Genomic DNA, 128,113 nt, shown 5'->3' on the forward strand with positions numbered 1-128,113 from the left:
TCAATACAATTTTAAATGATGTATTTTTATTGTTTATCTGGACAATCATCAATTATATGGATGATGTTTCCCTATAAGCCTATGCATAGTATATAATCCTAACAAACACTCAATTTGGCGTTAGCCATTCTTTTGTAATCCATTCAGTCCATCTGAATTTTAATCATATCGCTTTTTAATTTTATAAATCGTAACCTCGCATACTCCAAAAACCTTATTATTTGTACACATGGCTTTCTGTGCGGCTGAAAGTGCATTTTTTTCAAATGATGCGATTTACCTCCACGCTATACAAACATATAAATATAAATTATGTAATGCTATTAAAATCATCTTGTTATCTGGTATTAAATATGTCGTAGGTTTACAAATAGAGGTAAAAAAATATGTCATCATTATCTAAATATATGTATTTTATTTATATTCAAAATTTTGTAATTTAGAACTTCCACTAACAATTGATTTAAACAAGATTTTATTTTTAAAGCCAAAAACTTGATAATGATTCATCATACTATTAATTTATTTTAATTAACTCTTTATTCTTTGAAAGATAAACAAGAGTTTTATTTGAATTGGAGGTGAGTCGAACGCCACATAGCACTACTTTTAAAAACTAATATACCTACCCACATACATTTGATAACTCGTCACAAGGTTTTGCTTTTTACAAAATACAACTGTGGAAAGCGGTTTTTATTCATAAAATAATATTAACGATTTATAAGATAAACTTAGTCATATACTTAAAGGTGCTTACATAAAAAACACGTACATAATATGTATGTATATACATAAACACATATAAAGTTTTTAAACACATAAACCACAATGTTTTTAAGGGTATTTTCGTCTAGTCAATTCTCCTTTTCTTAACTAGCGATCCCAGGAGATCAGAAATATATGGAAGGCTGCTAGTTTGGTCATTAGTTCCTGTGTTACCGGGAGCGAGAGAAAGTGACAAGGCCTGAGCATTCCCAGCTGCCTTGGTTTGGCCTTTCATATTACGATGCTGAGGGAAACTTGGCATCAATTTCGGATCGCAAGCTAAAGAAACATAAACATATTGTAAGGCTGCAAGAAGTCACTACATGATAATTTAGAAAAATGTGAGTTATGTGAGAGAATAAGGTTACTATGAATTACCAAAAAGTCACATAAAATAAATAGTATAACATGCCACTAGCGATGGCATATTTTGTATGCAAATGTTACTAAAATACATCAATAAAATTACAATACATTAAGTATTTTTCTGACATTTCTTGGCAGAACTGCAGCAACTAGTATGAGTTTTATCTCAAAATAATTATGTTATCGAGTACGTGCTCTCATGGTCAGCGCGTTTGCATACCGTGCAAGAGGTCTCTGGTTCAATTCCCGACATGGCCAACATGAAATATTAATTTTAAAAGGTGTTTTTACACTGAAATAGTTTTTAGTCCTTAGACAGCACCTGAACTGTAAGACTGAACCGTAAGACTTAACATCACTTTTATCTAACAAAAATGATCACGATACGCTGCGGTCGGTGTGCCAACAATGGAAAGGGAACGATGATGGTAAAGTGAGTTATTAAAGCAAACCGATGGTATGCACATATAACTACTTTTTTTTTCTAAATTACAAAATGAATATACATCAAAATTATTTTCTTTAAATCAAAAATATTTTTAATATACAGTGTCCCAGAAATCTATGTCAACCCGGTAACGGGTGATAGGCCAAGTCATGGCATTTATCAGAAAAATATTTTTTAAATTTGGTAAAGTACTTTTCAAATTATAAGTAACAAAAAATAATTTGGAAAAACTGACACCCTGTGATGATCTTTCAATTCCTGTGACTACAAATATGAACTTTTCTTAGATTATTTTTTTTCTGAAATGTAACCATGAATAAATTAATAAATTTCTGTAAATTTTAGTTTAAAATTAAAACGTTACTGCCTCAGTTTTTAATAAAATGTTAGATTTTTGCCCAAAATTTAATTCAGAATAATTACATAGCCCAACTTTAACAGACTGTAATGAAAAAAAAAGTACTACGCTATTTTGGCAAGTGACTTTAAAAAATGGCGCGTTTAGTTTGAATTCTAAAATGGTATGACACTTGCTAGAAAACTTCTTAATTGAGGGAAAAAAAAGTTTTTTAATTGAACCTAATTTCATGCCAATTCTGTTTAATTAGATAAAATGTTGGTAATGCAGCCTAGGCTCCTTAAAGTCTACAAGTTACGATTTTTTTTAAATATTTTTCTGACAACTGTCACGACTTGGCCTATCACCCGTTTCCAAGTTGACATTGATTTCTGGGGCACTTGTATAAATTTCAAACAAACAATTCAAACCATCACGCGGTTAGAGCGTCATATCACTATGTCTATGTACATCTTCTTATGCATACCCGCCAATTATTCAGACTTTTTAATAATATACAACGTAATTATTAGATCACACATAAGAATATGTTTATAGGTCCTACTTCAATATTCAAAATAAAAAATTTAAATGTCAAAAATAACAAATTCACTTACGTAGTGGAGCCTCCTTAAAATAGGAACTCTGTAAGCATTCTTCAGCTGTGGCACGCTTATTCGGATCGTACATGAAGAGGAAGTTGAGAAGCCGTAAACCAGCTGCTGATAGCCAAGGGAATTTTTGTTTCAAGTTATTGTACGGCTGCTGCTTCAGGGTGAAATTCTGTAGAGCCGGAAGAGTGCTGAATTCTGGCCAAATGGCATCTGAAGGTGTACCTATATTGGAAACAAATATTATTTTAGAATATAAAATCCAAGTACATAAGTGAACATATGATTGTTTAAATTATATTTAGTGTTAAATTAAAAATACACTATAAAATTTACGAAGAACTAAAAATACTATAAAACACATTTGACTGTTTGATGTTTGTCTTCAAAACTTCAAAACATAAGAGTATATTATCGATTGAATTGGCATTATCTTTGTGGAATAACATGATTAAATGTATGATTAATAAAACACTTTGTTCTTAGACCACTTGAGTTTATTTTAAAGGACTATTAGTTTCGGAAAGCACAGATCCTTCCATCTACAGGAGTTATTATAAACTAAACTTTAGATGGAACGATCTGTTGTTTCCGAAACTAGTAATGCTTTAAAATAAACTCAAGTGGTGGAAGAACAAAGTGTTTTATTAATTACATATTTATTATGTGAATATCTTGCACCTGCATACTATTTTCCAAATATGTCTTCATGTAAACTCAAGTCAAAATCTGAATCTATTACGCAGTTGAAAAATGATCCAGATTTAACCTTTAGCTACATGCTTGATTAATACGCTAGTACACGCGCACGGTACTCCGTACCTTGATTTGATTCAAGCCATTTCTCACTGTTGAGTCGGAATCGGATACATAAAACCATAGTTTGAGTGCGATATACGTAAAAAATGTATGACCAATCTATAAACAGGTGTTTATTAAACCCTGTCACATCCGAAACCACGATGATCAGTATGAGCAAGAAGACATATTGGCCCATTAAAATAATTTTTTAGAATGAACAAAATTTAAAAAAATAAAACATTAAAAAGAGCAAACGGTTGTTTACTTCTTCAGGGGTGAAACGAGGAGGGGGGAGTTTAATACTGCGCCGCGCTCCCCTCACCTTTTCCCTGCAGAAGTAAGCAGCCATTGGTTTTTTTAAATATTTTATTTTTTTTAAATTTCTTTGTTCTAAATATTTTTTTTAATATGCTAATATGTCTTCTTGCCCATACTGATCATCTTGGTTTCGGATGTGACAGGGTTTAAAGAACATCCTGTATATAAAAGGCAATGTTAGTAAGTGTGTCCTCGATAGACCGAATAACTACTGGACTGATTTACGTGCAGTTTTCAGTCAAATGAAGATCTTTGCCATGAGCATATTTATGGCTCTTAAAATCGTTAATTTATTAAGTAGAAAAAAAGTTAGGGGCGTAAATATTTTTTTAATCGTTCACCAGGGCTGCATTTGCCGAGAACGCATGTACAAAAAAATTGGAAAGATGTTATTTTTTTGTGAATAAAAAAAAAGTTTTTGAAAGTTTACAAATGAAATTAGTTTTTTATGGATCCCAATCAGATTAATTCCTTATAATTTCTACCCATTTATTTATTTTTACTGGATTTTTGGTAATACTAAAATTATATTGACTGACATTCAATACATTTTTAAAAACCGCATTCCTAAAAAAAGTGGACCCCTGTTAGTGAGAAAAGCAGAGTTTGACATTTGCAAAAAGAATTCTATATTTGAAAACTAATTATTGAAAGTTTTGGAATTCAACCATAAACAAGTACCTGGATACCTACTTACCAATAAAAAGTTACATTATCTTTTATGTTTATCCGAAAACTTTTACATGCTTTAACGACACAATCAGGCATTTTGGTTTCAAATTAAATGTCAATCTCACGTCAAAACCCGGCTGGCGATTAATGAATGACTAAATACGCATTAGGTATGACTAAGCGATTGGACGATTGACTCCTCACCAAGCAGATCCACTATGAGTTCTAGTTGAGCAATTTCCGAGCGGCCTGGCAAGAGGGGCTTATGGGCGAGGAGTTCTCCGAGGATACAACCAGCTGCCCACATGTCCAGGGCGGGGGTCTGCTGAGAGGCCTGCAGGAGTAACTCAGGAGCGCGGTACCACAATGTTACTACGCGCGGAGTCATTCCCTTGCCTGGGAGGCCTAACCAACGTGCCAAACCAAAATCAGCTGAGAACAAAACATACAGTATAATAAAAAATACATACAAAATTTACAATATCCAGAAGACTCCTGCTGGAATAAAGAAGCAGGCAGATACATTTTCTTTCTTGTTGGATAGTCAAGATTTTGGTACATAGGATGAGAAATGCGAAAACGTATTGTATTATTGAAATTTTCCTTTTTATTTTATGTATTATTTTTATTTAAAATATTATCTCCCTCATCATACCCCTATTCGTAACCTGATGGTGCATAGGGAACTGCATTGGTACACTAAATGCACCGTATATTGATCATCTGTTGCATGAATGTCAGGTGGATCAGCCTTAAGCTTCAGATGCCAGTCCAGGAAAATAAAATATTGTATATTAGAAGCACCTTTTATAGTCAATATTTCATGTCCACCCTCCCAGAAATCGAACCCGGGACCTCAAGCATGGTAGGCGAACACGCCAACCCCTACACTACGAGGCGGACTTACCTCCACTAGATTTTCTTATGATTGCTTACGCACCCATCAAGCCGAAAGCACTCATCCAAGATTCTGGTTCTATTTCAGACACAGATAAATTTCTTCCCTTCTTCATTTATTTTTTTGTTAATTAATGTTTATCTCGCCATCATATTGTATGTACAAATATTACATTAAGGTTCATCTTACCGATCTTCACACATCCTTTATCAGTCAACAGTAAATTGGATACTTTTAGGTCACGATGAACTATATAATTTGCGTGTAAATACTTTAATCCTTTAAGAACTTGTAACATCAAGCATTTGACTTGTGACTCGGTAAACGGTGATGCCATGTTATCCAACAGGGAGGCCAAATCTTGCTCACAATATTCCATTGACAGGAAAATGCTAAAAAAAACAAGTGCCTACATAGGAAAAGCTAAAACATTGCAGGCAAAAATAGCAAAATAAATAAGTAGTTAAAAGAATCTTATGAAGAATATATTTTATACAGAATTGTACCGAAAGGAGCAGTATAGCAAAATAACAGTATATATTATAGCACTTTTTTACCTTTCAAGACTTCTCCCAACTAACACTTCCTTTAACTGCACAATATTTTCATGTCGGCAAGCAAGCAAGACTTGAATTTCACGTAAACCACTTAATGGAAGACCATCCTTTTCAACTTCCATTCTAACCTTCTTCAGAGCGACAATATTTCCATTAATTTTATCCTTGGCACGGTCTGTAATATAAAAAATTAATCATCTACGTTTTTTAAATACAACATTCAGATCAAAATAATAAAAAATAAAAAACTGAAAACTGTGACGGAAAAAAATATTTTTAACATTTGACCTAGCTATCGCTACCAACCATACAGTGGTAAAATTTTTCAAAGTAATAATAGATACATATCACTGATTATATATTACTAGGCATTTGTTGTTTGGAAACATCAGTAAAGGATATTTTAAAATGAATTCGCTACTGGTTTTATTAGTCTTCACAAAAACAGTGATCATGGACAGTTGCGTTTGTTTTTAACCCTCTCAGTTATAAAATTGTAAAGGCCCTAGAATAGTCTTTATTGCCTGTTTTTAGGTCCGGGCCGCACTCTAATTTTAAAATTTAATTGTAAAAAATAAAAATACACACAATATTTATGTACTTACAAACAATTCCATATGTTCCTTCGCCAATTCGATTTAGCTTTTCAAACTCTCCCACAAATCTACATCTGCCAAGCTAAAAAAAAAAACAATTTGAATAAGCTACCGTAAAAATTAAAATAACAGCTAGAAAATCTTATTTGAAGTTATCTTGAATGCAAAAAACAATCCGAAAAGTTTGATTGAATCAGGTTGTGGTCCCCAGACAACACGGACTATACCTTGACTTGATTCCCATTTTCTAATAGATACAACTCATAAAATTTCATCACTAAAATTTCAATTAGGTAAAGTTTATTAAATACAAAAAAAATATTTTCAATATTTTGGCATTAACTCTTTTTTGGCAATATACAAAGTTGGATAATTTATATAGCACCATTTTTGTGAAAATCATCTCGAGCGCTGTACAATAAATAAATATCCCAGCACGTCTTGCAGCTACAGAGTGCATGGACGGCAAGAAATCTAGCCCCCATTTACACATTTCTAAAATTGAGAAAGAAAATTGGTGTATTAATGAAATTTAAAAAAATAAATTATAATAATAAAAAGGAGTAAGATTACAACACGTTTAGCAGCTGCTAAGCATATCCTATAGGATACATACATAGAATTAAGAATAGTCCAGAAACCACATAAGCACATCAAACAGTAGGCGACTCAACTACTCATAAATGAGTAGGTTTACGTTTTGACCCATTAGTTTCTTTGTAGACGTCGCTCAGTACGCAACTCCTGATTTGAATTCAACTATACCGTGTTGTGTCCTTTTAACGTTTAAAAATACTGCTAGGATATTAAAGAAACAGGATGCAATCACATTTCATGTGTAATTTGCAAATGAATGTGTAAATAACAAATGCATTACTTAAAAATAGAATTATTTTTCCATCTGTCAGATTATCGAAGAAACAAAATGGATATTTCGTTAGTGTTGCCAGGGTAGTAAATTTTTTTACCCTACTTTGCTCATCTAATAAAAGAATTAATGAAAATTAGACCTCAGATTAAACAACGCCACGGGGACATTTGAACGACATTATCTTTAAAACAACAATATTATTTAACATAATATTAAAATATCCGTTTTATGTCAAATAAAATTTGTTTTATATTTTAAGTTCAAAGTTCATTAATTCAATTACTCTTATTAAATGACCCTTTACTTATCTACTCTGTTGAGTCAATCAATGTTTCGGGGTGCACAATAAAATTTTAGTGAAATTAACAGATTACTTTTTTTTACTTTACATTTGTGTTAGGTTTTTTTTTTTTCCATCAAGCAACATTACCAGGCGACTTCACGAATGCACGCGGCGAAAGTAAGGCGGAGTGGGGGAATTATTGGACACAGTCCGATGTATTCAAATATGATTCTACGCTCCTTCTGGACTATTCTTAATTCTATGGATACATATCATGATTTCATTTTTTCTCATGAACTAAAACACGAGTAAAATAGAATTTAGTTAAAACTGTTTTACCACATTTATCATTCTTAACTGCATTATTACAATTCATAATAAACTTTGATTGAAACAAAATAAAAAATTAGAATTCCGAAGCCTTATTAACCATCAAATGTGCAAAAAAATGTTTTTTTTTCGTTCTCCCAAAATAAGAGTCTCTTTATATGCGAAACATAAAAATAATTAACTTTGAAAATTTATAAAAATACTAAACTTAACAAAAACAGACACCTGAACTTAAGTGAATTTGGAATTAGATTACTGTTTTATTTTATTCTTCCTCTTTTGTCTCATCTATCTATGCGCGGTATGATTGATAATTCTGAGATTATGATGAGCATTGGTTTGTATGTTCCTGATAATTACCTAAGACAGCGTCAGCATAGATTGTTTCATATTCCGATATTCAGGACCAACCTGCCTATGGTTATGCCTGTTGGAAGGGCTACCGCTATGCTGAACAACATCGCTCTGGATATTGATCTGTTCCATGTATCCGAAGGGGTTTTCCGGAGCAGGATTCTCCTACTACTTTGACATGAGTATCTTTCGTGTATTTTTTTTCTTTTTTATAATATGTACGTATTGAATATATGTTTGTTATGTATATGTTATATTAAAAATAAATTAATTGAATTGAATATATAAAAATTAATGTACGAAAATTTCAAACAATTTACATGCGGTTTTTTTGCTAAATAATTTAATTTATGTGACTAAGGTTTGTAAATAATAATATCTTCAATACGTTTATCAGAAAAAAAGTTAAAAGCAAATATGTGTTTTTCATCGAACTTCCGGGATTGCATTTGACTGAAATGCATATTTCAAAAAATTCGGAGAATGTTGTGTTTATGATTATTAAAAAAGTTTATATTTAATGTTTACATACATCAATTATTTTTAATGGATACTGAATTGATTAATTTCCTTACAATTTCTTTTTAATGGATTTAGTAATGCTTGAATAATTTTAACAGACATTTAATACATTTTTGAAAAACAGATTTTTACACAGAATAATGCTCCACTGTTAGTAAGTAGCGCAGAGTTTGACATTTCCAAAAAGAATTCTTTATTTGAAAATGAATTATTTCATGTTTTGGAATTCAACCATAAACAAGTACCTAGCAGTGGCGAGTGGTGAGTTTTTAAATTGGTAAGCTATGAAAATTCTGATAAAATGTCCATAGCGGTAGTATGGCATATAATAAACAAGTCTATTTTATATTTAATAAATAATTCCTAACAAAAGGCTCCAGCGGCTAATATATTCAGTAAAAATATTTTCTAATGTTGCACAAACATTTGATTTAAAAAATACAATTTAAAAAAACATCATTGCAAAAAAAAAATTGGAACCCCTATTATAACCCCTATTATAACAGACTATTATAACTTGTCTTGAAATAAAACACTATTTTTTAATAAATAATAATAATTAAATAATTTAAAAGTATTCCTTACCGAGTACGATAGTTCACCAAACAAAACATAAATTACGTTTTAAGAATCATTGTTTCATCGACTTTATATCACATAATTATTCACAAATTGACATAAGTTATACATATTATAATTCTTCATATATATTTATTCTTAACACTATACACTAGTAACGTTTTTATCATAACTCTAACTAAATTTTAAAAGTTTAAATTGATACTGAAGAATAACCTACAATATTCAACTGTCATCGTATGCACAAAAACGAATTACAATTAAAAAACAATAAGCGAATCTTTGTTTTTTAAAACCCACTAAAGGATTTATACTATATTATGGATTGAAATATCAATTCGTTTCGATTAAAATATCAAAATATTGATTTATTTCAAAGCAAATTTACTTTCAAACCACCGAAACATAAGTATGCTAAATTACTTACGACATACAAAATATATTCGTTATCTCTTTCTTACACATAACGAGTGCGTATATTGTCACCTCCCTAGACTGTCGTAAGTCAAATTGATGTATTTCAAAGAATACTAGCCCTTATGAAAAAGTATTGAAAGACTAAATTGCATTAATGAAAGCTGCAAGATTTTACTGTAATCGCAAGTGTAATTTTTCGAACGAGATTCTATAGTTTTTGATTAAAGACATATTTGAATTATTGATTTTAAAGGGAGCAGAGTAATCTCGTGTAATCCAGTAGTAATAATTTTGGCCAATAGAGGCGCAACTGGTCGCTGTATGGAATAAAGGAATATGATATAAATTTAATAACCAAAGAAAAGTAATATATTTTTTTGGTGATGTGTTTTTTCCTACAGTATTATAAAACATTACTTACGATGTCAAAAAAATATGGTAAGCTGCATGTAATCGATTATAAGGAGCATTCGCCCCTGGTACCTACATATCAATGAAAAGTATTTTTCCTTTTATTCGGACAGTTTTTGCACGCTTTTACGACACAGTCATTTTTCTTTTATCATTATTTATTTATTGACGGACTTATACAGTGCATTCCAACTATGGTAAACACATTTTCTTTTACTAAATACAGGCACAAATAAAATAAAATGCAACTAAATAAAATTAAAGCTAGGACAAAAAAAAATACCACCTCAAGACAAGATTTGGTTTATCTTAGTTCTTTTTCTATTGGTTTCGAATTAAATCAAGGTTACGTCAAACTCGGCTGGCGGTTAAAATATGACTAAATTCGCATTGAGCATGACTTGAGTGTCATAATTTTAGAATGCTCAGGGTAAAACGCGATCTGACTTTTCTTCATTAACACGTATTCCAGTATTGTCCCCATGGATTATGGCACTAGAGTAGTGATTTTTGCACGATTTTGATTTGAGCACGACGAGGCCTTATTAGCCAATCATATGAGGAGATAAAACAAAAAACTAATCCTTATTACGAATATATAAATAGCTTAAAAAAGTCTAAAAAACGTTTGTTCAACAGGAGGCAAGCCAACGTTCCGGCAGGACAACGTCTGTCGGGTTCGCCAGTATGTTATAAAAATTTAGGTTCTGTATGTTTGAGGCCGCAAATCTCGGAAAGTAATCAATGGATTGACTCAAAAAATTTACAGAACATTACATTTATTTATTTTATTTATAAATACATAAATCTTACAAAAAAAAAACAAAAATAACGTATCCCAAACTCTATGAGGCCAAGGGCCCTGTGTTGAAGAATAGCATTTCTTTACACTTTTTATTCGGAAGTTTCAACGGAAACAGAACATTCTATGCGTATTGAATTAACTCATTATTTGTCATAGTTAATAAGTAAGAATGACAATTCTACACAGTGCTTCCATTTTATCAATTTCAGCCAATTTGCTTTCCTCATATTCTACAGCAAAGGCACAGCAACGCAAATGAAGATATTCAATTACAATCATAATATTTTACAACTCAGATATACAACTACTAAATAGGATCAAGTAGTGAAAATTTATTTACTATATCTTTTTCAGGAATTTCGATGGTCTTTCCAGTGCGAAATGATATAAGGACTCCTTTTCTCGCTGCAGGACCTTGTGAATCGTTTTCATCTTTAGCCGGATTACTCTTGTCAGAATCTAAAAGAGACGAAAATGTTATCAAACAATAAGTTATAACTGAAGAATCAATACAAATCAATCTTACTTACTTCTTGTTATACTTTCCATTTTCAAGACAAAAGTATAATTATTTTGAAAATAAAAACAAATATATTCGCGCTATAGGTTATCCCGGCTTCGCGAACATAAAAACTCAGATAAAACGTATTTCAGTAAAATTGTAAAAAAATATACCTAAGCAGTCATAGACAACGTCAATAGATGATCACAGATTACATCAATACCTATACAAGACATAAGGTGACTGCGTTCACACTTTTATACGGTGTAAAGCAAGGACCCATCACCATCGTCCAGCGCTGCTATTCCGAACGATATCGCAGCGTATAAAACCAAATTAAACACGCCCGCTATAAAAGCTTTTTATACAGCCGCGAGAGCGTTTGGAATAGCAACCTTGGGCTATTATTAACACATTTATATAATGGTATGTCGCGTATTTAGTACGTTTTAATACGCACTAAACCACGCTATACACCCTATACATCCACAATATCAGCTCTAATGCTATGTTATCAACGTGAGGAAACAATATCATGTATGCATCTCATCAATTACAAAATACTATTATAATTTGCGAATCGTGATGTCATAGGTAGATTTCAAAAATTCAAAGTTCTTAGCGTAACTTTAGCTTGGCGTATTATTTTTTTCCAACTAATCAAGTTATTGTAAAGAACAAAAAACATTTTTTTAATACATTCCAGTACCACCTACTTTATCATTGCAATATCACTGTATGAAAAAGAAGAAAGATTTATGAAAAACCTTTAATTACCAAAAATGAAACTTATATATTTCTGACATGTTAAAAAAAAAAACAAATTTAATGAACAACACGTAATATTAAATTTGTAAAATGCTCATAATATAAAAATATTTATCACATTCACATCGATTACAGAATGTTTTTTTGATTATGCATAAATATATTGTCCGGCGGCGTAATAGAGAAATATCACATACTATGAATACCGATAAAAATATATGAAATGAATTAAGAACAATTAATTGTATTTTCGAAATAAATATGGATATTCTGGTGATGTTTTTTTTTATTTTTATTTTCCATTTATAAATTTCATAAAAGGTACATGTTTTTTTAAAAATTCTATACATATCTACTTGTACACATCTAGTAAATGTTATCACTGTAACTCTCCAAAAAAAGAGACTAATTCTTGTGCTTGGAGAGTGACTTACACTGTTGTAGTTGTTTATTTATAAGAGTTGATGTAATTTTAAATACGAATACATGAGAAAAAAAACGGAATAATTAAAGAAAAAAACATAAAACAATAATACAGTCATACTAATTAAAATTCAATAAATTTTTTACACGTGTTCAAAAATTTCTTTAAATTTACTTAAAATTTATTTATTGATATATTATTTACATAAATGCAGAAAAGAAATCCAATAAAAATACGTTCGTAGAAAAACGCGATGTGTTTGGCCTTGTTTGTTGTGACGTCAAGATTCGTGATATTGTTATACACAAATTTCAATGGCAGTTACAAATAAATATGAATCGTGATTACCTAGAATTGCAAAACCCTTTCTTTGGAAAATACAACATTAACCCTCCAATAACGACCCATGATTTCCGCTGGGAAAAATATGATATTTAAAACAAAAAACCCAAACCTTATTTTTCGGTCATACATATAAACCTTGCTTCTTCAAAATTCATAATCTTCTTATGTACGCGCGCTGATTATTCAAACTTTTGACACATATTTAAAAACTCTAATAAACTTCTACTCTATCATTTTCTAATCCACGCCCGTGGTATATGAGGCAATGTATCAGTGCTTTAATCGCAACGTACTGTATGAAGGCAAGACGGGCAGTTTTTACGCTTTAAGTTCAAGTCCACATTGCAGCGTAGAACTACACTTAAAATCAATATTTTATATCCACCTTGCTAGGAATTGAACCTAGGACCTCAAGTATGGTAGGCGAACGCGCCAATCACTTCACTAGGAGGTGAACCATTCCCAATATAATAATTAATAATTCCTTATTTAATCTTCATAGGTATAAATTAGTTTAATGATTTAGTTTTCTATGTTTAGTGTATGTTTATTTAATTCATCGTATTTTATTTTATATACATTATAGTCTAAGTTTATTAAAATTCAGTTTTCTAAGAAATAATATGTAAAACATTATATTTTATATTTTTATATTACAAAGGTAGTCATAAGTTAGTGTTGATAAGAGACAGCGAATTAAAGTTATAAGTGAGAGGGAGAAGGAGAGAGATCCTTACTTGGGCGTTATAAAACCACCCCAACAGTCGGAAAACAGTCGGAACAGGAGGAGCGGAACAGGAGAGCCGGAACGCAGCCGAAAGCGCTATCGAGAAAGTGAGTTGGGTCTACGCAATCGTACCCTCAGTCAAGAATGCAGCGACACTCGGAAAAGGTCAAGAGCCATGGGAGTTGAAGTTGAGGAGTTGAAGTGAAAGTTAATGTATAAGGTAGCGCGCTACGTAGCAAACCTCGTGGAATCCGACTGCTCCACGAGGGTCATCGGAGGCCACCTTCCAGCCACAAATGTCTCTTCAGGTATCCAGGACATCCATCGTCCTCTAAGGAACGCCAGTTCTTTCCCTGCCAGCGCGTGTGTCCCAAACACGGCCGGCCAGTCTTCCAGCTGGCTGTCGTCGTCACCAACGTAACGGGACTGAACCCCGAAAGCCGCCCAAGGCTCTATCCATGGCAGATCTCCGCCCAGGACATCGCCCAGCGTGTGCTTATCCTAGCCAAGCACCCGGACCACCATCCGTCAACTCTCCGCATAAGTGAAACCACCGGGTAACATTGTGTTAGAATTAAGATATATAAAAGTGAAGAGTGAATTAATTAAGGACCTAGCTCTGTAAGTAATTTTATTTTTATACTCATGTTTGTAATTAGCTTTAAGACAATTCCTTTGTTCTTGCTTAATAAACATATGTACATAAAGCATTCAAGTTTTTTTAAATTTTCTTCCAATTTACTCGTTTTCAGGATAAATTTATGTTTTTTTTTTACATTTCTTTTTGGGCATTAAATTCATTTAGTTTGAATTAGAACAACATTATCGTGACGGGGAATTAAAATAGGAAAAACACATGGCGAAGTAACTTCTACACTACATATCCGATATGGCACCAGGAAGACGCAATCTTCCATTAAATCTCAAGTTTCCGTTCGGCGGATGTTCCCGCTTTCTCTAAATTAGCGGAGAGACGGACAGCTTCCGTCTATTCGTACGCGCGAACGCGCAACTTGATTTCAACAGTCTCCGAGATAATTAAATCTCATTTATATTTTTCTCAATCCCGCCATTTAGCTTTCTCAAATAACCTAATTACTCCGCAAACATACATTATTTTTATTTTCATTTATTTCCCCGTAATAACTTGAATTATAAATTTTAATTTTCACTCTAGCAAGAAAATAAAACTATTGAGGATGTTTTATGTCTTATTTATTTTTTCGTTAGACATGGCAAATGAAATTTCAGAACATGACCCCAATTTCCAATATTGGAAAATAATAATTAATTAATAACCATAGATAAAAAATTATTAGATAAATGGAAATATTGAAAATATTCTGAAAATTATTAAAAACAACGTTTGTTATTACTTATGTATATGCTTTGTATATGTTAACCCCCCCCCTTCCCTCATGCTTCAAATAAATGAGGCAAGGTTTTTTTTTTGCCGTTTGGTGACATTTCACGGTAAAAAAAAAACGAATAATTCGACCATTCGACGTATTCATTCGATTACTTTCATGTCTCGAATGCTTATATTTCGATTATATCAATTTTTCGATTATGCCCATCATTAATTAAAAATATAAATAAAGTCAATGCACTGACGAGTCAACGTGAAAAACAGAGTTCTTTGAGATAATGTCATAATATTAATCAGTTCTAAATAACTTTTTTAAATTTTACGGCTACTTTAATTAGCAAAGAAAGGTTTTTACATTCAACCTTATTATGCGCGTAACTAATATTTTCAGGTTGCTCTGGCGTCAAAAATCGTAATTCAATCTATATTGGTTTCCATGAAGATCCTTCAAATTGAATTTTCATTCGGCATATAATATTTATACCATTTATGAAAATTTACAGGGTGGATTTCGGAAATTTTCGTATTATTGAACCAGGAGAAATCAGTCCTCGTAGAAATATACCAGACCACATAAAAAAGCCATATTATTATGATTCAGGGAATGTACAATCTAATTTAATCGAGCCTGAAATCAAATCTCCTGAACAAATTGATGGGATGAAAAAAAGTTGTAAATTAGCCAGCTTGCTATTGAAAAATGTTGGGGATTTCATTGAGGTATTTTTACAAATTTATTTATTATTTGTTATTTCATCATTGTGTCATTAATTTTAACTTCTGTGGGTATTGTTTTATAATAAATTTATGTTTAAACTCTTTTTTTTTCAATTACCTCCTGTTCTTAACCTGTTGATGTTTTAATTTAATTTTAAAGTATTTATAAATAAATTTGAATTAATAAATTATTTGAAATGTGACATGATGAATGGGATGAATAATTATATTCATGTAGTTGCCAACCAATAATAATTCAATCTGGTTGAAAATGTGGATTTAATTATACACTTCTTGATGGTACAAAATATATTTTAATGGCTTTAAAATTATCAATTTATTCATCTAAATTTTAGGAAGGTGTAACAACTGATGAAATCGATGGTTTTGTTCATGAAGAATGTATAAAAAATGGTGCTTATCCATCACCATTGAACTACAAAGGATATCCAAAGTCCATCTGTACTTCTGTGAATAACGTAGCTTGTCATGGCATTCCGGACAATCAATTTTTAGTCAGTGGCGATATTATAAATGTTGATATTACAGTATGTATAAATTTATTTATTTATTTGAGTGCACATTGCAACAATTACATATTCACTTCGTAGTAGGTATGACATTTCACACTTTTTTGTTCATATGTTTTTTATAAACCACTCTAATTTTAAGTTATATGATAGGAACAACCTTGAAACCAGTGAACGTATAATCAAATTAATGTGGTTAATAAGTAATTACAAATAAAATAGGAAAGGAGGTAAGGAAAAATTGAAAATAAAATAAATAATAAAGCGGGAGACTTGATTAAGGGGGCAGTGGTGTGGCTCCTTTTTCCGTCTATACAATAGCCAGTGTTAGCCAATGCCAGCCAGAGAAGAATAGCGAGTGAAGTTGGTCCTATTGTACTTGCACCAGAATATATGGACGTCTAGTGGTCGTTGTAGGTGCATGGAAGTTTATCGGGGGCAATAATTTTGAACAATCCATTAGAGAACAGACTACCCTATGTCAGTAATGAGGAAGTTCAGTGGTTTTTTTTATTATTTGTCAAAAATAATAGCTAAAAATAAGCCAAAATTTATTTTTTTAATTTTTTATACATATATCGTATTATCAGCGCTACGATTTTTTAACGTTTTATATTTCTGAAATAACTCCGCATGTGACATCAGAGGTTCTTTTCCATTTCTTCTCGATCAGTTCTTCCCATAGGTCCATCGACCGCAAGCAAACCGGAAGTCTTCCATAACTCTCATATCATAGGTTGATTCATATGAACCAGTGACGTCATTCAAAGTAGTTTATCAAAATGATGTTTATTATTTTTTGTACATTTTCAGGAAACTTTGCTTTGCAATTTAATGTTCCAATTTTTACTGCGCGCAAGAAAACATTTATTGTGTCCAATTTCCCGTAGGGCTGAAGTTCCTCATTGTCTTTCTGCTGGAGACCAATACTGCTGTCATAAGCAAAAAAGCAGTTTTTTAAATATAAAATGAGGTAATAATGATCTACGAGAAATTTCAAAATCATTTGATATATAGCAAAGAGCACTAAAAAAAATTTTCAAAATGAAAAACTATGTTTTTTTAAGCAACAACCTAATATCTAGGAATCCATATACAAAAACTCAAGGTAGAAATGTAGGAAACTAGGTGTAGATATGACACACACAGGTTATATGCTTTAGAAACAATTGACATACTGTGTTTTTACTTATGATTATTTATAGTTTTTTTTTTTAATTTGCATACAGTTGATAAATACTAAAAAGTGTCATATATCAAAATATGACATGAAAATAACTGCCTTTTTGCTTATGGCAGAAGAATAGTAACCTCAGCTCAGTTTTCGAATAGTTTAATCTTTATAATTTATCATGTGCGGAAAAGAAATGATGATGATGATGTAGTTAACTATTTACCTATCTACACTCAGTGGTGCATTAGGCACTGCATTGGCATTCTAAATTGAATCAGGAATCCTGCAGGAATCGAACCTGGGACCTCGAGCATAGTAGGCGAACACGCCAACTACTAGATTACGAGGCGGACTTATCTACACTCGATTTCCATTTTTAGGATTTTTATCTGAGCATAGCCGTCGAGTCAAAAACACTCATCCAAGGATCTGTTTCTATTTCACACACAGAACTGTATTCTTCATCTGCCCAGATGCAGAAATATTACAAAGTATACAGCAAAAATTATTAAAATTAAGAAAATAGTTCAGTGTGTGCATTAGAACCAGAACCCTGGATGAATGTTTTCGACTCGATGGCTACTCTCGGATAAAAATCCTGAAAAAGGCAATCAAGTGTACATCGACAATGACGTTTAAACTTGTAATGAGTGTTTATTTTTTGTTTTCTGGTTGGCTTTTTGTCAGCATTAGATTTTTTTTTCTTAAAATTAAAAAACTTACCATATTTTGCGGACAATAAAACGCATCGGACCATAAGACACACTCCAATTTTTTGTTAAATTTTCTGGAAAATGCGATATTTTTTTTGATTAATTATAAAACATGTACATGTACTAAATTTTTTTATTTATTTATATTTTGGTACGGATAAAAAATATTTTTTATTATTTTAATCAAATTATATTTTTGTAAAAAAAATATTTGTATAATTTTTATTAATACTTATATATTTTTTTTTAACCTTTCCCTTACTGTCTTAAAAACTTACGCGCGTTACGGTCCTGTGTACTCACAATACATGCAAAAAATGAGAGATTTTAAATCGTAAAAGTGTAATATTCAACGGCAATTGCTTAAATAATTTATAGTTGAAGTCAAAAGTGATGATATTTTAAATCTTATTGCTAAAAACATGAAAAAAAACATTCATTCATGCTTCCAGTACCGCAAAAGAACCGCCCCCAACGAAAGCCGGGCAGCTACTGACGCAGCTAACGGGCATCAGGGAGAAGTACAAGAAACTTTGCTGTTTGCGAGTGTGACGCATAAAAATTGTCTCTCTCGCTCCCAAATATACCCGTATTATCGAGAGTGAGGCGTAAAGAGTGTGCGAGACAATTATATATTAGGATTACTCTTTTATTACGAACGCAACATGCAACTTTCTATTGTATTGGTGATATCTCCGATTTTAGACAAAACGCTTTTTATGTTCCCAATAAGCATTAATTATTTAATAAAAAAATCATTTTTACCGATACGTAAATGTATAACGAAGGAATATCGAAAATCTCAACCCATCATTTATTATATTAATGGACATATTAAAGTTAGTAGATGCAATGAGTACTAGCTACGATCACCGGGAAGGGAGAGTTAATGTCAAAATAATATTTTTATATTTCCTGTTATATTTAATGAAAAGTTTTTTTTTTTTTTTTGTGAAAAAGAAATATTTGCGATCTTATGATTTACCCAAATATTTAATTTTGAGGGCCATTCTCAACGAGTTGTAAATAACTCACTATTAGAAAATGGAATCAAGTTGGGGTAGAGTGGGATTCGAACCACGGACCTTTGGTCTGTGAGTCCGAGACACTAGCCACGGGACCACAACCCAACAGGGATTGCGTACATTTAAAGAAAAATTTGTTATATATATACGTAAAAGGTTGAGTACCATTTATAAAAAAAGAATGCAATTTTACATATGCCTATATTATTGATCTTATTATCAACAGGTTTTCCTTGATTACTACCATGGAGATTGTTCAAAAACATTTTTGGTTGGAGAAGTAGATGATCAAGGAAAACATTTAGTTGAAATAACTGAGGAATGTTTAAAACAGGTAAAAAAATATAACTGATCTATCATAAACATGTATTGAGACTATTATAGTTAAATAAGTAGGTACCTTCAAAAACTTATAGGAACTTATTTTATTAATACACGAGTTATAAATTATGTGTCATTAATATTTAGGTTTTGATTTTTTATTAAATGCGTTTTTAATAACAACTTCACGAAGCTATATAGGTAGTATCCTCTTAAAAAGAAGATTGTGTCATAAGCAGTCCTTATAACATTTTACCCATACCTATAAAAGTTTTTTGCTTTCTAATAGTTATTTTGTTAATCCTATTTTAGTTGTAATTTAAAACTGATGATGATATTGTGAAATGTGGAGTCATAAACTGTTTTATGAATTTAAAGAAAAAGGGTATGACAAGATTGAAATCTATTAAAAAAGCATCGCGTATAATAATAATAACATTCCGATTTCAGGGTATTTCAGTATGTGGGCCAGGTATACCATTTACAGAAATTGGTTATGCAATATTTAAACATGCTTCAAAATATAACCTCAACGTCGTTCCTTGTTTTCTTGGTCATGGAATAGGAGAATATTTTCACGGTCCTCCAGATATTTACCACACAAGTAAGTTTGAATTTAATTTACAAACAATTCAATTCAAAGCAAGTAAAGGAAGTGCCTTAAAATGAATAAGAATCGTCTTCTGGAAATATTAAATGTCAGTTGCTTTTATGTGTGGTTGAATTATTTGAGATTTAGCTCTATTAAATTTTTTTAATATATTATTTTTTAACAAAAAAATAAACTTTTGTCATTAACATCGATCACAAAATGCAATTAAAAATTCAACAAGTTTAGCAAAAATATTTTTGTAAAATACACAAAATATTTTAAGGAAAACATGGATTGTGTTAAAACTAGAGACTAGTTAGTACATTAAAGTGATTCAAACAAAACATTAAATTAATTTACTTTTGTAAATCCTAAAATGAATCACGAAGTCAGTGCTTTTTTTGTTTTAGAAAATACCTATCCAGGTGTGATGTTGCCAGGTATGACATTTACAATAGAGCCAGTCTTAACTTTAGGAGAAGAAATGATAGAATTACTGGAAGATGGTTGGACAGCTGTTACGGCTGATAATGCAAGAACTGCACAAGCAGAACATACTATCTGTGTAACTGAGAATGGTTGTGAAATTCTAACATTATAAACTAAGCTCATTGTAAATAAATTAAGTATTTAGTTGGATATACCAGATGTATGCGTAAGTTTTTGCCAGTTTTTGTGGTAAAGAAAACGTCATTTTTAAGGGAAGTATATTTTTTATTTATTCAAAATATTGGCCATCGGCTTCTACACACTTCGCTCATCTTTCATGTAAGTTATGAATACCATGCCAGAATAACTGTTTGTCTTTTGCGACAAACCATTAGTCGAGCCATTTTTCAATTTCTTTGAAATTGCAGAAGTGCTTCTCTGCGAGTGCGTGCCCCATTGATGCGACGAAGTGATAGTCAGATGGTGCTGGTCGGGGGAGTACGGTGGATGTGGAAGAATGTCCTCCAAGCGATTTCAAGGTGTCTCGCTAGTTTTGCTGTGTGAGACGGCGCATTGTCGTGTAACAAAATCACTTTGCCATGTTTTCTCACCTATTTCTGTAGTCTTTCGATCAATGCTTACTTTTAATTAATCATTTGTTGGCAATAGCGTTGTGCGCTAACAGTTTTGCCGAGCTTCAAAAGTTCATAATACACAATACCGCTCTGGTCCCACCAGACACAAAGCATGGTCTTCTTGCCGAAGGGATTTGGCCTTGGTGTTGAAGCCACGATTTTAGTCCCGTCACAATTCGATACAGAAATAATTGTCTTTTGTGGCGTTGAAGCAGCATTTCACAAGTGACTGCGATTTTCCATTCGCTGTTTATCCAAATCATGTGGGATCCATTTACCGAGTTTATTGATCTTGCTCATTGCTCGTAAACGTCTCCTGATTGTTTCTTGTGACACATTTAATGCTTTTGCAAATTGCTGTTGAGTTTGAGTTAAGTCATCATCCAATAACGCTTGCAATTTCTCGTCTTTGCACTTTTGTGGTCTACCAAAGCGTGCACTGTCTTTAAAATTTAAATCACCACGTTTAAATTGTCGAAACCATGTTCTAATAAATGGAGCGTGTTCACCATATGTTTCTACCAGCAAACGATGACTTTCCACAGCCTTTTTCTTTTGATTAAATAAGAAAAGCAATGCGTGCTGCAAATGTTATTTTTCAGGCACAAACGTCGACATGATCACTGAAGGATACAACGCAGACGCTATTGTTTGGCGGACTCAACTTGTGTGTGTAGGTTGCGAACAAACTGACGTAGTGTCAAATTCATACGCTGCATACTGTTCGGTGGTGCCATCTCTAAATGAAACCGGAAAAGACTTATGCATACACCTGGTATATACCCAATATTATTTATTTGTATGTAATATATATTATCATGAATGTATTTCAATAGCCGTGTAAAGAGCCCTTTGGGTTTTTATAAATAAATAATTTAAAAACTGCAGAATCTACTATTGTTGAGTTGTTTATATGGATTTTATTGAGTAATTTATCTTTATCTTATTAAGGGCTTTACTTAATAAATTTCCTTATACCGAGCTTATATCAAGAAATAACTATACCCGGTGTAACTATTTATACCCGGTATAAGAAAGGGGTTACTTATAAAAATATTAACGACCTAGTATAATTACTGTACTAAGTTTATTCCATTGTTTACTTTTTGACCATGCCACATTTCTGCGTGCATTTATGAACAAGTTGCATCTGCTGTTACAAAACAAAACGAACTACACAAATGTCAAGCACAACTTACGAAATCCAAGTCAATCAAAAACAATAATGATTTTATTATTGCGGTGTTTAAGACTTGGAGATTTATTCTAAAAGAGCAAACTGTAAATATACTACATATATTTTCTGGGCGTCATGGACTTTTGAAAGAGAATATTCAATGTAAATAATTGAAGAAAGATTATTGGTATTTTAGATTAATTGTAAATACTTAGGTTTCTAAGCTACGGGTGATTCAGCAAATTGACCTTAAAATATTACATGGATTAATTGCTGATACGCCATTAATAATTTCTTCTCAATGTGATGAAAACTGGTTATTGTTACAATGTGTGAAGCAAAAATATTTAATTCCTAACAGTGCTGTATACAATTTGAAGATAATTAGTTTAAGCCAAATGGTGCATTCAATATTCTTTAGGATAATTGCCTCAAAATCCAGCCGGTATACTTAGAAAATTGACTTAATATATTAAAAATTAGATGTTTTGGAACAAAATTATTTTTATTTAATTTATTCATACTATCAAAATATTTTATGAATTATATTGATTTACAAGCTTTATTGTCAAATAGAAATATTTTTTTTTTATTGATTACTTTTAGTAATAAAGATTACCTCAAAAAACTACAAATTAGCGGATTAACACTGCCTACTCGTATGGGTATACAACCCCGATTGCTTTAGCCATTGGTGTTCTCTCTTTTCTCTACTCCTATTCTCTTCCATTTACATTCCCATATAGCTTTAATCTCCTTCACCCTGAGCTCCTCTTGCGTCATCTGTATCCCATCTAACATTCCACTACAAGATTCAAGAATCTGAAGCGCAGGACTGATCACCTTGCCTTTATGTAATTGTCGATCATGCTAACACCACATGGGCCCGATGCGGTGGCTTACGCACCATCCAAGTGTGGATAGGGGAGGGGTAAAATAAAAACGAAAGACAGGATTTTAAGAAATCAAGGAATATTTTTAAAAGTGTAAAAAAACTTTATCGGTAACATATTGAAATGGTTGCATTTATAATTTAAAAACTATTTTTTAAAAATGGAATGTATTAGTAATAAACAAAATATGTATAGGTTTTTAAAGCCTGCTAAAAAAAACAACAACATACTCCACACAGCATTCTCACAGATGCCATAGGCCCCCGAGAAACCTTAGAGCCTCCCGTGTGTTGTAAATATATTTATATAATAAAAAAATCTTATAATTATTCAGAAACATCCACCATCTTTGATCCCGTGTCCTTGTCCTTGTCCGTGTCCTTTTTTATTGCTGTCCTTTGTTTCAATGGGATCTTTAAATTCAGCCCTATGTCTTTGAGATATAACATGATTGGTACATAATTCGACCAAATCATTACACTTCTTTGCCTTTGGTATGGACACGCGGGATTTATGTAATTTTTCATGTACTTTTTTTTGTGTCTTGTACCAAAATATCTTTGTCGTGTGGTTCTGGATACATTGAATACTTAACATTTATTTTATTTGGTGCAGATTTTATTAACGTAGGAAAATACGAATTTGACTAATTTTTTCAGCCAGATTTTCTTTTAAGTATTTCTCAGATATAGCACTCCATTGAACAAAATCTTCGTGAGAAGGGACTCCCAAAAAAATAATTACAAATGAAACAATGTAAAAAATAACAACCTAATTGTGGAAAAACTTATTACATTTTGTATAAGAGGCCAATTATTGTTTTTTTTTTTTCATTTGCATTTGTTTTTTGTAATAATATATTGTTTAATTGTACACGTTATAAATATAAAAACCTACTTTTAAAAAAGTTAACCTGCTAAGGGGGTTTAAAATATTTAATATTTAAAAAATAACAAAAAATAAATTTTAAAAATAAATAAACCTTGCATGAAATAAAATTTCTGTGTTAATTTGTTCCATAAAAAATGCCTTATAGTATTAACGTTCTTTTTGAAAATAAAATAATTTATCTGTTTTCTATAGGTTTGTGATATTATAATATCTAAAAAACAATATTATAAAATCTATAAAGAAAATCATGCTGACAAACCAGCCAAAGGTTTCGAATTACTAATTGTTTCATTCACCGCTCGTACTCATTCGGCTCAAGCAAACGAAAGAACAAAACGAACTAGAGACATAAAAGACAGAAAGATATGAAGACACAAATGATACGGAGATGCGAAAGATGCGGAGATATGATGACCTAAATAAGCCGAATGTGCAATTTATAAAATAAAACTGTCTAAATAAATGTTTTGTTTAAAACCAGATTTAACTTAGATACCTATTACGTACTTGTAATTATGAGGTTCTGGCTCACTAAATAAATTACAGACCACTTGAGACAGTATGAAACCTTAGTTAGATTGTTACTAAGCCAGGAACTTGTACCAACATACTAAATTGTTTAAAACTATTCTTTATAGTAAAAATCTAGAGCCTTTTTTTTACATTTTAACTAACTAACTAACCATCACGCCATTTCTCCGGAGGGGTAGGCAGAGAGGATAGAACGCCACACCACTCTGTCCTGGCACACTTCCTTTGCTTCCTTCACATTCATACACCTTCTCATGCAAGCACGCCGATTATTCCGACTTTTCACATGACCACTTTCAAGAATTTGTTGTACTTTATCATGCCATGTCTTTCTCGGCCTTCCTCGACTTCTACAACCAGACACATTCGCATCATAAATCTTTTTAGCCGTTCTTTCATCATTCGTTCGCTCCACATGACCGAACCATCGCAAAAGACCTTTCTTAATTTTGTCGATAATGCTTAACTCAGCCTTGCATTCTGCTCTAATTTCGACATTATTTTTTACATTTTACTATTTATAAATAAAACAATGACACATCTGAGGGAATGTGAAATAATAAAACTGAATCCTTTTATTTAATTTATTTGCCATATTAAAATTCTTAAATAAAACAAATGTTACTTGATACATTAAAAGCACAAGCACATTATATCACTCATTGTATATCAGTCAAATATTTCAAAACTCCTGACAAGGCAATAAAGCAAATCTGTATTTTATTATAAATAAAATTGAATATAATTTATTGGTGATATAATAAAATCTTCATATACTGATTATGTTTGGGATTGTTTTTTTGTTATTTTTATAATCAACATTAAAATAATTCAAATGGATTTTTCATTACATAAACTGGTCATTAAGTTGGAGCTGAAATATTTCAATTTACTTATATAAAATATCATGAAAGTAAGAAATGATTGAGTTGACATTCTTATCAAGGCTAATTGATGATTACAACACTAAAAGAAAATCACAATTGTCATTGATCGTGTTTTGTTTGAAGAGACATTTGAATGAAAACTGTATTTTATACAGTTAATAGAAGTTTATATTTCTCTGATATTTGAAGTGTAAAAACACGCACACCAATAATACATACACTTATTTCATGTATAAACATTTAAATTTTACATGCTTGAAAACACCATTAATAATACATTATTAGGGGTACCTTTTAAATTTATGTAAAATATTACATAGCATTTGGATAAATATCTTACAATTTATTTAGAATACAAAATAGTAAAAATTTTAATTAAAAACCATAATTTTAATAAACATCAATATTTTACTTTTTTACGCTTATGTATGTAGTTTCTTTGAATATTAATAATGGTGCATTTAAATTACGTTCATGTACATAATTATATTCAACTTGAGAAAAACCAACATTTGGTTTAGATCGTGGAATATATGTTGCTCTTATCCAAACACCAGATACACTTCAAATAATCTGCCTCAATCTAACTTCTTATTATGTTGAAATGTTGATTATAAAAATATATTTTAATTTACATTACTTGGTGCCAACATCTAACAATAATATGATATATTTTAAAATACAATTGATAGTGGCGTAACAGTATTCCCAGAATCGCATGGTATGATTCCTATAATTATTCTTCCCAGTTAGTAAATACATACTTATTCGTAGTATGTAGTACAAATTTTGCTTTCCGCCAATCACATGTCCCACTATATACACCATTTATAATAGTATAGTCATAAGTCATCTCGTGCAAGAGTTTTATGGACTAGAATATAACCCTATATTAATATTATGTCAAGTTTACTCGACAGATAAATTCTTGTGGTTACTTATGACGAGAATTTATAAAATATCTAATGGAATTGTTCCAAAAACACATTATGCAGTAAACATTTATTTAAACACGTATGAAAACTTTTTAATAACAACAAGATAGAATTATTAGGAAGAGATTAATAAATTATTTAACTATAAGTATAGTATTTTTAAGGAAGGTACAAGAATTAAATTAATAGATATTAAGAGTAAATATAGAATCTTCAAAAGAAGATTCTAATATGTATAATATTATAAAAATGTAATAAAATCCAGTAAACTGGAAAACCTAACAGTATGTGAATACAAAAGTCGTAGGAAACCTGTGTATTGTATGTAGTGCTCCCGAGATAATGTCACACCTTCGATAGGCCGTGCAAATTAATGTATACATTTCAAGTTGAAATAAACACTTCCAATAGTACGCAATAGCAAGAGATGAAAAGTAATAATAGAAAGTAAGCATTTCCTATCTACTAAGAGCCAATACTACTTATTTAGTTTAAAAAATTGCTGCACGAACTGTGTGAGACTGAAAACTTGACCAGGTCCAATAGCGGGATCCATGTTGGTATATTCATCCAAGTTGTGACTACTTCCTGTAGTGCTGATAGCCGGATATGGTGGGGGTGGTTTAATCCAAGATCCATCGGGCCTCTTCATGTGGCGGCGGTCAGAAGCAAAGTTTTGGAAAAATTCTACAGCAGGGACAACTCGAAAGTATCTGGAAACAAAAGTATCACATTTATGTATCATGTAAATTCATTTGTGAATATCTATTCTACTCACTCTAAATTCTTATACAATATATGAGGATTGATGATAATAATAATAATAATAATAATTAGACATATTTACAGAAGTTGATTTTTTTTCAATAAAAAGTATAAAGTGCGACATTATGTATTTTGTCAATAAAAACATATCAGCAATATTTTGAGTATGTCCAAACCTTTGAAATATGAATAGGATTAAACCCTCTAGGGAGCTTATCAAGACTAACAGATATTTCAACAGATAGAGAACCTTTTTAAAATGCAAATAAAGATATCCATTTTTTTTCATCATTATTTCATGTCCGCTCCCTAGTCACAGACAGTCATGGGATTTTGAGCATCAAGGCACGATATACTCCCAGGTCTTTGAAACTCTTGACCCTTTCGATGATTTGGTTTGACAGAGTCAGGGGATTTTGAGCATCAAGGCACAAAGTGTTACACGGTACATAGGTTTTTGCAATATTGATTTTTAAGCCCATGTACGAAGAGTACCTATTTAGCCCATTTTCCAGTGTAAATCTATGCGGACTATCAAATGCTTTTTCATAATCAACAAAGCACACAGCCAAGGAACTATTCTGTTCTTGGTTTTCCTGTAAAATACAGCATTTGTTGTAGAAAATATTTTTATTTCGCGTATTTTGTATGTAAATATGCGAGATAAAAGCTTTTTCTACAGCTGCGAGAGCGTTTGGAATATCACTCCAGGTAGAAAACCCGCCTGGTTCTCTCTTAATAGCTGCATAATGGGTCCTCGAACTCTTTGCAATGTTATGTATGCAAGTATTTTTCCCATTACAGCTATCACAGTTTAATGGATTACCCTTTTTATGCAATGCTGTGATCTCCCCATTTACCCAGTCTCTCGCACACCTCTTTTGTTCCCACACTTTGGTCATTAAAAGGCACTTGTGCCGTATAATAAATAAACAAATTAGTTGGTGTAATGAGACAATGTCAGTGATGCTGTTTTTGAGAAATTTCAGGTGTATATCGTCAACTCCTAGTGCTATTCCGTTTTTAAAGCATGGCATGGCCATTTTCATTTCAGCAAGTGTCGGAGAACCGTCAGGAATGTTGACTGCCCATGGAATGCTTGATGCAGCCTCTATGGAGATATTGAGGGTGGAAGGAAGAGGAGGGCGATTAAATACTCTCTGGAAATGACCACTCCATTTTAAAGAAATCCATTTTACTACTATGTAACTTTTACAACTCTGCATATGTTTAAACATACTTTCTTCTATTATTTTACATAATGATTTTTTTAAAGAAAGAGCTGAAACCTTTGTGTAGTAAATTTTACAACTCTGCATATATTTAAACATACATTTCTTCTATTATTTTACATGATGATTTTTTTAAAGAAAGAGCTGAAACCTTTATGTAGGTGAGATTCTACTAAGTTATTTCACCAACATTTTTAATTTTTATGCATCTTAAACCAGTTGCTTAAAAATAATATTTTAATTGCTTTTAACACGTTGCACAAAACACAGCACAAAAATGTTGTAAAATTCGATACAGCTTGAAGTAAATAAATAAAATTAGTATTAGTCAATGAAGATTTGGACACCTAAAAACTTTTATTACAACCCTCAGTTGAATTAACCACCCTCGAGAATACAATCAAATGTAGATCGAGAATAAGCTAATATGGCTTCTTTCTTGAATTACAGTTGTTGGGCAATAGAGGTATGTAATTGGTTTAGACAGAGTTAGAACCACTAAATATGATTCTTTATTTGGTGGGTGAAAATTTATGGGTCAGCTATAAAAAATAATTGTTCCAAATAAATTTACTAAATATAAAAAAAAACAATGAATACATACTAACAATATTTTAAGAGTTAAGTAATCAAATAAACCAGTCAATTACAGGTACAGACAAAAATCTCTCCTTTTCCTAACACAAATAGCTAGGAAACAAAAAACTTGTGAAATATAAACCTTGTACATCAAAGTCAATAATATTGTAACTCCCATATAAAAAAGGAAATGACAAGGCGTAAGCTTAGATGCCTACACTTTTATATGCGATACTCATAAAAGTTCTACATTCTGTTGAAATGCCCATCAATCTTAAAAACATGTCAACGTTAATTTCACAGAGCTACATGTGCATTCATTGATGTTTAATAAATAGACACAGTATTCCCTTACTAGCCACATCTTATATTTAGCAAATATTACATTGCCCTCAACAATTGGAAATAAAAAGATGGCAAATAATGATACACATGCAAACGTTTGCATAAGAAAAAATTATACATACATATTTATGCATAACTCGTTGCCATAGTTACGACACAAGTAATCAGTGTTATTACTTATTTGCTTTAAAATTGTCTTAAAAATATATCGAATTGTGTACTTATTTGATTAAATATTGTAATTTTTTAATATATACATATATGTCTTGTATGTATATATTTTGTACCACGACAGGCCAGGAGTCCCAATTACAGCACAGAACACCCAGGTTTGAATTTTTGTCATTTCACCAGTAATCAAACCCAGAACACTCCGAATCAAACGTCTTAGCCATTACACCAAGGGGGCTGCCATTTAGGAATCTATTTAATTGTATTATGTCACACACAAAAATACTTTTACATCGAGTGAATAATATTCTCCTATTTCATGATCTAATGGTTGACATGAAATATTTTGTCAAAAGGTGTTTTTCCACAATACTTCCCGTCTATGGACTGAAATCTGAAGCGTAAGACCGAGCATCTTACCTTCTATGATTAAGATAAGCTGTGGTTAGTGTGAGAATGCAGTGCCCTATGCATTATTAGGTGTGGGTAAGGTGATGATGACGAATAATATTTACCTATAGTAGTCGGAGTTCACTACATGGTCTGTACGGAATGTTTCAGTAACATATTTGTGGAAAAATGTAGGAAAAGGCAGCTCTGAATCTAAATCATACACAAGACATGTTTTTTTGTCCCAGCAATACATGAATATGACATGGTAATCCTGAAATGTTATAACAAAACAAATAAAATATAATGTTGCAATTTTCATTCATTAATTAATTAAGGGGTTAAATCAAATATAATACATATAAAAATTTAAACAAAAATTTAGTCTGCTTTCAATGACTGTCAAACACAAACTAAATTATGCAGATTGCTTAAAATTTCGGAGCAGTCTATCAACAGATGGCAGTTGACAAGAACAAATGCAGAAAATTTAAGAAGTAACGAACTTGATGATCCACCCCGTATCAAGGAGACTTTTAAAAAACAACTATATAATTCATAAATAAGTTAAATATCCCCTTTTAGAGATACAGATTTTTATTTGATTATTCTTTTTTTAAATGCTCTAAATGTAGAATATATATTCCTTGTTAGAAACAATTCACTATTTTTCCGTGCTTAAAAATATAAAAATTTAACAGTTTTATGAGAAGTTAATGTGCCTAATTAAATAAGTAAATTTTAATGAGTTGGTCGCATGTAACATGCAAGAGATCGGTCACATCATACATGCACACGATGTGTAGGTGTGGTACAAGTACATTGCTATTTTCAAAGGTACTTTAGACTTTTCACTTACAAACTCAAATAAACCACCGTATTTCAAGAAATGTTAATTTATGGTTGCCATGTTTTGAAATAATGAACAAGGAAGGAGTGATTCATAATCTGGGACAAACTAACATAAAAAACTGGGACAAATAACCGACCACTATTCTGTGGACACTGTACCTATGTATGTCCTCATTACAAAGTTTTTAAAAAAATAAATGAGTCCTTGTGACAATCCTAAATATCAGTCTCAAAAAAATATTTCGTAAGGTCCTTCTTTCAACCGAGTGAAAATATTCAGCACAGCATCCTGGAACGACTAGCGTGAAAAACACACGATAGGTTGAAACTTTAAACTCAAGATAAACTTAAAATGTGGTATTTTTTGAACCAGGGTACGTTGGGTACATATAATTGCAGAGCTCAACAGAGCTGTAGGTACTATGAACCAGTTAATGAACCAAGGCAGCGATTCAAGTTGAATTTGATATAGCTACGCTACAGACATCAAGAAAATTTTACATGAGCACATTATAATAAATCTTTTGGTTCTTCCCAAAAATTGAATTTAAAAATGTTTTGTTTTCTGCAATATTTTTCATTAAAGCTTTCAAGTGCCCATATCGAGGCTTTACTGACATAATGCATTAAGTCATTAAAACAAGTTGCTGGATAATCGCATTTAAAGCTTTTTTATTCTTTCAATTCATTATTTCTCCCATAATTTTTTTTTATTTTTTAAAGCTTTAAAAGAGTAATCTTTATTCTAGGCATAGCATAAAATATTTTAAATATATAAAGACTGTTAACTTAATGTATTATGTCAGTATAGCCTCGATATATTTAAAATATTTTAAAATATAGGTGCAAGATGTTGACTTCAAATTTTATGCTATGCCTAGAATAAAGATTACTCTTATAAAGCTTTTTAAAAAATTTAAATAAAAGAAAATTATGGGAGAAATAATGTGTTGAAAGAATAAAAAAGCTTTAAAGGCAATTATCCCAGAACTTTTTTTAAAGACTTAATGCATTCTGTCAGTAAAGACTCAATATATTGTTTGGAAATGTTAATAATTAGTGTATATTTTAATGATATATATATATAAGTTAATATTAGGACATTCATGTATTATGGTTGTACTATTTTAAGACTAATTTTTTTTTTAATGTATCAGTCCAATTGAAATTCCATTTTAATAATATAGAGAGTAATGAGTAATCTCCCCATCCATGATCATGTTTATTTTAACTGATCTCAATAAGTTTCCTTAACTGAGACATTGTAGTAAATGAAAACTTACTACCTTTTAAAAAAAAAAAAGTTTTAGCAATAAATTGCCGAGGCATTAATATTTTTTTTTTTTTTTTTTTTTTATTATATTGAAAACATATAATACATAATTATATACAATATTCCCAAGGAGTTTTTTAAAAAAAAAACTCATTTAGGGACATACAGATAATAATTTTTTTAGAGACGTTTTTAAATTTTAAACTATAATATTATTATTTAAGTAGTTACATTTAGACAAGAACATTTTTAAACAAGTCTCATCTGAATGTTTAACTACCTTTACGGATATTGAATTAACGGTAAACCAATTTTTATGGGAAATAAAAACCAGATGATTTAGTGACAGGCTGGATTGTCCAAATCAATAATAAATACAATAATTTTCATGTTCAAACCCAAAACACTAGGCGATCCTCTTCCCGTCCAGCACGTTGTCGCCATAAAGGGACAGTTTTGCAAGGATTAGAAATGAAAACAACAAAACATCGCTCTAATTCTTCGGGAACACGTCCATTTACGTCTTGACACAATTTCCATACATTCTCCTCACTAGAAAATAAAATTAAACAAGTTGTATATGATTACTTTACACGTAGATTAAATTATCAGCCTTATGAAAACAATGAAATATTAACTTACCAGTAACAAGATACATATGAACAATCAGTTTGTTTGGGAAATAAAGGTTTCATAACTCTATCAGATTTTTGTATATTTTCGTTGGAAGGTCTCGTTTGCGTATTTAAAGACATGTTGACATTACTCTTTGTTTCCTCTAAAAATCGATTTGTGCAAAAGTGCAAAGATAATACGAACTACTGCTACGAACCGCGCTATTTGTATTTTCTATTTTACGTCTTTACGATTTACCTCGCCACTGACTCCCGCCTGTCGGCAGAAAAACGAAGCTCGAACAGCACGAAAAGAGATTATATAGACCATTATTTTTCAACCTGTGGGTCGTGACCCCCTGGGGGGTCGCGGAGCCTCTGTAGGGGGGTTGTGAGAGGTCGAGAAAACTTCAGTTTTTTTATACAACATATAATTTTGAGACTTAAATAAAAAGTCGGTAAGAGTTAAAATTATTATATTTAACAAAATTTCCCTATAATCAATCATACAAGTCAGAAAAATGCTAGTTCAAAACATGTTATTACAAAGAAAATAAATATTAAAAATGTGTTTAAATAGAAAATGATTACATCTGTGCTTGCTTATCTTCGTTCATTTTAATGTGAAGGTTGCGCTTGAGTTTGTTCAATTAATTTCTCCCATCGTGGATCCGTTTTGCCACATTAAGTATTAAATCGTTTTCCAAATTTAAGCAATTTCTTAGTTTACATTTTATTCGTGCCATTGATGAAAATCTCAACTCGCACAAGTACGAGGTAGAAAATGGAATCAAACACTTCAAAGCCTCGGTTGTTAATTCCGGGTATTCTGTTTTTCTTTTTAACCAAAACGTATACAAATTTTCAGACTTGAATTCCAAGTGTAACATCCCATCGGCAGATAGTTCCAGCAGATTCTTCTTGGGCTTAGTTGCTAAATTTGCCTCGTTTATAGCTGCATTTAAAAACGGATTTAAGATCCATCTTTGCCCAGTGTTATCCGATATCTCTTGCAGTGAGAAGTAATGGCACAATTCTTTCTTCAAATTATGTAACGCCATTTTCATAACAGATATATATGAGTTGATGTTGATCTCGCTTCCGACTTCTTCAATGAAAGACTGTGTGGACGAAAATGAATCAAAGTTGTTTTGATTTATAGATGATGACCACAATTCATTTTTTTATAAAGCCATGGAGTTTGTTTTTTGCTGTACTGACATTTTCATCACGCCCTTGAAGACTTTTATTCAAGTTATTTAAATGTTCAAATAAGCCAGAAAGAAAAGCCAATTTTAAAAGGAATTCCGGGTCAGAAATGAATTCAGAGTAATGTGACTTGATAATATTATGTATCTTTTTTGGGTGATACCGTGTATGTTGGATTTGATCCGACGTTTTGGCTACCATTGCAGGAGCCATCTTCAGGGAAAACTGCGTGTTTTATAGAGAAATGTATGTGTTTATGTACTAGTAATTTGTACCGTGTCACAGTCAGCAGTAGGCACATTTCTAGTTTTGTAGGAAATAATAATTATGTTTATGTACTAGTAATTTGTACCGTGTTGCAGTCGGCAGTAGGCACATTTCTGTTTGTTTTTGTCATATGTAGTGCTGGGAACCATGTTGAATTTAATTTAAGCCCGTCTTTGTTTATATTATTTGGATGTCTGTGTATTTCAATTGCCTCTTTTATTATTCGTGCACTATAATTACTAGGTTTATGTAGAATTTTTGGTTCAAAGGCGAAAAAATGTCCTGTGTCTATAAAGTGTTCCGCTATTGCGGATTTGTCTGGGTGCCCAAGTTTACACGCTCTTTTGTGTTCGTCAATTCTCTTCTTTGCTGTGCGCCCTGTTTGTCCAATATACACTTTATCACATCCTTGGCAACTTAGTTTGTACACGGCTTCAGTTTCCAGAGGATTTTTATCTTTTGGGTTTACTAAATGGTCTTTTATTTTTCCCACAGTCCCAAACGTTGTTGCAATATTTTGTTTCTTCAGCACTTTGGCTATCCTGTCAGTTACATTCTGTACATATGGCAGGTATGCAGTCCCTCTGGTAATATCTTCTTCCTTGTTCTTCTTTGTCCCTTGCGGTTTAATAATGTTGTCAATTTGTTTCTTTTTATATCTATTATGCTCCAATGCATCTGAAATTTTGTTGAACTTTTTGCCTTGAAATTACTAGTACATAAACACATACATTTCTCTATAAAACACACAGGTTTCCCTGAAGATGGCTCCTGCAATGGTAGCCAAAACGTCGGATCAAATCCAACATACACGGTATCACCCAAAAAAGATACATAATATTGATAACAGTGACCGTGAAAACCTTCGCACCTATTTAATGTGACTTGGCTTGCAGTAAATATACTAATACTCGTAGTTCAGCGCAAAGTTCCATAACTCTGGTCAGTACTTTGCCTTTTGATAACCACCTAACTTCTGTATGGTAAAGCAAATTACGGTGTAGTGTCCCCATATCTTCACAAATGATTCGAAACAATCGAGTCTGCAACGCTTTTCCTTTAATAGAATTTACAATGTTAATAATAATATTAAGAACTTGACTGTATTCTTGCGGTAAGGATTTGGCTGCAAGAGCTTGGCGATGGAGAAAGCAATGCATCCAACAAGCGTTTGGCATCTGTTCTTTCAGTCTAGCAATAAATCCACTCTTCGCGCCAGTCATGGCTTTTGCTCCGTCACTACAAATAGAAATGCATTTTTGTGCCCAATCGATATTCATATCTTGCGTAGCTTCAAGGAACATGTCATGCAAGCATTGACCTGTAGTATTTTTGGGAAGTGCCTTGCAAAATACTGTTTCTTCCATTATTATTTCATTGGATTCAAAACGCACAAAAGCTACAAATTGCGCACAACTCGCAATATCCGTTGATTCATCAAATTGCAAGGATACAAAAGAACTTTTCATTTTTTTTTTCTATGACTTGATCACGAACATCAGTCGCCATATTGCTTATCCTGCGTTGAATGGTATTGTCAGAGAGAGGTATACTTTTGAGCTTTTTGACCTCTCGCTTGCCAAACATAATCTCTGCTATATCTAAAGCCGCTGGTAAAATCAAATTTTCGGCAATAGTGTGAGATTTCCCCGTTTAGCCAATCGAAAAGCTACTCGATAACTAGCGAGCAACGCTTTCTCATTCAGGTTGGACATTTGTTCAATAGCAGTTTTTTGACGTTCAAGAGCTTTTAATTTTCGCTCAAAAAAATCCACGGGTTTTTTTTTTTCATTAGGATGTTTTGTGTTTAGGTGGCGTACCAACTTCGATGGCTTCATGCTTTCTCTTGACAAAATTTCAAACCAAATTACGCACTGCGGTTTACTGTCAATCACAGTAAACCCAAATTTTAAATAAATGTCGTCATAAAGACGTTTTTTCTTTATTCCACTACTCCCGCTAGACGTTGATGGTTCTGATGATCTTTTCAGGAATTAATCTATTTTCAATTATAACACCTCAAATAAATGTGTACCGTAAAACAAGTGGTTCGCGCTCTTCAAACAATTAAGCAGCAGACATGACCGCGCGTGACTTACGCTCACAAATCAGTCTATAATTACTCCAACTCCAAGGCACCTTACAGTCCACATAACACCGAATTTACACTTCTGAATCGTTTCCACTTATCGGAATTGCTTCTGATTCCACTTGCTTCGCTGTCTTGCATCAAACTGCTATAACCGCGGTTGACTGCCTTATTTATAGGCCAGCGCATTCTAGCGAGAATTACCTCGAAGCGTAAAGAAACGTCTCGAAACTTGTGGATCTTTCAGACTACCAGCACCATCTGTTGCTAATATCCGGAACCTGCACTAGTTCCTTGTGTTACCAACAGATGGTGCTGGGAGTCTAACCCTAACGATATATTTTATTTATTTATATACATCTAATATGTTTGTATTTGTTTATTAGTTATCAATTGGCCAAGTATTCAATTTGAAATTATATGTTTTACGTACTTAATATTTAATTATATGTTTATATCAGATTGCAAAAAACGCAAACGCCTAAAATTTGTAAGTATTATATATTTTTAACATACATGAAAAAAAGGGTTGGGGGGTCGCGAAATATTTTTTGATACTAGGGGGGTCGTGTCATGAAAAAAGTTGAAAAACGCTGATATAGACAAACAACAAATCAATCGGTAAAAAACACCTTGTATTTTCAGGAGTAGAATGTGAAATGTCATTTCTAACGTTAACCTTGTTACCGCCATAAAATTATATATCTACCTACTTTGAATAAATTTGATGTATTTTTGACTAATTATTACTAAATTAAAAATCTTCATTCTTATTTTTGTTGTGGTCACCTTCCTTTAGCTGGTTAGTTCTGATTTGAAGGTACCAGAAACTCGCCTTTCATCCACTCGTTATCTGCTGTGTTCGTGTGATTCCACCGTTATAAGTGTGATCCCATTGTCCGGGGTTCACGACGTAGACGCTAACGAGTTGGACTAGTCAAGAGTGTGTTGCCAGTGGAATCACACCCGACAAGATGTGACTCACTGTGATCCTACTGACAGTTCAAACCCCCCTTTTTTTAAAAATATTTTTGTATGAAACTTTTGTTCGCAAAGTTTTAGTATGTACATTTAGCAGGTTAATTGCTAAGGCGCAATATTTTCCGACCAAAGAACAAGCTCAAAACATATAAAAGCAGTTTTAACAAGTGAAAATGAATAACTCATGATATAAAAAAATAAAAATTATATTCAAGAAAAAAAAAAAAAAGAATTCTGCACACAACACTTTTTACATATTCACTTCTGCTTCTAATCTATAAAATATCTTTGTCTGTGGTTGGATCGTTGGATGACATCACTTGATTTGGTTGGCTAACTTGATTGAAGTGAAGTATCTCATTATCCCTCCGGGTCTTCTTGGACGTCGTGTACTGTGTTGGCGTATTCTAAAATTATTGCAAATTTTAGTTACTTTTCAACTTTCAACAGTTCCAGTTAACGGTTTTACTTCACACGTCCATAAATTAAAATGACTCGTGAGTATATAAAGTGTATTTTGTTTAATACTATTTCCTCTAATGTCAGAATATTCGCATGCTTACTTTGAACACCTGCGTAGACTGCACAATTCCCGAAAATTCACATTCCTTCGTTTATGTTTATCTTCATTGTTTACTTGCTACACTTGAATTTGTACGTTGACTACTTTTGTAAATTAATATTGAAACATATGGCTTCAAATCTATTTCCTTATAAAGGCTTTGGAACTTCACATTTTTGTCATATTTGGTTACATATGATTTCACCATCCTATTATTATAAATAATTATTTATCATGCTATCAACATCTCGGAGAGTTACAATTGCTAGTTAGTGTTCCGTTAATTTGTTTTACAATTATTACAATTATATAGTATCTCGTTTTTGCGGTGTTATGACGTATATTATGACATGTGCACATACTTATTTAATACTTCTGTTTTTAAATTATTTAACTATTTAATTAACTCCTTTTAAAGAGGTTGAAAAGTTGGATTTTCTATGTAGATGGAATCTTATCAGTTATTTAGCATTCAAGTCTATAAAAACAGTTTTTTGACATCTTTAGATTCTCAATCAATTTTATTCACGGTTTTTCAGTGCCATACCTCGAAACTTCAGATGAATATTTTTTTATGATCTTTTAAAAATAACCCAATGCGTTTTTTTGGAAAATCGCATTTTTTAATTAAATTTAAAAAATATGAGTCAAAAAACGTATTTGACCAATGAAGCAATACACATAGTACGCGAACTAGGGAAGCGGCTGGATGGGGGGGAGTGGTGTGGAAGGGATGCTAGTCCGAGACTTTTAAGGAGTCCATTTTAAAATTACTTATTTATTCATATTTTTTCTCTTACAAACTATAACTAATAATAAAAATAATGTGACCTCACTGGGGTTACCCGTGCCGAGGACACTTAACAATATACTTTTAAAAAGATATTTTTATATTTGAAAATAAACAAAGAAGACTTACTCAATAAACAGAGATAATCAACAAAATGTTTACAGTACGTATTTATGTTTATAATAATTATTTTTTTCATCTTAAAAAATAGTTTTTTTTTTTTTTACTAATTTGTTAATTTGGCAGAGAAATAATCTTATCACATTTCATCTGGATCGTAAAACAACAACGGATGTGCGAAAAATGCAACATTGACTTTCTTTTATATTTGATATTGAAAAAGTAACATAAAGGCTTTTTTTCCACGTTTGAAGAACATATATAAATATAACTAACCCAAGTATCAAATGGTATATTTTTGTACTGATCGAGTTGTAAGAAAGTACCAAAAAAATAATTAATTGCTCTTTCACGTTGAAGAAAATCACATGCATCATTGTTCTATGATCCCGACGATCTGACCAAATGTTGTGTTAAAGGGAGGAATGATCCTTGAGCAGGGGGACAGGATATTAGGTGTATCTAGACATTAAATTTTTCTATGGATTTTCTTATTGTGCCGCTGCAGCCGAACCCACCCTTTTTTCTTCAATAGCGCCACAGCCCATATCGAGCCTTGGCCTCCATTAACGTTAACGCCTCCAACTACTTCTGTGCCTGCTGCAACTCTCCAACTAGAGATTTCCAGTAGTTGGGATGCGTCCTTTTTTATGTCTCTTCGCATCTCAGCCTCGGTCTACTGAACTTTCTTCTGGCTCCTGGGTGCCCATCTGAGACTCTTTAATACACGCGATAATGTCATTTTCTCCTCATATCCGGCTTATCTCACCCTATTTAGTCTGATTTGTACAAAGAGCCTGGGAGCTTTATAGATGTTGTATAGCTCATTATTATATCTTATTCTCCAAGTTTCCATCATTCACGGGATGCAGGATTTTATGCAGCACTCTCCTCTCAAAGATGTCCAGCATCTCAGCAGACTTTGCTATTAGTGTCCACGCCTCACTTCTTCTTTTTTCCACATCCGCTCTTAAGTGGAGCATGTGGACATTACCAGCTGACTCCGGGAGACTATCGCCAGCCAGCACTCTCGCCTCCTCCCACATCAATCTCCCATTAGTTCCACCGAATAAAGTCGAAAGATTGTCATCGTCGGCTTTCCAGGGCGGTGTGAAGAGGCAACTTGGGTTTAGGTTCTCCTGAGGCATGTGCAGCACGTGCACCAAGCTAGGTCCGCCGCCGCATCCTCAAGACGCTCGTTATAGGAGGCTGCTGCGTCCGTTCTCGGATTTCAATGTTAGTTATAAAATCAAACCATCTTACACCTAGTATTCTCCTCAAGCACTTACTCTCAAAACTCAGAAGTTTGGTGTTCTGAGCTTTGGTAAGGTGCAAAGATTCGCACCCATATAGGAGTACTGGCATTATACAATAGTTGAATAATCGGCATTTCATTTTAACCGAGCATAGACTAGAGTTCCAGATAAGCACGCATCATGTTAAAAGTTGCTCCAGCAATTCTTAGGCGGGTTGTGAGCTTATACTTGAACACTGGTAGCAGAGATAAGAATCCTCTGTTACCTGTTATTATTCTTATTTTTATCTCTTTCCTATCATCTTTGTTTTTATTGATAGTGGGTCCTAGGTATATAAAGTCTTCTATAACTTCAAAGATATATTTATCATTGAACAAAGCATCACTTGCGCCAGTGACGATTCGTATTTCTGGTTTGAACCTTTAGTTTAATAGTATTTTTTTTACTACTAGTACCATCACGCCATTTCCCCGTAGGGGTAGCCACAGAAGATGGACCGCCACACTTGTCTATCCTGACATACATTCCTATCTTTTCCCAAATGTATGTTACAGTTTATGCTGATTCTTTTTATACATGCTCTTCAGTTGTGTCTACTTTTGACATGACAAGATTTGAGATTTTTATTTATCTGATCATGACACGTCTTTCTTGGTCGTCCTCTTCCTACATTAGAATTAATTCTCACCATATATATCTGTTTTACTAGTCTTTTGTCTTCCATTCGTTCTATTATTTCATCTTGCATTCGCTCTACATGACCAAACTATCTAAGTGATCTTTTCTTAATCTCATCAATAAATTATACTTGTCTCAGATTTGCACTCTCGCCTGATTTCAGCATTCATAACCCTGTCATACATTGATTTTCCACACACAAGTCTAAGATGTCGCATTTTGACCGCGTGCACTCTGCTTTCATCTTTCCTCTACCAGTTCCACGTTTTATTTCCATACATCGGTGTTGGGACTAAAACTCCATTATGCACTGCCCGTCTACTTCGATTGACATATTTTTATTAGCAATTACTGTGGTTAGCGCCATTCATTTTGCTGCCCGCATTCACTCTCCTTTCAACGTCTTTTTATACTATTCCATCTCTTAAAAACGTGCTTCCCAGATTCACAAATTCTTCTACTTGTTTAAGACATTCACTGTTCAAATTAATTTATTTCCCTTTCAGATACCATCACTTTTGACTTATTTTCTTTTATAACCAATTCACTCTCCAGGTATATATTGGGATTGTAATGACACACTGAACAATCCTTGTAGAGATATATAATACTTTGTATCTGGTAAAACAGAAAGCAAATGAGTAAAAGTAGTTTGTAAGTTTAAACAGGCTGGCAAAGCAAACTAAAAAAATGCATAAATGTGATATAAAAAAAATAATCCTCATTACTGGATCTGTAATATCCCCATCAGGATTCCCCACATCACAACATAATTCCTATTTTATTGGGTGAATTCCGACTTGCATTTTTGTTTATTAATGCTTAAAATAGTTTATTTTAATGTCTTATGATAATATTGCTTTATCAAAATTTCTTATCGTTTATCAGACATGTATCTGCTGACTCAGGATTTTGTAATACATAAATCATTTCAAAACAAAACTATGATTTCACAATATATGTTGTCGGCCTTCTAATTAGTTGTTTATTAGTTAAAATGTCACTAATTTCAATGAATTTTATGCTAATTCTTTAATAATAATGTTTATTTTATTCTTATAATTGTATTCATCATTGTATGTGGCTATTTATAATAAATGCTGATGACGCATTATTGAAAAATAAAAATTACATGCAATTGTCCAGGCACATGAAGTATAATAATAGCTCTTGATAAGTGTTTTCGGCTACTCTTGGGTAAAAATCCTGAAAATAAAATCAAGTGGATATATGTCAGCCTCGTAGGTTAGTGGTTGGCGCTTTCGCCTACCTTGCTCGAGGTCCCAGGTTCGATTCCAGGTTGGGTGGGTGTGAAATATTTGTTTAAAAGTTGTTTCTACACTGCAATATTTTATTATTTATGGACTAGCACATACATCGTAATACCGATTACCTTACCTTCCATGTAACAAAATTGATCACAATGTGCTGCAATGAGGAAGTTCAGTGCTATGGAAAATTGGATATAAAAAATATTAAAAAGTGTGTGGTAAAAATTAGAGCATTTAATTGTATGACAAAGTTTCAGGAGTGACGTCAGGAGCTTGCTATAGCACTGACCCCCCCCACATCTAAGAATAAAAATAAGTTTCTCTAAAACGTATGAAAAAATATTATTTCATAAAAATGAACTACATACTTTAAATGACATCACAAGTTCGTCTAAATCAACCGATGGTAGATTTCCGGTTTCCAAGAAGTCAACCCACCAATCAAGACACACTCACCGAAGAGAACAAATTTTCAATGGTGCCGCTTTTTTTTCAATGGTACCCTTTTGTCATAGTTCTTTTCGTAAATGAAAAATCTGTTTTTATTAGGGTCGCTAAATTTTATTATAAAAAAGAATTATACTATCGTTCGGGAGAGTACTCCTCTCATTGATGGAGTGTTACACGCAGTGTTGTTTCCAATATCACCGAATTCTCATTAAGTGGGTACAGTTGATGAGAATGTGAAGTTTGAGGTTCTTAAGACTGTCTCAGTCTGCTCGGTTTAACATATTACAACAGAGATGAAGAACATGTAAGAGAAGGTGATATTATAGTCTAGGCATCTACAGGGCTTATGACCTGACATTGGCTGGTTTAAGTGGCCACTTTACACACTGTGTAACATTCACCATTCTGCCCATATTTGAACATCCATATTCCTTCAATTCTTTCATCTGTTGATGTTTGTGAAGTTAAAGAGCTGAAACCTTTATTTATGCGAAGGAGATTCATCTAATGGAATTATTTCACCAACACACTAGGCAACAAAAAAAATGCAACACAGTACAGATATACAAGCTTTAGACATATATAGGTTATTTGAAGTCCTAACATAAAACATCAAAATATAATTTTTGACCATTTGTGGATTTACAAGTTTACAGGTTAGGGTGATGATATACTTACTATTGCTCAATGCCTCTTTTTACAGTAAAAAAAGTAACACAAGACCCTGCCTATTTTTTGACAACTCTAATCTGCCCTGTAATTTTTTTTTTATTTGCATTTCCAAAACTGCCCTGCTAAGGCTAAAAATCGTATTTGCTGAATTGAGAATTTTACAGGAGATTACTGTTTTATGCTTTGCCGATCTGATTTATTTTTGATTTTTTTTTTACAAGGAAACATCTCATATTTGAAAGCAGAAATGGCTTGTTGGCTCTGTACATATGGAGGTTACCAAATATCTATTACAAAAAAAACCCTTTTTTTTCAGTTACGACTTTTAGGCTTAGCAGTGTAGTAAAGGGGTCAATTGTGATACCTTTTTATAAAAATTTATAAAATTACTCGACACAGTTTCTAAAATAATTGAAATAATGGTAAAGCTGGACCTCTTGCATTGCTAATAACCATCTCTCTAATAATCAATACAGTTTCAGAAAGGCCGTGGGTACAGAAAATGCAATACCCAACCTAATCCAAACATTTACTCAACATTTGATACCTAATAGTAAAAAATGCTTGGCAATCTTTTTGGACTTGGCCAGAGCTTTAGATACTATGTCCTTCAAAATTCTCTTAAAGATACTAAGAAATTTAGGTATGGTAGGAAAAGGAGGTTCGAAAGCCATTTGACTAATAGCGTTCAAAGAGTTAGGATGAACGACAACCTAAGGTGTCCTGCTATCCTATCTTTATTTTGGAGTTCCTCAGGGTAGCACATTAGGACCACTACTGTTTTAGGTATATATTGATGATCTCTGTAAGAGAGTCTTTGGGTTAGTTGTTTTCCTTTGCTGATGGTACAGCTATTGTGTATATTATTTACAATGCCTCAAATTGGTTTGAGCCTTATAAAAAGCTAGTACTAATGTGACTAGGACTGCTTTCCTTAATTAAATTGGTCACAAAGAGTCTGAGAGGGTGACGATGGCTGATGGTTTGCCAACACATCTTGTTTGAATTGTATTTTTTTTTGTTAATTCAAGTTTGGAGATCTTTCTTATTTTTAATGTGTTAATTTTTTTATTTTTCTAAAAATATATATATATTTTGTATTAAAAAAGAAATTTTTTCGTTCTTATGATTTACCCAAATATTTAAATTTTGGGCCATTTTCAACAAGTTGTGAATAACTCACTATTAGAAAATGGGAACCAAGTTGTGGTAGAGCGGGTTGCGAACACAGCGAACCTTGGACCTCTGATCCGTGAGCTCGCGACACAAGCCACGGGACCGCAACCCGGTTCAAATATTGATTTTCATTTGTTTTTTTCTATGATTATTTTGATTGTCTTTAAATAGGGTTGGTTATTTACCCTAGTTAGGCAGTCAAGGAAACTTTATATTAATGTATTATTTAATGTGTACGAAATAATTTGTTTTATGTGTATATAATATACATTATGTGTAACTGTGTGACCAATATTCAAAAGTAGATTTACTTTTACTAATAGTATTACAATTACATTTTTAGTAATATTATAAGTTGTGTATGATTAGTTATTTTATGTTATGTATAATTTTTATGTGACAACATTACAATAACAATATTTTGTGGAAGCCTCTAATTGGACTTCATGATATGTATTTATAATATAATTGTATCTTATAAATTTATAATTGTTGGCTTTCCAATGAAATAAAATAAAATAGTAAATAAATCAAAACTGTTTTTATTGAAAAGGGTTTTATCTTAAATGTTTTATTTTAATTGTATATTTGTTTTAGGCGGCAATCAAAGAGATTTGGCTCGTGCCAAAAACCAGAAGAAGCAAGCTGATTTAAAAAAGAAGAACAATGACAAGGACGGATTGACCCTTGAACAACGTAAATTTAGGTATTTTATGTTTTTTTATCCTTCCGACTTATCTTGAATGTAAGTAAAGTTGTTTTTTCATATCGATAACTTATTTCTTTTGAATTAGCATTTTCACCGCCTTCTTTATATTCAATGATATATTCATTATTGATATATGTACTTTAAAAAGTATCATATTTAATGCTATTTCTTTAAAGTAATAACATAATAGAGTCGCCCATATGAAGAAAAACCATTCTATGGATTATTGACCACAAAGCTAGCTACAGATTACAGCAATACAACGAGCCGTAGGTACTCGGGTAGAGAATTGCGAGCGCTAACCGAAACTGTCCATTACACGTTTTTTGTTAAACTAAAAACCAAGCCAAAAGTTTTGAACTATGCAATAGAAATTTTGTTCTATGCAATAGAGCTTAAGGGCTTCTCTAGAGAATTATTACTCAGAGGTAATTTCATTATTTTATAGAGTACCTAGCAAATAAAATACTGCGTGATATTAATTCATTAAAATCTTTTTGCCCTCGGTTTCTCTTTAAATTGAGCAATAACTATTTCACTAAATATGTTAGTATAATATTGATTATCAAATGTACATGATGACAATATTTTCTCATTTATATTTTTGCTGTCTCAACAATCTAACATATTTCTTAAAAAATATGTAAAGTATATTTCTTAATACCGGCTCTGATATCGTTTAAATTTATAACTAGTCTATCTCTTTTTGTGCACCCTAAAATTGGCTCGGTGATGTATCCAAATTATTATGAAACCCTGGTCCGTAATTGGAATTTAATTGTCTTATAGATAGAAAAGTTACAAGACAGTTTTATAATATAAACTTTAGGCAGAAATAAGAATAAGGAGCATGTCACTAAGTTTTTTTTTTTACAGATTCTGTTAGAAATTTTTAAATTCTCAATACATAGTACTTTTTAGAAATTCCGTAAAGGGGCCTTATCACTTCATAACTTTATATTCATTCCATAACATTTTATCTTCGATTTTTATTACTGAATTGTTACTGTATTCAGTATCGTTGAGAATATATATGTGGCTTAGATCTAAAACGGACAAGGTTGTAAATAGAAAATTACAGGAGAGTAATTTTTCAGACATTTTTTGGCGCTATACTGAACTGTATGATGTGTTTGAAACGAATATTAATAAAAAACATTACCACATATTATGTATGAGTATATAAAATAGTGAAACACATATATTTTTTGAATTAGCATCAACCGTCTACAAAATTTTGATAAGATAAAAATGAAATCGGACAGCCTTTTAGATCTAAGCCACAGATATTCTGCAGTACTAAAAAAAAACAAGAAAATAAGTTTTTTTTATTTGGATTTCTTATCTAGATATTGAATTTATTAAAAATAAATGGTGTAATACATATTCAAACAATGTTATTGTATAATATGTACAAAAAGTACCCGGAAATTGTAAAAATACACATAATTTTTTATGAATAATCAAAATTTATTTTGTCCCCTTCAAAGTAGGCTCCATCGAGTGCAATACAGCTAGGCCAACGTTTAACTCAATCCTCCATACACTGCTCGCAGGCCGCCGAAGTTATTACCTTCAGCTCCTTCAGCGAATTTTGTTTGATGGCCTCTATCGTTCCAAAGCGGTGACCCCGTACTGGCAATTTTAGTTATGGAAATAAGAAAAAATCACACGAGCCATGTACTGTGGTTGGTCGATTGTATTTATTGAGTTTTTGGCCTTATATTCCGTCTCAATCGTAGCTCGGTGAGATGGTGCATTGTCGTCGTGCAAAATCCAAGAATTTTCGCGGATTAGATGGATACTTTCGCACAAACTCAAAATGCCGAGATAATACTCCTTATTAACCATCTGTCCTTCTGGAAGGAAATCGGAATGTACCACGCCTCGATAATAAAAAAAAAACTGTCAGCTTCACCTTCACTTTTGACTGACTTCGGCGCGGTTTTTTCGTTTTCGGCTCATCATTATAGCGCCATTCTGATGATTGACGACTTGTTTGCATATTGTACTCGTAGACCCTTTTGTCTCCAGTTATGATGCGTTTCGTGAAGTTTGGATTACTATCGGCTCTGGAAACCATGTCAAGAACAACCTGCTTCCGATGCTCTTTTTGAAGAACATTCAGCTCTTTCGGAACCAGTCTCGCAGCGACTTGTTTCATGCCCAAAATATCACTTATAATACCATGAGCTGACATTGTCGATATGTCACACTCTTGAGTCAACTATCTAACAATCATGTGGCGATTTTCAATCAATAATGTTTTGATTTTGTCTATGTTATCGTCTGTCGTAGAGGTCGATGGCCGACCGGAGCGAGGCAAATCTTCGACGATTTTACGGCCCGCTTTGAACTCCTTATACCACTCGTAAGCCTGTGTTTTGGACATACACTAATCAACAAAGACTTTATTTAATATTTTTAGTGAATCTGCACACGAATTTTCGTTTGCTAGGCACACTTGAGGTCGTCTATTACTAACAGCTGCTATAAACACACTGAGTGACAGATGCGCTCTAAACAGGCTTGACAATTAAGGAAGTGGCTACTAACCTGAAAACAAAAAAATTGACCGATTCCTTTTAATCAGTTCATTTAAATCCAAATTTCTGGGTACTTTTTGTACGTAATGTATCGTTTCTGCACTTTATAAACTTATTGGACCAGTTTAATACAAAAATACTTTAAAAAAAAATCTAAATATGTCATTGTTACTCACTCCCAATGGTTGATGTAATTAATCTTAAACATAAACATTTTTTTTTAAACATTTTTTTGTTGGTATATTTTAATGATTTCAAAACAATAACCCTTCAAATGTCAAAATATGTAGGTGTTTACAATCCGGATATTCCCATTCTAACTACATATATTAAAAACGTCCATTAACTGATTAAATTTTTTGTTTTTATTTTATGAGCTTTGTGTTAATTTATATTATTCATAATAAAGATGGTCAACTCATAACTGGAGGACATAAATAGTTCAGTTTAAAGTAATAATCTTCACTAATCAGTAGATACTTTTAAGCAACATAGACTAAATACAAACATTTAGAGCATTTATTAAATCTTAAGTGTATGCACATTATTATCATAAATTATATGAAAAAATGTACCACCTCTTTTAGATCCATCTTCATTTGTGTGACTAAAATCGGTCCGAGGCACATTGCTGACTTTGGATCCAGAAGTCCCCAGTTGATTCCCATCGATTCTTAATTTCAAACACAATTACATGAGTATTGGCTGAAAATAGTACAGTATACATATTATTAAACCAAATATTCATGATTTTAAAAGAGGGAGAACCTATTATAATATAAATAAATTTATTTATAATTAGATCAATAAGGATGAAGAGTTTTTTGCAAAGAGAATATGGAAGTCTTGGCATTTACATGTCGTTAGTAGGAATTCATAGAAACTTGCATATTATGAATTGAGAAACGCCTTGTGCAAATAAGGGAGTTGTGTTCTGAAACCAGTCATTAATATTGTTTATTTATTGGTTATTTGAAATTACAATGTTAGCGCTTTATACTAAATATAAATGCTTAATCTTGGGCAGATCGGTGAATGTCAAACAGTTATAAAATAATAATTTATTTGAACCAGTCATGGTTCCATATAATGCCATGTAAATGCCTAAACTTCCATATTGCTTTCTCTTTAAAAAAATATTGGTCTTTTTTGAGATACCTATCCTGATAAGAATCCGTCTAGGGCTAAATTGCTCTATTCGCCTATAAGAATATTAAGACATAATGTTTAATTTTTTCAATCTTCATATTGAAAAAAAAAAAATCGATACATCATCCACTTACTAAAATATTTCTACTCTGAATTACTCTTGAAAATTTGGTTTTGCTGCAATGATGGATAGAGACTGCTGTAAAAAAGTGGCATACTAAATGTTATGTTTTATATAGATGAAAGTTGAATAGCAGCCATTGCAGTCTTGTCATTCCCGGTGTGATGTCTTGGAATCTATAATTCATCCCTCTATGATTACTGTCCTTTAATCACTTATGCCAATAATAACACAACAGGTCAGCCTTGACTACTAACATAATGCAGATTAGATTGCAGTTGCAGTATATTCAATTGACAATATCCCAAGATTTTTAAAATCCAACATTCAATATACTTTTTCCATCTCCTGGTATCATCATACCTAATTTGAGTATAAATTTTCAGTGCTCATAAAAATAGCACATAATTATGTATAATATTATTTAAACATAAAAGTAAAATACCGTACATGCATTCCCTTACTCCATTTGTTTATATGTACTGTTTTAATTATTGCATGTAGATTTTTTTATGCATTAAAAAAAATAGCTTTATTAAAAAAATAATTCAGAAATTCCACTAAATTAATAAAAAAGTATCAACTCGACCGATGAAGTAAATAATAACATGTTTGTTAAATTCTTCATTTTCTCCTTTAAACCATAAACATATCTGCATATTAATGTGCTTGTATTATATTATTCTTATTTTTTTATTAATAATGGAATTTGTACCTACTGTATTAGTTAAATTTTGGAAGACTGAAGGTGATTATGGTAAACAACATAGTACAACATATTTGTGACTCCTCTGCAATTGAACACTTCTAAAAAACAATTCATAATTCTTTTTTAACACCAGGCATATACAGACTTCTCAGGTTGTTGAGAGGCAATGATATTACATTATACTCGAAGCAGTGGAAACTGCTTAGACTTCTTAAGAATGATCACTTTATTTTTCAATGTTTCAGGGATGCTGAGTTGATGCGAGAAAAGCAGAAAAAGAAAGAGGAGGATGAAGCCGCTGCAAAGAAAGCTTCTACCAAAAGTTAAAACTACCTCCCCAAATTGATGAACTAAACTGTTTGAATCGCCATAGTATGAGATCATAAATGGTCATTTAATCTTTTCAGTTTTTCACTTGACATTAAATAATATTCTTATTTTTAAAATACTTTAAGTTTAGCGGAGTGATTATTTCTTTAGCTCTGATAATTTATGTAACTGTAAAGATATCATACACTATTTTGTACAATAATTAAATTATAAATAGCTTTAAGATACTTATTTTTTATTTTTCATCCTAAACTATTCGCAAAACTAGATTAGCTGTGACAAGCTAGACAAAATTAAAATGAAGTAGTGATTTAACTTAGATTTTTCAAGGCCTTTTATAAACTGTCGTCTGGATTATAATGCCATTTTGTGTTATTTGCACTTCTTAGTAAAGTTTTGGATAACATTCCAGCAAACATCATCTAGGTTGATGTAATCTTTTAGTGTGCTATGAACTATCCATCTTATTAGGAATTCCTAGCGCTGGTGTTTCTTACGGGTGATAAGATAAACCTACCATTACTGTCAGGGAATATTCTTTGCCAACTTTTAGAAGTATAAATGGAAAACGAACAAAAAAAACATTCCTTAATCCTTATAGTTTCTTTGGTTATTAAAGTAGGAAGTAAGTGTATATGGCAAAGAATACAATGAACACCAAAGATCAATGGGTATTATTAATTAAACTGCACTGACTATAGGTACATAGGATTTTTTTTAATAAGTAGTTTTTCAGTGATGTCGCAATAAATTTCTCCTTATTTATTGTGTATGCAAATAATTGGTAGAATTCCATAATGAAATTTGGTAAGGTATCCAAAATAAAACACATATTAAAAAAAATAAGAGTAGAATTCAATCCAATAAAAGTGTTTTATTTTGGATAGCTTACCAAATTTCTCCTTACCAATAAATATTACAATTAGTAAAATAAAAATAAAATCATTGTCACCATAGTGTATTCCGATGTGTATTTTATTTTTTAAATCCTAAAGCTTATGTGCTACAAGAATCACTGGCGAGTCTGTTGCTTTCACTGACTAGTCTGTTTCTTTCATTAGCGAGTCTGTTGCTTTCACCAGTGACCCTTCCTAGATTGTAAACATGAAACTAATAGCAGCTTGCCCACCACATATCCCATCTAAGGACATATCTTCTTGGCGGTGCCCACATGCAAAGAAAAATTGCTCTTACCAAATAAGTAAAGCTGCCCCAAAAAACTCTAATCTGATAATCTAAGCTTCCTATGATCAAAAAATTCCTAAAAAATCAACACCAAAAAACTTAATTGAATTGAGGAAAAGGGGGTGTGAATTCTATACTGACTGGGAATAAATTAACTATTGATTGAACATTATCAATTAACCTAAATGATTACAGATCCTTTTAAAAGCCTTAAAATTTATTTTTTCATCTGTATATTCGACATTATAAGATAAGGATAAAAAATAAGAGAATATTAATTAAAGTTGAACTGAGACGAGGGTATGAAATGGTTACAGTTGAATAAATACGAAGGAAAATATTAACCTTGTTACAGAAAAAAATAGACTGCGATTATTCTCAATTTTGACTAAGTTAAAATGTTTGATTTTATGGAATTTTGGGTGTATACATTTATTATTGAGAAACATGAATCTTACAGGTTCTGAAAATTGATTACAACTAACCAAACTCAATTTCTGTAAATCTGCAGGCGCTCAATAAATTTTACAAAAAGAATTGACAATAGATCGATGGGCAAAGAAAACTAATTAACGTAACTGTATGTATTTTTTAAACTATATTTTAAGTATCTAAAGTCCTTGTAGGTAGTCATTGAATTAAACCCTTAAGCATACTTTTTTGTGAAAATACAGGGCTGAATACCTGTAATTAAATGATTAGTGATCAGTTTATACAGTAACAGATAGGTAGGTATAGATGTTTACGTTTACATGCCAAAAAGCTTATACAGGGCCTAAAAGTAGAATAAATATTGATGATTAAACATCAGCAGAATAGTGAGTATTAGGGAAGTTGGTGTTTATAAAAAACTTGCATGGTGCCTATGAGAATCTTTTATATCTAAAATACATGTGGGAAACCCCTGGTTCACGGAAATGGGAAGTTTTGATCTTCAGAATGCGTTTGATTTATTGTTTTTTTTTTCATAATACCTATATAAATATTATCCATGAGCTTGAGGTAATTTTTAACAACAGTCTTTGAAATACAAGAATGGTGAAAAAAAAAATCAGAATGCATAATGATCTGAAGTGTCAAAACTCAATTTAAGATAAAATAAATAAGTACAGTTAGAACATAAAAATAATTTAAATCCAGGGCTGGTATTCTGAACGGAATTGCGCGCGTAGAGATCGCTCTGTTAGCGTGTATTTAGTATGTAAATACGCATTAAAAATGTGTTTTCTATGCCCGCTTTTGCGTTCAGTATACCATCCCTGAGGGCATCAGTATGTGTAATATTAAAATAGGATTGTACTGGACTAGGGCTACATCAAGAAAATTATTTCAGTCCAAAGTGCATCATAAATGTATTTTTAATTTTTATTGAATTACTGAAATTTCCGGAAACTACACAAGCTCCTTATTATAACCTATGTATGGAGTGTTTTGGTATACGGTTGCAAGACCATGGTGCCTATCTAAAAGAGGCTTAAGAGATGTGGTCCTATAGAAGAATTCTGGGAATGATGAGGTTCTTAGTAGATTTCGAAGAAAGAAGGCACATGCTTATGAGCATTTCAGAAAGACTCACTAGAAGGATCGATCACATAGTGCGTCATGAGGTAATAGAGGGGACAAACTACAGAGGGCACCCTCACCGAGAATGCCTTGAGGATTTATTCAAAGACCTGAGCTGCAGGTCATATGCATACCTAATGAGGGCAGCACAGAACAGACTTAAGGGCAAAGCTGGCAGAGGAATATCAGAGCTTTGCTGCTAACTAATCCAAAATATTTAAACCAGAAAAAATGACCGATTTTTTTATATGGTGTTCGCTGACTTCTAAAACCTAACACCTATATATATTTTGAATTATTTTGATAACCAGACCCGCAACTGCGAGGAAAATTGGCAATCTGGCCCTGACTAAAAAAGGTTGCCCATAACTATAATAATATTAAATATAATTTATAGGGTCTGTATAGAGCAATTGCTTACATTAAAAAAATCTTAGTCTTTATAATACAAAATAGAAACTAAAATGATAAAGTACCTAAGTAAGTACCAAACGTATATATATATTAACATATTACAACAGGGATGGAGAATACCTTAAATAAGGGAATATGGAAGTCTAGGCATTTACAGGGCTTATGACCTGTCATTGGCTGGTTTAAGTGGCCACTTTACACACTGTGTAACATTCACCATTTTGCCTATGTTTGAACATCCATATTTCTTAAATTCTTCCATCTGTTGATTTCAGGTGAATCTCTTCACTACAATAAAGGTTTCAGCTCTTTAACTTCACTAAACTTTAGAACTAGAGAAAAAAAGAACAGTCAATGGATGAGTCAAAATCACTCGCAAACGAGTAAAGGCGTAAAAAATATTCGATGTGAGAAAGTACTTTCAAAAATATTTATTGTATTTTTGTGGTTCCTACTTTATATCTATTTTTAAAGCGTAGTGTTGTCATGCGAACAAATTTCTGAACACAACGAAACATTCTCTAATAAAAATGGCAGCCGCGACAAGTGTTGTCGTTCTTGACAGAGGGAATAATACGACTTGCACAGTAAATTTACACGGTAAGTTCATTAAAATTATTTATTAGGTCAATGTTGCTCCTATGAATTTGTTTACAGTATTTTTATTTCTAGTTTTACTTCTTTCTGCGTCAGTATAACTTGGCCTTTTTTCATTCATAAAAAAAATATAACCTATAAAAAACACTCGTCAATCAACACACTTTTACTTATATTATCATTGAATATTAAGTATATAATTCTTAATGGAATAATGAAGTATGTTTTTAATATACCGATAAATATTTTGACCACACTTAAATTATCATAAAAAGTTTTTGATACATCAAATTATGCATAACTTTGAACTTGTAAACAAATATGATTTTAAAAGTTTTTTTCGATAATAATTATTTTTCTTGGCATGTAGGTAACTCATTATAATATGTAACTTGTTTTCGGCCGATATTATCTTGTTTTGGTAAAAGGCCCCAATAAAGAAAAAAAACTTGGGTACTAACTTTTCAAAAATATTTGTGTTTTTTTTTACTTCTATGGAGTACCTGTACATTTTTTGTGTGAATTCCTGTGGTTGTTAATTTATAGAGCTGTTATTTATTCTTTCGCAATAAGTTTACTTATAAATGCTTACTTGTTGGTAATATTAATATATATATATATATAGCTGACGTTTTTCGAACTGTAAAATGTTCTACCTCGCGCACGAAAATTCTTTAAGTATATATTTTTCAAATTAAAATATATAAATCACAAAAATATTATAAGTAATACAGTAATTCATAAACATATTAAAATATGTATTTTTCTCGAATCTGGGTCTGCATCCTAATGGGAAGTTAAAATTTATCTACAAAGTAAAATTTGTAGATAAAATTAAAGATAAAAAATAAAAATGTTTACATTTAAAAAAAAAACTTCTTTAATTACTGGTTACCCACGAAAATACTTAGCATTTTAGTACTAATATACACATTTTCTTACATAAATATCGATATTCGTTTATACCGTCTTGATATGTACAGATGAAGATAGCGTTCATGATCGCGGCGCTTGGCCGAAAGAAAAATACATTTCTGTGTGACCCGCATCTTGGACTTGTGTTTATTACTCGATGTCTCTCAATTAATAATCCTGAAAGATGAAATTGAGCGGAAATAAGCCGGCCTCGTAGCATAGTGATTGGTGGGTTCATCTTCCATGCTTGGAAGTCCCGGTTTCGATTCCGGGCAAGGTCGACAGTAGTTTTAAAATAACTCTTGATTTCAACAATGGGTACCTACATGCAGTCCATTCAAAATTCGGCCCCGTGGTGTAGTGGTTAAGACACTTGACTCACACACGGAAGGTTCCGGATACGATTCTCGTTGAGATTGCAAAAATTTCGTGTGATTTTTCTCAAACCTTGGTGTTCTGTGATGTAATTAACCTCTGTAATTGGACCTCCTGGCCTGTTGTGGTACAGAAAAAATCTTTAACGCTTTATGTGTGCGTAACAATAAGTTTTTATGTAAATCATTCTAGTGTGCCTGCTAACACCAACGAAATTCGTATGTTTGCATACATTAACATAGGCTTATTAAGAGGATGCGTGGTTTGACTTTTCTTCTTACAAATGTCTTCCCGTATTTTCTCCCGGGATTATGGCATTAGAGCGATATTTTTTATGCACTTAAAATATCCACCATTGACGTGTCTCCGTCGTTTTTTCGTTGATAAATTGTCTTTTATAGGAACTAGAACCATCCAAAGCAAAACCTTTGAAATTGCCTAGTTTTATCTGCCGTCTTCGGACGTACGGTATGCAATATGGTAACTATTTTTGAAAATAGCGAAATGTGCCAAGACATCTTTCTAAAAACAGGAATACGAGACTTCGATTTCGTCGAATTTAGTCAGGCACAATCAGTCCGACGCGACGTGCAGTCACCTATTCATCAAACAGCTCTCCCACGCATAACCTCTCAGACATTCGAACGCACTGCACAATCTGTACATTATTACTAGAAGCTCCAAGTAAACAAACGATCGCGTGATATCCGCCGGACAATCAGGTGAAGGGGTAAAAGTCAAATTAATGTAACCAGTTTTAATCCAAACAAAACTAAGAGTTTTTTTCGCTGGTTTAAAAAAAAGTTTATACGGGGTGTTCTTATAACCCTGTCACATCCGAAACCACGATGATCAGTATGGGCAAGAAGACATATTGGCATATTTCAAAAAATATTTAGAACGAAGACAATTTGTAAAAATAAAATATTAAAAATAGCAAATGGTTGCTTACTTCTGCAGGGGAGAAGCGAGGAGAGGGGGCGGCCGTGCGGTTGACGGTGTATCAGACTCCCCCCTCGTTTCTCCCCTGCAAAAGTTAGCAACCATTTGTTTTTTTCTATATTTTAAGATTTTAGTCATTCTAAAAATGTATTTTAATGTGCCAATATGTCTTCTTGCTCATACTGATCATTGTGGTTTCGGATGTGACAGGGTTTAAAGAACACCTGTATACTATGTAATATAAGCTAACTTTAGAAATAATAAAAAATATATATATATAATATATCATCATCGTCAAATCCTTATCCGCACCTGATGGTGCATAGAGCAATGCATTGCTGAAAGAAATGCAGTGTGTCTTGATCATCTATTACAGGAAGGTAAAGTAATCAGTCTTAAGCTAGGGTTTCCTAGGACAGCGGTGCCCGTATCTTAACGGCCGTAGTGAACGGTGATGCGGTGGGAAGCCGTCGTAACGTCGTCTAGAGAGTGGTTTCCTAGGGAAACGGTGTTAAATGGTGTTGCTAACACCGTTTTACTAGGAAACCACACTCTAGTCATCGTTACGACGACTGTCGACCGCATCACCGTTCACTACGGCCGTTAAAATACGGGCACCGCTGTCCTAGGAAACCCTAGCTTTACGCTTCAGGTGCCGGTCCATGGATCGTGAAATATTGTAGTGTGAAACCACCTTACGAACAAATATTTATGTCGGCTCTCCCAGGACCTCGATAATGCATGTCGAATGCGCCAACCACTACCCTGCGAGGCGGACTATTCTCAACTCGATCTCCTTTTTCAGGATTTTTATTTTAAAGTAGCCATCGAGTCAAAAACACTCGTACACGTTTCTGGTTCTCTTCCTCACACAGAACTGTATTTTTCATCCGCCCGGGTGGGTGAATTAATAATGAAATGATATTAAAATTTGTCAGTGTCAGAGCGGATGAGAAATATAGATCTTTTTGTGAAATAGAACCGAGTCCTGGACAAGTAGTGTTTTAGACACAATGGCAACTCTCAGGTTGAAAAAGTAAATATACTGGAGAAAAGTCCGCTTCGCAGAGTAGTGGTTGTCGCATTTGCCTTCCACGATTGTGGTCCCGGGCCCGATTCCTGGGAAGGTCTAAATGAAATATTTGTTTATTAGATGGTACACTGCAATATTTTATTGTCCTTTAACTAGCGCCTGAAGCGTGAGACTGATCGTCTTATCTTCTTATAATAGATGATCTCGATAAGGTGCATTTATTTTACCATTGCATTGCATTACGCGGAGATAAGGATTTGACTATGATAAGTTTTATAAAAAATACCTTCGGAATGAATAGTTGGTATCACGCATTTTTAATTTGGAATGCTTAGACAGGTGCATAAATACGGAAGAAACATTTTTTTAAACGGTATGGCGTCTATCCACTCTGCCTACCCTTTTGTAAAAAGTTTATGATGTCGAAATACTAAGTTAGCTTAATTGATTGTTAAAAGATACTTATTTTGTAATAGTATTACTGAATATTTATATTTTTGAATAAATAAATATGTGTAAAATAGTTATTTTCACAAATTATGTTTGTCGATCATTTAAAAATTATAGTTTTTAAAATTTAATTTATTTCCAGTTACCTTTTAGAATTTGTTTCATTTTAATATTGCTTGCCCAAATCTGAGAAATTTCCCCAATTTCAGCCAATATATCAAACATATTTAAAAACTTATTTAAAATATATATTTTTATGTATCGTATTATATAAATTACTAGCGGACCCGCCAGACGTTGTCCTGCCCGAACGTTGGCTTCCCTGCTATTAGCTTGGAAAAAGACTTTTCATTGATAAGTAGGTACCTAAACTACTTGTTTGTGATTAAATTACAAAACTTAAAATTGATAATATTAAAATATTTCGTTTAAGTAGGTACCTAGGTACTTGTTTATGGTTGAATTCCAAAACATCAAATAAATGTTTTTTCAAATATGGCATTTTTTGCAAACGTCAAACTCCGGTCGTCTCACCAACAAAAGGGTGGTCTTATGTATGAATACGATTTTGTTTAATGTTTTGAATTTAAAATTATTTTAGTGTTACCAAAAATCCAATAAAAAGAAACAAATGGGTATAAATTATAAGGAATTTAAGGAAAGAATCTGATTGAGATCCACAAAAAACAAATGTTGTTTGTAAACATTCAAAAACAAACTTTTTTTATACACAAAAAAACTACATCTTTCCATTTTTTTGCAAATGCATTTTCCTCGAATGCAAACCCGGTAGATCGATGAATTAAACATGTATGCTCCTAACTTATTTTTTACATATTCGGTTGAAAATTTTAATATCTACGAACACGCACAGCGCAAAGATCTATGTTTCTCTGAAAACCGCACGTAAATCGGTTAAGCCGTTTAGGAGTACGGTGACATCACGCGTACAGAGGAATTATATATATATAAAGATCAAGGCTAGTATTGTATACAATATAATACACAAGTTGTTATTGATTAATACAAATGTTTGAAATCACTTTTATACTCCGATTGTCGGTATGTTGCAGATCGTCTACATTGGATAGTGTAGGGTTTAAACCTAAAATGGGTTCAAAATGTCGTTTCACTAACAGTTACTCAAGAAAAATCGTTTTTGTATTTCAGTAAATGTAAGTACCAATGAAAAGATGTACATTTCGTCTAGATATTTCGAGTGTTGTGTTATTTATTTCAGTATTAAATCACTGAATATATTATAATATTATTCGTTTACAAAACTAAATTCAGTAACATTGGAAATGAAAAATACAGTTTGGTAATTAAGTTTTTTTCCTTATTATTCCAAAGTTTAAACGCGACAGAAATAATTGATACTTGAAACAACCTCTTTTGTGATTTTCAATCGGTTTATTAGTTAAACTTTATTATTTAAATCTTTATAAACCCTGTTAATGGTGTCAACATACTCGGATTAAAGTTACGTTTTAGAATCATGTTTAATGTACACAAATTACTAATATAATATGTTTGAATACAATTTTCTATATAAAAAAACTCGATAAACTTGATATGCATTTTCAAAATTAAATTTAAAAGTCAGTTTCTTATTAAAAAACTTCAAGTACTTATTTCCTTGATTTCGCGTTAACCACAATAAAAATAATGTTGAAATCAAAATCGCGGTTGTCTATGTACTTTTTATCATAGTGTAAAAATAATTTATTGCTGCTTAAACGTAACCCGTTTGTGTGTGACTTCGCGGTATCGCATGCTTTTGGGTATTGTACAAAATTATGATTTTCAATCCCCCACATGTTTATTAATTAAAATGCGATGATTTAATTAATGTTTTATTTCATTTCCTTCAATTTACAGGAGCAACAGTGGTGTCATGGCGAGTGAACAACCAGGAGCAACTTTTTGTGAGGTATGTATAATAAATTGAATGCAATTACGGTGATTCTATTGCGCTAATAGCTACGGCGGTATTTTAAATTCGCTGGGTTCACTATATTCTGCGAGGGACATTGTATGAATAATTAAATTCCTTTATTCGATTTCGAAAAACATAACTACCCTGGAAAAGAGAACGTGTTTTAGTGAGAGGGAGGTGGGATTGAGAATGAAGGTGGGGGGAGGCAGTGGTTTCCGCGGGACAGAAACCTTCTGTCGCAAAAACTAACTTCAGCAGGGAAGCTACGTGATGCTAAAACTAAAACTAATATTAATACGATCACTCTAGTGCTCACTCATGATTATTCTATACATTTCAAATTATTCGTATTTTTATATTTCATTACTTTTACAATAACCTTTCTGTTGGTGCTAACTTTCTTCAGTTTTTTTTATATCCTTATTAAAATATTAAATTTATACTTCTTGTTTATAACTTTTTTTCTATTTACTTTAGCAATAAATTTAATACTATTGTGTGTTGTATTTGCGTGCATATTTTATCGATTTATTTATTTATTTATTCATTCACAAATAATTTATTTAATTTCATTTTTTGGGACTCATGTCCTAACCTAACTCCATGGGTAAAAGGCCGTTTACACGTAGATAATACAATATTGTTTTCTCCCAGGACTCGACCATTGTCCACGTGTAAACAGCAATTTCTAGGACAATATATTGTCCCGAGATATCGCCGCTGAGATCGACGGCCAGCTATCTCCGCGTAATAATGATTACCCCCACCATCGCGCGTGGCCAACGTGTTGCTCCCTAAAAAATGTTTCTGCCGAAAATGGCGGCAGAAAATAATCCTTTTTAGTATTTAGTTCGTATTTTAACAATTCCAATACATCTTGCTTTACAATTAATAACATTTTGCGTGAATTCACTTGTAATAAACGCCGTCGTTTATTCATTTTCGCAGCGCTCACGTGTGAACTGCAGCTGAATTTTCGTATTGTCCCAGCGTCCAATCTTACGCGGTCGAGGCTGTTCACGGAGCTGTGCCGCGATTATGAACGCTATCTTCATCTGTACATATCGAGACGGTGAACTTAACTTCTTTAGTATCTCTATCTACCTTGGTATGTTCTACTGACTTGTCATCTCGACGTCGTTTGATCGAATCCAACCAATGAATGACCCCAAAAATTGGGTCTGCGTTCCTTACTTCATTTAAATCGAAAATATTTCTTATTTATATTTTAAATAGGCTTCTGTGATAAAAGTTGCCCACTTCAAAGCAATTATAAACTCCAATAAATCCCAATTCAAGCAAAAAATGCTCACTTGAACATGATTTTCATACGGTTTTTGACAATTACCAAGACGATATACTTAACGATCGGTACGGTACACTCAGGAAGATAGTAAAACAGATGGAAAAATATAATAACTAAATATATTTTTTATTGTGGCAACGTTTTACGCCTAGATGCTCTTATATGTAAATCGGCCAGAATCTAGCCACATTACTATTTTTTATAAAAGAAATATTTTCTTTCTTATGATTTACCCAAATATTTAATTTTGAGGGCCATTTTCAACGAGTTGTAAATAACTCACTATTAGAAAATGGGAATCATTTAGAGTGGGATTCGAACCACGAACCTTTGGTCCGTGAGTCCGAGACACTAGCCACAGGACCACAGCCCGGTTCTCAAGTATCTGTGCATCTAGGCGTTTGTTTACAAAATTGACAGTTATGTCAGAATTCAATTCAACTTCAAAATTTACTTATTTCTCTCTCATATTTTTAATAGGCTTTTAAGAGAAAAATAAATCGTAATTAAAGGAAAAATTGCTCGGTGGAACAATTTTTTTGGCACATTTAATGCGTAGATATGCATATCGAGAGGTATTAGACCCGTCGGTACAAATCGATGTACTTATGTCAAAACTTGATGGTTGGTGGATCGGTAGTGTATCTTCGTAATCGCTCGAGAGAATTTATTTTCTACTTTACCGTCACAGTGAAGGTATGTCCTTAGCTTCCCATCATAATCGCGGCCCTGGGATATGACAATATTGTCATATCTATTTATTTTCCACATGTAAACGGCCCTTTAGTCCCAAGTCCTGTGTTGAATTGGGATAAATAATATACTACAATAATATAGTAAAACAATAATATTATAGTATGACAAGTTAGACTTACCTATGTTTATGTTGCAGACCCGACCAGTTTGTTTATGAAATAATTCAACATGAAATTGGCAATAGCATCAAATTTAATACGCAACGCCATCTCCAAAAAATAGCACATCACTATAGAAAGAACGAACAAGGACAAACATTTGATTTACATGAATCAACCAACTAGATAGAAAAAAAAATTAGAAAAATCACGAGAAGTTTCCAACTCAAATCCCTCTTGAAAATGGATTTTTACCTTGAGAGCTTAATAAGCTCTTCTAACAGATTATATTAAACACTCGGTGCGACAAGACAGGTGCCTCTGAGCAAAAGTCGTTCGGACGCAGGGTATTCCATAATTCATATTCTGGGAAAACCTGGTACGATCGATCATTTTGCTGAGATCTCTCCTCATTGTTCGACTAGAAGTGGTAAAATTGTCTCACACCCAGCACCTCCACTCACTGGAGCAACTGTTCTGACGGATATGTTGGAGGGCGCCGATACCGATTGTAATTTATTTGGTTCTGCCAATAGATACTATTATCAACATTAACAAAGTTTTTCGACAAATGTGTCGAAGTTAGAATTTATTAATATTGATGTTTTTTGTTGATATTTCTTGATAAAACTCCATAGTTAATGATTATGATAAAATTATAAATAAACTTATCAATGAAACTTCTTGGTTTAGTTTTACTTTTTATTATTTTGACCAACAAGCGCTTTCGCCTAAGTAGGCATCTTCAAGACTGGTGAATTGTTTACCCCAGAATAGTATAAAAACTGTAAATGTTGTAAAAAATTCACCAGTCTTGAAGATGCCTACTTAGGCGAAAGCGCTCGTTGGTCAAAATAATAAAAAGTAAAACTAAACAAAGAAGTTTCATTGATAAGTTTATTTATAATTTTATCATAATCATTAGAATTTATTGTTTCGATTATAGAACAGAACGGAGATCTCCATCCTACGATTTCGATCGCATTCGTGCCCCATGGACCCCTCTCTCTCACTCTCTCTCTCTCGCTCTCTCTCTCGATTGATTTTTATTTTTTTTAAATAGCTTAAAAAATTAAACAAAAACTATTGTAATAAAATAATTTGGATAGTGACTCTCCCAAAGCAGATATTTCGGTTTCCCAAGTATAGTGTAAGCTTTCACATTCTGATCAATTAACTAATAAAATTTCCGTCTCGAGATACTCTTAAACTTCCCATGTGAGTGGGGCGGGGCGTTAAATAAAAAATGCATGTAAAGTTTCGTACATGAATGTAAAATAAAATATGAAAAGGCATAAAAACTTTTTCATTTTTGCAATAACGGATTTGAACTTCGTAGATCTATGTTCATTGCCTTTCAAATATTAAAAGGGATTTTCATTTACACTCGAGCAAGTACAAATAGCTCATTATCTTATTGATGAGGTGTAGATGTTTTCCATTTATTAAATATTTGTGTATCCGTGGAGTTTCATTTGACAAATTGTGTTTTTATTATAATGAATAACCAAAAAAATTAGTGCTTCAAATATATTTTTAAAAAATCTATATACTGTTCGAATCTTATTTGGGCATAGTACACGCAATATTGAATTCTTTACACGATAAAAGTAATCAACACTGTAAACGCTCAAAAAAGCTTAAATTCAACACACAATGTAACAAGAGAAAAAAATAAGAGATCGGCTACTCGATCAAAAGTTTATGTATGAAGTTATTAAACTAGCTTACGTGTAAATATTTTTATTTTTTATATATTTAAAAAAAATGTAAACTTGTATCTATATTACTAATCTTTCCGGCTTTTAATTATATCTGTAAATTCGTTGTTTTCATAAATTTAGGTAATATTATATAAGCTAGTATTAATATAAATCTCCACCAACTAGCCACAGAAAGTAGCTTGGTGGGATTTTAGTTACTCGTAAAAATAAATAACTAAAAAGTTTAAAGTGTAAAAATGTATATTAATATAAATAAATAAAATTTTCAAAATAATAAAATAAAAATTATTATATTACAAAGTCGTTTATCTGTTTTTATCGAAAATTTTAAATCCAGTCGTACTCGTATGAGGAAAAATGGGAATTATTCTAAAACATTTTAGTTTGGATACAAGTGAGGGCATGAAGTAGATATGCGCACTCCGCCCCTGAAGAGTTGGCGCTCGTCTGCAGAATTAGCCGTCGAGTTTTTGCTCCTGGTCTCGCCACATTCCCTTTACCGCTTCTTTCACATAGGATTCCTCCCTAGGCCCGCTCCTCCCATCTCCCATCTTGCCGAAGACAAATGGTCTCGGCCAGTTGGGCCTTTCTCTCCCTCTCTAATTACATTCTCTCTCCCTGTCGCTTCTATCACCGCGTTTCATCATAACACAATCGGTCGATAAGCATTCGCAGTCACCCGCTCGTGTATACGTGAATGTGTTTATACGAGTACACTTTGGGGGTCCGCGATAACGAAGGGAAAAGGGAACACTGTTAACAGCTAACATTAGACCCTCAACCCTTGATCATCTCCGCGAACAAAGCGAAGTATAGCGTAATTTATAATACGTAACACGTACATGGGTTCATTTTTTGTTGCATTGTATTTCGAAATAAATAGAAAAGGCAAAGAACGGAAATCCCCTTTTCTTTATGTTGTTTTTCGCACTTTCTCAACTTTTCCAGTTTCCGTGTGTCTGCTGTTTTTTCACCGCACCAATAGATTTTTAAATCTCTTATTCGCCGATAAGAAAGATTTACCCATCGATCGATAAAATAACGTATATTAAAATGTACAAACGCTGCGCTGTATTAAAATATACCACAGAACCGAATAGATTCTTACTTGAAAATAATCAGATAAAAAATGGATAAAAATAATATTTTCAGTTTTTAAATCGACGTTTCTGACAGTCAGTACCTACTGCAACGTTAATATTTAGATCGAATGTCTAAGAAAGTTAATAGTTTGGGTCCTTCCATAATTTTGGAAAGCACTTTCTACCAGTTAAACATAATGCATCATTTTTATCACCTTCCTAGCGATATATTTAAATCGATAATATTTTATTTTTTTACTATTATTTATCGGATGATACGCAAATAATAATTAAAGACCAACGATTGTGATGAGACACGATTTTCTAATTAGAGGATCAGTTGAACGTAGTTATGCATAAAGCAGCCAGCCGTATAAAAGTGAAACTGAGATAATAGCACTTTTGTGAAAAGAGTAACTAATCAAATATACACAACATTTTGAATGTTTTTGACTCTGACAAATGATAAACAATGAATACATTTTTTTTTAAATATTACAAACAAGAATCTAATTGTGTATTTGACCAGCTTTAATGATTTTTCAAGTGCTGTGGGTGATTTATGCAAATTGAGAAATGCCGTTTTTGTGATCGGCATCATTTTCAGAAGGTGATTAATACAGTTTTTTTGTATGAAAGTGGTATGGCTGTTTTAAGCAGAACATAGAATTGACCTTACTGCGCCCGATAACACCAATATCGCATTTTTTTTAAATTGTGGACTGGCTGCATAACTACGTTCAGTTGCGCCCGCTACCCGTAAAATACACACAGTACATAGTCAGTAGGGACTAGAGTTGTAAAAATACCGTAGTCTACCAAATCGTTCAGTAGTATACCGGTAGTCTCCCGTTTTCTACCGTAGTTTTGGTAGTTTAGTTTTTAGGTAAAAAATATGAAATATTTTGATAAAATAAATACTTTTTTTACTATGATGCCGTCTGTATAATAGTTTATTAATGAATAATTTCAAGTTTCGTGACAGTACGGCTTCTTTACGGAAAATTTACGTGAGAAGGGCGAAAAAATAAATATATTAATCAATGCCCTATGGATTGAAATGAGGCAGTGCGCTATGGACGAAAATAATGAAACATTACAAATAAAGTGATTAAACAACCATTTTATAAAATAAAATGTTTTCTTTGAAAACTACAGAAAAAACACCGTTTTCTAATGTATTATACGGTTTCTTGCACATATATCGATTCTTACTATAAAATACCAATTGTAGAATACAGGCCTTTAATCAAATATTTCGAATCAAGTGATTATACAGCCATTTTATTAAGAAAAACGTTTTCTACCAAAACGAATGAAAACTACCATATTCTACCGTATTATACGGTAGAATACGTTTCTTACAATAAACGACCAATGGTATACTACTGCTTACTACCGGCCTTACATCTCTAGTGGGACTGTGGGAGGCACTACTGGGCCCGTTTTACGATGGCAAGTTAGCAGAGTTGCCTTCAATTGTCTATAAGGAAAAAATCGATTTTCTGTATGAAAAATTAAATTTCCATGTATAATTGTTTTTTATTATGATCAGTCACAAGTTACCAGTAAAGATATTCAAATTTCGATACAAGTAAACCCATTTCCGTACAAGAAATAGGATTTTCCTTTATAGCAGAGAGCGTCCAGAATCGCACTGCTGGGTACCTACGTGTTCTGACGGAAAGTTACAAAGTAAAATTAAGTTTTCTGTATGAAAAATATAATATTATGTTCATTTTTTTTCTAAACACGTTCAATTAGCGGTTACCGATGAAGATACTTCGAATTTTCCTACAAATATACACACTTTCGTACATAAATATCGATATTAGTATATACCGATGAAGATAGCCGTTCACAATCGCGGCCCTGGGCCTCGATTATGATGGGAATATAAGGACGTCATACCTTCACCATGACGGTATAAGTTGAAGATAAATTCTCTCGAGCGATTACCAAGATACACTACTGAACTCACACCTTCAAGTTTTGGGTTGGTGCATCGATATGAAACAAGGGGAAGCGTACGTTACGGTACACATATCTACGCACTAAAATGACATAGCTTCAATATAACGTCATAGTTAAAAATAAAATTCTCCCGACCGATTATGAAGATACACTACCGATCCCCCACCATCAAGTTTTGATGTAAGTAAGTATATCGGTTTGTATCGACGGGTCTATAACCCCTCGATACGTTTATCTTCGCATTAAAAGTGACAAAAAATTTGTTCCGCCCAGCAATTTTTCCTTTGATTGCGATTCATTTAAATTGTTAATCGTTCTGAGGTTGGCACTTTTTCTCTTAAAAGCCTATTAAAAATATGAGAGAAATAAGTAAATTTTGAAGTCGAATTAAATTCCTACCATAGAATTAAGAATAGTTCTTAATTCTATAATTCCGACATAACTGTCAGTTTTGAAAACGAGCGGCTAGATTCAGTGGCTAGACTGGCTAGATGCTGCCGTATTTACATACAAGAGCATCTAGCCGTAAAATGTTACCACTGTAAAAAAATAATTTAGTTATTATATTTTTTGCGTCTGTTTTACTATCTTTCTGAGTGTACGTATCGAGAGTGGCATTGTAATCACTCATCGGATAAATACAGATGATCGTGAAATATATCGTCTTGTTAATTGTCAAAAGTCATAAAAATCATGTTCAAGCGGGCATTTTTTGCTTGAATCTAGATTTGTTGGAGTTCATAATCGCTTTGAAGTGGGCAATTTTTATCACAGAAGCCTGTTTAAAATATAAATGAGAGCCATCAAAAATTTTAATGAAATAAGGAACGCGGACTCGATTTTCGGGGTCATTCATTGGTTGGATTCAATTATATGACGTCGAGATGACAAGTCAGTAGAATATACCGAGGTAGATAGAGATAGTACAGAAGTTAGCATTGAAGAAGAACATGAAGTTGGCATTCATAATAATTTAGACCCTGGTCTATTGGTCCCATCCACCATCAAAGATGTTACTACATTATCTCTATTTAAATCACGTCTGAAGAAACATCTCCTTTCTCTTCCTTAATCTCTCCTCCTTTCCTTTTCCTCTTTCCGCTTTTTTCCTTTTTCCCATTGAGGAATAGTTTTGATTTAAGGTAATTTATAAACAAATACGTTTATTTCTATTTTTATATATTTTTAACTTTTTAATCTTTTTTTTTCTATTGAATATGTTCTGTAACTTGAATTATAAAAATAAAACTTTTATTTTATTGGTTGGTTGGAAGAAATTGCCATTTGGCCCGCCAATGTACAAATAACATTATGTTCAAAAAGTTAAATAAATAAATATAATATTATTTTTCCGAATTTTTTTTTTATTGAAATATTTTTCACATAAGCATTCTTCTAAACAATTTTTTTAATTCCCGCCAAACTGCAAAAGCAGTTTTTTTGCAAGAATTTCTCTCTTTAAACATTTTGGTAACACAATATAATAATGTTTACATAAAAATAAAAACAATCTTAAATATATCAATAAAATAATAATTTAAAAAAATTAAATACAAGTAAATCAAGTCTTTTTATATACCTAAATATATAAAAAATAATATACAAACACTTTTAAATTGTTTGGTTTCCCCATTTTTAAAATATTTTTTTTACACACTACACCTAGAATTTAAGAAATAGATTTTTAAAACCAATTTTACTTTGTTTTTATTTATATCACTATTCTTTATTTCGTCCGGGAGTCTCTTTACTATGCGAGGGAGTATATACCTTTCTCTTGACGCTCAAATTAGTAGAACGATAAGTTCATGCTTCTACCAGCTGAGACAAATTAAATGCATACGCAAAAATTTGCCGGTTGATGCCGCCCGTCAATTAATAAATGCGTTTGTAGTGTCTAGAGTCGATTATTGTAATGTAGGTATGCAGGTCTACCAATGAACAAAATGACTCGCCTACAATCTGTATTGAATGCCGCAGCGAGACTTATTTTCGGAATCTCTAAGTTCAGTCATATCACTCCACTACTTCGGGAACTACACTGGCTACGTTTTCCACAGAGGGTCGAATACAAACTCTGTTGGCTTATGTATAAGTCACTGCACAACTCTGCTCCGGAATATCTAAGGGAACTATGCATCCCAGATGAACTAGCTGACGGGCGTCTCACGCTTAGATCAGCTACGTCTACGGCGAGAGGAAAAGTTATTATACCTCTACGCAAACAGCGCACTAAATTTAGTGAACGCGCATTTGCGGTCGCAGGCCCTATGGCATGGAATGCTCTCCCAGCAGAGGTGCGAGGCTGTGAAAGTGAAGTGATGTTTCGGAAAAAACTTAAAACCCACTTGTTCTTTAAATCATTTGAATAAATCCGTAGCATGTGACAACAAAATAAATTATTTTAATTAAATTACAAATTTAAAAGAATCACTGTGTAAAGCGGCCTTGAGGTATTTTGTTACGAAAATGGCGCTATATAAGTTATCCATCATAATAATAATAATACGCCCTGGTCCTCCTTCCATACGCATTTATAGCTCTTCTTTCTATGAAATTTCCTTTCACTTTTTGGCGCGTTTAGTGCTTATGTGATATTTGCGTTTTGTAGAAATCCATGAAGTCCTCTGTTACCAGGCGATAGTATATCATATTCTGTACCGTCAAAACTTTACACATCGGGAAAAGATTTTCGTAGTCATTTTGACAAGTAATCATGTCGGTTTTACTTGCTAAATTTTAAGGAATCTAATTTGTATTTTTTTGTCCTATTTGTATACGTTGTAAATGTTAGCCCGTAACAACTCACTCCATATGAAATAATTGACTCACCCAGCGCATGGTATAAACAGTTCAGGGTGGCCCGCGTGATGTTGTTCCGTGACATGAGTACATGTTGCGGATTTATCTCCTGTGCTCAATATAGAATGGTTTTCGACAGATTTAATGATTTGTTAGCTCGAATTTTGCCTATTTATTTTTGTGTATTACAATTTCATTCTTATGCCTGCTTTCAGCCATCGTATTTTATTAAAATGCATAATATAAATATCGCACCTCTACAAAGTTTCGAAGAGAAAATCCCAACTACGATCTACGATATTTTTGTGGTTGTTTCAATACTTATCTTTGTTGTGTCAGTAAAAGTACAATTTTAAAATTTGTTCAGATGAATGAATAATTTATCTTTTTTAAAGTTTTTGTAAATATCATTATAGAGGTAATAATATATCATTGTAAATCATAGAATTAAGAATAATCCAGAAACCGCATACGAGCATCAAACAGAAGGCGACTTAACTACTCTTAAAAGAGTAGTTTTATGTTTTTAACCAATAGTTTCTTTGTAGACGTCGCTCAGTACGCAACTCCTGATTTGAATTCAACTATGCCTTTTAAAGTGTAGAAATTCTGCTAGGATCGAAACAGGATGGGATCACATTCAAGAGTAATTAGCAAATGAATGTGTAAATAGCAAATATATTACTTAAAAATTGAATTATTTTTTCATCTGTCAGATTGTCGAAGAAAACAAAATGAACATTTCGGTTGTGTTGCCAGGGTAGTAATTTTTTTTACCCTACTTTGCTCATCTAATGAGAGAACTAATGAAAATTGAAAAAGATTAAACAACTCTGTGGTGGACATTTGACCGATATTATCTTTAAAACATCAAATATTATTTAACGTGATATAAAAATATCCGTTTTATGTAAAATAAAATTTGTTTTATATTTTAAGTTCAAAGTTCATTAATTCAATTACTCTTATTCAATTACCCTTTACTTGTCTACTATATTGTGTCAATCAATGTTTCCGCGTGTACAATAAGATTTAAGATAAATTCACAGATTGCTTTTTTTTTACCTTACATTTGTGTTATGATTATATTTTTTCCATCGTGCAACATTACGCGGCGATATCACGAATGCGCGCGGTAAAAGTAGGGCATAGTGGGGGGATTTTTGGACACAGTCCGATGTATTCAAATATGATTCTATGCTCCTTCTGGACTATTCTTATTTCTATGGTATTTATATATATTTATTAATAACAAAGAGAAAAATTAAATAAACTTATTTCTACAAAATAAGTATACAAGTATATTTTGCCCAAATAAAATAACAAAGTATGTACGTAATTAAAAATACTTTAAAATAAAGTTGACTTAGCGTGTTACCTGCCCAATATTTTTATTTCATTATTTTTATATAAAAATTTATAGAATATCTTTAATGATATAGTAATTTCTTGGACGTTCTGAAAAGTTAATATTGTATTTTTTTAGCAAACAAGCAGTTTTTGATGGAAAGAGGGCAATCAGGGGTGGCATTCCATTTGTATTTCGTAAGTTTTACAATTTGTACATTTCCGTATTCAATTTGGCATGCTGTTATTTAGATCTGTGTATTCATTGTTCAATTTTAGCTCAATTTGGACAGTGGTCATTTGGCCCTCAGCACGGTTTTGCTAGGATTGCAAGATGGCTGGTTGAAAAGTCGCCAGAACGGCTCCCAAGTGGAGATGTGGAAGCCATTTTTTCAATAATGGACAATGATTTTACAAGGTCCATGTGGAATTATCAGTAAGCTTATTTTGATATTTATTTTTTAGGATAGTGAAAAAAAGTAATTTTAATTAAAATACGTATTGTATTACCACGCATTAAACCTATGGCATTTAATACCTAAATGTAAATTGCTGTTATATGTAACCATAAATTAATAAAAAATAGAACTTAATGCATAATTCTGTTATTCGCTGTACATAAGTAATTAAGGGAAATGAAATCCATTTAATGTTTATTTGTTAATTGGAGTAAGCTATAACCATATAGAAGTCGTAATTAAATACATTTATTGTTATTAATTTGTTAATTGAAGTAAGCCATAACCATAGAAATCACAACTAAATACATTTATTGTTATTTGTTCATTGAAGTAAGCCATAACCATAGAAGTCATAACTAAATCCATTTACTGTTATTAGTTCATTGAAGTAAGCCATAACCATAGAAATCACAACTAAATACATTTATTGTTATTTGTTCATTGAAGTAAGCCATAACCATAAAAATCACAACTAAATACATTTATAGTTATTATTTGTTCATTGAAGTAAGCCATAACCATAGAAGTCATAACTAAATCCATTTATTGTTATTTGTTCATTGAAGTAAGCCATAACCATAGAAATCACAACTAAATACATTTATTGTTATTTGTTTATTGAAGTAAGCCTTAACCATAGAAGTCATAACTAAATCCATTTATTGTTATTTGTTCATTGAAGTAAGCCATAACCATAAAAATCACAACTAAATACATTTATAGTTATTATTTGTTCATTGAAGTAAGCCATAACTAGAGATGCAAGGCGGTAAAATAACCGCGGTATTTTACGGGAATTTTACCAGATTTTGTTAAAATACGGTAAGAAACGAATTTTATGTACCAATTTTTATTTTTCAAAGATATTACAAATACGAGTAGCTTTGTTTAAGGACACTTTACATGACTGCGAAAACCAGGTTTAGATCCATCACTTTTGTATATTTTTTTTCTATAAAACCTTCAGGGACGTAATTATACACAAAATACTGATTTTAAGCACTTTTTTTTTCAAAATCACGGCATGAGCGGTGGTCGTTCAAGGTCACAAACTTTAGGTTTACTAAGGACCCTATGTTCACCGATCCTGTTAAGTTTCAAAACATAACCTTTTTTTATAAAAAAAGTACATACTGAATGACCTTGAACGTCCCATAATTATAATAAATCTCGACAACCACCCGATGGATCTAAACCTGGTTTTCGCAGACATGTAAAGTGTCATAAAACAAAGCTACTCGTATTTGTAATATCTTTGAAAAATAAAAATTAGTTTGTCAAATTAATTTCTTACCGTAAATTACGGTATTTTAGCGCGTCTTTTGGTAAAATTACGTAATTTTACATCCATAGCCATAACTGAATTACACAATGATACATATATTATTATTTGCAGTTTTTCATCAGGGTTAATCCACTATTGTTTTGCATTTATCTTATGTTTGTGATCCTGCAGAATATTTATTTTAAAGTAAGTATTTACATCTTGAATATATTTTTAGTTTCCGCCTTACATATCGATTAATATTACGTGAAAAGGAGTTACATTTCAATATTGGCGTGTACAATCCCAGCAAAGACTTGACATTCAGCTTCAACATGTTACTGCATACATATTTCAAAGTGCCTGATGTGCGACGTTGTCAAATAACTGGACTGCATGGGTGCACTTTTATTGATAAGGTAATATTTTTATTAAAAAATGCCACGAGATTTCACAAATAACAAAATAACTGCAAGATATAAGCATTATCTTTTTTTTCCAGATCCTATATATATTTTATTTTTTTATTTTTAGACTCGTGAAGGAACGATGTATCAGGAAGGAAGGGAAGTGGTTACAATTTCGGAATGGACAGATCGAATATATCAGAATACTCCCCAAGAGCATATTATCACAAATGTTGTCAGTGGTAGAAAAATGCGGATCCAGAAATATAATTTTCCAGACACAGGTAAACTTTATTTCATTATTTAAATCTTGAAAGAATTTATCTAAATAGACTATGATTTTAGTGTTTGTTTCTACAAAATATTTCAGTTGTTTGGAATCCATGGGTTGAATGTGCCAAGGAAATAGGTGATTTTGGTGATGATGAATTCCCCAATATGGTTTGTGTTGAAGCTGGTCATGTATCTTCTCCTGTGATACTTTTACCGGGTACAGCTTTTGAGGCCAGTCAAATATTGCAGGTATGTATTTTGTAGAGATTTTTATTTTCTATTAATTGAATTATTTGCCAATCATTATAGTACCAGAGGTTGTGAAGTCAGGGTGTATATATATCAGAGTGATACATAAAATCCAACATATGAACTCAGGAAAACAGTAAAAAAATATTTCACCCTTTAAAACATGAGACCTTTACTAACTAATATTGCTTCATGTTGTATTTGAAGGGTCAGATCAATGTTTAAATTATGTAACGCAGTTAGTAATTTGTATTTCATTTTACTTCCAATAAAAATGGTTAACACTAAGAGTGCACGCGCGGACTGCTATACTAATTTATGACAATATTGATATTTTTTCAAGCGATGATGTTGAACTTTTGTGTGCCCCTGTATACCTCTAAAATGTAACATTCTTTATACCAGTAAGACGGTGTAGCTCGAGTGAGGACACTTAAGTAATTTGAATGAGGCTCTGAAACTGAAAGCATGCCATAGTAGTCCGCACGATCATTTGTAAAAAAATATTACTTTATATGACTAAACTTCATAAAACCTGCGGGATGTGGATATATGACCAGACCATTACGCTATTGCTTGCCTTCAATGCTATGAATCAAGTGATTTTAAATTTCATATAATATATTTGGTCTTAGAGATGCAAAAAAATATTTGTATTCTAAAAAAGTATTCTTGCAAAAATTGGGCTGCACTCTAGCGTTAATTAAAGACCCTAAGATGTGTGTGTGGAATAGAAGTAATGTTGTTGTATGTCGCAGGTGATGTGAGTGGATATTCCTAGTGGGAATGGTCGGAGTGCGGAATCATCAGCTGAGCAGAGCAGTTTCCATCACCACTCTCACTACTTGCGCACATCCAGACAAACAATGTGTTCCTTCTGTATAACACCAAATATGTGAAACACTTCTTGTGGGCTAATCACCCCGTATTATCTGTAACTCGATTGTCGTGAATAAGACGTTTAGTTTCCTTACCATAATACAATCGTTGTTACAATACTTTACAAATTCCTAATATTACATTGACTCCGAGTGTCTTAAAATGCAATATTTTTTAAGTATAAAGTTTTTTAATGTTATTTATTTACAATGTTGATGGTTTTGTAGTAAAAATAATGATAAAACATTTTATAAAATGTCGATTTCTATCTTTGGCATTTCATTGTATTAGAGGTATCAAAATTTCGAAAATTGACAGCAATAATGTTTAAAATAATTAATATACAATTTTATACTAAAGTAATGTTACAATAGTCGTTAAATATTTTTTTTACTCTTGCCAAAATGAAATAATTGTATCTAATTATTAAACTAGATGAACATTTTTTAGATTGGTTAGACCATTCCAAAAATAATTTAAGAAGTCCCAAAAAGTTTTAAAATGTCAACTAGCACAAATATTTTCCAAATATGTAATATAACGTTTATGTATTTATAATATACTCATATCATGAAGATGAATAATTGTATTTTTTCTGTGATTGATACCACATAATTTATTTTTTCGTGCACTTTTTTTATCTTGCATTTCTTAACCAATTAACAAAGTAGTAGAAATATCTCAATCTTACGCACAATGTGTGTTTATGTATACCACAGCGAATAAAGTATCATTCTAATATTGAAATTTATACTTCAATTGTATATGTGTATTGGTATTGTGTTAGTAGAATGGAATGTACATTCCAGTATGTTATTTTGTCCATTTTTATACTTAATTATTGCAATTGTGATAGAAGTTATTATTTTATAAATAAAAATTTATACAATATCTATAAAACAAATTATTTTACATTCTTATTTGCAATGGAGAAAGAAAAAATATAGATATTCCTCATAATTTTTTAAAAGTATTATTTTTTATATGAAATTTATTTTACTACTAATTATATTTTGTATGATAAATGGTTACTTTAATGTTAACAATATCCTGAAGAAGCTCAATGATTACACCATATTATTTATAGCGGCAAGTATGAAGTTTTAGTGACTAGACGATCACTTGCCATACGAGTTCCTACTTGGAATCCCCATTTGCCAAACAAAGATATTTGATTTGTATTAGAATAGAATGGATCACTCTTAAATAAAGTATGTAATTAAAAATCAGTGCCAATAATATAATCTTTGTGGGAATATGGCAACTAGTATACGTATTGACTGATCAATTCATTAAGTAGAGTTCAAGTTAGTGAATCTATATAATATTTGGCTGTAATATTTGTATACGATTATATTATAATCATTAAATTATATTTGGAAATAATTTTTAAAATGCAGATTTTTACAATATGAAAATGCACAATGTCATTGAAAATATCAACTTTAATTAAATTTGTTTAAAATATTTGAAGTTTTATACATACCTGTGTAATTCCTTTTTTCAAAAATATTTAACTGATGTTTTTGTTAAAGATATGTCTCATGTAATCTGAATATGTAAACACTTACATTTAATATTTTTACTATAAATAATTAAAGAAATTGGGAACTATTTATGAACTTCTTTATTTTTCCTTTCAAGTCCTTTTTGTTGTATTCACACATTAATATTCCAACTAGACAGTGAATAAATTATTTTAAGAGCTTAACTGCAGGTATTTGCTATGGTTAAAATAACAACAATTTTTGTATCCTACAGATTGATGATGTACCTGCAGCATCTGCAGCGATCCCTTGGAATAACAAGTTCCATTTGCAATATAATGTTTTCCTTTGTACACGCTAACACCATCTACTGGATATTTAAGGAATCAGGAAGTGTTGAAAGTTTGAACTGCATCCAGTTACATACGATTTGTGAAAAAAGGTTCACGAATTGTTTTATTAAATAATAAAGCATGTGTTCCAGGTGGGACTTTGATTTTCCAAGAGGAATATCTAGGAAAAGATTAAACAGTTTGACAGCCAAAATTATTGTATTTAAAATGGTATTTATGATAGTTTAATAGTACAAAATGAGTAAATATTAGATAAAAAAGTTTCAATATAAATTCTATAAAAATTGGTGAGCTCATTTTGCATGAATTTTTTTACAATATTTTAATAGGCACTTGAATAAGTTGTTTCCTGACAGATGGTGTTATCTTAGCCTTTTTACATCGGGCAATACTACAGCCAACTTTACCGTGAAGCTTCACCATTAGGTTTAAAAAGGGTATATGCTATTCCGCTGAAGTGTAAACATATTTTTTCATAGCGCTAAACATGTCCAATTTCGAGTAAAAAAAAAAAAAAGAGTATTTGTGGGGAATTTTACTGCATGACTTTTTTAAAAATATCTGCAACCGAAGCACATAGGATTCTTGACCATGCTCTTTCGGAAACAGCGTGCAGAGATTGGTTTGGATGGTTTAAAAAAAAAAATTATAATGAGAAATAAATATTTGCATTCTTATGATTTACCCAAATATTTCAATTTTGGGGGCCATTATCAACGAGTTGTAAGTAACTCGCTATCAGAAAATGGGAACCACGTTGTGGTAGAGCGAGGTGCAAACTTCGTACCTCTGATCCGAAAGTCCGTGACACTAGAGCCATGGGACCACAACCCGGTTCAAAACGATTTTGATGTTGAAAATAAAGAACGCTTTGGTGCACTGAAAAAGTTTGAAGATTGGAACCATTACATGAAGACTCATGTCAGACGCAAAATGAACTTGCAGAATCATTAGGAGTTGATCACATAACAGTTGCCAATTGTTTAAAAGCATTAGGAATTATTGAAAAGCAAGGAAATTGGGTGCCGTACAAATTGAACCCCGAGAGATGTCGAACAAAAAACAGCAAGAACTTGTTTCAGTCCCCAATATTATTACACATTTTGGTGTGTGTATTACCAGATAATAAACTGTCAAAACTAATAAATAAAAAAACTGTATTTGGGATTAATTTAAAAGAAACAGACAAAAAAAACGTTCAATTTGATGTATTTGAAAAATATTACATTTAAATCTATTGGGACAATTCTTTGGGTTTATCACTTGATTTACCAGGCAGAGCTCCTACTTGTAAAAGCAATTCTTTTTTACTATCAAAATATTCCTTAAACCAGGCTATATGATCCCGTTTCTCCTGGATTGGCATGTAAGGATTCTTGGACAGTCCCACACATACCAACTCCATAAAATGACGAATCGGTCCTTTTCTAGGACACCATTCTAATAGATTCTCTAGGAATATATGTTCTGAAAAATGTACATCTGTTTCATCATTTAAATCTGAAATTAATATAAAATTATGTTTTATTATTAATATAAAATTTGCTGTCACATTGATATCGGGCTAGCAAAAATAAAATGTAAATCAATCAGCATAAAATTTTCATAGGCATAAAGAGTGCTGAAAGAAATGATAATACTTCCTATTGTAACAAATACCAAATTTTTAAACAATATTTAAACTAGACTATTCGGCTGCTCAAATCAACGTAAACAGGTATGTATTAAAATAGATATGGGCCGCAATTACAATGGGAAGTTAAGGATGTCATATCTTCACCGTGACGGTATAGTTGAAGATAAATTATCCCGAGCGATTACGAAGATACACTACCTTCAAGTTTTGGGGTAGGTACATCGGTATGTAACAATGGGTGAGGCATCTCACAGTACACATATCTACTCATTAAAGGTGACAAAAATTATGTTCCGCTAAGCAGTTTTTGCTTTAATTACAATTTTTTTATTATTTTGAGGTGGCCAGTTTTTTTCTTAAAAGCCTTTTTAAAATATGAGAGACAAATAAGTAATTTTCGAAGTCAAATTAAATTCTGACATAACTGTCGGTTTTAAAAACGAACGGCTAGATGCAGAGATAATGTGGCTAGATGCTGCCCTATTAACATATAAGAGCATCTAGCTGTAAAAACATTGCCACCATAAAAAAAAAAAAGATATTTTTTTTCCATCTGTATTAATATCGAGATGTGAAAAGAGCATTGTAATACTTCGGTAGGTAAATACAGACGAAGGTTAAGCATACCGTCTTGGTAATAAATTGTCAAGTCATCTAAAAATCATGTTCAAGCGAGCATTTTTTGTTTGAATTGGGATTCATTCGGAGTTTATAATCGCTTTAAAGTGGCTAATTTTTATCCCAGAAGCCTATTTAAAATATAAATAAGAACTATTTTGTATTTTAATTAAGTAAGGAATGCAGATTAAATTTTCGGCATCATTCTTTGTTTAAAGTCAACCATATGACGTCGAGATGACAAGTCGGTAGAAAATATCGAGGTAGTACAAAAGTTTAGTATACCGTCTCGGTGTGTACTGATAAAGAAAGCCTTTATAATCGTGGCCCTGGTCACTCAATACAGGGTATTCAAAATACTTAAAGGATGCAGTCCAAATTTGTTCCCTAAATCCAATTTTATTAGATATTCAAATTAATAGTATTTTATTAACTTAATGCATTATTATAATATCATCACCCTACCTTGTAAAACTCGTAATTCCACTAATGGTCAAAAATGATGTTTTGGCATTTTCTGTTAGGAGTCCAAATAATCTATAATATGTGTGTAAAACTTATACAATGTTGATTATTTAAAAAACATATGCATCTAAAAAAACTTAGCCACAATTTGCTACTGAAGTAAAAACTCTGCCCTGTACAAAATTAAGTTGAATAAAACTTATGAATTTATAAGTTAGGTCGACGATATTATAAAACTTGGTTATCAGCACTACTATCTTTATTTGACGAAAATGACTAGTTTTGGGAAAGAACTCCTCCTATCAAAGGGGTGTTATGAAACTTGTATAAAAATACCACGATGAACTAATTAACACATTGTCGTCGGGACACGGCATTTGCCGTTTTTCGCGGACTGTCGGTCAACCGCGGGACACGGCAAATGCCGTTTTTGTCGACTGTCGGTTGTTGGCGGGAAACGGCATTAAACGGGTTTGTTATCAGCGTGAAATAAAACGCCTTGAAGGGTGATTTGCTACCTGGGGTGCTAGGCGACAGTCTGTCGACGTTATTTGAGATGCCTTGTCCGGATTGGCTAGTGTGCCACTTGTAAAGGCGTCGCCAGAAATCTAGAGTTTTATGCGATCTCAATCTCCAGTTTAGTTTGAGTCATTTCACGTATTGGACTATTTTTCATACCGCACTGTTTTGTTTACTGTTTGGTATTTTCTTATTTGAATATATTAGCATTGTATAGGACGTTACCCCTACAAAAATGTCTTTACAAGCCAATGATAGTGACGATGAAGTGTATGCCGACAATTTATCTAATTGTTCATGGAATGATGACATTGAAGAGTTGTCAGACAAAGAACCGAGTGATGATGAACAAATACCAAGACCTAGAACGTTTCACCATCGCACTATTGAAAGTGATTCTGATTCGGAGACGAGCTCAGATGAGGATGTGAACGAGTGGTCATCGTTTGATAATCCTCCAGTTCTGGAATCGTTTTTAGGCCGCCGCGGTTTGAATTCAAATGTCCATTGTCCTCAAACTGTAAGTGATGCGATAGAGTTATTTATCGGTGATGATTTGTTTGAATATTTTATAAACGAATCTAATAGATATTACCACCAAAACTCACATAATTACAAATTATATAAAAAATCGGGAAAGTGGAAAAATATTACTTTGAAAGAAATGAAAAAGTTTTTGGGGCTGATTATTTTGATGGGACAAGTTCGAAAGGATATAAGGGACGAGTACTGGTCTACTGAACCAACAACCGAAACTCCTTATTTTGCTAAAACGATGTCCAGAGACCGGTTTCGGCAGATATGGAAAGCGTGGCATTTTTCTAACAATGAAGAAATCATAGATAGTTCCGACCGATTATGCAAAGTAAAACCAATTTTTGACCACTTTTTACCTAAATTTATTTATTTTTGATGATCAAATGTCAAATATGATTTCTTTGAAAATTTCGATCGAAAATATTATTTGGTTTAGAAATTGTGTCAATTTTAAGAAAGCGATATATTTTTGCGCTAATCGCGAAAAACACCCGCTATAGGCTAGAGTCTATTGTTCGAAGCGCCCGACTACAATGTGTTAAATTAATTCTAAACAAAACAAACAAATCAAGAAGAAAAGAGAGATCACTCTAGAAATTACAGTTTTGTTCTTTAAATATAATAAAAGTTAGTAATAAAGTAATTATTCATAAAATAATATTTATATTATCATATAATTTACAATAAGCTTATTTTGTGTCCTGCCAGATAAAGAATACAGTTCTGCAGGTTAAATAGAGCAAAAACCCTGTCTGCCTCGTGTAGTGGTTAGCCCATTCACCTACCATTCTTGAGGTCCTAGGTTAGATTTCTGGCAGGGTGTATGTCGTGAAATATTGATTTTAAAGGTGGTTCTACACTGCAATATTTCAATGTTCCACCAGAGCCTTGATTACTATGGGAAGTTAACATTTATCTTAAATTTTATCTACAAAGTAAAATTAAGTTATCTGTATGAAAAGCAGAATATCAATCAATTATAGGTTACCAATGAAGATACTTTAAATGTTCATGTAAATATACTCATTTTCATACGCAAATATCAGTTTTTCTTTGTAGACAGTCGAAGGTAACTCTGTTAACTTACCATTGTAATCGGGGCCCTGAAGCCTAAGACTGATCGCCTTACTTTCTATGCAATAAAAATTATCTAATATGCTGGAGTGCCAATGCAATGTATCACTGGGTGCGGATAGGGAAATGTTTATCATGACAATAAGCTAGTGATTTTAAAATGAGCAGTCATACCTTGTTCATTATCTATAGGGAACTTCCATAATTTTCCTTGATTAGTCCATAGAATCATCTTCTGAAAATAATTGGCAGGCGGATGCGTCACTATGATCCTTAGTTCATTTTCTTTGAGATAATCCCACAATTCGAGTTTTGTGCCGGTTTTGTTTGTACGTTCGGTAAATATCCCTAAAGATTCGGTTCCGAAGAGATCGATTGGTGCAACAGGACGCCTGAAATTAGAATACAATTTAATAAAGAAGATGAGTTCCGAATCATTATTACTTTTTTCACTTGTATTATTATACATATGATTTACCTGGACATATTTTGAAATGAATCTCTTTGAGGTGGAATTCTGGTGGGTAATCTAGCTCTCGACTCTGACCTGTCTCTCCCTTTAGACATTGCAATTTTGATTTCTTGCGCACGAGATGTAATTAAATTATCGTTCACAGGACCCGGTGTATGGTCTATATTCATTCCAGATATCAATTCACTATAAAAAATAATTAAATCATAATTTCCTTATTAACACCCAGTGGTGCAAAGGGCACTACATTGATACTCTAAGTGCAGAGTATCTAAATAATTTTACATGTAAGGTATGGTGATCAGTCTTAGACTCCAGGTGACAGTCCAGGGAGGGTGAAATATTGCAGTGTAGAACCACCTTTAAAACCTTCCAGGAATCTAACCGCGGACTTCAAGCACAGTAGGTAAACCAAACGCACCAATCGTTACATGAGATGATACTATGAGACTAATATCCACTGCCTTATACAAATATCAAAGGTCCAAGTTTCAAAGCCCACTCTGCTACAAGTTGATTTCCATTTCAAGCACAATCTTTTCCATCTAGTTGAAAATGGCCCGAGAAATATCTAGGTAAAAAGTCAAATATTTTTTTCTAACAATATATAAATCAAGAAGTGTATGTAAAAAAATATTACACACACCACTTTATTAAATTAGACTAACTGCAATATTTTTAACAATGGTGGATTTCCTTAAATAAAAATCATTTTGGAATTAAAAAAAATGAAATTGTTAACTATTTATTGTACCTTAATTTTATTTTTAAAAAATTAGATGACAAAATACTTTGAAAAATCGAAAAAAGATTATTCACTATCGTCCTTCCCTTGCGCATACCTCTCTGTGCCTAGTAAGTAAAATGTAGCAATTTCCAAATATTGTTAAATCAAAGTCTTTTCTTTCTCATTTTTGTACTGTATAAAAGGAGGTTACGTTGTACCAGATTTATATTTCGAGGGACATCAAGATAGATAGATAAATGCCCCAGTAGAGATGTAGATTTTTTGAGAAGAACAAACGTTTTGTCTTTCATGCTTGGCTTTTGATCGGAGATTAGCTGGTTTAAGTTATTACCTTACACATTGTGTAACATTCACCATTCTGCCGAGTTTAATGAAGTCGTTTAGTGTATAAAAAATCAGAATACTAAAAACACATTTTTTATTTACCTCCAATTTACTTGCACAGAATTTTGTATATCCAGTACCTTAGAAATTAAATCATTTTCAATAACTTTTCCCTCATTTCCCAATGATTCTGCTACTGCAGATGCAGCTTTTACCAAATCACCATCTAAAGAATTCAAGTACATTAATGGAAATTCACGGTTTCAACAAAATACCAACAGTAAAAGTAAGAGGAAAAAAAATCACTCAATTACCAGACTTTTCTGCAATAGGTTTTTGTGATAGTCTACGACTCTTTAAACCAGTGTTATCTATTACAAACTTTGATTTGAAGGTCTCAGTTCCTCGTTTAGCACTATCTTCAACCATTCCTTTTAAAATATTTTGAATTTTTTCAGAAGAATCAGTGACTGTATTTTTAGCTTCAATTTTGTCGTCGGGTAGCTTTCCATCATCAAAGGTTTTTTTCCCGGATTCAGAGGAATACTGTTTATATACGTATGATCGAATCCCCAATGTGCGCATAGGTATTCTGAAACATTACAGAATTTATGAATGGAAATAAATCGTCATTGATAGTAAATTATTGCAATATCAACACCATTATTCAACAAAAAATATTTCGTTTTAAATACCTGGGAAGCATTATCGAGCTGGTTAATAAAACCATTATTTAAAATAAGCTTTAGTTTAATATTTATGAACGATATACTGAAATTTAACCTACACTCCCGAGTTTCATGCAATTTTAAATCTGTAATCTGTACATAGATTGCATAGATGAAAGATATATTATATGCATCTGTCAAATATGGCCAGATGGGCTAGAGAAAAAAAAATATTGGCCATAAACAAATAAAATAAATAAATTGACACACAACCATAGAGTATGAGAAAGTAAAAATTATATTGTCTATGCGTCAAATAAACCAATCAGAAACAGCCACAGGTCAATTCTTTGATGTGTAAGTAATTCACTCCGACGTTAGCGATTTCAAGCGAATTGTACCAAATTGTACACGTATTTTCCTGTCACCTACTTTCTGACTAGCATTGCTGCGCCGGTACCGGCATAATTCTTTTCACGATGAAGTCTCATATTTTAGGAATTGTTCTTCTTTGTTCTTTCCTTCAATTTTGTTGTGCTGATAATGTCTTAGATTTAACTGATTCAGACTTTTCTTCGAGAGTGAAAGATTTTAAAACCGCACTAGTTATGTTTTATGCCCCATGGTAAGTTAAACCTTTACATCCGTATTTTGTATATTTATTTAGTCTTCTTTATTATATATAGTAGCTGAAAACGAATATTAAATTATGCAAAGGTAAATAAAAGTTTTTTTTTCAGTTAGTACCTACAGAAAGCCAAGTTATTGTGTTGAAAATGGTAAAAGTCAGAATTTCGATTTTTTTACATTTAGTTGCGATTTATTTATTTAAGGTGCGGTCACTGCAAAAAAATTAAGCCAGAATATGCAAAGGCTTCTGAAATCCTTAAGGATGATGATCCACCTATTGCCCTGATTAAGGTGGATTGTACTGAAGAAGGTAAAGATACTTGTGGGAAGTATTCAGTGACTGGTTACCCGACCCTCAAGATCTTCCGTAATGGAGATGTTTCTCAAGATTACAGTGGACCTCGTGAAGCAGGTATAACACATGAAAATCTTACAATAAAAATTTAATTAAATAAAACATACCCCCCCCATAATATTAGAAGGCATCCAATACAAACTATTTTTGTTCAATTTGACACAGACTTCAACTCATGCATGTATGTTAAGCTAATTTATGCGTAAAACTTAAAACTGCCTACCAAAATACTTTTTTTAATGATGGACGCAATACATCAATTCAAACATTGTGCTCTTGAACGTTTTTTTGTAATGAATTGAAACAGGTCCATAGACACATTAATTATATTGTTTTGTGTCCGTACTGTAGAGATATAAATAACTAATTTGTATTGAAGCTCTACAAATATTTGTTTAAGATAAAACAGATTTGATTTATTATTTATTTTAAGCGATTTATATACTTAACCCCCATTGAAAATTAAAAAATGAATTCCTCATGGTAAAATTAATCTTTTCCATGAATGTTGATAACTCATTATCTGAAAAAGTACACCTTAATAAATATTCATAATATATATTGCATCATAAATAAAAAATGAAATCAATTAAGATAACTTATTTTGTATTGACTGATTTTTAAATCTTTTCATTCTTCTTCTTTGTTTCTTTTCTTTCGACCGTCACTAATTGAAAGTTCCATCGATCCTGGGCCATATTTACAGACGTATTTTAATATTCAAATATATGTATTATTATTCAGGCGGCATTGTGAAATATATGAGAGCTCAAGCTGGACCCAGCTCTACCACCCTCAACACCCAGGCAGATTTGGACAAATTTCTTTCCAGTAACGATGTCGCTGTTGTCGGTCTCTTCGAAGCAGAGTCCGACCTCAAGGTTGCTTTCCTGTCCATGGCTGATAAGCTGAAAGAGAAAGTCCGATTTGGTCACACTAGTGACCCAGCTGTACTGAAAGCACAAGGAAAAACGTATGTTCCCGATACTCTTGAGAGTGTCTTATTTGTTAACATTTTATATATGTTTGGATAATTTATATAGCGCCATTTTTTGTGAAAATCACCTCAAGGGCGCAAGTATTATCATTGGTGTACCGATGAAACCTTGAGAGTAATATATGTATTGAAAAATAATTATTTTAAAAAATAGCACACTACCGCTATAAGAGCCTCCCATACGGACAGAAATCACAGATTGCAGCAAACCAATAGGCCGTAGGTACTCAGGTCGAGAATCGCAAGCGCAGCGACGAAACCGTCCGCTAAACCAAAAAGATTTTTTAAAAAATATCTGGTAAATGGTATTGATGGTTTTCACCAGAAAATTATTTTTTGATTAGTACATTTAGTGGGTTTTTATATATGCTTACTTTGAAACTATACCTCAGAGAGTTTACAGTATATAATCAGTTGATAAAGCTAAAAAAATTACATATAACTGAATGTCTAACTTGTTTTCTCAAATTTTGTCATACCGACATTATAATCAAAAGCCGAAGAATAATTTTTAAAAAAGGAATCTACTGTTATGTTCAAATATGACCAGAATTGGTAATTTGAAAAAACAACACTTAAGACATTGATTTTTTTTTTTCATCTTAAGGTTGGTAGGACTGTCATAGACATGACTGGAGAGATGAAACACGATTAGTGAGTTTTTTTATGAATTTGAGTTGAACATGCCAATTTGTAAGTTTTTATTGTACATTATCAGTCGTCAACAAAGTGGTCAAAAAGTTTTGGATCTGACGGAAGAGACATGATTATTCAATAAGAAAAGTGTCCTACTGTCCAGTTTTTCAATCTTTAGTGCGGTCTATCGTGTAGTTTATTTGTGGCAGCTGTGTAAACGAGTTGATCTTTAGTGTGTTCTGCGAATTTTGCTTAATTTTCTTCAAAAAGATCAACGCAAATCTGTTGTTGAAGAGATACTTTCTATAAACAACACCGCTGTTCAGCGCATCATTACGGGTGATGAGACGTGGATGTGTTAATATGAGTCTATAACCTTCGGCGAGGCGCTTGCCAACTAAGCCAAAACCCCAAAAACCAAGCCATGTCACTCAAAAATCAAGGGTGTTGACTGTTTTGTTTTCACATAGTGTGAGAACGTTCCTAGAAAAAGGCCAGATTAATGGAAAAATAATTCTTGGTTTCACACATCCCTCCTTGTACGCGATTTTTTGGCCAAAAACAATGCAAAAGTCATTCCCCATGCACCATATTAACCTGATTTGACTATTAAGGTGATAAAAAAAATTCGCAGAGGGAGCTAAAAGCCCTTCTTAAATCGCCCCATGAGAAGTACTATGAAAATTGGAAAAAACTTTGGCAAATGTGTATTGCCTCTAATTGTGATTACTTTGAAGGGGATAAAATAAATATTAAATACTTCAGCAAATTTTTTTTTTTCTCAAATATGCTTTGCATATATTAGCCAAATAGATTCCCATTTATATTACTTGGGGTCGTACTTATAAACCTGGTAGAAATTTCTACTACTATGCCTAGGCATAACTTTGTACCTAGTTTATAAGTAAGGCCCTTACAATGTTTATTTTGCTCACTTACCTAGTTATTTCAACTCAAAAAAGCCAATTATTTTAAAAAGAAGGAATATTACTTTTTAAATATAAATAATGGGGAACTAGAAATGAAACAATACTCTGTAAAAATATTGAAATGATATTTTTTACCAAAACTCAACTGTGTATAATGTAGTAAGTATGTATATCTGATCAAAAGTTATCTCTTTTTACTTCTCCTTTTCTATGATCTACTTCTTTATCCAAATCTGTCTGTTTTTGAACTCTCCAACTATATACTAAATATATGTATAATAATATGATATTAAAATAGTTACTACATCAGTATTGGTTCTCAACTAATTTTACTTTTATTCTTCACAGAGATGCAATCGTTCTCTTCAGACCCCAACACCTTTCCAATAAGTTTGAAGATGATTCCGTTGCTTACTCAGGATCTGCTGATTCAGGAAACATCAATACATTCATAACTAAGAATTAGTAAGTATTATTTATAAACTCTGAAATTTTATTGTTATTATTTTATCATAATGGATAAGATAGGAAGATAAAACTATTAAATAATATAATGAGGGTATTACTTGTAAACTCGGCAAAATCCAAAATCTTAAAAAAATGTGATATAAATTTAAACTTATTCGGATTATAATTGTTTATAGTTATAGGGAAATGTCACTTTTAAAATAAAATGAAAATAAGGGTCTATGAAATACTGTAAAGTAAAAAAATATTTTTTTGTATTTGGTAACATAAAAAATATTTTTCAATTCCTGCAAAAACAGTTCATTGTATTTGTAACGCCCCTAATGCGTCATGATTCAGTTAAATGTTGACCTTTGGTTGTGACCGTTTAAATTTAAATAGAACGTCGTCAAAAATCTTGACATCACAATTGTCAAAATCAAACATGTAGCGTTTTTTTTTTCAAAAAATTATAAATGAAAACACTTTCCCACAATATCCATGTTGATTTTGGAAATACAATTCATTTTTCTAAATGCATTTCACATATTTTTATTGGTATTTGTAGCATGTGATATTTCCTTCTTATAACATTGTCAGTGCAAAATACGGCTTTATTTGCGAGAATTTGACTTTCAAATTATTGGGTATGTTGCAAACATGGCAACCTCTACATAAGTATTGCAAAGTTGGCAATCTCCAGAATTAAATAAATTATTTCACTATTGTTTGTTGGCGTAATCATGATTATATTATCGCTAGTTCCACATATAGAATATCAACTAGTAAAATTTGAAATATAAATAAAAAAGCTAAAACTATCATTTTGTCAATTTTTTGTGATTTGCTCAAAATAAAGAAAGATGAATTTGGTCGGGTTTGCAAATAGTTTATTATTAATTATATTTATTACTATTTTTTTTATTATTGATAAAACAAACATTAGCTTTCCTGTAATTTACCCGAACACCATTTTTTTTAGTCGTTAATAACAGCTTACTAAAATGATGTGGTAGAACTTAGTTCGAACGTTGAACCTTCTGATCCGGAATACCCACTGGACCACAACCTGTCTTAAGAATCAAAGAAGTATTTTTATGATTTACCCAAATATTTAAATTTTGGGGCCATTTTCAACTAATTGTGAATAACTCGAAGCTATAAAATGGAATTCAAATTGCAATAGAGCAGAGTTCAAACCTCGGACCTCTGATCCATGAGTCCGTGACACTACCATGGGATCACAACCCTATAATATTGGTCCTCCTCTTGGTCTTGAGGTTATTGTGTTTTCTTACCATGCACGGGGCTAGGGTTTGGTTTCCAGCAAAGTTTGCATGAATGATTCATTTTAAACGATGTTTATTGTCTCTGCACTAGCACCTAATCATTTTACCTTCATGTAACAAATGACCAAAATATTATTTGATTTCAGTACCAATCCAATGCTTTATGCACCATTGGATGTGAATAGGAAATGGATCTTGAATATTTTTAATTAAAACACCACTTTTATGCATGTTGTTATTGATACAATTTCATTTTCAAAAATGAATCTTAAACATTTATTTTTAAATATACGGAAGATATTACAGAACCTATTGAAATATAAATTATGTGTGTGCATAATCGAACGTTGATGTTAACAGTTTATTTCTGGAAACACAATAATTTCTCAAGTGTGTGTTATCATTTTTCAACAAAAAAATACTCTGATAAAAAAGATTTACATAATTTTTTAGGATTAGATCGTTATCTTAATGGCAAAATTTTGTGTTGTTCTGTAGAATATACAATATTTTATTTATTTATTTTATTAAATCTTGTATTTCTATTATAGTCATGGCTTGGTTGGACATCGTGTGAGGGACAATTTGTCAGATTTCAAGAAACCACTTGTTATTGCTTACTACAGCGTAGATTATATTAAAAATGTCAAAGGAACAAATTACTGGAGGAATAGAATCTTAAAGGTAATAAACATCTCATTCAATTTTAGGTTTTTTGAAATCCGAAACTTTCCTTTACAAAAAAGTCAACTTGGCTTAAATAATATAATAATTTTGTCTTCAGGTAGCCAAGGAGTTTTCTGATGATTTCACCTTTGCTATCAGCTCTAAGGACGACTTTACTCATGAATTAAATGAATTTGGTTTGGACTATGTGAAGGGTGATAAACCAGTAATTCTGGCACACAATGCTGCTGAACAGAAATTCATCATGTCTGAGGAATTCAGGTACTTAATTTTAACATGTTCATTTTATTTTATAACATGAAAATTATAGTTTTTATGGTGCTTTTGAAATAATTCTGAAATTTCGATGCATTATACCAACTGTTGAAAACAATAAATAATACTAGAATATTATAATAATACATGTTTTGTTTCTTCATTTTGTCATTTTTTGTCACATTTACATTCTTTACTTGATTTATAAAAAATATTGAAGCAAATTGTGTTTCAATATTAAATACATATGACTGTAAAAAAATTTATAAAATAAATATATTTATCATTTTTCAGTATTGAAAACTTCCAATCTTTCTTGAATAAATTGACGAATGATGAACTGACCCCATACCTCAAATCTGAACCAATTCCTGATTCAAATGATGGGCCGGTTAAAGTGGCTGTTGGAAAGAACTTTAATGAAATTGTTTTTGAAAATGGAAAAGATACGCTCATTGAGTTTTACGCTCCATGGTGTGGACATTGCAAAAAACTTACTCCTATTTATGATGAGCTCGGAGAAAAGGTATGTTAATAATGACATTATGCTTAATAGCGTCTTTTCATGTTTTATTAATTATTGTTGTTTTTAAATAAGTCAAAAGAACAATAATAACATGTGACGTTTAAAATAGGCATGTTTTGAATTACCCGAAAATGAGACATTTCGCGCCCTGTAGGACAAACGGCCCGTATGACATTTTGGTGCCAAACTTGTACGCAATGTTTATTAGAAGCGCAGTCGGCAGTCAACGCATGATGTCAAAATGACGTTATGCCAACTGCGGGCCGTTTTGTATGTGCAAATTTTTAAACCAGAAAACTATAAATGAAAACTTGTTTTGAATACATTGATAGTTATATCATTAGAATCATGAAAATCCTTGCTAAATATAAATAATATTTTTAACGTTATTCCTGGCTTGTGAAAATACCCTATTCCTCTTCTATTTTAAAATTGCATTGTTCAAGCAATAATTTTTTTAAATACAGTCAAACCTCATTTACATGGTGAATAAGATACAGTACTTGGTTGTGTAGCACGAGCGTAGCGGCGATGATAGATAGAAGTAACTGCACTTGAACTACATGCTGGAGCTGAGCAAACTGCACTGATCTTGTTGGGCTGGCTGAATGAGCTGACTGACGTTGGCTGCGTCCTCTGGTCTCTTTATAGACGACGTTCCTTTGTAGTTCATTTCTTCATAGTAGGGACGATGTGAATGTACTGTAGAACGATGCCCTCCGATTTCATGTGAAGTACTCAGAGTTGCATTTTACAAATGTATAGGATTCGATTGAAAATGATGACATTGCATCGTCGGTCATTAGTCTATTTTAGGTGAACTAATTTAACACGTGTGTGTCATCGACTATGGACCCTACACATATAAATAAAATTTCCCCTTATTTATGAAAAGTATAATCGTATTTATTTTATGCTAATGCAAATTGCTTAAAAATAAAAAAAACAGATTGTAATATTATTTGAAAAAATACAATATATTAAAATAGTTTTAATGAAATAATTGAAAATAGGTCAACATATTCAACATCCCCAATTATGTCAGTTTTTTCTGGCAGTATATTTACATATAATTCCGGAACATTAATTTTATTTTTAAGTGATTCAATTTTTCCATGCATTTTTAATTTCCTGAATTTAATATTTTTCTCAGATTTACACATTTTTTTGTCGCTCCCTTGAAAAATGTAATTGGATTCTACTGTTATATATTATAATATATTGCTGATTTTTTGGCAATGATAATTTAGCCCTGCCAGATAACTACTTTAGTTTCAAAGCCTTTCATACAGCACTTATGTATTAAATAAATTTTGTTTGACCTACAGATGAAAGATGAGGACGTAGAGATTGTGAAGATTGATGCTTCTAATAATGATGTTCCTCCCACATTCCAAGTTCGTGGTTTCCCAACTCTGTATTGGGCTCCCAAGAACAGCAAAAATAATCCAGTTTCCTATGAGGTATGCACATTAGTTATTTACACTCTAGCTTTTATTTAAACGTAGAAAACAAGAATAACATTGAATTTTTTCACCAATAAGAAAATTTCCCATCAATGATGGTTTTCTGATATCGACCACCAGTCAAGTAATAACAAAGATTGATTGTGTTTTATGTACAATAATTATTCTTCAGTTTGGTTTCCGGCATTGTTCACATGAAATATTTTTTTAATGTAAACTATGACTTGCTCAGAGACATCTCTCCTTTATCACACCGAGAGTTGGATGAGCATCGATTAAGCTCTCAAAAACAAAATTCAAATTTCAATAGAAAGGTTCAGGACTGGATCAAAAGTAGGGATTTGAGTTGAAGACTGGATGATTTTTCAATGATTTATGATGTTGCAGTTATTTAATGTGAAAATATTTGTCATTGTTCTTTCTCTATTGATATATTGTGATGTGTTATTTTTTAGTGATTTATTATTGTACTAGTACATTATTCGTCCCAACTCAACACGGACTAGTCCCGTGGAGTTGGGATTTTTGTCCACATAAATGTAAACATGTCAATTAAGCATAAGACTGATTTTCTTACCTTCATGTAACAAAAATGATCAGGATATGCTGTGGTTGGTGTACCAAAGAATCTCCGTATGCCCCACTAGGCGTGGAAAGGGAATGATAATTATGATGATACTTCTATATGTACATAAAAAAGATTGATTAACTATGATTTTTGACTAATAAATATGTTGAATCTTGTTTTATTTTCCAGGGTGGTCGTGAATTGGATGATTTCATTAAGTATATTGCAAAACAAGCTACTGTAGAACTTAAGGGATATGACAGAAAAGGAAATGTGAAGAAGACTGAACTGTAAAGTTTCATTAATTATTGGTAACATTTACCAGAATAATGTAAAACATATTCTCAAAGTAGTTGTAAGAAAAATAATACAGGAGGTGAGTGTCCCGGTACCGGTTGTCAATTTTCAGTTACAAATACTGTTTGAAAAGATCTTATGGATTACTTTTTTATTATTTAATAATGAAATAAAAATATTAATAAAAAATATTGTTTTTTTTTTTAAGTAACGCATGTTTTGTAAATTTGTGGATAAAACTTTGCCTAATGCGAGTAATCACTCTGGCAAAAGTCTGCCCTGTTCTGCCCGGAAACTCTGTTCCACAGTCCTGTCTCGAATATTACGTGGCCAGGATTAAAATCAAATGTAGCAAGTGGTACTTTCTCCATTCATTATAGGCCACAGATATGAAATTTTACAAACTTTTATGATTGTTAATAGTTTTCTGTTCTAGTTCGACTGATTTCTGAGTTCATTATCAGGTCGGTCCAAGACATCTTAAGTGTTCTGCGATGTAACTACATCTTAAAATTTTCCAGCCTGTTCCTAGTGTTCACCTTCAGAGTCTTAAGTCTCAAAGCTATACAACAATACAGACCACACATAACACTTCACCATTCTTTGCCTGATTTTTAAGTTCAGATTATCATTGCAGAAGGGGGATTTCATGTTGTTAACTTTTGCTGCCTCAATTCTGCATTTAATTTCTACATCTAGTCTCTGTTAGAATGCTGCCAAAGTATTTAAACTTGTCCACCTTTTCAATGTGACTACCCTTTAATTGGAGAGAAAATGCGGAGTAGTCAAGTAGGCCAAATATTATCCATTTTATTTTACCAACATTAATTGTTAGACCCAGTTGTTCGCCAAATGCATACACACCACTTAAAAGCTCCTGAAAATCGGTACCAGTATCCGCCAGCGCAACAGTGTCGACAGCGTACCTGATATTGTTGCTTACAACTCTATTGATCTTCGGACCTCTTTCATTGTTGTTAGGCGCTTTCTTAAAAACATGGTCAGAATACAAGTTGAAAAGCAAGGGGAGAAGAGTACAACCTTGCCGCACTCCCCGCTTAATGAGTATTGCATCTGATTTCAGCCGTTTGGTACCCATATATGTTCTAGATAAACATTTAGTCGGGTGTCTATATTACACTCCCTTAACATTTCCATCAAAACAGTATGTTTCACCCTATGAAATGCATTCTGTCAAATAAATACCGGGACTGAGAAATTTCAAAGGCCCGCGTAAATGGTTTCTCAGATTATTTTTTTCGCTAAGTTGACACAACTACTCTATATTGACACTGAGTTTGAGTGCTATCTGTCATTTAGATTGTTGTCAGCAGTCAAAAACATTGGTTGTATTTAATTGCGTGTTGCGATTTTTACTATGGAGAAAAAGAATTGTACAAAGAATTCATCTTAAATTTTGTGTTGCGAACTAAATTTCGGGTTCAGATGCCTTGAAAATGTTGCAGAAAGCCTACTATATCTACTATGAAAGCCTACTATGTGACTACTATATCATAACAAGAGCATTTGTGGTACAAAGAGGGTAGTGAAGTCGTTGAAGACTCGCCTCGTCCTGGATGTCCTTCAACATTGAATACTGAAGAAAACATCGACTAAACATCTCTCGAAACCGGTTCGAATAATTTTGGTTGATGTTGTGGGCATGAGACGTGTCTGTGTGAAACTGAAAAAAACCACATCAAAGTAGTTTAAAATGCTCACTGTTTTCTTCAATATTCATGGTATTGTGCATTCGGAATTTCTTCTTGACGACCAAACAGTGAATAAACAATATTATAGGAGCGTTATGAGACGTTTGTGAGCAACAGCACAGAAAAAGGCCAGATTTGTGGAAGAACAACTCTTGGATATTGCACCCTGATAATGTCAGTCTCACAAAGCCATTGTGAATTAATTTTTTAACGAAAACTCAACGAATGTCATCGATCAAATCCCGTATTCGACTTCGCTCCCTGTGACTTTTTTGCTCCCCAAACTTAAATTACCGCTTTGTGGAACTTGTTTTGATTCTATTGAAGACATAAAACAAAATACGCAGAGGGAACTCAAGGCGATTCTGGAGTATGCCTAGAAAAGGTGCACGGCTGACTGGATTGTTCGTCAGAAAAAAATGTATCGCTTCAGAAATAGTCTATTTTGAGGGAGATTCAATAAATTTGGAAGAATAAAAAATAGGCTTAAAAAATATAATTAACAACAGAGTATGAATAAAAAGATCAATATTTTTTGTAAAATGAATGTAATAATCTGTAAGGGTTAATTAAAGTTTTAAGGAAAAACAAAAATTTAATCAATTATTGATTTGTTGTTTTTTGACTCAGTCCCGGTATTTATTTAAAAGAATGTATAATGTAAAAACATGCAAAAATCGCCTTTCTCCGATCACGTCACTTCTGCAGCAAAACATTGACAGTTGACATTTACATAATAATAAATTAATAAAATTATCAGAATATGTATTCTTGTTTTCTACTTGAGTTGCATCAAAATCAATCAAAATATTATACAACATGTGATTCAATATGAGAAGGATGTCCTTTCTCTTTCAGCATTGATAAAAAATTTAATTTATTTTTTTATTATATACAATTCCATTACTAAGCAATGAAGAAGTTCAGTGCTATGGGATATTGGATATAAAAATGTTTTCTTACACGCAGTATGAATTAGAGCATTTCATTGTACAGCAAGGTTTCTCAAAAATGTATGAAAAAATGAACTTCTTTGAAACAACACAGGTTCACGTGAACACATTTACAATAACCAATCAATTATAGCATTGATAGATTTCTGGTTTCCAGGTAGCCACGTTTTTTGACGTGTAGTGAGTTTTGACAGGTACGAGGTTCTACTTTTAAATGGAAAACTCGCTAACATTAACTCGTGACGTCATGGGTAGTATAACTACAAAACTTTAAAAAAGCATAGCGATGATAATATGATACATAATTATTATTTTTTTTATGTTGGCTTAGTTGATAGTCTATAAAAAATATTAAAAAATGTTTCCTTATTGCAATTGAAATAAAATACTATTTAGAATGAACAAAATTGAACTTACACTCTCAGATTTGACTATTTTTGACCCAACGTAAGAACGACCTGCGTCCGCGCATGTCCCGCCTCCTCCCCCACTACTAACTTAATATATTTAATCGTGATTAAATCATTAATTTTACTTAAATTTTAATTACCTATTCACAATTAAAAAAATTATAGCAATTAAAACATTTAATGATAGTAATAATTAAGATGGTTATAGTATTAGAATATAAATATTACATTTTATGTGGCACCAGATTTATCAAATTGCCATTAAAAAAAAAAAAAATCCTCAAGTGACCCATTTGAAACATTGAAAGATAATGAATCATCATTATTATCCTTAAGTTCATCAACAATATGATTGACATTCCAAAATTTTTGCTCAGTACCAATAATATGTCTAACAAAATTATTCCAATGGTCTGGTGTAACTCTTTCAATACATTCTTGCATAAGTGTTCTCACATCGCTTCTATTGAATGTGGTATTGTTAACTTTTACGTGGTGTTTTACCATCACCACACCAATTCAATTTGGTTTTATTCGCAATTATAAGTGGTAATCGAAGCACAGTTTTATTTGCTTCGCTTGCAGTGACATCTACCACAAACTTGTCATATGTCCCCCTGTACGAGCTGACAACTCCCAATAATTCCGCTTTAATCATTGTTGTTCAACATTAATTTCTCCTTTGTCTTCGAGCCTTTTAATAATGTCACATTTTTTCCATCACTTATTTGGAAGCTTGTCCAATTTGACAGAGTGATATGGAGCATTATCCATAACGATGCAGCAATTTTCTTCCAGTGAAGACAAAATATTTTCAAACCACTCCAAAAACGTTTCTCTGTTCATTTTGTTGTGATAGTCTGGAGATTTTTTTTAATTAAATAATTAACAAACCATTCAGAACAAATCCTGCGGCACTTCCAATATGTAACACTATTAACCCTTTTCCCTTACCCGTTGGATTAGGGGGTCTCACGGAAAAGCCACGTGCGAAAGCTTCTCATCTCGATTTAACGGTATTATCAACCTAGTTTTTTACTATACATCTCCTGCATTTATCAAAGTCTCATCAAGGTAGTATATTATACGACCTTCCCTACGGTATCTCTCGAAAGATCTTAAATATTCTCTACGCCAAAGAATTAGGTCTTCCCACTCAGTCAATAATCTGTCCCGTTTTTTATTATAATATTGGAAACCTAATTCTTTGATTACTTTATGGAAAGTGCTACACTTGAAATTTGGTAAAGAATCATCGTTATTGACAGCCTGCAAAACTTTGTTTATTGTAGGACTTTTTTTTACAAATAAAAAGAGTGAACCTTCGATCTAATTGCGTTTTTATCGAAATCATCGATTGTCGAAAATATGCTCAATCGCCGTCTCTTTTTATTTGGCGATTTAACTTCACTGGTTCTTAAATATCGTAACAAAGTATCGGAATGCACCCCAATACCAGTCTGCTCACAAATTGTGTGAATGGCACAAGTTTGCGAGATATCAGGGTTCTCAGATATTATTTTTTAATATATATTAATAATCATAATGCGTTAAAATTTTTACCACCTATTAAAATTAATCAACACCATCATTTTATATAGAACAGTATCCATATCATTAATTTATAAAAATGCATCATTGCAACAATTCAAATGCTTACCTGTCCTCTTTTGTTCTTGACAATAGTGAATTTGAAAATATCGGTTGAACATCCATTTTATCTCAGGGTCTGAATGGGTTAATATCTTGTAAAGCAAGCGCTACGAGACAGTCGACGAGTTAATGATGTATTATACTCGTAGAATAGACGTCGTAGCCTTGAGCACCGCGGGTGAAGCTAACGTATCGGGGGAAGAGGTATGCGCAGGATGAACCAAATTTCATACTGTAGTCGGTTGATCTTATTTTGGATCGAGAATAGTTGCGAGTATTGCAATGGCCATCAAATAGTTTTTTCTGTTAAATTATATTGATTCAATACATAAAAATAGTGTATAATGTTTTAAAGACTAAAATATTTTATCACAAATAATAATACTAGCTTTTACCCGCGGCTCACTCACGTGGTATTAGGGAGAAATTAATTAGAAGTGTTGTTAATCAATAAGAGTTTTTGGTTATCAATAAAAAAATTCCTAGCAATATTTCGAGTTTTTCCAAATTTTTGTAGACAAGGACTGGATTCAACTCCCTGGGGAGCTGTTTACAACCGAGATGAAGAACTGTGGATGCCTGGACTTCTATATTACCTTCTCTAAAATTTTCTTCATCTCGGTTGTAATATGTTAAGAATTTTCCTGATGGAACGATAATTCTATGGATATATTTCAATAGAATTTAAATTAGCATGGTCTTCCAACTATGGCTATGAAAGAAATACGATGATCCGCTAGTCGGCTAGTCGGCTAGTCGGCTAGTCGATGGTGACGTAGCATCGTTATTCTGTTCACAAACCCAAAATCCTACTACAAAACTAAAACTAAAAGCATTCATTTCAAATTGATTCCTTTTGACATCCCACTTTACCGCCTACTAATTTTCAAACAATGTTACTCATTGTTGCTATATTTAATTATTTTTTATGTTGATTTAATTTTTTGTGATGAAAATAAAGTAGCTTGTTTTACTAACCATCTCTCCAGCTATCCCTGTGCAAAAAATCAAGTTGATCAGTCGCTCTGTTGAGACGTGAAGGACACACACGGTTGGAGAACCGTCAATTGATACAGTGTACTTTTTACCCAAAAAAAAAATTTCTTATTTAACGACAAAACAAATTAATTAGCTTTCTCCTTAATACCATGCGAGCGAAGGCCCGGTTAAAAGTTGATTCAGTAGCTTGACGCTGTGCTTGCTCTCGTCTTCTGAGTTTGGCATCTTTACGAGACTCTTGATTTCCTATTCGTATGTCATTATTCGGAAAATATAGTGCGAATCACTACTTCTAATCGAATTTATGTATTAAAATAAATCAAAGATATTATTTATGTATATTTAACATACATTTTATTTTAATTGTGCGAACAATAGGCAAAATCTATAGCAACTGTGGCGCTATTGTCAATTCTACAAATAAATTAATATGATGTTGCACCACTCTTTCGTACTATTTTTACACCTGTTTTATTTTGAATGTAGTTACCATGGTTACACCTGTACAAGCATTGATTGTGTTGTGCAAGAAAAGTCTAATTTGATGAAATGGTGAAGTAATGTCGATTAATGTAAACCAAAAGTTAGTAAGAATTATTCACACAGTTTTCGAAACTTGATTGAGAGAAAATAAAATTTATAATGGAATTCATCAAAAGTATATCATCCCCACTGAGGTTTGTGTTAATAGCTTTATCGAGTTATATTATTATATACAGTATTAGTGATATGTGATGTTATTTTATTGTCTTTTTATCAAAACTATTGTATCATAATACATAATATCACCTCATACCAGTACTTTTGCTGATTGGGGATATTTTGTACAAATAAAATATGTAATGTAAAATACTCATTATCACTGATGTGTAATAAATAGACACGTTACTCCTATATTAGCCACATCTAAAATATATAATTTGCATTGCCCTCAATAATTTGAAAAAAGAGAGCGAATCATGATACACATTTGATATAGTTCTACATTATCTCTGATAATACAATCCATAATAGAAATTATAGATACTTATACATGTTTTTTTTTTCCTTATTTGTATAAGTTTTGCTTACTTCTTTTTCACAGATGTTAAACATTTCAAAGCATGTTAATATTTCATTTATAATTTTCTTTTCTACCCGCTTACAGCAGTGTATTAGTATGGCAATACTTTTATTTTTAAGTTTTTCTTAATTGGTTAATTGAAATTTTTTACAATATTTATATAAATCATATCATCTTTATATTCTTACTAGTTATATATAGGAATATGTATTTGAATATGCCTAATGCTATATTTTATTTCTTACTTTATATATGTATATTTTATCTATGTACCATACTTGTAAAAGCCTTCCGGGCGTTAAATAAATTAAATAAATACACATGCAAACATTCATATAAGAGATATACATATTCATTACTATAGTAACGACACTATGGCAACTGTCAAAACTTTGAAAAATTTCATTAAAAATAATAATGCATGTCTCAGCCTTACACGCTTCACGGATCTCGACATTTGTGCACCTATCATACATCGTTTTAGATGAGGGATCACATTTCGACAGCATTCAACCTACTTTCATCATCATTTTTCCAATTCCATACTTCACTCCCATACATTAGAGTTGGCACTAGAACTCCGTTGTGAACTGCTAGTTTAGCCTCCTGCGATAAACATTTGTTTGCCAAAGTAGATTTCAGTGCACCATTCACCCTGTTCCCGGCACTCACCCTCCTTTCAATATCGTTCTCGGTCTTTCCATCCCTAGTAAACATACTTCCCAGATACACAAATTCTTCTACCTGATTCAGAATATCTCCGTTAATTTAGTAGTATATTTGAAATTTTGTAGTTATTACGTATTCAGTACATAAAATGCGCTAAAAAAATGTTCTTTACACGCGCTATATCATTCAGAATATCACCCCTGTAATTATTGACAATAGGGTTTAGTAATCTTTTTTACTAACTATAAAATAATAAGAATCTTGCGTAGTTTTCTTTTTTCATTTGTAACAATTTTTAGTAAAATTTATTACTATGTTCTCCGTTTGAATCTCTATTGGGAATTGTTCAAATAACAATTTTTTACATTCATAATAAAAATACTGTTTTTCATATTTTTACTAGGAAACACAATATTTATTCTTCTCAAAAGCACCTTATGGATGCTGAAGCTCCACCTGGAATAGAAATCAGTGAAAATACTGATGATTCAGAAAATGAAAAAGCTAATATTATTAAACACGAAAAGCAGCAACATTCATGTAATTTTAAAGATACCGACAACTCCTCAGAAGGAAGCAGTTCTTGCAGTAAACCTTTTAAGAAGGCAAATTCAAATACTTCGATCGATTCATTATTAGATGTTTTAGATGAAGAAAATAATCCACTAGATATAAAATCATCGACAGTTTTTAATTCTCAAACTGTTATGAGTCATTTAGATGAAATTGAAAGTATATCTGAATCTTTGAACGAGCCATCGCAGAGGGATAAAAATGAATATAATTCAAATAATGCTTCAGAAAAAAAATCTGGTTCAAAAAAAGAATTACCTCTTAAAACTAACATGGAAGAAATAGAATTAAAGCCATTAAAAAAAGAGAAAAAAAACAATAAACCAAAATTTACTATAATAGGTAAGCAGTAAAGATATAAATGTATTTGCCTTATGCCTATTCTTATTTTTTGTAATATTTTCCATCAAAACATGTTTGACAACATAGGGTGTCATTTCAAAATTGCCAATTTTAGTATTCAGTTTAACCATTTGACTGTGGATATGAATTTATTAAACTAAAAAATTAAGCCCCTTAATAATTTACTAATAATATAATAATGCACCAGCATATCAGAAATTTTAAAATGTGTTAGTTAGAAAACAGTTAGTTACATAATATACACACCATGAAATATTTACCTAAATCACAAGTATATTCTTAAAAACATGCACATAGGTGTATAAAAATAAAATACATACATAAGCATTGTATTATTGGATAATTTTTAAAAATCTCTATAAAATGTGTCTGCTGGCACAGATGAATTAAAAAAAACTGAATAATAAGAAGTTAGTGAAATTTATTGACTGAAGTTCATTGTAATTTATAAATATTTTTTTATGGATGACAGGTTGACACTTTGATTTGCCTAAAAATATACAATACATCGCAGTAGTTCAAAAAACATGGATCACAGCAGAGAAAATTTTAACAGCCTACACATATTTCATATAAACTATTTATTGACAATTCTTGATGGAATTCCATTGTAATGATGTAATAACTTATATTTACATATAAGTTATTAATTTAAAAAATACTTGGTACACTTCCACTTATTTATTTTGACCAATTAGCACTTTCACCCTCTAACGGGCATCTTCAGACTGGACTACACATAGTTTAAGTTTTTAAAAAACAATACCAGTCTGACAATATCTTGAGGTGCGATGAAACCGGTTATTAGTCTATCAAACTAAATTAATCAAAGTGTCGACCCGTCATTCATTAAAACAAATATTTTATAAATTGGAAAAGGTGAAATTCAAACTTGATTTTTTAATAATATTTTAGGATAGATATGAAAGATCTATATGTATTTGTGATCTACAATACAAAATGTATACACTATGAGGCATTGCAATAGAAAATAAATGTATGCGTTACCTATTTAAGATATTTCTAATTTTTTAGCTTTTTTTTCAAAAGCATATCAGCATTATCTAGAATTAGTAGTTCAATCCAATTTAATAAAATGTGATAGTTAATTATGATGATTTTATATCATGCCAGATGACTTTTAGAGAAACGCAGGGGCAGTTTATTTGAAAGTTGACCAAATTTGAATTTACATACATTAGATTTATATTATAATTAATTTGAGATCAGTTTTAACTTTTTTATTTTTATAGGTGTACATATTACGAAAACTGAAATACTAAAAAATCATCCATTCCTTATTTACCCGATAGTCAAAATATATATTGTCAACTTGGAAAATGAAGAATGTCTTAATCTTGGGAAATCTTCAAATGAAAATTTTGTTTGCACTAAACCATTCGATTTTGTTAAATTTAGGTAAGAATATAAATATTAGTAAATAAAAAACATATTTGTGTAAATTAGATAGAAAACGTAATTAATAAATTTAATATTTCAGGACTATAGTGCCAGAATGGAACGAGCTTATTTTGTTTGAAGAAAAAATAATTGAGGAAGCCAATAAAGTACCAAGCATTTTAATATTATTTGAAATCACAGATCTTTTAGACAAAAAGACCAGTAAAGACGGTGGGTAGGAATTTATTTATTTTTTACATGCACAACAAATTTTTCTGGGTTGATCATTAGAGAGGATGGACGATGTAATGCGATCTGAAATGAGTGCGAACAACGCACGGAATAATTGCCCAGAAAAACTTATTGTGCATCTGAATGGCCGTGAATATTATAAAAAATATTTTATACACTAAACTCAAATAGATTAAACATTCCTGTTTTCAAATCCAATATTATATAAAAAGAGATACATACTACATTTTAAACTAGAGTGCATTTTGGCATTCTATGATAGCTGCCTATATTTTGGAGAAATTATGTGATGGAGAGAAAGAGAGATAAACAAAGTTACATAATGACATAAAATACATTTTACAGCAAAAAAATGGTTTGGCAGATTTTCCCAAATCATCATTTTGAAATACTTTTTTTAATTGAGTACATTTTAATTTGGCAAACTTACTTTATAGATCTTGGAAAGCACCAGACAATAGCTTGGGCATTTCTCAAACCCTTCGAGAGTAATAGGAAAAACCTCTTTAACAGAAAAATAAAGCTTCAACTATATGAAATATTTGATGGGAAAAACAATACTTTCCTTCCAAAATCTTATGAATCCTGGAAAGAGAACCAATGGAAAATATATCCTAGCATATTGTTTATTACATTAAAAGCTGCTCAAATGAACAAAAATCGGGATTATATTCTAAATATGAAGATCAGTATTTTTAATAGTCAGCAAAATAAAGAACTCGAGATTCTTAAGGGTAAGAGCAAACCCAATTCTTTGATCAAAGCAGAAACTTTCACAAAATATAACGAAAGAAAAAATGGAGAAGAATGTAAAATCCCCAATAGAATCATAAAATGCTTAAACAGTAGAAAGAAAGGAGCCTTCATCATAAAATTTAGCAATTGCGGAGAATATTTGGCATATTCTACAAGTGATGATGAACATTTTATTATATTTGTTTATAAGGTATGAGATATCTTTTATAAAAATACTTACTATGTTTTGACAAAATGTCCATGCTTACAATGTTTAAAAAAATGTTGAATCAGCAAATAAGTTTAAAATGTACATGATTAAATTATTTCCATACCATTTTCATTACTCATAAATTCATAATTTTGCAGTATTTGCAAATCAGTTGTTTTATTTTTAAATGATATTATATTTTTTTCAATTTTTAACAAATTGTCCTTAACCTAAATTATATTATGCATAAGCAATAATGTGCGATTTTTTTTAGAATTTGTTGTGAAACTGCAATGAAGCAAGAAATATAATAATATGTATACTTATTATGTACCTACATAGGTATAACTGACTAATCTAGAAAGATTAAATTAAATTCAGTCATTTCCAAATGAAATACTTTATGATTCCAATTCTTACAATACAGAAATGATTATTCCAATCGGGGAATAATTTAATAATATCTTTATCCCAACATACTACCCTCAGTCTATTGGAAAAAATATAATAAAAAATATCAAAATACGTATGTACATATTACTAAGCATATTGATCATTATTTAGTAATCCAATAATTCATTACGAAACATATAATTATTTCCCAGCTGCGTACATTATAAAAACATACAGCAAATACACATAGGTGTATAAATACAATAGTATAGAAAAAACAAATATCTACCTATGGGTTTAAGTGGAAATGTTTTAATGTTAGATTAAAGGCATGAAGGTTTAAATAATTTACGTTTATGAAAAACATTTCTTAATAAAATAAAAACGTATAGATTTTTCATTCTACTTTTATCACTTCAAATGTAAGTAAAACAAAAAAAAACCCATATGTTTTTATTTTATAAATAATATTCTACAAATTAAACGCCTACTCGAAAAATATTACTAAACTTATAAATATACTTATTCTAGGTGCCCCAGTTTGTACAAGAAGCCCAATTGATTCATCATAAAAACTTCGTGTATGACCTTTGCTGGAGTTTCTCAAGCAATGTTTTACTAACTGCTTCTGCTGATTTAACAGTGTGCATATGGGACCTGAATGTTAAAAAAGGAAACCTTTTGCAGCAGTTAGTACATCCTGCCTTCGTTTATTCATCCCAATTTTGTCCTATCAGTGATACTATTGTAACAGGATGTTATGACAAAATAATTCGTATTTGGTTAAAGGTTGATAATGAATACGATGTAAATCAGGAGCTTTTAGGACACGAAGGTTTCATAAATTCTATTTGTTTTGTAAATAAAAGTAATGTTTTTTATTCGGGGGACAGCACAGGACTGATTATAAAATGGAATTATAATAAACGAAATTGGTTTAAAATTTTGTAAGTACTAGGGTTGATTTTTTGTGACATGGATCTAAAAGGGCCAATGTCAGATTTCATTTTTCTTGATGAAATTTTGTAAAAGTTCGATGTCAATAAAAAAAAATACGCATGTGGTATTGTTTTTTTAAAAATTGATATTCGTTTCAAACAGTTCATTATAACACCACAAAATGGCTGCAAAATACCTATTCTGTAATATTGCGATTTATGCCATTGGCCCTTTTAGATCCAAGCTGCAGATTTGTAATATGAAACTCTTATATAAAGAAAAGAATATACATAAATGTAAAATTTTAATTTGCAGGGCAATTAAAGTAAGTGAAATAAGGAACCATGTGATTAATGATCTTGTTATGTTTCCTGATAATCAACGCATGCTAGTGGTGTTGAGGGATACCATTTCATGGGTTTTGGACTTAGCCACATCAACTTCACTACTTTGTTTGAAAGATGGATTTGAATTTATGTGAGTATAAAACATTATTGATAAACAGAAAATATTTGTATAATCTCTTAATGAATAATTATTGCGAGCTTATTAGACATATAAATATTTCATAACAGATTTACTTACTGTTTATCCTCAGATATCAATTGAGAGGCTCTGTATCTTCTTGTGGATCATCAATTTTTATTGGAAACTGTGTCTGGTCCGCATTAACAGGAAAACTAATGGCAATTTATAATCCAAATTTGTTTGATCATCACACAATCACTGCGTTTCATATTCACCCATATTATAACATAATTGCAATGGGATGCGGATTTATTCAATCTCCTATAATAGCATGTGATTTTATAGATAATTATACTGACACAAATTTAAACATGGGAATATTTACACTTCTGTCATTCAATGAAAAGAAAAGAAATATTGTACCCAGTAAAGCGAATAAAGAAATATATTTCGATAATAATCAATTAGGCGATAAGCATAAACTAGATGATAATATATTGAATCAAAAAAGATTAAAGTTTAAAAAAAGGTTTTCAAGCAGCGCAAACTTTAATAAGGGATTAATAGAAAAGCTTCATGGTTCCAAGTTATGGAATTTGATAAATAGAATGGATGATGTCCTTTTGATTGCTAGAAAAGGTCGAGAATATGCAGAAAAGAAATCGAATGCATTGAAAGTAATCAATAATGAAAATCTAATTTCTGATGGATATAAAAAAAAACGTGTAGATAAATCCGGTAGTAGTAGCGATCCAACAATATCAGTAGATTTGTCCCATTTTAATAAGATATTTCAATTACGAGCCGATGTTCATAAATCTCAGAATGAAAAATCTAAAAGCGAATGTACACACACAATTGATAGAAATGATGGAGAAAGAGTTAAAGATGATTCATCAACTTTAAGTGCCGCAGAATCATTAGAAGATGATTTACAGACATATACAATTTCAAATGTCAAGAATGTACCCAAAGATAATGAACCCTAATTTGAAATGACTTAAAATCATGCTCATTTCAATGCTGAAATAAATTGTTTTTAAAAGCAAATTAATTTAATTTTGAAATGTACTCAACATAATTAATTCGCTTCTGAATAATAAGGCCAAAATTTAGAAATTTTAAGGGACAAATCACTGATTGATATGAAACATCCTTTTTATTATTTGCAACAAAAATATGTTTGAACAAAGGTGTTATTCTTTTTTACGAACATATATGGATACTGCAATTGCATAATTGAAATAAGGATATATAATTGTAAGGTTTACAATCACAATAAAAACACTACCTTGAATATTTGTTTTTATTCATTCAGTATTTGTCAACATTGTTGATTTTATTTTATTAACTGTAGGTTTTTCGGTAAGGCAAACATGATAATACATTATGTTTTTATTTAAATATTTGTTATTTCTACAAACTTTACAAATTTCAAGTACACCATTTAATGTTTCAAATAATATGCATATTATTATAACAGTAGAAATAATTTAGGTAAGTAAATATAGGTAGGTATGTATGTAAATTTTATATTTGAAGCACTAACTTTGTGGTTATTCATGATAATAAAATAAATAAAACAACTTTAAAACAAAAATAGTGGTTAAAAACAAAGTTGTTTTATTTATTTTATTATTGGTATGTTGTATGTGTTTATAACTAATTTTTTCAGTCTACAATTTATCAAGTTTTTAAATACACACTAAGTATGCAATAGGTTAGGACATGTAGAGCGAGTGGACAGTGAAAGAATAACTAAAAATACTTATGATGTGAACGAGAAAGGCCGAGAAAGACACGACATGACCAAATCCAACATATACTAGAAGGTTGACGTGTTAAATACGCATGAAAAATGAATACAGAGGATGAGAAGTCTATAACTAAATACAGATCGGTGTGGCATTATATCCTATCTTCTTATCACTACAAGGAAACAGCGTGATGCTTCTTTGTTTTATTTATTTATTTATTTATTTCTGCACCACAACAGGCCAGCAGGCCCAATTACAGTGGTGAATTACATCACAGAACACCCAGGCTTGATAAAACTCCCATTAAATTTTTTGAGTTCTCACCAGGAATTGAACCCGGAACCTTCCGTGTGTGAGTTAAGCGTCTTGACCACTACACCACGGAGGCCGCCTATATATTAGTGTACCTATAATATAATTTGACATGTTTTTTTTTAAAAATGCTTCTTTCTTTTTTCTTTAAATGTTTTAAACTACTCTTTTATTGTAATATTTAAACCTTATAAATTGTATACATGGACAATGTCCGTTAATAAATAAATAAATAAATAAATAAATAAATAAATAAATAAATAAATAAATAAATAAACACTAATAGAATCATTTTAAACCCCACCCTAACCGTGTAAAAACATCCTCGTGTTACGGTGCTGTATAGTCCATACACATGCAAAAATGAGAGATTTTAAATTGGAAAACGAAATATTTATAGGTAATTGCTTCAATTATTTATAGTTTGAAATTAAAAGTGATAATATTTTAAACCTGAGCATGAAAAAACCATTAGCTCACGCTCGCAGCGCGAGCGAGAGGACCGGCCCTTAAGAAATCGGAGAGCTGATGGAGTTACTTCTGGCATCTGGCAGAATTTCTGGCAACTTTGCTATTCGCATGTGTGATGAATGAAATTGTCTCTCTCGCTCCCGAATACAGGTACCTGTCAGTGGCGAGCGGTATTTCTTTTTATAGGTAATCTAAAAAAAAATATCACAAATTTGTACCTAGATATAGGTACACATGAGTAATATTTTTTTTTTTTTTTATGTGGCTCTGTGAACTTAATTTCTTTGCTTCAGCTGTTGACAACAGAAGAGTATTACCTATAATCTATGAAATCAACTCAAACAGCAATTATTATTAACTTCGCGAAATATGTAGCTATATTTTACACTATTTAAATACAACACTTGTAAAAAAGTTTATTAAAAAATACCACAACGACATTCAGTAGCTATTATTTTCATTATGATTGAAATGTCAAGCTTTGTGCCAACTCCTTCTAGAAATGAATAATGCCAAAAAGGGCCACGTCGAGCACCACATGTCCTATGTCATACATGTAAACTAAATAATATTGAAGAAAAATAGGCTTTAGGAAATCATGTTCGAAATACTATTTTTCAAATAGACAACCTTCAGTAATTTGCAAACTTACTTAAGGAGGAAATAACAGCAACTGGTTTTTATGAATTTAAATACAGTATACATACAGTAATTCTGCTAGTTTCTTCATTCACTGGGAACGGACTGGAGACACTTTGTTGCTATTTTTATATTTCTTTTTGGAGGAATACATAAACGGAGACAGTAATTTATAATAAATAACAATCATTTTTTAATTTATTTCAACAGAGAGGGAAAACATTTTCGAGAAGGGAATATGGAAGTCTAGGCATTTACAAACATGGGCAGAATGGTGAATGTTACACAGTGTGTAAAGTGGCCACTTAAACCAGTCGATTTCAGGTCATAAGCCCTGTAAATGCCTAGACTTCCATATTCCCTTCTCAAAAATGTTTTCCCTCTCTGTTGAAATAAATTAAAATATGAATAACTCCCTAGGGAGGAAATCCAGCCAGGCTGCAAGCATTTGGACATACTCAAACATTGTTGAACAATCATTTTATTTATTTTCTCTATACTAACTACAGTAAAAAATGTTTGTAGACAGGCTGGATTTCCTCCATATACTAGACTTTCATATTCCCTTCTCAAAAATGTTTTCCATCTTGGTTGCAACAAATTAAAATAATTATTTATTAAAAAAATCATTTTTACCAACATTTAAATGTTTAGCGGAGGAGTACCGAAAATTTTGACAAGGTATTTATTATATTTTTAGAGATATTTAAGTTATTAGATGCAACGTGTACAAGCTACACATAACCGGGTAGGGAGGGTTAATAAGAATACCAAGAGCTGGCAAAACATGCTAAAAACTTATCCCCAGTAAGGAACATAGCGATATCAAAGAAAAATTCTATCAATAAATTCTAGTTACTGGATATTATTTTTTTTCCATTGTTTGATCCAATCAATTATGCGTTTCATATTTTCAGCCAACTGATCCTCACTGTTATTTTGTAGCTCATGAATTATTTCTGGTTTGTAAGATGATTGGGCTTCTTCTAAAATTGTTTGGAAAATTTCACATTGAATGTTGTCTTCTAATTTTTTTCCTGAATATCCCCTGTAAAAGAAAATGAAAAATCTACTTAATTTGCTGAAAATTAATGAGTTAATTTATTAAAACAATTTTTTTATTGAGTGAGTTTTACGAAGTGAACAAATTCGATTTACCTGGCAACTAATCTGTCATATAAAATGGTATTATCTGTGCGCAATACAAATACAATATCAAACCATCTCTCAGGAAAAAATTCACATCCATGATAGTCTACAATATTACCACCTTGGCTCATCATTGGTTCCAGATAATCCAATAACTAAAATTCAAAACGGATTTATAACCACAGTAAATAATTTTGATAAAGAATATCAATGAAACTTTTTTATTTAATTTTGCTATTTTATTTATTGACTTACGAGCACTTTTGCTTAAGTAAGCATACTTAAAACTGTTCAACCATTTACAACATTTTCATGTTATTTTTTTTACAAAAGCACTCGTTGGTTAATAAATAAAATAGTAAAACTAATTAAACATATTACAACAGAGATGAAGAACATTTAAGAGAATGTAATATAGAAGTCTAGGCATCTACAGGGATTATGACCTGTCATCGGCTGGTTTAAGTGGCCACTTAAACTCAAGGGAGTTGAATCCAGTCCTAGTCTACAAAAATTTGGACAAACTCAAAATATTGTTGATAAATCCATCCATAATGCGTATTTAGTACGTAAAAACGCGCTATACCGCGCTATAATTTCGTTTGGAATACCAGCCCTGGTCCATGAAGAAGTATAGTAATTGAAAATAAAAAAAAATTTCAGGCATTGCCTAGTATGTAGGTGAAATAATTCAATTAGATGAATCTCACGGGCATAAATAAAGGTTTCAAGCTCTTTAACTTCACAAACATAAACAGATGACAGAATTGAAGGAGTATAGATGTTCAAATATAGGCAGAATGGTGAATGTTACGCAGTGTGTAAAGTGGTCACTTAAACCAGCCAATGACAGATCATAAGCCCTGTAGATGCCTAGACTTCTATATTACCTTCTCTAAAATATTCTTCATCTCTGTTGTAATATGTTAATAGTAACAGCTCCCCAGGGAGTTGAATCCAGCCCTTGTTTACAAAAATTTGGACAAACTCAAATTATTTTATAAAACTAGTTTTATCAAGAAATATCTACAATGTTAATAACAAATAATAAAGTACCATGTTACATGTATAGAACAAACAATGAGGAAGTTCAGTGATACAGGAAATTGGATATGAAAAATACTTTCTAACATGCGGTAACAATTAGAGCATTTAATGGTTTGGTGAAGCTTCTCGAAAATGTATGAAAAAAATAATAAAAATTCATGACTGAAACGTCACCGCTTCTTGTAAACAATACCAATCAATTATAGCATTGTTGTATGTTGATAGATTTCCGGTTTCCGAGCAACCATTTTTTTCGACGTTTAGTGTATTTTGACAGCTATGGGGTTACACTTTTAAATGTCAGCACAACTCACCGACAACTTGTGACGCCACGGGCGGAGTAATTTTAAAATTACAAAACTTTATAGTGATAACAATTTGACACATAAAAATAAAATAAAAAATTAAAAACCACTGAACTTCCTTATTGTTTTTAGGTATATTTTATTTCAGTGATTTGTACACGGACTCGAGTTTAGTAAATTGGGTAAAAGCAGCGGTGAGCCCCGACTGTTCCAAATAAGAAAGTGGTGTGGGATGTTAAAAGAGTAAAGTTGTGGGACTGAGACAGCGATACATGGACAAAAATTGTAGGTATACGTTTTTGCCACACGTTACACATATCATTAATTATCAGGCCAATATGTTGAAGATTTGCTTTTTGGCCAGATATAACACAGAAATTAGAAAAACCAAGCAAAACAGCAAATGATTAATTATATTTTAAAAAGAACAGATATCAGCACGATTTAAATATAATGCCAGTTCGATCATCAATATTTGAATCGGGTCAGAGGTCCGAGGTTCGAGTTCCAATCTACTCCAACTTTATTTCCATTTTCTAATAGTGAGTTATTTAGGTTGAAAATGGCAAGCAAAATTGAAATATTTAGGTAAATTATAAGAACGCTAATATTTTTGATAAATAAAAAGAACAATATCTCAAAATATTGATGACGGGTTCAGTCTTGTGATGTAGCGGACTTACGGATCAGGGGTCCGAGGTTCAGAACCCCACTCTATCACAATTTGTTTCTCATTTTCTAACACATTTATTCACAACTAAAATAAAATGGCTCCGAAATTAAAATATTTTGGTAAATCGTTAAAATGCAAATATTAATTTTTTTATAAAATTCATAAAAAAAAATTCAATATTTTTGTACTTTTGTGGATTCTGCATTGATCTGACAATATTTTTAAATTCAAAGAAACACATATTTGAAAGTGTGGATAGGGTATTATCAAAACCAATATATATGTATATACACACACAAGCCTGTAGAAACTTAGCGAAACAGATAACTGGTCAGCTGTTTAACCAATTAAAATATTAATATATTATTGTGTGAGAAATTTGGAGTTAACTTTAGATTTCGAATTTGTGGATAGTGAAATTGTACATTTTGCACCACAATAATCTATACTGCTCATCTGGTGGCCATATTTTTTACCTTTTTTTTTATGTAGATAAGCAGATGTTGGTATTATCACAACAGGGTCTTTTCATGTTTTTTATTCATTTTGTTTTTAAATAAACCAAAAATTACGATGATAACGGTACGGTATTCATATTTTTTTTATGCGACGTCGGATACATCTTCTAAATAGGTTTAAAATATTCATATTTTGAATTACCCGCAAATGAGACATTTTGCGCCCTGTAGGAAAAGCGGTACATATGACGTTTTGGCGCCAAACTTGTACGCAATGTTTATTAGAAGCGCAGTCGGCAGTCATAACGCGTGACGTCAAAATGACGTGATGCCAACTGCAGGCCGTTTTGTATGTGTTCATTTTTAAACCCAGAAATTATAAATGAAAACATGTTTTGAATACATTCTTAGAATCGTAAAAACATATTTAGAATCATAAAAATCTGCTCTAAATATATATTACATTTTTAAAGTTATTCCCGATTTGTGAAAATACCCTATTGTTTGTCTGGCTCATAGCATGGTGATTAGCTACCATACATAAGTTCCCAGGTTGAATTCCTGACAACGTTAAAATGAAATATTTGTTTACAAAGGCGTCTTTACAATAATAAGTTATGCACCATTAGGTGTGACTGAAAGAATGATAATGATGATTTTCAGTTGTTTTTTTTTTACCAACAAACGAATTCTAGATTTTTTACATGCCTTTTCCTCATCTAAAATTGAAGACTGATATTGCTCATCATATTCAGTGAAACATTTGGTGTCTTTTACTATGCTGGATATATCTTGCCACAGGAGACCGGTCTTTTTGGACAATTCTCTACTCAAATGGGTCTTCCCAACTCCTGGGGTACCTGTATTGAGATAAATCAATGTATAAAACCATAGTTAAATATTGGTAATAAAAGGTAAAATATTTTCGGAAGCAGGAAATAATTATATGAAATAACAAAAACACTAATTACCAGTAATCAAAATATTAGGACCGGGCATAGTAGAACTCATTGCTCAAGTATTAAAATATTAATCTCAAGACGGGAATAAATCTGCCAGAATTCAACTAATTTTATTTAAGTCTAACATAAAATCGTAAAACGACTTGACTTTTAGAATATGTACTTGTTTTTTAATTCTGATGCGATTATTTTCTTCGTTATACAGCACGTGCTGATAATACAATATTTGACAAGCCCATGTTTTTTTTGTAATATTTTGACTTTTGACTTTGACACAACATGGCTTCAGCTTTTGGCCCACTTTGCACAAAAGTTTTTTTTTAGCGACTTTGACAGTAGGCTGTTAGAACCTTTATTTATTTACTGTTTGCGTTACAACCATACAAAATATAAACTGAAATAAAGTGAGGCAGATATATAAAATTATACCAATTTATTCCAGTGCGAACGTAGTCATTCTACTATATTTTTAGACACTGATTTAAAGTTTATATTTTCAACATAATATGGCGGTCTTCGTGTGAATCACAAAAAAATAATTGAATTTTTCTCAAGCCTGGGTGTTCTGTGGTATGCTTCACTACTGTAATTGGGCTTCCTGACCTGTTGCGATGTAAAAAGAATAATAATAATGTTACCTTTACTGTAATAATCTAATAAATTAATATAAAATTCAGCTCCGTAAAACATAAATTAAAAGTAAATGGTAAACTAATGATAAATGTTACACAGTGTGTAAAGTGGTCGCGATGAATTAAATCAGGCAATGGCAAGTCAAATGCGCATATAACTTTAAATGTTTTCAATGCTGAAAATTGATCATTCTGCCTGTATTTGTATTTCCATATTTATTCAATTTTACCTTCTGTTGGTTTTTGAGAAGTTTCCATATTTCTTTCTCGAAGAAATTTTCCATGTCTGTTGATATATCTAGAAGAATTTTTTAAGACTAAGTTGTTTGATCCCTTACCGTTTAACTTTCCCGTCACATATTTACTACTCTCCTTACAACCCCCTTCCCGCATTAGTTTTTTTACACTTTTGAACCGTATTATGAAATACAACAACAACAAACCATCACGCCGTTTCCCCGTAAGGGCAGGCAGTGAGGATATAATGCCATATCACTCTATATTTGCATACAGATCTCGCTTCTTCTACTTACTTTTCCTAATTATCGTTATTTTGGTAAATTGATAGAAATTGCTATGTGCATAATTGAATATTAATTTGAGTACCTACGAGTACAAAGGGAATTGGGTGAAGAAAAAATTGAAAGGAAGATAAAAGTTTAAGTTTTTAAAAATAACGGAACGTAAAGTAATAAAATATAAAAGTAAGTTTAATAGTGAAATGAAACTAAGTAGTAATAGCGAAATAACGAAATAAAGAATAAGCAAACTACCAATATGACGTTTTTATTTATTTATTGATTATTAGTTAATGTATTAACACAATACATTTATTTAAATCGTTTTACAAAGCAGTAATTTTTTTTTATCTGATAGTTAAAAAATAATCTTGAAATAATATATTTTCATATTTTCACCCACTTTGCTGCTAATTTAGGTACACTGAGTTTTGTTTATTGGTAGGTTTTGTATTTTTTCACTTAATGGGTTTAGGTTATGACAAAATTCTATAAACAAGAAATAAATAACATTATAAAGTTATAACAAGGTGACACATAACATCAAATTTTGTTGATACTGTCAAACTTAAAAACTTTTTGATACCCATATAATCTGTTACAAAAATGTAGTGTGGTGCATAAAATAATAAAAAAACAACAATTATTAATTAATGATTACAATAAAACGAAAAATTTTATAAATTACCATTAATGAACTTAAAAATGGCTGTCAGCTTTCCAATTACTGTCTGTATAATCCTGCGGAAAAATTGCGTAACGGTAGTAAAAAAAATGTAAAAGAGGACATCTTGAACAGGCTGTTCGATACACCTTAGATAAAAAGTAGTGTGTACTATTAACCCCGCTATTTATTATTAAGTAGGGTATTGTTTTAAAAAAAAAGTAAACGCAGCCAAAGCGTTGCGTACACTTTTTCTAGAAAGCGGATATGGTTGCACGAGATCATCCTTCGTGACTAACTATTTCTCGGCCATTCTCTTTGGGGCTTTTGCCGTGTGTGGATTCTTTAATTGTGCCGGTGCTCACAGGTAACGGCTTTGCATGCAATGGCTGTTGAATTTATGTATTAGTTGATAAAAGTTCTTATTAATCGACAGCTACCCTTTAATGTTTTTAACTTTGATATGTAACGAGTATTCGTAATCCAAAAGTAGTGGTTTAACTAGTTACAAACGCCAGTGTTAACCAATTAATTCGTGCAATATGTGATTTTTTACCGTCCAGGAAATATATTCTTAGAATTTTGGGTGCTACAATTAAAATGTTTTTGTTCTCAATGAAATTTTAGTGTGTAATCGCAGTTTTGGACATAATTTTATAGCGTTTTTCCGGACATGTGCTTACGCGTCACCGGTGTCTACGAAACACGTGGTGATAACTTTTAACGTGTCAAATGGTGCAACGATTCATCTAAAGTTGTAACGAGGTTGATTATAAACGTAGAAATTAAACGTTATGTGCGCCGATTCGGTTACATATTCTCTCAGCTCGCATTTTAATGTTTAGCTTATACTATTTTTAATAATTTTCGACATGGTCGTCCGCCATATTGTTCTGGCTTCGCACGACTTTGTAGTTGTAATGTCACCTATATTTGCTAAACTTTTTAAAAACTTGTTTCTAATTAGAGTGGTTTTTTATTTCCAGATTTATTACCATGGGCAAGGAAAAGATTCATATCAACATCGTCGTTATCGGACATGTCGACTCCGGCAAGTCCACTACCACCGGTCACTTGATCTACAAATGTGGAGGTATCGACAAGCGCACAATTGAAAAGTTCGAGAAGGAGGCCCAGGAAATGGGCAAAGGTTCCTTCAAATACGCCTGGGTTTTGGATAAATTGAAGGCGGAGCGTGAGCGCGGTATCACCATTGATATCGCTCTTTGGAAGTTCGAGACAGCAAGGTACTACGTCACAATCATCGACGCCCCCGGACACAGAGATTTCATCAAGAACATGATCACCGGAACCTCTCAAGCCGATTGCGCTGTGCTGATTGTCGCCGCCGGTACTGGCGAGTTCGAAGCCGGTATCTCCAAGAACGGACAAACCCGCGAGCATGCCCTTCTGGCCTTCACCCTCGGAGTCAAGCAACTTATCGTCGGTGTCAACAAGATGGACTCCACTGAGCCACCGTTCAGCGAATCTAGGTTCGAGGAAATCAAGAAGGAAGTGTCTTCCTACATCAAGAAGATCGGTTACAACCCTGCCGCTGTTCCCTTCGTCCCCATCTCCGGGTGGCACGGAGACAACATGCTGGAGCCATCTTCCAAGATGCCCTGGTTCAAGGGATGGGCTGTTGACCGCAAGGAAGGAAAGGCTGAAGGCAAGTGCCTCATCGAGGCTCTGGATGCTATCCTCCCCCCTGCCCGCCCTACCGACAAAGCCCTACGACTTCCTCTCCAGGATGTCTACAAAATTGGTGGTATCGGAACGGTACCCGTGGGCCGAGTTGAGACTGGAATCCTCAAGCCTGGTACCATTGTAGTGTTCGCTCCTGCCAACATCACTACTGAAGTTAAGTCTGTGGAGATGCACCACGAGGCTCTGCAAGAGGCTGTGCCCGGAGACAACGTGGGCTTCAACATCAAGAACGTTTCAGTTAAGGAATTGCGTCGTGGCTACGTAGCTGGAGACTCCAAACTCAACCCACCCAAGGGAGCTGCCGATTTCACCGCTCAGGTCATCGTGCTCAACCACCCTGGACAGATCTCCAACGGATACACTCCCGTACTGGATTGTCACACTGCTCACATTGCTTGCAAATTCTCCGAGATTAAAGAAAAGGTTGACCGCCGTACAGGAAAGTCCACTGAAGATAATCCCAAAGCCATCAAGTCCGGAGATGCCGCTATCGTCATCCTGGTACCCACCAAGCCCATGTGCGTCGAGTCCTTCCAGGAGTTCCCTCCCCTCGGTAGGTTTGCCGTACGTGACATGAGACAGACTGTGGCCGTAGGAGTAATCAAGTCCGTGAACTTCAAGGATCCCAGCTCCGGGAAGGTGACCAAGGCAGCCGAGAAGGCTACGAAGGTCAAGAAGTAGCTAGGCCTGTTATCAGCTGTGCTACCATTTAAAATGCTTCTTAAACACTTTTCACACCGGAAAGTGTTCCGCAGGAAAAAGGCTTTACTCATTCCTTACTATATTTTTCTACTTCAAATATTATTTTATTTTATGTAAGGCTTATATACATACGGAATTTGAGATATTTTTGTAACTACAATTTCTGAAGTGTAAATTTCATAGTAATAAACGAGTAGCCAAGATTTATCCAAATATGAATCTTTTTATTTATTTTCCATATTCTTATTATGCATAGATATTATTAATTAAAAACTTTGAAAAATACAAACATTTAGTGGTTTTGCATTTAAACTGTTAAATTGTATCCCGACGTTTAAATGATTCGTTTCAACCCTTGTATGCCATCAGTTTGCGTATTGAGAAATAATCATTTCCTTATGATAATATGCGGTTTAGTCTTTGTTACAGTCTGCCTGTAGTCTCCTTTTCAATTCTTGTTGAGGTTGACATATAAAAATTTATTTGAAAAGTGTTTTACTGCAATATTTCATTGATCCTGCTGCTTGAAATGATCATCTTGCCTTTATATAACGAATTTTAGTGCCTTATCACTATTATGTAGATTCTGAACTGTAAAAAAGGTGAGTTGTCAACTCGAGAAATCAGTCTACTTGATTGTTTTTCTTTATTAATAGATGAGTTGTCAGTTATGTCTACGCTTGCCCTGATTATATTAGTTTTTCAGAACATGCTCCGATTATTATGTTATCTTATTAAATAAATTATGCTGACTTAGCAAATTCTAACTATTATTTATCATACTTCACTTTAGGAATGGTATGGCAAAGCTTCATCTCAACACAAGTACTGAATTAAATATATACCTATATCACCATTATTTTTACATCAATTATAACTATTTATTTCTACGAGCCCATTATTTTTAATTTTAGCTTGTAGTAATATTTTTCTCTGGTGAGGTATGTATAATATAGTTAAAAATAACAAGTATTATGTACTTGTAAAAGTTTAAAATAAATATGGGCATCTGCAGATCAGCTAATCTTAAGTGTCAATGTAGGTAAATTCTGAAGATGCCCATTAGAGGGTGAAGGCGCTGATCGGTCAAATAAATAAGTGGAAGTATACAAAGTATTTTTAAATTAATATAAGTTATTACATCATTATTAAAATGTGGTTTAACTTGGGTTTGTGACATATAGTATTTATTTTTAAGATGGCTGGAAGAGTCACGTATTTTCTAAATATATATTTTTTTAAATACAGTTTTAATAGTTAAAATAGGCTCAATATATGCCTATGTTTTAGAGTTCATTGGCCGTTAACTATTTCAAAACATACTTTAATGAAAAAAACTTGTGAAAAGAATCGGGTTGTGGTCCTTTGGCTAGTGTCGCCGCTCAAAGGTTTAAGTTATTTACAACTCATTAAAAACGGCACGTATCTTATGAAAATTATGCACAGCTTGTATCTTAAGGGCATGCTAACCACTTGGTCTCAAAATAAATTAAAGACTACCGAATGTTAAAATTTTGAAATTACACCGCCTGTAACTGAACCAGCCTGATGTCGGTCATGACAAAACTTGGTCACTGGTAAAAATTATAATTGAAGTGGAATAAACCTCTATGTACATATTATCATCATTATTCCCTTTCTGCACTTAATGGTTCATAGGGCACTGCATTAGTACACCAATCGCAGTCTAGATCATTTTTGTTAAATGAAGATAAGATGATCAGTCTTACGCTTCAGGTACCAGTCCAGAAATGGAAAATCAACAGTAGACGCGATAGAGAAGGTCATTTCCTTGGCTAGAAAGGCAAAAAGGGGAAGACTGCTAAATGCCTTAGTTTTAGTCGATGTTAAAAATGCTTTTAATATTGCATCTTGGCCTATTACTATAGAAAAGCTAAAGAAAAAGGAGATGAGCAACTATCTGGTAAATGTTCTAATAATGGACAGAAGAGTGTGGATTAAAAGAGGTATTGGAATGAACACATATGGAGGTGTCCCACAGGGGTCGGTCTTGGGTCTGACCCTGTGGAACATTTAGTATGACAACGTGATGTCGGTGGAAGTTCCTGATGGAGTAAGGCTGGTGTGTTATGCGGATGACCTTGCGGTCTCGGTAACAGCGAAAACAGAAACAGAATTGATCGTCGAGACGGAAACTGCCCTCTACAGTATAGGAATATGAATGAAAAGAAATAAACTAGACATTCCACTTCAAAAAACAATAGTAAATATGATGAGTGGCTATAAATATATATATCATCAAAAGAGGCAACGTATTCGGGAGTGGCTGGACCCCGTTTTAAGCTTCAGTAAACACATCAAACGAGTATGCAAAAAGGCTCAAAGGTCAGCAAGAGCATTAAACGTAATAATGTCAGATACTAGAGGACCGAAACAAATGAAAAGAAAGATTCTGGCAATGGCAGTATAGTCTATTATCATGTATGCGGCACCGATTTGGCAGGAAGCACTCAGTCAAGAGTACTGCAGGGAGATGACAAGAAGTGGACAGAGAGTTTTGATTCTAAGAGTATGCTGCGCATATAGGACCAACTCCACAGATGCCGAGCATGTGTTAGCGAGAATGATCCCAGCGGATCTACTTGCTGAAGAGCGAGGACGATTATTCAGGAAAAATCCGCCAATCACCGAAGAGATCGAACACCTGGAAAGAAAGATGACTCTTCAAAGGTGGCAAGGCAAATGGGACACCTCTCTAAAAGGAAGATGGATGCACAGGCAAATAAAGAGCTAGGTAAACCGGAAGCACGGCGAAATCACCTTTTGAATGTCGCAGTGCATGTCTGGGCACGGGGTTTTTGGAAAATAGCTCCACAAAATCCAAAAATCCCCGACGGAGGCATGCATGTACTGCGAGACAGTAACCGATGACGCGGAACATACCCTATTTGTCTGTGCGAAATGGAGCGGAAAGCGGGAAGTGTTAGGCACTCAAATGGGCCGAAATGTTGATGTAGACTGCATTGTTGACTATATGTTGCAGTCACAGGAAGCCTGGAACTTAGTAAGAAGCTTCATGGAGTCCATTATGTCAATGAAGGAAATGGACGAAATGAGATTGGCACCTCTTCCTGCACATGCAACAAGATAGAAATATGTTAATCTGACAAATTTCTGGACTCGGGTAGACCATAAGGTAGGGATCAGCCCGCAAAAGAAGACGGGGGGGTTTTAGCCGGCACTATCCAGTCAGAAAGACTGGGTGTCCATGGTGGATTTCCCCTCCAGAAAAAAAAAAAAAAAAGTACCAGTCCAGGGACTATGAAATATTCTGGTGTGAAAACATCATTCTAAATTTGATTATAATTTAAGTGCTTTATTTATTTAGTTTTTTACTTTTTAGCATGAACACTAGACAAATTATCTACTCTGCTTAGTGTTTATTTTTTGTACATTTCTGGATATAATTTGAAGTTACTGGAATTCCACTTGTCCATGCGCTTATCTGTTAATGTTATAAACTAACAAATACCTAAATTTTGTAAACGGGGTCTAGAATTTCAATCATCCATGCGCTCAGTAGCTGCAAGACTTGTTATAATCTAACTCCTAATTTTAAAAACGAGTTTTTTTATTTATTTTAATATCATTCAAACACTTAACTCCATTGTCAAATTAAAACATAATGTAAATGGGGGCTAAATTTCTTACCACCCATGTGCTCTGTAGCTGAAAGACGTACTGTAATCTAGCTCCTATCTACTACAATATTGAAATATATCATAATTGGAAACGAAAAACTAGAATCCCAATCATCCATGCGCTCTCTAGCCGCAACACATGCTAGGATATTTATTTATTGCACAGTGCCCTTAAGGAGTTTTTCACAAAAATGGCACTATTTAAATTATCCAACTAAAATAATAATAATTCTCTCAAAGTACTGAATATCCTCGTTGTAGGTGTCGAGTGTCATGCAAATTGCCTTAAAGAAAATTGAATGCTGGTGTAACAGAATTGAGCTTCCTGTCAATGCTAGCAAAATAATCATAGTTCTATTCATCAAAAAGAGGAAGTTAGCTGCTCTAAAGCCTCCTACTCTTTTTGGTAAGACTTTATTTTTTTCATGGCAAGCTAAGTATTTAGAAATAATCTTCGATAGAATGTCCAAAAACATATTGAGCACTGGCTGCTGCATAGTGGGTAAAAAGTGGAGCGTAAAACCAAAGGCTGCGTTTTACATATATGCAGCAATAGTAACACCTGAGGACACCTATATGTGCAAGCCTGGCATAAAAAAAGAAGAAAAAGGTATGTAGCCACCGCTACATACATTATTCAGTTTACAAAGAACGGCCTGCAGCAATGCTACTGAAGCAATGAGCTCTACTCCAACAACAGAAATGGAACCGATGCACAGATGGAGTCGGGGAATATGAATTGTAGGTCAAAAATCATGAGGAATTTGCCACCGGATGTAATGACTATGGAATTTAATTTCTAAAAGCACTTTAAGGTGCTTCTACCTGATAGGGAACAATGATTCCCCGATAGCCTCCTAACTTACAGGGAAGAATATATTGTGTGGTATGGTACACTGATGGCTCGAAAAAAAATGGACAAGTGGGTGCGAAAATACATGGAGTTTACTGAGAGGCCGGCTAAAAGGTTTTTTTTTCAGCTCCATCCTACTGTCCTTCAAACGGAACTCTATACCATCTTTGCCTGTGTACATGAAGATTTGCAAAGATAATATAAAAATAAAATAACTTTTATTTTCTGTCAGGCTGCTTTAAAATCCCCGAGGTCGGTAGAGATCAATTCTAAATTAACCTTAGAATGCGTTCAGGCACTTAATGTTGTAACAGGATAACATTGATTTGGGTACCTGAATACTCAAACATCAATGGTAATGAGGCAGCTGATGAAATGGCGAGGCTGCAAGTTGAGACAGCGCCAATAGGCCCAGAGCCTTACTGTGAGTTGCCCAAATGTGCTTGCTGCGATGAACTTAGGTCGTATACCCGGAAGCAAGGTACAACGGTCTGGCAAAAAACGCCTGGTCAGCACAATGCGAAGGAACTACTGAAGGGGTACTAAAGAAAATAACTCGTATCCTGTATAGTACAGTCCAGCATTAATTAAACTCATTAAAATAAAATACGGAATTAAAAAATAATGGAAGAAATTTAATAACCCCCTTGATAAGATTGAATTTAATATTCTGCATGCAATACAAAAACAAATGGCCAAAGATTGCCTAAAAAGTTTTGTAAATGACTCTAAGATTAAAATTTATAAAGATCCAAAGCAGTTTTAGAATTTCGTTAAGAGTAAAAACAAAAATCATTGTTTGCCGCAATCTGTGGTTCTAGATGATATTACAATGGACAATGCTAGTGATATTTGTGAGTTATTTTCAAAGCATTTTGTTACTTCCTTCAATCATTGCACCCACAACACACAATTACCTTATACAAACTGATGATCATGTCAACATATCTTCTATTTCAATTTCAAAAAGGATGATTATTAGTCATATTAAAAGTTTGTCAAATAGTAAAAGGAGGAGTAGTGATAACATATTTTCATTAAAATATGTTGTTATGAAATTGCCAAACCATTATTTCTACTGCTTCAATTATTATTAAGTGAAGACATATTTCCTGATATGTGGAAAAGCACCCTTATTACACCTATTTATAAATCTATTTCCAAAAATGATTTAAAAAATTATCATCCAATCTCCAAATTAACTATTATCAGCAAACTTTATAAAAAAAATAGTCTACAGTCAACTTTATATTGCTGTCAAAAACATTATCATCAAGAACCAACATGGTTTTGTAAAATTTAGATCCGTCACTTTAAAATCTTGTTGTATTCTTAGAATCTGTTTTAAAAGCAATGGACGAAAGGACTCAGGTAGACGTAGTGTATACTGATTTTTCGAAGGAATTTGACACTGTTACGCAAAGTATATTACTCAATAAATTATGGAATTTGGGTATCTACGGTAATCTCCATAGGTGGCTGACGTCTTACCTTAATAATAGTCTACAATCAGTAGTCGTAAACAGGTTTAGTTCCTAGGTTGTAAATGTACCCTCAGGCATTCCATAAGGATCGCACTTGGGGCCATTACTATTTATAATTTTTATCAATGACATTAGTAAGTGCTTTAAATTTGCCAATTTTTTACTTTTTGCTGACATGAAAATATATTTGAAAATTAAATCAAATTTAGACTGTATCAAACTCCAAGAAGATCTCGATATATTAAATGTATATTGTAAACAAAACTTACGAAAATTAAATATTAAAAAATGCTCTGTGCTCACATTTTCAAGGAACAACTTTAAAATTATCCATAATTCAATCATGCATGCACTCTTAGAATTCTTTACTTTACATATGTTCGAAGTCAATTAAAACTCACTCTCCCGCTTGGAGCCCTCAATACAAAAAATACATTAACCGAATTGAATCTATACAATCAAAATTTATATTTTATTGCAATTTTAGACAGTTGACGCTGAATACAGGTCCAGATGAATCTACAAACTTACCTAAACTCCAAACTCTCCAAACTCGCAGGAACATGGCTGACACCATGTTTATGTATAAAACTTTAAATTACATGATAAAGAGTCCTAAGATTTTATCACTTATTAATTTTAGAGTCCCAGTAACGTAGACCAGAAACCAATCTCTATTTAAAATTTCTAAATGTTATACTTAATCTTTTCAAAATTCATTTGTAAATAGAACCTGCAATATCATAAATTGTATTGATATTAATAACATATCTTTATCTTCCTTTAAAAATGAAATTTCCAAAAAAAATCAAGTTATGATGTTGCGCCTTGAATCCGCAGCCTATATTATGCAGGTTATGTGCAGTTCTGTATGTAGGCACATAATAAATGTACACTGTATGGACAAGTATAGTTGTATTATATATTATAATGTGCAGCTGTGTGACCAATATTCAAAAGTAGATATATTTTTAATAATATGTTACATTTATACTTTTAGTAATTTTATAAGTTGTGTATGATTAATTATTTTATGTTATGTATAATTTTTATGTGACAACATTTACAATAACAATATTATGTGGAAGCCTCTAATTGGACTTTATGATATGTATTTATAGTATAATTGTATCTTATAAATTTATAAATGTTTGTTGGTATCTTATAAATTTATAAATGTATGAATCTTTGGGGACCACCTTGATTAAACCTGAGGATGTGAGAGCACTTGCCCCCTACCTAATAGTCAAATACTTTAAGGGCTTTAGCATGGAGGAGATTTAGCCATATCTACACTACAGTGACATTGGGAGCTTTTTTAGCACTACCCTCTTCTACAAGAATAAGATTTATATAATAATTGGATGCAGTGGCGGTCTTTCCATAAAAGCCAGGCTTGCCTAACCGATTTCAAATCAAAATTACTAAATCTGGACCTAACGATTACAACTAATTTATTTAGTTGTTTAAAATTTGGCGCGCTAGTTTGTAAAGTCATCATTTTCATCTGGATACCTGGAGATGAATTTACTTGCTAGTAAGATGGTTTGCTAACCCGAATCCTATAATATACATGTGCGGGGCGTAATGACTGTATGTATAATCATCTTGCTCTCTCGCTCCTGGGCTCCTTATGTGGCTTTCTCATCACAAGAAAAATTACAATCATCCCATTGCAAACATAAGATATGTTATAATGATAACAAATGTTAATCACGTATATAAGTATATTGCTTTTTGTATAGGGATTTAAACTCAGCGTCTTTTGAAATGAAGTTAGTGCGGATGCGATAGAACAGATTAAAAGTATTCAGTATTAAGAATTGTTTCTTTTGCTCTTGTTTTTTCTCTCTTTGTAATGTCATTCTTATCTAAATTAGTTAAATACCTTTTTAAAGAGTTTTTTCTCCTAATAATATGCCTTCCGGGTGGTTTGTAGACTGCACTACTTGTAAGAAAAAAAATACATCATGTTTATGCACAAGCAAATTAAAAAAAAAATGAGCATGCTTACTGGTTGACCCTAGGCACGCTACTGATTGGATGCAATATTTTTTTAACTACTGGAGATATTGAGTTGAGAGTCTTCCATGTATATATTGATATTTCGTCGTTCGACACGCAACACTGCACAAACAGCAAAAAACAAATTGTTCAGGAGATAAGAAACTTAATATTTTTTTCAATCTGTCAAGATTTTTCTTTTATTTAAAATAAATATATATTTTAATAAGTTTAAGTTAAATTATGTTTTGCCAAATATTTCCTCTCCTAAACAATTTGTTTTTTGTCGCTATCGCGGTGTTGCACGCCAAACAAGGATTTGTGTTTGTTATATAAAATTTATTTTTGGAAAAATGACAAATTAAAAAAAAACTAAAAATGTTTTCTTACATGCGGTTAAAATTAGAGCATTTAATTGTATGGCGAAGTTTTTTGAAAATGTATGAAAAAAATAATTTTTTTTTATAAAAACGAATGAAATTCTTGCTGTCAATCAACTACGGCGTTGGATAGATTTCCAGGAAGCCAACTCACCAGTCAGGACAACTCGCCGACAACAACTCGACAACTAGTGACATCATGGGAGGAGTAATCTCAAAATTACAAAACCTTAAAAAATCATAGCAATGATAATACGATACATAATTATTTTTTTTTTTTGCTTAGTTTGAAAGTTTATTACCAAATATTACATGATCCCTTGAGCCAGCCTATGGCAGGTAAGTAGCCCTGGCCTGTATATGCCTGAAAATCCATATTGCCCTTTAAAAGGGTTTCTCTATATCTGTTGAAATATCTACCCAACAATTTGAGTTATGACAATAATAAATTATTACTTTCTATTTCTATCTAATAAAAACCAAAATAATGAATGCATTGTTAATGGATAAATTGATTTTATCAATCTTATTAATTTATTTATTAATATTACATAGGTATATCAACTAATATCTACTATCATTTTAATAAGCCTATACTTACTGATACATTACTAGAACAAAACCATTTTTTTTTAAACAAGTTTTCTCTTCATACTTTCAGGCATTTCATTATACAATTTAACAAATAATATTATAGCACCAGCTTTAATCCTCGTAATTTTTTTCGCATATGGCTATTCTTATCTTACAATACATTTTGGGTACTTTCGGGTTTAAGACACCTACTCAGGACTCCCTAGCTTACAACTTGCTTCCCATGTTTGGAACTCTTTGGTATTAGAGCACGCCTCGCCTCTCACCCTCGTAAGATAATTTCATGCTGATCTACCATTGCCTACCAGGTCGCTTACCTTATTTGATTCACCAGGTTCTTTGGTACGACATATAACTTGATTAACCCGGATCCTAGTTAATGCCTTGTATCTACTCAGTAAAGTACGAAGGCTGGTTTTTGGGCATTTTCCTAAACTTTTGAATACGGTGTGAGACATTAGGGCCCTGATTACAATGGGAAGTTAACAGAGTTATCTTCGACTGTCTATAAAGAAAAACTGATATTTGTGTATGAAAATGCGTATATTTGCATGAACATTTTAAGTATCTGCGTCGGTAACCTATAATTGAACATGTTTAGAAGAATAAATTGTAGGCATATTCTGCTTTTCATACAGAAAACTTAATTTTACTTTGTAGATAAAATTGAAGATAAATGTTAACTTTCCATTGTAATCGGGGCCCAGGTACTAGATACAGAAAGCTCGGCTGACCAAAGCACTACGCGTTTTTTTGCTTTGGGCTCATCAATCACACCTGTGTCGAGAAATAATAACTCCATCACCCCTGCCATCTGTAAAGTCAATGCTTGTCGATCTGTGTAACCAATGATACAGAATTTGCTTAATCTTTTTATTGCTTTTACTGTAATTTATGTATGAACTGTATCAATAAATATATTTGAAATATAACCAGTAAATATCGTGGGTATTCTGCAAAAAAGCACTTAGTCAAAATTACTACTTCTGAGATAATTGAAGTTCAAAGTTTGTAACGAAATAACTTTTTTTTTAAACATTACTAAGCCAATTTGAAAAAATAGTAAATTGATCTATTTACTACATTTTATTCAACAGTTTAAAAAATAATAACTGAACTTTCAGAACATTTTTTTCAAAATAATAGTGGATTGACATGACTTAGTGCATTTTCGCTGATACATAATACCACAGTAAGGAATTCAAATTGAATTCACATTGTATCTACTATAGTCACTTTGTGAGAAATGTTTTTTTTTTCTTTAATTAAAAAAAGTTATGTAATCATTTTATCTAATGTACAGTACCTATTACATTAGGTAAAATAATAATTAATAAGTAAAAAGAGAAAAGAAAGAAAAAAATAATTGCCAAGTTTACTCCTGAGTGAAGCATGTAGACATCACTTACTAGACATCTCCAGGATATCATGTCGCCGACCAACAATCTCACCTATTCTCAAGACAGTACTGCTCCATAAGCTCCGCTGAATACATCCGAAATATTGTTATTGATGGTCCACCAGTATGGCGTCCCTTGGTGTTTTTCCCTGAACGGATTTATGTTATATTGACTTATTACAGAAAATATCTCGACTTGTAGTATAGATAGGACTTAGTGCGTTTTTGCAGATTGTAGAGTATTTTTTTCAACAGAATAACCTCATCATTAAGTCAAAACAGCAAAATTTTGACTTAGTGCTTTTGCGCAGAATATCCACGATATATTAGGTGTACAGCTTTATTTCCGCCACTTTCCTGTGGATGGCTTTAGCAAATAACACAACAAACTTGAGCATCTGTTAACATAACCTCATATTAACATAAGTTGATTTGTGTCAGCATCATAAAGTTATTTTCATTTGTTTATGAGCCAAATTCTTGTCATTTGCGGGAGGTTTTAATTTTCTGCTTCAACATGAAGATACATGTGACCGAGACTCATCGGATGCTCTCAAATACTTCTGGTGAGGCTGCTATCAGTGAAAGAACATGTCGTGAGTGGTTTCAACGCTTCGAGAATGGTGATTATTACTTCGAAGACCGCCATAGCGGTGGAAAAGAGATTTTCGAAGATGGAGAATTGGAGGTATTACTTGATGAAAACTCGTGTCAAAGTCAAGAAGAATTGGCAAGATCATTGGGAGTGACTCAACAAGCAATTCCAAAATACCTTAAAACCATTGGAATGATTCAGAAGCATGGAAATTGTGTGCTGTATGCAATAAAGTGATTTTGCAGCATGACAACACTATAGAACCCATGTTGCGAAAGTGGTCAAGACATACTTGGAAACGTTGAAATGGGAAGTACTACCCCACCCGCCGTATTCTCCAGATGCTGCTTCCTCTGACTATTGCTTGTTTCGATAAAGGGCACACAGCCTGGCTGACAAGCATTTCTGGTCTTACAATGTAAAAAATTGGATCGATTCGTGGATCACTTCAAAAGATGACCAGTTTTCATACGCTGCCCAAAAGATGGGAGAAAGTAGT

At 32.3% G+C, this 128,113-nt stretch overlaps 9 protein-coding genes and 1 long non-coding RNA gene across 15 annotated transcripts; 6 read left to right on the forward strand and 4 right to left on the reverse strand.

Annotated features, from left to right (window-relative positions):
• Positions 1-681: 681 nt before the first annotated feature.
• Positions 682-11,652, reverse strand: Cdc2rk (cyclin-dependent kinase 10). Its single transcript, XM_088226064.1, has 8 exons — positions 11,475-11,652; positions 11,285-11,403; positions 6,382-6,454; positions 5,777-5,951; positions 5,409-5,611; positions 4,526-4,753; positions 2,537-2,755; positions 682-1,047 (listed from the first exon to the last, which is right to left on the reverse strand). The coding sequence occupies exons 1-8, from the start codon at positions 11,491-11,493 to the stop codon at positions 854-856; spliced, it is 1,230 nt and encodes a 409-aa protein (XP_088082190.1). The 5' UTR covers positions 11,494-11,652; the 3' UTR covers positions 682-853.
• Positions 11,653-15,222: 3,570 nt separating this feature from the next.
• On the forward strand, positions 15,223-22,102 carry LOC148281795 (uncharacterized). Of its 3 annotated transcripts, none has more exons than XM_088226066.1 (6): positions 15,237-15,491; positions 15,583-15,799; positions 16,153-16,344; positions 19,465-19,572; positions 20,010-20,163; positions 20,562-22,102. In XM_088226066.1, exons 1-6 carry the CDS (start codon positions 15,448-15,450, stop codon positions 20,750-20,752), a joined length of 906 nt encoding a protein of 301 aa, XP_088082192.1. In that variant the 5' UTR covers positions 15,237-15,447; the 3' UTR covers positions 20,753-22,102. The 3 variants fall into 3 exon arrangements, with proteins under 3 accessions (XP_088082191.1, XP_088082192.1, XP_088082193.1); XM_088226067.1 differs by having other exon boundaries at positions 15,284-15,426; XM_088226065.1 differs by lacking the exon at positions 19,465-19,572 and having other exon boundaries at positions 15,223-15,491.
• A 3,175-nt stretch (positions 22,103-25,277) lies between these two features.
• Positions 25,278-33,037, reverse strand: tun (N-terminal glutamine amidase tungus). The gene is made up of 4 exons (XM_088226068.1): positions 32,779-33,037; positions 32,535-32,688; positions 30,137-30,285; positions 25,278-27,242 (listed from the first exon to the last, which is right to left on the reverse strand). The coding sequence occupies exons 1-4, from the start codon at positions 32,889-32,891 to the stop codon at positions 27,008-27,010; spliced, it is 651 nt and encodes a 216-aa protein (XP_088082194.1). The 5' UTR covers positions 32,892-33,037; the 3' UTR covers positions 25,278-27,007.
• A 4,559-nt stretch (positions 33,038-37,596) lies between these two features.
• LOC148281797 (putative SERF-like protein) lies at positions 37,597-50,796 on the forward strand. Of its 4 annotated transcripts, none has more exons than XR_015822269.1 (5): positions 37,615-37,793; positions 44,869-44,977; positions 48,114-48,240; positions 48,915-49,034; positions 49,751-50,796. XR_015822269.1 is itself a non-coding variant. In XM_088226069.1 (4 exons), exons 1-3 carry the CDS (start codon positions 37,787-37,789, stop codon positions 48,202-48,204), a joined length of 207 nt encoding a protein of 68 aa, XP_088082195.1. In that variant the 5' UTR covers positions 37,615-37,786; the 3' UTR covers positions 48,205-48,240; positions 49,751-50,796. The 4 variants fall into 4 exon arrangements, 2 of the variants coding, with proteins under 2 accessions (XP_088082196.1, XP_088082195.1); XR_015822270.1 differs by having other exon boundaries at positions 48,114-48,224; XM_088226069.1 differs by lacking the exon at positions 48,915-49,034.
• Positions 50,797-53,495: 2,699 nt separating this feature from the next.
• LOC148281798 (uncharacterized) lies at positions 53,496-74,342 on the forward strand. The gene is made up of 8 exons (XM_088226073.1): positions 53,496-53,597; positions 59,191-59,242; positions 70,477-70,535; positions 70,617-70,773; positions 72,301-72,481; positions 72,597-72,753; positions 72,840-72,991; positions 73,750-74,342. The coding sequence occupies exons 1-8, from the start codon at positions 53,528-53,530 to the stop codon at positions 73,756-73,758; spliced, it is 837 nt and encodes a 278-aa protein (XP_088082199.1). The 5' UTR covers positions 53,496-53,527; the 3' UTR covers positions 73,759-74,342.
• Positions 74,343-76,903: 2,561 nt separating this feature from the next.
• mRpS31 (mitochondrial ribosomal protein S31) lies at positions 76,904-82,994 on the reverse strand. The gene is made up of 6 exons (XM_088226072.1): positions 82,799-82,994; positions 82,418-82,695; positions 82,206-82,329; positions 81,038-81,217; positions 80,734-80,951; positions 76,904-77,210 (listed from the first exon to the last, which is right to left on the reverse strand). Exons 1-6 carry the CDS (start codon positions 82,831-82,833, stop codon positions 76,945-76,947), a joined length of 1,101 nt encoding a protein of 366 aa, XP_088082198.1. The 5' UTR covers positions 82,834-82,994; the 3' UTR covers positions 76,904-76,944.
• A 113-nt stretch (positions 82,995-83,107) lies between these two features.
• On the forward strand, positions 83,108-91,985 carry ERp60 (disulfide-isomerase A3). The gene is made up of 9 exons (XM_088226071.1): positions 83,108-83,396; positions 83,605-83,813; positions 84,501-84,729; positions 86,667-86,783; positions 88,606-88,738; positions 88,839-89,002; positions 89,291-89,522; positions 90,851-90,985; positions 91,746-91,985. Exons 1-9 carry the CDS (start codon positions 83,251-83,253, stop codon positions 91,848-91,850), a joined length of 1,470 nt encoding a protein of 489 aa, XP_088082197.1. The 5' UTR covers positions 83,108-83,250; the 3' UTR covers positions 91,851-91,985.
• A 6,081-nt stretch (positions 91,986-98,066) lies between these two features.
• On the forward strand, positions 98,067-105,941 carry LOC148281801 (uncharacterized). The gene is made up of 8 exons (XR_015822271.1): positions 98,067-98,257; positions 99,716-100,227; positions 101,502-101,667; positions 101,750-101,880; positions 102,339-102,847; positions 103,772-104,187; positions 104,495-104,656; positions 104,778-105,941. It is a non-coding gene; the product is annotated as an uncharacterized LOC148281801 (long non-coding RNA).
• A 2,578-nt stretch (positions 105,942-108,519) lies between these two features.
• Positions 108,520-112,918, reverse strand: Ak6 (adenylate kinase isoenzyme 6). The gene is made up of 4 exons (XM_088226075.1): positions 112,430-112,918; positions 112,167-112,318; positions 108,985-109,130; positions 108,520-108,874 (listed from the first exon to the last, which is right to left on the reverse strand). Exons 1-4 carry the CDS (start codon positions 112,467-112,469, stop codon positions 108,682-108,684), a joined length of 531 nt encoding a protein of 176 aa, XP_088082201.1. The 5' UTR covers positions 112,470-112,918; the 3' UTR covers positions 108,520-108,681.
• Positions 112,919-114,544: 1,626 nt separating this feature from the next.
• On the forward strand, positions 114,545-116,856 carry LOC148281803 (elongation factor 1-alpha). Its single transcript, XM_088226081.1, has 2 exons — positions 114,545-114,601; positions 115,221-116,856. Exon 2 carries the CDS (start codon positions 115,231-115,233, stop codon positions 116,620-116,622), a length of 1,392 nt encoding a protein of 463 aa, XP_088082207.1. The 5' UTR covers positions 114,545-114,601; positions 115,221-115,230; the 3' UTR covers positions 116,623-116,856.
• Positions 116,857-128,113: the final 11,257 nt, after the last annotated feature.

Source organism: Micrasema longulum, unplaced genomic scaffold (genome assembly GCF_059751315.1).
Source record: "Micrasema longulum isolate JH-2025_06_02 unplaced genomic scaffold, ASM5975131v1 h1tg000406l, whole genome shotgun sequence".
Classification (NCBI taxonomy): domain Eukaryota; kingdom Metazoa; phylum Arthropoda; class Insecta; order Trichoptera; family Brachycentridae; genus Micrasema; species Micrasema longulum.

Excerpts from the sequence above, each read along its gene's own strand:
- Cdc2rk (XM_088226064.1), bottom strand. Across the intron at positions 5,612-5,776 it reads GTTGGGAGAAGTCTTGAAAG|CATTTTCCTGTCAATGGAAT; the intron begins GTAAAAAAGTGC and ends TGTTTTTTTTAG. Across the intron at positions 4,754-5,408 it reads TAAAGGATGTGTGAAGATCG|CTGATTTTGGTTTGGCACGT; the intron begins GTAAGATGAACC and ends TTTTGTTCTCAG.
- LOC148281795 (XM_088226066.1), top strand. The coding sequence starts at position 15,448 with ATGCGCGTAACTAATATTTTCAGGTTGCTCTGGCGTCAAAAATC. Across the intron at positions 15,492-15,582 it reads TTGCTCTGGCGTCAAAAATC|GGTGGATTTCGGAAATTTTC; the intron begins GTAATTCAATCT and ends GAAAATTTACAG. Across the intron at positions 15,800-16,152 it reads ATGTTGGGGATTTCATTGAG|GAAGGTGTAACAACTGATGA; the intron begins GTATTTTTACAA and ends TCTAAATTTTAG.
- tun (XM_088226068.1), bottom strand. The coding sequence starts at position 32,891 with ATGTCTTTAAATACGCAAACGAGACCTTCCAACGAAAATATACAAAAA. Across the intron at positions 30,286-32,534 it reads AGGATCGCCTAGTGTTTTGG|GATTACCATGTCATATTCAT; the intron begins GTTTGAACATGA and ends ATAACATTTCAG. Across the intron at positions 27,243-30,136 it reads GTGAACTCCGACTACTATAG|ATACTTTCGAGTTGTCCCTG; the intron begins GTAAATATTATT and ends TTTTGTTTCCAG.
- LOC148281797 (XM_088226069.1), top strand. Across the intron at positions 44,978-48,113 it reads CTTGAACAACGTAAATTTAG|ATCCATCTTCATTTGTGTGA; the intron begins GTATTTTATGTT and ends CACCTCTTTTAG.
- LOC148281798 (XM_088226073.1), top strand. The coding sequence starts at position 53,528 with ATGGCAGCCGCGACAAGTGTTGTCGTTCTTGACAGAGGGAATAATACG. Across the intron at positions 53,598-59,190 it reads TTGCACAGTAAATTTACACG|GAGCAACAGTGGTGTCATGG; the intron begins GTAAGTTCATTA and ends TTCAATTTACAG. Across the intron at positions 59,243-70,476 it reads CAGGAGCAACTTTTTGTGAG|CAAACAAGCAGTTTTTGATG; the intron begins GTATGTATAATA and ends GTATTTTTTTAG.
- mRpS31 (XM_088226072.1), bottom strand. The coding sequence starts at position 82,833 with ATGGTTTTATTAACCAGCTCGATAATGCTTCCCAG. Across the intron at positions 82,696-82,798 it reads AGCTCGATAATGCTTCCCAG|AATACCTATGCGCACATTGG; the intron begins GTATTTAAAACG and ends GTAATGTTTCAG. Across the intron at positions 81,218-82,205 it reads TCTGTGCAAGTAAATTGGAG|TGAATTGATATCTGGAATGA; the intron begins GTAAATAAAAAA and ends TATTTTTTATAG.
- ERp60 (XM_088226071.1), top strand. The coding sequence starts at position 83,251 with ATGAAGTCTCATATTTTAGGAATTGTTCTTCTTTGTTCTTTCCTTCAA. Across the intron at positions 88,739-88,838 it reads GGAGGAATAGAATCTTAAAG|GTAGCCAAGGAGTTTTCTGA; the intron begins GTAATAAACATC and ends TTTTGTCTTCAG. Across the intron at positions 89,523-90,850 it reads ATGATGAGCTCGGAGAAAAG|ATGAAAGATGAGGACGTAGA; the intron begins GTATGTTAATAA and ends TTTGACCTACAG.
- Ak6 (XM_088226075.1), bottom strand. The coding sequence starts at position 112,469 with ATGAGTTCTACTATGCCCGGTCCTAATATTTTGATTACTG. Across the intron at positions 109,131-112,166 it reads CAATTTTAGATGAGGAAAAG|TTATTGGATTATCTGGAACC; the intron begins GCATGTAAAAAA and ends TTTGAATTTTAG. Across the intron at positions 108,875-108,984 it reads TATGACAGATTAGTTGCCAG|GGGATATTCAGGAAAAAAAT; the intron begins GTAAATCGAATT and ends TTTCTTTTACAG.
- LOC148281803 (XM_088226081.1), top strand. The coding sequence starts at position 115,231 with ATGGGCAAGGAAAAGATTCATATCAACATCGTCGTTATCGGACATGTC.